Source organism: Macaca fascicularis, chromosome X, assembly GCF_037993035.2.
Source record: "Macaca fascicularis isolate 582-1 chromosome X, T2T-MFA8v1.1".
Classification (NCBI taxonomy): Eukaryota; Metazoa; Chordata; class Mammalia; order Primates; family Cercopithecidae; genus Macaca; species Macaca fascicularis.
Genome location: NC_088395.1, coordinates 73227468 through 73371646, shown reverse-complemented (window position 1 = coordinate 73371646; position 144179 = coordinate 73227468). Strand labels below are relative to the sequence as shown.

General features: G+C 39.1%; 2 protein-coding genes and 1 non-coding gene across 9 annotated transcripts; 2 read left to right on the top strand and 1 right to left on the bottom strand.

The window, feature by feature from the left end:
* The first annotated feature begins 35794 nt into the window (after nt 1-35794).
* On the top strand, nt 35795-35901 carry LOC123571462 (U6 spliceosomal RNA). Its single transcript, XR_006695623.1, has one exon. It is a non-coding gene; the product is annotated as a U6 spliceosomal RNA (small nuclear RNA).
* Nucleotides 35902-39334: 3433 nt separating this feature from the next.
* On the bottom strand, nt 39335-52328 carry LOC135969102 (uncharacterized). Its single transcript, XM_074029427.1, has 3 exons — nt 52203-52328; nt 44552-45053; nt 39335-41525 (listed from the first exon to the last, which is right to left on the bottom strand). Exons 1-3 carry the CDS (start codon nt 52326-52328, stop codon nt 41167-41169), a joined length of 987 nt encoding a protein of 328 aa, XP_073885528.1. The 3' UTR covers nt 39335-41166.
* Nucleotides 52329-84762: 32434 nt separating this feature from the next.
* On the top strand, nt 84763-128901 carry EDA2R (ectodysplasin A2 receptor). 7 transcript variants are annotated; one of them, XM_045383416.3, is made up of 6 exons: nt 84763-84873; nt 108375-108471; nt 123154-123332; nt 123878-123963; nt 125574-125738; nt 128475-128901. In XM_045383416.3, the coding sequence occupies exons 2-6, from the start codon at nt 108385-108387 to the stop codon at nt 128855-128857; spliced, it is 900 nt and encodes a 299-aa protein (XP_045239351.1). In that variant the 5' UTR covers nt 84763-84873; nt 108375-108384; the 3' UTR covers nt 128858-128901. The 7 variants fall into 7 exon arrangements, with proteins under 7 accessions (XP_045239351.1, XP_073885329.1, XP_045239350.1 ...); XM_074029228.1 differs by lacking the exon at nt 84763-84873 and adding an exon at nt 84962-85066 and having other exon boundaries at nt 128481-128901; XM_045383415.3 differs by lacking the exon at nt 84763-84873 and adding an exon at nt 84962-85066.
* The last annotated feature ends 15278 nt before the right edge of the window (nt 128902-144179 follow it).

The following is a 144179-nucleotide window of genomic DNA, read 5'->3' as shown; positions in this document are numbered from 1 at the left end:
AAGGAAGGGACTATGTAGGCCACAGGAATAATTTGAACTTTTTTCTAAGACTAAGGTGAAGCTACTGAAGGGTTTTCATGAGGGGCATGACTTGATCAAATTTGAACTTTGGAAAGATCACTCAGTTTGCTGCATATCAAATCAGAGAATTGGGGAAACCTCAAGTAAGAAGACTCTTGAGATAAATCAAGAAACGAAAGTTATAACTTTAATTTGGTTCATAACAATGAAGATCAGAGAAATGGATGCATACAGGGATTATTTAGCAAGTACAAGCAATAGGACATAGAGATTGATTATGAAAGTTAGGAAGTGGTGAGGTAGAGCACAGAGGACATGAGAAGTTTCTGATTTCTAGTTTGAGCAAATAAACGAATGGTGGTGACAATCTTTAAGTTTGAAATACTATAAGAAAGAGCAAGTTTTGGGTACAGTTAGATGATTAGTGGAGTATGAAATACTATAGTTCAATTGGAAGAATTTATTTTTTGCCTTCTTAGAAGTACATAAAATAATGGTGCTTTTTGAAATAGATAGTATATCAATTTTAGTTAAGCTTGCTTGTTGCAACCAGGAACATAAATGAGATTACAAAGGAAGGATAATATAGTTTCAGAAGAGAAGGGAGCCAAGGCCTGAGCCTTGAGGATTTCTAGCATTTAAACATGCGGTAGAAGTAGGAGGATATGAACTGGCAGCAGAGACTGAGAAAGATCAGACAGAAACATGGGAGGAAACTTAGGCATGCCCAGTGTCCCAAAAGCCAAGTAAAAAGAGTACTCTAGAAAGAATTGAAGTAAAATGAGGACTGAAAAACATGTCCATTGGCTTTATTAACATGGAAATCATTGGTTACCTTGCAAAAACTGAAGTTGGATGGTGCTAGGAGGTAGAAGCCTTGTTAGAGTAGGTTTGGAATCATATGAAAGTTGGAGAAGCCCTGCCAGCTGTCTGTGAAAGGCATAGAGAAAAATGAGGAGATTTTAAAGGAGAGTGTGGAATTCTGTTTTTATTTTCCAGTTAGCTCTTAAATTTTTCCTTTTTTTCTGAGTCTCTATTGTGACAGCCTAGGTTCAGGACCTCATTACTGTTGCCTGAATTATTACAATGACATTTTCAGTGGATTCCGTGGACCTACTCCTTCAGATCTATTCTCCACACTGCTGTCAGAATGGTCTGTCCAAAACCTGGATCTAACAATGTAACCCTCCCTTACTTGAAATCTTTGAATGGTTCTGTAGGTACAAGATAATATCCCCGTCCTGACCATCTCTTGGCATCATACCTGCCCTTGACCCTTGCAATTCCGTGAAGATATCTGCTATTTTATGTTTCTGTTCCTTTGACCCTACTGTTTCCCCTTTCTATAATGCCTTGTCCTTAACTGATTTGCCTAGTAAATTCCTGTTTGTCCTTATTCAGGCCATAACTTCCTCTTTGAAATATTTTCTCACCCCCTCAAACAGTTTATTACTTTCCTCTACTATTTCTGTTTTGTACATACTTCTATGTTTACATGAATACACTATATTGTAATTATTTGTTGACATGTCTCTCACCCTAGTAGATTGTGAGTATGTGAAGGTACTGGCCATGCCTCTTGCCTCTTTATCCATCCCCACTTCCACACACTGTCCCTATCCTATAGTAAGTGCGCTGACAAGAAAAAAAAAATCATTTTTCAAGGCAAAGTCACAAAAAGTTATAGAGAAAATGATTGAGAAATTTGAATATATCAATACTAAAATGAAATGAGGTAAACTGTATACCATATCCTTCTCAGACAGGACTTCTGAAGTGTCTTCACCTTTTCAAATCCTTCCTCTCATTAGCGTCATGATTTCCCTCACTGCCCCAGTAGAGAAAGGTGCTACCTCCAATGCTTTATAATTCTCACACCTACAACTTCCCTCAGGGCCTGTGAAAACAATGTCATCCTGCAGTTTTTCCTAATTCGTTTTGAGCCAATTAATATTCACCACCTGTTCAGCTTACTAGGAGAACAAGGACTTGGATTTACATCCTACAGTGTCAAGTACCACTTCCTCTTGTTTGCCCTAAATCTACGTCGATTCACTCATTTCTAGCTTCCAAACAACTTGGATCACAAAGAGGAAGAGGCCTTAGAAGGCCACATTTCGGTGTGTATTTATTTTTATTGTCAGTTCTACTGCACTCTGAATGTAATTATGTTAATAGGGAGTATGAGTGTCCAAATTAAATAACCCATGCTGTATTCTCAATTTACATTCCACAGGACACTGTACCTAAAATGGCCTCAGAGGATAATATTATGCTGTGTGTGTGAAAGAGCGAGGGTGGGGGGAGAGAATATTAAATTCTTTAAAGTGTGTTGACATTAAAGTACTAGAACTGGAAAATGAATTATATTCCTGAATCTGTTATTATTAATTTACCCATTCATTTATTTAATCCACACATATATTAAGATCTTCTAATATGCCGGGCACAGTACTAGGTTTTACAGGGTATACAATGTCCAATAATTTCCCTTCATCAGCATACCATGATTTTTCAGCCTCGAAAAGTATCTCAAAGGCTTAGAAAACATTATTCATTTATTCATTCTTTCATTTATTCTGTGGATGATCATTGAAAACCTATTGCATGCCAAGAAATATACTGGAAATAAATGATCATCAAAGGCATCATATAATCCCTCTTCCCAGGCCAGAAAGCTCACAGTTTTACATCTGGATGAGAATAGAAGCAATCAACTCATTTAGTAGATGGAGAAGAGGCCCAGAAAAATTATATAATAAAGTTTCCATTGCATTCTCCATGACCTTGAATTTTTCCTTTTCTCCTAACATAGTTTTCCACCATATAACCTACAGTATTGGGAGATTTCTGGGCTTATAGACTTCACTAGCTCATACCTTAGCTCTTATAGGGAATGGATAATGCCAATCATGATTCTTTGCTAAATAATCTTTGTACCTGAGTCTCCTGTACCATCTCCTGCTTATTCATGAGCTAAGCATAGTGCTGGATAGGAACTGACTCTCTGAGTTGAATATATGACACAGCACTGACATTTTGCTAATGTTGCTAATGTTATAGCCTTTTTTGAAATCTGTTGTCTGTGGGATGGGGTTCTGTTGGCCCCAGAGATTGGAGCGCATCTTTTCACCATACATAATAAGGAATTTTTAAAATTGAAGGAGCAGGAAGTAGAAAGAGGGAATTATTATATTTGGTAGAAATTAATAAAATATAAAACATAAATAAGCCATGCAGTTGATCAATAAGACCAAAAGCTGTTTACATGGTTTTAATGTTTGTCCCCAACCAAACCCATGTTGGAATTTACTTGCCATTGTAATAGTATTAAGAGGCAGGACCTTTAAGGGGTTATTAGGCCCTGAGGGCTCTGCCCTTGTGAATGGATTAATTTCACTATTTGCAAGAATGATTTCTTTTAAAAGGACAAGCCCAGCCCCATTTTGGTTCTCTCTCTCTGATTCTCTCGATTTACCACATTTCACCAAGGGAAGACACAGCAAGAAGTCCCTCTTTAGATGTTGGCTCTCAATCTTGAACTTCCCTAGCCTCCAGAACTGTGAGCCAATACATTCCTGTTCATTATAAACTCCCCAGTCTGTGGTATTATGGCAACACAAAACAGACTTAGCTTTTTTATAAACACACCAATAAAATAGACAAGCCTTTGACAAGAATGTTTGAATAATAAAAATAGAAGACACAGCTAAACAACTTTAAGAATAAAATGGTAGACATGACCAAAGATACAAAGGGGATTAAAAATATATATTATGAGGGGCGGAGCAAGATGGTTGAATAGGAACACCTCCAGTCTCCAACTCTGAGCGCGAGCGACACAGAAGACAGGTGATTTCTGCATTTTCAACTGAGGTACTGGGTTCATCTCACTAGACAATCGGTGCTGGTCAGCTGCTGCAGGCCTACCAGCAAGAGCTGAAGCAGGGCGAGGCATTGCCTCACCTGGGAAGCGCAAGGGGTAAAGGAATACCTCTTCCTAGCCAGGGGAACTGAGACACACAACACCTGGAATATCGGGTAGCTCCCACCCCAATACTGCGCTTTACCAAGGATCTTAGCAAACGGGCACACTAGGAGTTTATATACCACACCTGGCCGGGAGGGTCCCACGCCCACGGACCCTCTCTCATTGCTAGCACAGCAGTCTGCAATCTCGCGACAAAACAGCAGCGAGGCTGGGGGAGGGGGGCCCACCATTGCTGAGGCTTCAGTAGGTAAAAAAAGCCACTGCGAAGGTCGAACTGGATGGAGCTCACAGCAGCTCAAAGAGTCCTGCCTGTCTTTGTAGACTCCACCTCTGTGGACAGGGCACAGCTAAACAACAACAACAACAACAACAACAAAAGCAGCTGAAACCTCTGCAAATACAAACGACTCTGTCTGACAGCTTTGAAGAGAGCAGTGGCTCTCCAAACATGGAGGTTGAGATCTGAGAAGGGACAGACTGCCTGCTCAAGTGAGTCCCTGACCCCTGAGTAGCCTAACTGGGAGGCATCCCCCACTAGGGGCAGACTGACACCCCACACCTCACACGGTGGAGTACAACCCTGAGAGGAAGCTTCCAAAGCAAGAATCAGACAGGATCACTTGCTGTTCAGCAATATTCTATCTTCTGCAGCACCTGCTGCTGATACCCAGGCAAACAGGGTCTGGAGTGGACCTCAAGCAAACTCCAACAGACCTACAGCTGAGGGTCCTGACTGTTAGAAGGAAAACTAACAAACAGGAAGGACACCCACACCAAAACCCCATAAGTACGTCACCATTATCAATGACTAGAGGCAGATAAAACCACAAAGATGGGGAAACAGCAAGGCAGAAAAGCTGGAAATTCAAAAAGTAAGAGCACATTTCCCCCTGCAAAGGAATGCAGCTCATCATCAGCAACGGATCAAAGCTGGACGGAGAATGACTTTGATGAGATGAGAGAAGAAGCCTCCAGTCCATCAAACTTCTCAGAGCTAAAGGAGGAATTACGTACCCAGTGCAAAGAAACTAAAAATTTTGAAAAAAGAGTGGAAGAATTGATAGCTAGAGTAATTAATGCAGAGAAGTCCATAAAAGAACGGACAGAGATGAAAACCATGACACGAGAAATGCGTGACAAATGCACAAGCTTCAGTAACTGACTCGATCAACTGGAAGAAAGAGTATCAGCGATTGAGAAACAAATGAATGAAATGAGGCGAGAAGAGAAACCAAAAGAAAAAAGAAGAAAACGAAATGAACAAAGCCTGGAAGAAGTACGGGATTATGTAAAAAGACCAAATCTACATCTGATTGGGGTGCCTGAAAGTGAGGGGGAAAATGGAACCAAGTTGGAAAACACTCTTCAGGATATCATCCAGGAGAACTTCCCCAATCTAGTACGGCAGGCCAATATTCAACTCCAGGAAATACAGAGAACGCCACAAAGATACTCCTCGAGAAGAGAAACTCCAAGACACATAATTGCCAGATTCACCAAAGTTGAAATGAAGGAAAAAATCTTAGGGGCAGCCAGAGAGAAAGGTCGGGTTACCCACAAAGGGAAGTCCATCAGACTAACAGCAGATCTCTCAGCAGAAATTCTCCAAGCCAGAAGAGAGTGGGGGCCAATATACAACATACTTAAAGAAAAGAATTTTCAACCCAGAATTTCATATCCAGCCAAACTAAGTTTCATAAGTGAAGGAGAAATAAAATCCTTCACAGAGAAGTAAATGCTTAGAGATTTTGTCACCACCAGGCCTGCCTTACAAGAGACTCTGAAGGAAGCACTAAACATGGAAAGGAACAACCGGTACCAGCCATTGCAAAAACATGCCAAAATGTAAAGACCATCGAGGCTAGGAAGAAACTGCATCAACTAACGAGCAAAATAACCAGTTAATATCATAATGGCAGGATCAAGTTCACACATAACAATATTAACCTTAAATGGAAATGGACTAAATGCTCCAATTAAAAGACAAAGACTGGCAAACTGCATACAGAGTCAAGACCCATCAGTCTGCTCTATTCAGGAGACCCATCTCTCATGCAGAGACATACATAGGCTCAAAATAAAGGGATGGAGGAAGATTTACCAAGCAAATGGAGGACAAAAAAAGTAGGGGTTGCAATGCTAGTCTCTGATAAAACAGACTTTAAACCATCAAAGATCAAAAGAGACAAAGAAGGCCATTACATAATGGTAAAGGGATCAATTCAACAGGAAGAGCTAACTATCCTAAATATATATGCACCCAATACAGGAGCACCCAGATTCATAAAGCAAGTCCTTAGAGACTTACAAAGAGACTTAGACTCCCATACAATAATAATAGGAGACTTCAACACTCCACTGTCAACATTAGACAGATCAACGAGACAGAAAGTTAACAAGGATATCCAGGAATTGAACTCATCTCTGCAGCAAGCGGACCCAATAGACATCTATAGAACTCTCCACCCCAAATCAACAGAATGTACAATCTACTCAGCACCACATCACACTTATTCCAAAATTGACCACATAATTGGAACTAAAGCACTCCTCAGCAGTGTACAAGAACTGAAATTATAACAAAATGTCTCTCAGACCACAGTGCAATCAAACTAGAACTCAGGACTAAGAAACTCAATCAAAACCTCTCAACTACATGGAAACTGAATAACCTGCTCCTGAATGACTACTGGGTACATAACGAAATGAAGGCAGAAATAAAGATGTTCTTTGAAACCAATAAGAACAAAGAATACAACATAGCGGAATCTCTGGGAAACGTTTAAAGCAGTGTGTAGAGGGAAATTTATAGCACGAAATGTCCAGAAGAGAAAGCTGGAAAGGTCTAAAATTGGCACTCTAACATCGCAATTAAAAGAACTAGTGAAGCAAGAGCAAAGACATCTAAAAGCTAGAAGAGGACAAGAAATAACTAAGATCAGAGCAAAACTGAAGGAGGATATTAGCCCTTTGTCAGATGAGTTGATTGCGAAAATTTTCTCCCATTCTGTAGGTTGCCTGTTCACACTGATGGTAGTTTCTTTTGCTGTGCAAAAGCTCTTTAGTTTAATTAGATCCCATTTGTCAATTTTGGCTTTTGCTGCCGTTGCTTTTGGTGTTTTAGACATGAAGTCTTTGCCCATGTCTATGTCCTCAAAGGTAATACCTAGGTTTTCTTCTAGGATTTTTACGGTATTAGGTCTAACATTTAGGTCTCTAATCCATCTTCAATTAATTTTCGTATAAGGAGTAAGGAAAGGATCCAGTTTCAGCTTTCTACTTATGGCTAGCCAATTTTCCCAGCACCATTTATTAAATAGGGAATCCTTTCCCCATTTCTTGTTTCTCTCAGGTTTGTCAAAGATCAGATGGCTGCAGATGTGTGGTATTATTTCTGAGGACTCTGTTCTGTTCCATTGGTGTCTATCTCTGTTTTGGTACCAGTACCATGCTGTTTTGGTTACTGTAGCCTTGTAGTATAGTTTGAAGTCAGGTAGCATGATGCCTCCAGCTTTGTTCTTTTGACTTAGGATTGTCTTGGAGATGCGGGCTCTTTTTTGGTTCCATATGAACTTTAAAGCAGTTTTTTCCAATTCTGTGAAGAAACACATTGGTAGCTTGATGGGGATGGCATTGAATCTATAAATAACCTTGGGCAGTATGGCCATTTTCACGATATTGATTCTTCCTATCCATGAGCATGGTATGTTCTTCCATTTGTTTGTGTCCTCTTTTATTTCACTGAGCAGTGGTTTGTAGTTCTCCTTGAAGAGGTCCTTTACATCCCTTGTAAGTTGGATTCCTAGGTATTTTATTCTCTTTGAAGCGATTGTGAATGGAAGTTCATTCCTGATTTGGCTCTCTGTTTGTCTGTTACTGGTGTATAAGAATGCTTGTGATTTTTGCACATTAATTTTGTATCCTGAAACTTTGCTGAAGTTGCTTATCAGCTGAAGGAGATTTTGGGATGAGACAAGGGGGTTTTCTAAATATACAATCCTGTCATCTGCAAACAGGGACAATTTGACTTCTTCTTTTCCTAACTGAATACTCTTGATTTCTTTCTCTTGCCTGATTGCCCTAGCCAGAACTTCCAACACTATGTTGAATAGGAGTGGGGAGAGAGGGCATCCCTGTCTTGTGCCAGTTTTCAAAGGGAATGTTTCCAGTTTTTGCCCATTCGGTATGATATTGGCTGTGGGTTTGTCATAAATAGCTCTTATTATTTTGAGATACGTTCCATCAATACTGAATTGATTGAGCGTTTTTAGCATGAAGCGATGTTGAATTTTGTCAAAAGCCTTTTCTGCATCTATTGAGATAATCATGTGGTTCTTTTCTTTGGTTCTGTTTATATGCTGGATTATGTCTATTGATTTGCGAACGTTGAACCAGCCTTACATCCCAGGGATGAAGCCCACTTGAAAATGGTGGATAAGCTTTTTGATGTGCTGCTGAATCTGGTTTGCCAGTATTTTATTGAGGATTTTTGCATCCTTGTTCATCAGGGATTTTGGTCTAAAATTCTCTTTTTTTGTTGTGTCTCTGCCAGGCTTTGGAATCAGGATGATGTTGGCCTCATAAAATGAGTTAGGGAGGATTCCCTCGTTTTCTATTGATTGGAATAGTTTCAGAAGGAATGGTACCAGCTCCTCCTTGTACCTCTGGTAGAATTCAACTGTGAATCCATCTGGTCCTGGACTTTTTTTGGTTGGTAGGCTATTAATTATTGCCTCAATTTCAGAGCCTGCTATTGGTCTATTCAGGGATTCAACTTCTTCCTGGTTTAGTCTTGGAAGAGTGTAAGTGTCCAGGAAATTATCCATTTCTTCTAGATTTTCTAGTTTATTTGCGTAGAGGTGTTTATAGTATTCTCTGATGGTAGTTTGTATTTCTATGGGGTCGGTGGTGATATCCCCTTTATCATTTTTTATTTTATCGATTTGATTCTTCTCTCTTTTCTTCTTTATTAGTCTTGCTAGGGGTCTGTCAATTTTGTTGATGTTTTCCAAAAACCGACCCCTGGATTCATTGATTTTTTTGGAGGGTTTTTATGTCTCTATCTCCTTCAATTCTGCTCTGATCTTAGTGATTTCTTTCCTCCTGCTGGTTTTCGAATGTGTTTGCTCTTGCTTCTCTAGTTCTTTTAATTGTGATGTTAGAGTGTCAATTTTAGATCTTTCCTGCTTTCTCTTGTGGACATTTAGCGCTATAAATTTCCCTCTACACACTGCTTTAAATGTGTCCCAGAAATTCTGGTATGTTGTATCTTTGTTCTCATTGGTTTCAAAGAACATCTTTATTTCTGCCTTCATTTCGTTATGTACCCAGTAGTCATTGGGGAGCAGGTTGTTCAGTTTCCATGTAGTTGAGCGGTTTTGAATGAGTTTCTTAGTCCTGAGTTCTAGTTTGATTGCACTGTGGTCTGAGAGACAGTTTGTTATAATTACTGTTCTTGTACATTGCTGAGGAGTGCTTTACTTCCAATTATGTGGTCAATTTTGGAATAAGTGCGATGTGGTGCTGAGAAGAATGTATATTCTCTTGATTTGGGGTGACAGTGCTATAGATGTCTATTGTTTCTGCTTGCTGCAGAGACAAATTCAATTCCTGGATATCCTTGTTAACTTTCTGTCTCGTTGGTCTCTCTAATGTTGACAGTGGAGTGTTGAAGTCTCCCATTATTATTGCATGGGAGTCTAAGTCTCTTTGTAAGTCTCTAAGGACTTGCTTTATGAATCTGGGTGCTCCTGTATTGGGTGCATATATATTTAGGATAGTTAGCTCTTCCTGTTGAATTGATCCCTTTACCATTATGTAATGGCCGTCTTTGTCTCTTTTGATCTTTGATGGTTTAAAGTCTGTTTTATCAGTGACTTGTATTGCAACCCCTGCTTTTTTTTGTTCTCCATTTGCTTGGTAAATCTTCTTCCATCCCTTTATTTTGAGCCTATGTATGTCTCTGCATGAGAGATGGGTCTCCTGAATACAGCAGACTGATGGGTCTTGACCCTTTATACAGTTTGCCAGTCTGTATCTTTTAATTGTAGCATTTAGTCCATTTACATTTAAGGTTAAGATTGTTATGTGTGAACTTGATCCTGCCATTATGATATTAACTGGTTATTTTGCTTGTTAGTTGATGCAGTTTTTTCCTATCTTTGATGGTCTTTACATTTTGGCATGTTTTTGCAATGGCTCATACCGGTTGTTCCTTTCCATATTTAGTGCTTCCTTCAGGGTCTCCTCTAAGGCAGGCCTAGTGGTGACAAAATCTCTAAGCATTTGCTTATCTGTAAAGGATTTTATTTCTCCTTCACTTATGAAACTTAGTTTGGCTGGATATGAAATTCTGGGTTAAAATTCTTTTCTTTAAGAATGTGGAATATTGACCCCCACTCTCTTCTGGCTTGGAGAGTTTCTGCCGAGAGATCTGCTGTTAGTCTGATGGGCTTCCCTTTGTGGGTAACCCGACCTTTCTCTCTGGCTGCCCTTAAGATTTTTTCCTTCATTTCAACTTTGGTGAATCTGGCAATTATGTGTCTTGGAGTTGCTCTTCTCAAGGAGTATCTTTGTGGCGTTCTCTGTATTTCCTGGATTTGAATGTTGGCCTGCCCTACTAGGTTGGGGTAGTTCTCCTGGATGTTATCCTGAAGAGTGTTTTCCAACTTGGTTCCATTTTCCCCCTCACTTTCAGGCACCCCTCTCAGACGTAGCTTTGGTCTTTTTACATAATCCCATACCTCTTGCAGGCTTTGTTTATTTCGTTTTCTTCTTTTTTCTTTTGGCTTGCTTCATTCATTTGATCCTCAATCGCTGATACTCTTTCTTCCAGTTGATTGAGTTGGTTACTGAAGCTTGTGCATTTGACACGTATTTCTCGTGTCATGGTTTTCATCTCTTTCATTTCGTTTATGATCTTCTCTGCATTAATTACTCTAGCTGTTAATTCTTCCACTTTTTTTTCAAGATTTTTAGTTTCTTTGTGCTGGGTACGTAATTCTTCCTTTAGCTCTGAGAATTTTGATGGACTGAAGCCTTCTTCTCTCATCTTGTCAATGTCATTCTCCGTCAAACTTTGATCCATTGCTGGTGATGAGCTGCGCTCCTTTGCCGGGGGAGATGTGCTCTTATTTTTTGAATTTCCAGCTTTTCTGCCCTGCTTTTTCCCCATCTTTGTGGTTTTATCTGCCTCTGGTCTTTGATGATGGTGATGTACTGATGTGATTTTGGTGTAGGTGTCCTTCCTGTTTGATAGTTTTCCTTCTAACAGTCAGGACCCTCAGCTGTGGGTCTGTTGGAGATTGCTTGAGGTCCACTCCAGACCATGTTTGGCTGGGTGTCAGCAGCAGAGGCTGCAGAAGATAGAATATTGCTGAACAGTGAGTGTACCTGTCTGATTCTTGCTTTGGAAGCTTTCTCTCAGGGGGGTACTCCACCCTGTGAGGTGTGGGGTGTCAGACTGCCCCTATTGGGGGATGTCTCCCAGTTAGGCTTCTCAGGGGTCGGGGGCCCACTTTAACAGGTAGTCTGTCCCTTCTCAGATCTCAACCTCCGTCTTGGGAGATCCACTGCTCTCTTCAGTGCTGTCACACAGAGTCGTTTGCATCTGCAGAGGTTTCTGCTGCTTTTGCTGTTGTTTAGTTGTGCCCTGTCCCCAGAGGTGGAGTCTACAGAGAAAGGCAGGTTTCCTTGAGCTGCTGTGAGCTCCACCCAGTTCGAGCTTCCCAGTGGCTTTGTTTACCTACTTAAGCCTCAGCAATGGCGGGCGCCCCTCCCCTAGCCTGGCTGCTGCCTTGCGGTTAGATCGCGGACTGCTGTGCTAGCAATGAGGGAGGCTCCGTGGGCGTGGGACCCTCCCGGCCAGGTGTGGGATACAATCTCCTGGTGTGCCTGTTTGCTTAAAGCGCAGTATTGGGGTGGGAGTTACCCGATTTTCCAGTTGTTGTGTGTCTCAGTTCCCCTGGCTAAGAAAATGGATTCTCTTCCCCCTTGCACTTCCCAGGTGAGGTGATGCCTCGCCCTGCTTCAGCTCTGGGTGGTCGGGCTGCAGCAGCTGACAAGCACCGATTGTCTGGCTCTCCCTAGTGTGATGAACCCTGTACCTCAGTTGAAAATGCAGAAATCACCGGTCTTCTGTGTCGCTCGTGCTGGGAGTTGGAGACTGGAGCTGTTCCTATTCGGCCATCTTGCTCCACCTGTCTTAAAGTATAATTTAAAAAAAAAAAGACTAGATTGTGTAGGGATATTACAGGATAAGTACAATCAGATAGCATTTTAACTCCTAGAATGCCACAGTTTTAATTTTGTTAAGTAGGTTGGTTATTGATGTAGTCACGGTGAAAAATAGGGGCAGAATCATAGGTTAACCATATGAATTATTAGACTTCTTTCATCTTCTTGGAATTCTCTTAATCTAGGACTTCTGATACCTTGTATGTAACATGTCGATGTTGGTAAAATACTGAATGGATAAAATGTAGTAGATCTGAAACCCAAAATTCTGAAATCCAACATGTTCCAATGAGCATTTAGTGTTATCTTGGTGCCCAGAAAGTTTCAGATTTGGGACCATGTTAGATGCTCCATGTTCTTCCCTTACTCTGCATTCAGGTAGAATTCTGATTTGGAAGCAGTTTGGAGTTGCAATGAATAGTATCTGGATTCTCTTCACCAAAGTTTAGCAAAAAAAAACAAAAACAACCAAAAATCCTAATCTGATGTACCTGAGTCAATCATATTGTGTACCTAGAGATGGGGATTGCCCACCCACCCTTCTAATCGGCCTCAACACATCCATTGAGTGTCTTGTTTGCCAACTCCTCTTGATTAGTGGTAGAAGATTGGAGTCTCTATATAGAAGGATTCTTAGGTTGTGTCATTTGAGCTGGACAGACCAACACAGTCTGTTATTGACATCTGTCATGGGCACAGGAAGTAGAGTAGAGACATGCATGCCTTATATTTACCATATTTTCCTAAGAGAATGTAGAACAGAAGAAAACAGAAGTTCCCTGTCATTTCTCTAATGCTTGCCCTCTAACTATTTATTTATAGCCTGAAAACCCACCTTTTTATTTGTTTTGAACTGTTAGTGTATATTTTTTTTTAGCTACTTTTCACATCCTCTACTCTTTTTATGCACCTCTTATTTTTTCCTTCCCCTGAAGCTTTACATGGTTCCAGCACTTTCTCTAACAGAAACACATAGCAGCTAATAAATTTGGTCCCAGTAATGTTAACATTCGAGAGCCACTTTCCCAGGGGTATCTATCATGAAGAAATATTGCAAAAACCTAGAAAAGAGGCCAATATAAAAACTACATGCCTTAAGTATGGTTTAATAGGCTTGCTGGTAAGAATATACAATTGTGATGTGTTAATTACTACTAAATAAGGGCGCATACTCTAATGTTACATGTTAACTTGTGTGTTTGTATCCAGTAAGAAAAAACAAACCCCAAAGTTGAGTGTTTATTGCCTGGCAGGCATTCATGCCAATGAATTACCTGGAGATCCTATTAAAATTCAGATTCTGATTTAGTAGGTCAGAGAAGGACTTAAGACTCTACATTTTTTCCCCTTTTATTTACAGTTCACATGTAATAATTACATATATATTTGTGGGATAGAGAGTGATATTTTGATACATGTATAGAATGTGTAATGATCAAATCAGGATAGTTAGCATAGCCATCACCTTAAATATTTATATCTTTCTGTTGTGAACATTCAAAATCCTCTCCTCTAGCTTTTTAAAAATACACAATAAGTGTTGTTAACCATATTTACCCTACATTGTTACACAACACTAGAACTTATTCTTCCTATCTAGCTGTAATTTTGAATCTGTTGATCAAACTCTTCTTATCCTCTCCTCCACTCTACACTTCCAACCTCTAATAACCTCTATTCTACTTTCTACTTCTATGAACTTAATTTTCTTTCTTCCCACATATGAGTGAGAACATGCAGTATTTATCTTTCTGTGCCTGAAATTTCACTTAACATAATGTCCTGTAGGATCAATCATGTTGCTGAAAATGACGTATTTCATTTTTTCTATTACTGAATGGTACTCAACTGTATATATATGCCACATTTCCCTTATCTAATTATCTATTGGTGGACACTTAGGTTGATTCTTTATGTTTACTATTGTGAATAGAGCTACAATAAACATGAGGATGCAGATGTCTCTTTTATATACTGATTTATTTTTCCTTTGGATAGATCCTCAGTGCTAGAATTGCTGGATTATGTAATAGTACTAGTTTTAGATTTTTGAGAATCCTCCATACTATTTTCCATAATGGCTTACTAATTTACATTCCCACCAATGGTATTTAAGAGTTCCCTTTTCTCTGAATCTGTGCCAGTATTTATTATTATTATTCGTATTATTATTATTATATTATTATGTGTTGTGCACATGTACCCTAGAACTTAAAATATAATAAAAAGATATAAATAAATATAAATAAATAAAGCCAGGCACAGTGGCTCGCGCCGGTAATCCCAGCTCTTTGGGAGGCCAAAGCAGGCAGATCACCTGAGGTTAGGAGTTCGAGACCAGACTGGCCAAGATGGCAAAACCCCGTTTCTACTAAAAATATAAAAATTAGCCAGTTGTGGCGGTGGGTGCCTGTAATCCCTGGTACTCCAGAGGCTGAGGCAGGAGAATCCCTTGACCCTGGGAGACGGAGGTTGCAGTGAGAAGAGATTGCACCGCTGCACTCCTGCTTGGGCAACAGTGAGACTCAGTGAAAAAAAAAATGTAAATAAATAAATTAAATTCACCAAAAAAAAGTAGGTTTCCTTTTGCAGACTGTTTCTGGTACTTACAACTTCCTCTCTAAATTCTAGTCTTGTGAGAAAAACAGACTTTGACTTCGCATCAACAAAATGCTTCTACTGAGGTCATTACAAACTTACAGCAAAACCTAGACCCTCAGGAATGGGAATAAATATTTGTTCTATTCAAAGACACTGCAGCTGCTTTGCAGGAACTCAGAAATAAATCCAAAAACTTACAGCCAACTGATCTTTGACTCAGTATACAAAAACATAAAGTGAGAAAGGACATCGTACTTAACAAATGCTGCTGGGATAATTGGCAAGCCACGTGTAGGTGAATGATACTGGATCCTCATCTCTCACCTTATACAAAAATCAACCCAAGATGGATCAATAACTTAAATCTAAGACCTGAAACTATAAAAATTCTAGAAGATAACATTGGAAAAACCCTTCTAGACATTGGCTTAGGCAAGACTTTTATGATCAAGAAACCAAAAGCAAATATAATAAAAATGAAGGGAAGTAGCCAAAACTTAATTAAACTAAATAGCTTTTGCACAGCAAAAGGAACAGTCAGCGGAGGAAACAGGCAACCCGCAGAGTGGGAGAAAGTCTTCACAATTTATATAGCTGAAAAAGGACTAATATCCAGAATCAACAACAAACTCAAACAAATTAGCAAGGAAAAACCAAACAATTCCATCAAAAAGTGGGCTATGGACATGAATAGACAATTCTCAAAAGAAGATTTACAAATGACCAATAAACATATGAAAAAATGATCAACACCACTAATGATCAGGGAAATGCAAATAAAAACCACAATGCATTGTGGGAAGTCAGGGACCCCAAACAGAGGGACCGACTGAAGCCATGGCAGAAGAACATAAATTGTGAAGATTTCATGGACATTTATTAGTTCCCTAAATTAATACTTTTATAATTTCTTATGCCTGTCTTTACTGCAATCTCTGAACATAAATTGTGAAGATTTCATGGACACTTATCACTTCCCCAATCAATACTCTTGTGATTTCCTATGCCTGTCTTTAATCTCTTAATCCTGTCATCTTCATAAACTGGGGATGATTGTCACCTCAGGAACCTGTGATGATTGCATTAACTGCACAAACTGTTTAAACAATATGAAATCTGGACACCTTGAAAAAACAACAGTGTAACCGTGATGTTCAGGTAACAAGGGAGATAACCATTAGGTCTGACTGCCTGAGAGCCAGGTGGAACAAAGCCATATTTCTCTTTTTTCAAAGCAAATGGGAGAAATATCACTGAATTCTTTTTCTCAGCAAGGAACAGCCCTGAGAAAGAGAATGAGTGCCTAGGGGTAGAACTCTAAAATGGCTGCTCTGGGGACGTCTGTCTTTTACAGTTGTAGATAAGGGATGAAATAAGCCCTGGTCTCCCGTAGCACTCCCAGGCTTATTAGGATGAGGATATTCCCGTCTAATAAATTTTGGTCAGACCGGTTGTCTACTCTCATACCCTGTCTCCTGATAAGATGTTATCAATGACAATGCATGCCCAAAACTTCATTAGCAATTTTAATTTCACCCCGGTCCTGTGATCTCACCCTGCCTCCATTTGCTTTGTGATATTTTATTACCTTGTGAAGCGTGTGATTTCTGTGACCCACACCCTATTTGTACACTCCCTCCCCTTTTGAAAAGCACTAATAAAATCTTGCTGGTTTTGCAGCTTGGGGGGCATCACAGAACATGCCGATATGTGATGTCTCCCCCGGACACCCAGCTTTAAACTTTCTCTCTTTTGTACACTTTCCCTTTATTTCTTAGACAAGCCAACACTTAAGAAAAATAGAAAAGGACTCAAGTTGAATTACGGGGGGTTGCTTCCCCTGATAACAATATAATACCACCTTACTCCTGCAAGAATCATCATAATCCAAAAATCAAAACATAATAGATGTTGGCATGGATGCGATGAACAGGGAACACTGATACATTGCTGGTGGGCATGTAAACTAGTACAACCACTATGAAAAACTACGGAGATTCTTTAAATAACTAAAGGTAGAACTAGCAGTTAATCCAGCAATCCCACTACATGGTATCTTTCCAGAGGAAAATAAGTCATTATACGAAAAAGATATTTGCACATGCTTGTTTACAGTGGCACAATTCAGAATTGCAAAATAGTGGAATCAACTCAAATGCCCATCAATCAATGAGTGGATAAAGAATCTGTGAGATATATATATAGAGAGAGATATATATAGATATATAGATATATCTATATATACACGAATACTACTCAACCATAAGAAGGAATTTATATATATTTATATTTATTTATATATATTTATATAATATATATTTATATCTATATATGTTATATAATATAATATATTTTATATTATATATACACACATATATAGATATAAATAAATTTTACTTTAAGTTCCAGGATACATGTGCAGAAAGTGCAGATTCGTTACATAGGTATACATGTGCCATGGTTTGCTGCACCTATCAACCCGTCATCTAGGTTTTAAGCCCCACATGCATTAGATATTTGTCCTAATGCTCTCCCTCCCTTTGCCCCCCACCTCCTGACAGGTCCCAGTGTGTGATGTTCCCCTCCCCATGTCTATGTGTTCTCATTGTTCAACTCCCACTTATGAGTGAGAACGTGTGGTGTTTCGTTTTCTGTTCAAAAAGGAACAAATTAATGGCATTTGCAGTGACCTAGGTGAGATTGGAGACTACTGTACTAGGTAAAGTAACTCAAGAATGGAAAAGCAAACATTGTATGTTCTCGCTTATACGTGGGACCTAAGCTATAAGGATGCAAAGGCATAAGGATGACATAATGGACTTTGGGACCTCAGGGGGAAAGAATGGAAATGGTGTGAGGGATAAAAGTCTACAAATAGGATGCAGCGCATACTACTCGGGTGATGGGTGCACCAAAGTCTCCCAAATCATCATTAAAGAAATTACTCATTTAACCAAACACCACCTGTTCCTCAATAATCTATGGAAATAAAAAATAAAAATAAAGAATGTTTTTTTAAAAAAAAAAAGCTCTCAAAGAGGCCTGTCTGATAACAAGACACAAAAAGAGGTTCAGCATCTGCAGTTATCTGGTCCAGGGGCTATGGAGCCAGATGTCAGAAAAAGTCAAAGTTTTATTGGTGTATTGTAGGCTGAAACAAGTGAGAAATATTTAAAAGGCATACACTTTTATTGAACTGGTCTTGTCACTGTACAGGTAAACCTTGATTGCCTCCACACCTCTACTTACTCTAGGGGAAACCAATAACCTTCATAGGCAGGACCATGATGGCTGATCAGTCAAAATAAAACAACATTTTTAAAAAGTATTAAGGCATAGGTTTAAAAATTGCCCAAGATTAAAATAATTTACACAAAAACAATTTTGTCACTTTCTGTGTTTGGACTCACATGAGAACTGGGCCATTGTCTTTCTGGTGAAATGGGGCAGCTTTTTGTAGTTCAAGGGACTTTCTTTAACACTGCATTTTATAACATTTGAAATGACTATTTAAAAAAAGTACAAAGCCCTTGGTCACGTTGTAGAATTATGGGAAAGTTTGCTTCAACCAACTGCTGTCATCTTCACTGTTTCAATTTTTAAATCCTGAGTCAAACCAAAATAAAAAACCCAAACAGAAAAACAAATAAAGCTATGCCAATCTCATCTTGGTTTTTTTTCCCAAGTGAGTAATCTTGATGAGTGTATCTTTCAAGACTGAAAAAGAATGTGCAGTACCTAAGTGAAGGTAGGACTGTAAGAAAGTCAACAAGACCCCCTAAGGGGATGGCCAATGCTTTGATGGTAGTAGAGATGAAAATTTCACTTACTGGACACTGTTTCTGCAGGCAATGTACTAAGCTACTTTATATATGTTGACGTCATCCAATGTTTAGAAAAATTTTGTGAGGCAGGAGTTGTTATCCCCACTATTACATATTGAAAAAAAACTGATACTCTCAGAAGTAAATTGAATTTCACAATTCTATAAAGGGGCTGAGCCAAAATTTTAACCAAGATCTATATGACTACTTGACTAAATAACCTATTTTTTTCCCCTCTAGTCTAGCTTTTTAGATTCCAAGGTCAAGGTGGCTCAGTTCTTGCGTTTTTCAGATTACTTCAGTGGTTCTGGTATCTACAGATATAAATTATTTGGATGAAAAGCCTTAGACTGTCGCCGGTGACAGGTGAGGTCCCAGGCCTTTGATGGAAAAATACTGAAAGTTATAAGATCAGTGAAAACTGCCAGTGGGTGCTGATTTTCCCTTTAGACATTAACACTAGATTTCTAAACATGTACTGATCGTGGTAGTATCTTTTTCTCAGTCTATAATCATATTCTGCCAGGTGTTCTCTCTCAGAAATGATAAAAGGGCATGCACCCATCCAAGCTTTCTTTCTTTCTTTCTTTCTTTCTTTCTTTCTTTCTTTCTTTCTTTCTTTCTTTTTTTTTTTTTTTTTTGTAGCTTAGTGCATTATTTTGTCCAATAGTAGTTGCGTCACTCTGAGCAATACTAATAGTTATTATTCTTGAGTGCTATTAATAGCTATTACTCTTGAGTGCTTACTATATTATAGTATCATTATACTGCATTATTATGCTTTTCCTACATTACTACCACTCAATTTTCACTCCAAACATATGAAGCAGATTCTATCACTACCCTCATTTTATAGATGATCAACTGAGGATTATAAGGGTAATGGGCTTGTTCAAGGTTACATGACCACGAAGTGGAAAATGAGGAGTCGAATACAGATTTGTCACTCTGTAACGTGTGCTCCTAACCATTCTTCTCTACTGCTATTTGGGGCAGTTTACTCAAGTTCCTATTCTGTAAAACTGGGACATTTGTTGTTTCTGCCTACCCAGCTTCTATTCCTCCTTCTGGTAGCAGAACCTGTCTTTTTCCTCCAGGAACGACCCTTTCTCCACTTTCAGCCTACATGGTTGGGTGAGAGGAAACTTATTTCACTCCTGATTGTGGGAATGGGCTTGTCCCCCAGGCATGACTATTCAAAAATTTATCTTCTTAGCTACAGTGATTGTTCCTTACATGAACACTGGATCTCTCTCTAAACAATCGGTGTGTACCATAGGAGTTGGTTCAGAGATAGACACATGACCCAATTTGTTCCAGTAAACTTTAAGACTTTTCTTTGAACAATGCAGGAAGAGACTTCTTGTTTATGGACCAGAATATGGGTTGATATAAACATCTTGCTACTAGGGACCACCCCATAGATGAAGTCTTAATAACAGTGGTATTCACACAGAGGAAAACATGACTGCAAGATATTGGCTCTTGATGATATAGTTTGAACCCCTAGTTACAGTCATGCCTGAAGCCATATACCTTTTGATTATTTCAGTTTACTCACTCAACAAGTTTTTGTTTAGTGTCTGTACTAGTCCAGGCACTATTTTAGGCATGGAGATACTTCAGGAAACAAGGCAAACATGATCTTCTATAACTTGATTATGAAGGTCAGTGAATTCATTTCTCTGCTTAAATGCTTAAATCAATTTGATTTTTTTTTTCACATCAACTGAAATAGTCCTGACCAATACAAGCATGATAATAGTAACTTCTCAGGGTGTTCATGATAATTAAAATGAGATAATATTTGTATATGAAGTACTTAGCACAGTGCCTGACACATAAGTGTTCAAGAAATAGTTATGTAATTCCATATCCATCCCACATCCAATATCCTCAGCATCCCTTCTACAGAGATTATCCTGTTTCTCTTAGAAATACGTTTGGGTACCTTTAAAATTTAATAAGACAAAATAAACTCCCTGATAATCTATATATAAAAAGAGACTTATGAGACATATCATTTGCAACATACGGACCTTAGTAGGATCCTTATTTGAATAAACACATGGAAGTTAGAAGATGAGCAACATTTGGACACTTGTCATATGTTTGAAATATTAATATTTTAGGTGTGATACAATTGTAGATAGGCTTTTAAAAGGAAATCTTATTTTGAGATACATACTGAAATATTTTGTAGATGAAGTAATTTGATTTTGGGGATTTTCTTCAGATTACAATGAAAAAGGGAGAAAATGCGTGGTAAGCTTGGATGAAACAGAAGTAGCCATGAATTACTAACTGTTGAAACTGGGTAATGACTATATGGTAGTTCAATATGCTATTCTTTTGATTTTTATTTGAAATTTTTCTTACTGTGTGTATGTGTGTGTGTGTGTGTATATATATATATATATATATATATATATATATATATATATATATTTTTTTTTTTTTTTTTTTTTTTTTTTTTTGAGACGGAGTCTCGCTCTGTCACCCAGGCTGGAGTGCAGTGGCCGGATCTCAGCTCACTGCAAGTTCCGCCTCCCGGGTTCACGCCATTCTCCTGCCTCAGCCTCCCGAGTAGCTGGGACTACAGGCGCCCGCCACCTCGCCCGGCTAGGTTTTTTTTTTGTATTTTTTAGTAGAGACGGGGTTTCATCGTGTTAGCCAGGATGGTCTCGATCTCCTGACCTCGTGATCTGGCCTTCTCGGCCTCCCAAAGTGCTGGGATTACAGGCTTGGGCCACTGCGCCTGGCCTTACAATATATTTTTAAAAATTATGATGTTACCTGTCAAAAAAGAAACACTTTCCTTGAGTGTACATTTTCTTCTTCAAATTCTCTTTTTTCTTTCCTTCACAGCCAAGCTTACAGAAAAAAAATGGTCTATACATTGTGTCTACTTTTTCCCTTTCCAATGATTCCATATTTGCTTTAGTTTAGCTTCTGCTTTTACAAGTTTTGTGAAATGTTTTTATTTTTGTTATGATCAATGAATCAAAAATCACCATGATTACCTCATTGTAAAATCTCTTTTCTCTGCTTCTTTGTTCTCTTTCCTGGTTCTTCTTCTCCTTTCCTGGTTCTCTGACCACTTCATCTCAGGTTACTTCACTGACTCCTTTCTTTCACTCCTTCCCCTGCACAGAGTTGGGGTTTTCTAGGATTCTGGGTAGATCCCTCCTTTTCTCACTCGAAAAACTCCTTCAATAATATCAACCATTTCTATGACTACTTATCAATAAATACAACATTTCTATTCCCCAATACCTCCTAGGTTCCACACCTATATTGCCAACTGCCTACTGAACATTTCCCCCTCATGTTTCTCAGGCACTTCAAACTCAATATGTTAAAGACCAAACTTATCATATTCAGAAACTCACCCTCCACTTCTTCAAAAAGTCTGATACCCGATGTTTCCCTTTTAAGTGATTGGCAACATTATCATTTTAATCACTCTCTGATCCAAGCTAGAAATTCTAGACTTATCCCAGATCTACTCTAGATGCCCACCTGTCCTTTCATTTATTCATTCTGCCTGTGGATTCTTTTAAGATAATAAACTGTACAATTTTACAGTTATATGTGTAGCTAGATTAAAAATAAAATATATTTAATTAGTTTATTTCTATCTCTAAATATTGGTACTTATTTATGTTTGTGAAAAAATATTTGGAGGGGATCTTCTTAGGAGAATGAGGAATTGCTTAAATTCAGGGGTCATCTTATATTCAGGTATGTATAGTATTTGTGATGTTCATCTACACTGCTTTAGGGGTTAGCTCCCTTTCTATTTTGTTGGACAATTTAAATAATCTCCTACTTGGCTTCTGGTCTCTTTCACTTCCACAGTAGCTATCAGAGTCATCTTCCAAATGTTCATTTTGTCATTTCGCTCACCTGCTTAAAATATTTCTGCTCCCCCTGTCTTCTACAATGTGATTTGCCTACACATCTGCAATGATACCTCTGATGGCAAAGTATTGTGAACTTTTATCCCTAGAGACCTAGAAATGTGGCCTGAAGTGGACATCTTGAAGGCATGAGATTTCTTTGTAATTTTGTGTTTTATCCTAAATATTAAAGATCATATTCTAATCTATAATATATCCTTGTATGTTCTAAAATATTAAAGTAGTTTCTATTGTTATTAAATAATAGTGTCATTTCAAAATTTATATGGCAAATAAATTAGAATACACCCTAATAGTTACTATGTATGCTCGGTAACCTTATGCCCTAATTTGATAAGAATGACCTATAGTAAAAAGTCAAAATTTTTCAGTTTGACATACAGGGCCCTCTGTGATATGTGACTCTGTCTTATCTAATTCCTTGACACTCCATTCCCCTTTTTGCTGCCTGACCCCTATACTCCAATCTCCACAGTCAAGGTTACCTCTCTGGTTTTCATTATGAAGAGGACAAGGGCATTTGTGGACAAAGAGGGACAGATGAAAGGATATCACTTTCATCCCATGAATAACTCTTGTAAGGCTCATGACTTGGGTTCCAATATGAGTAGACAGTAGTCAGCTGCTGCGATTGACCCTGTAATATGTCCCAAGCAGCAGCAGAATGACCTGGTCCCATCAACAGCACGGAAGCACTTTCTCTGGGTCTCATTTATCATAGGGCTTGAAGGTAAGTCAGAGTGGACTCGGGATGGCGAATGTCTAGTGACTGTTAGGCAATGTACATCTAGAATGGAAGGCATGTATACTTTGGCTCTTGCAGTAAGTGGACTGGACTATCATGGGCTCATGTTTCATTAGTTCTGTATTTTGGGTCCTCAGAGGGTAGAGAGCTTCATATGTGACTGTTTTTTTTTTGTTGGTTTTTTTTTTTTTTTTTTTTTTTTTTTTTTTTTGAGATGGAGTCTCGCTCTGTCGCCCAGGCTGGAGTGCAGTGGCCGGATCTCAGCTCACTGCAAGCTCCGCCTCCCGGGTTCACGCCATTCTCCTGCCTCAGCCTCCCCAATAGCTGGGACTACAGGCGCCCGCCACCTCGCCCGGCTAGTTTATTTGTATTTTTAGTAGAGACGGGGTTTCACCGTGTTAGCCAGGATGGTCTTGATCACCTGACCTCGTGATCCGGCCGTCTCGGCCTCCCAAAGTGCTGGGATTACAGGTCGTATGTGACTTTATCCGAGTATTTTTTTCAGTGATAACAGTATCTCCATTAATTGAATGTGTACTATTTGTCAGGTACTTTAGTAGATACATTTCGCATACATGATTTAATCTTTTATTTTCTTTTCATAACACTATTCTGAAAAATACCAAACTTTCAGAAAAATTGAAAGAATAGTCCAATGAACACCATATACCTTTTACCTAAATTCACTAATGGTTAGCATTTTTCCTCATATATGCTCATGAGCAGTCTCCGACTTTCCTCCCACCTTAGTGTGTATGCGTGTGTGTATATGTGTGTGTATTTTATAGTGGTTGTTATACTTTTTCCTGAGACAGTTGAGAGTTAATTTTAGACATCATGATGCTTGACCTGTATTCATGAAGTACTTGAGCATGTATATCCTAAGAATATGGGCATTCCCTTACATATCCTTAATATGATCATCATAATTGGGAAATTTAACATTGATATAATACTATTACCTATATTCAAATCTCCTCATTTGTCCTAATAATTTTTATTACACCTGTCTTTTTTTTCTTATCTAAAATCTAGTCAGGGGTCATGTGTTGCAATTAGTTGTCATGTCTCTTTAGTCTTCTTTAATCAAAGCAGTATCCCGTCCTTTTTTGTCTTTTGTGACTCTGATATTTTTTAAAAATTCAGGCCAGTTGTTTGACAGAATACATCACAACTGGGATATGTCTGGTAGTTTTCTAATGATTGGTTCCTGGTTAAACATTTTTGACAGAAATGCTGCATTAGTAATGTACTTTCCGCAGTGTATAACATAAGGAGGCATATTATTGGTAATATTAAGTTTGATCATTTGATTATTGTTGCATTAGTTATCCTTTTCTGCAAAACAAATTACCATAAACCTAGCAACTTAAAGCAATATTCGTTTATTATCTTACAATTTCAATGTGTCAGGAGTCAGCTTAATTGGATCTTCTGCTCTGCTCAGGTCTCACTAGATTACAATAAAGGTTCTGGCCAATCCTGTGCTTCTCATTTAGGTCTCAAGATCTTCTTCCAGTCTTATTCAGGTTGTTGGCAGAATTCAATTCCTTGCAGTTGTATGGCTGTGGTCTTTGTTTTCTTACTAGTGTCTGCTAGAGATTTCTGTCAGTTCTTTCAGTCAACTATTTTCCTTAAGCAGTTCAAAACATAGATGTTTGTTTTCTTCCTTCAAGACAAGAGGAGAATGCTTACTGCTTTTACAGGATTTGCCTGTTTAGGTTAGACCCAGTAAGAATGAGCTCCCTTTTGATTAACTCAAAATCAACTATTTTGGGACCTTGATTATATCTGCAAAATCCTTATGGTCATAAAAAGTAATACAGTCATGAGATTGAGAGTAACATGATTCTTTATTTTAATATCTATTTTAAAATTTATTTCAAAATTGACAAATAAAAATGTATATATTTACAGTGTATAACACGATGTTTTGAAACAGAAACACATTGTGGAATGTCTAAGTCAGGCTAATTAACATGTGCATTGCCTCATACACTTTTCAGTTATTCATGGTGAGAACACTTAAAACCTACTGTCTTAAATAATTTTCAAGTATACAATATATTTTTGTTAGCTATAATCACCATGTTTTACAATAAATCTCTTGAACTTATTACTTCTGTCTATTAGAAATTTTGTACCTTTTGACTAACATGTCCCCAATCTCCCCGCCTCCTCCAGACCCTGTTAACAATCCATATACACTCTGCTTCTAGGAAAAATGCACAAAATAAAGAAGAAAATACAAATCTCTTACAATACTGTTAAACAATGATAATCATTGTTAATGTTTAGGTATATTTCCTTCTAATATATTTTCCATACATATATGCATACATTAATGCACAATACATAATGTGTTTACATAATTAAGTTTATATTATATGTACAATTGTATAATTTTTATGTAACTTTACATTAGAAACATAGTCTAATTTCATTTTTTAAAACACCATGTAAACATCATTTTACTGGCTGCATAGTATTTCATCACAACATGATTCATTTAGTCTTTTCCTGTTATTGGACATTAAGATTGTTTGAAATGTGTTACTATGAAAATCCTCACCACTGTAATTAACAATCTTATGCATAAAGGTATATGTATATCATTTTTGAACCACATTATTCAGGTATGATTGACATACAAAAAGCTGTACATATTTATTGTATACGACTTTATGAGTTTGGAGATAAGTATATACCCATGAAATCATCACCACAGTCAATGCCATAAACACATCCATCACCTTCAAAAGTTTTCTCCTACTATATTTTTTATGGCCAAAAATACTGTATTTTTAACCAGCAAGATCACTGGAGCATTATTATACAACATTAGGTGTTTTTTTGCAAAACTAGTTCCCATCCCCAAACAATAGACAATACATGCATTTGAATGGCATTTTGGGAACAGTAAATATTCTTTTAAATACTGCAGGTTAAAAATGTTTTCTGACAAAACTCCCTAACTACATAGGCTTTTTTATGTTTCCTTAGGCTGGAGTCTCAGAGTGGGGATTGCTAGATCAAAACCTATGAATATTTCTAAGATTTTTTATTTTCTCCCAGAACATGCCTTCCAGAAAATGTGTGTCAATATGATTGCCTTGTAACAAAGTGAGATAGATACCTGAAAGACAGTATATTTTTGCACCTTGGCAAGTGACTATTATGAAAGGGCCTTAGATCTTTTCTGGCGGGAATAATGCAAGGGCAAGGTGACAGCATTTTATATTGTCTCAAGTGTCAGCTAATAGAGTTACACCAGAAATAGTTGCTTTTTGAAATTGCCAGACAGCTTAGGTTATATGTAACTCCCTAAATCTGCTGGTTAATTTACAATGTGCCTTGATCTTCAGCCAAAATTTTTACTGGAATTTAAAATAGATTGTTTATACTCCTATCTTCCCTCTCTTCTAGAGACCTAGGTAATTCCATCATTTCCTGAAACTCCAATCCTGCATCTCTTCACAAGATAACATATACCAGACCCTTTGCCATCATATTGATATGAGTTCCATATCAACGTGAACATTGTTTTAAACAGTTTCAACTATCTTAGCAAGCCACAGCTACACACATCAACCCCATACATAAACAAATAGCCTAAATGGAGTACAGAAAAATAAATAATTTTACAGAAAATCTTTTCCTTATTCAGACCCAAAATGCTATACAGTTTCCTCAGTGTTGTATAATGGACTGGGAATCTGTTTGCCAGAGCCCAGAGTCCAATGGTTATTGTTTTTACAGAGTTGTCAAACCTCAAACAGCAAGTCTTCCAGAATGATGTGGCCAATACATTCTTCTTGATTATTCTGGTTCCTGGTATAATATGTTCCCAAGCAGCAGTGATCTAGCTGGTTAATTTCTTTTTCCAGGGGTTTTAAGCCAAGATCAGATTAACTCTGACTCAGAGGACAAGAAGCAGGTTTGGACAGATGTTAGGCACAAACTGAATCCCCTAATTCAAAATACTTTCAAACTATTTTTTTATGTCCCACTTAGCTCCAGAAAGTGTTAAAATGACTTGTCTCTTGCATCATTCCTTCTGGCTCTGCTCTACTGACCTTGTTGATAGCTGACTCTACTAATTTTTTTAAACTAATTTATCTGCCCTGTAGTGCAGACTAATTCTTGCCTGAGACAAGAAGTGCCAAATAAATATCTTCCTTTTTCCCTTTCTACCCTAAGTACAAAACAGTTAAAAATTTATGTATAGTGGGTGGGGGTGGAGTGCAGAGGCTTAGTATTGAGTCAACCTCATTATTAAATGGATTCAGGAACAGCGAGCATCTGGGGATAATGAGCTGGTCCTGTAATGATGGTGGGACCCCTGTATGGACAGATGCCTGCATTTTACTCTCTTTCTTCATTGTCTTATTAAGGGACCAGGATTGAGGATAGATTCTTCAAGTCCAAGGAATCCTCATTTTCCCCTTAAACAGTACAGTTGCACAGGAGACCAGAGGTGCATACAAAACCAAAATGGCATGCCACGGGTCCAAATGCAGGAAGAGAAAGTGTGGAATAATACTGAATTCTGATGGGGTCAGAGTCAGTGGACTACAGTCAGAATATAAAGCCATGAATTTAAGAAACAAATGAGGATGAAAACAGAAGGAATGTGAAGCAATCATTATGAATGCCATTTAGCAATTGAGACTTGCACCTGTGGAGCAAATATGGCATGGACAACAGAGTTCTCTATTCTCTAGCCCAAGAAGCCTCTTCATGCATCCTAGTTCTTAACAATTTTCAACTGCCCATATTTTCTACCCTTCTTACATGCCCAGCTCTGTGCTAGGTGCTTTCATTAATCTTATCAACTTTAGGAAGTAGTTACCTTTTCTATTTTATGGATGTGAAGACAAAGCCTCCTGACTCTCAGATTAGTGATCTTCTCCTTGTTAGCCATCTTGATTTAATGGTTTCCAGCCCTGTTGTCAATGTTCCCCCCATATTAAATATCAGTCATTCTGTGTGACACCACTCTAGTCTGTTTGTGCCAATGAAGTATCTTGCTTCCTATTTATGGCTACTTCATTTCTGCTCATGCTCTTGTCTCTGCCTGCTCCATGAAGAAGCTCCTGCTCTGACTCATACATCTAATTCAAACTCTGCCACTTGCGTGGTAAAACTAGGCATGTTCGGTCTGATAACAATAACAATGATGGCATATATTAGTTTTTGAGCACTTGCCATGTGCCAGAATTGTATCAGGATTTTTACATGCATTATCTCATTTATTCCTTACTCCAGCTCTATAAGTATCCACAGTTTACAGAAGAGGAAAAACTAGTTTTTGTTCACATCACAAGTCTCATCTGGCATGACTCTTCCCCTCCTTCACCCTGCTCTAGCCACATTGGCCTTCTTGCTGTTCCTCAGACAAGTCAAATGTGTTCCCACTTCATGGTCTTTACACTTGTATTTAGTCTGCTAAGAACTCCATTCTGCTAGATTTATTCTCATGGCTGATTCCTTCACATCATTCGACTCTCTGTTCAAATGTCACTTTGAGGCTTTCTCTGAACACCTCATCAAAAACAGCATTTATATTTCGATAAAATCCAACATCCCTACATATTAAAACCCTCAACCAACTAGGCATTGAAGGAACATACTTCAAAATAATAAGAGTCATCTATGATAAACCCACAGCCAACATCATACTGAATGGGCAAAAGCTGGAAGCATTCCCCTTGAAAACTGGCACAAGACAAGGATGCGCTCTCTCACCACTCCTATTCAACATAGTATGAGAAGTTCTAGCCAGAGAAATCATGCAAGAAAAAGAAATAAAAGGCATCCAAATATGAAGAGAGGAAATCAAAGTATCCCTGTTTGCAGATGACATGATTCTGTATCCAGAAAACCCCATAGTCTCTGCCCCAAAGCTCCTGGGTCTGAAAAGCAGCTTCAACAAAGTTTCAGGATACAAAATCAGCATAAAAAACCAGTAGCATTTCTGTACACCAAAAACATCCAAGCTAAGAGCCAAATTAGTAATGCAATCCCATTCACAATTTCCACAAAAGAATAAAATACCTAGGAATAAAGCTAACTAGGGAAATGAAATGTCTCAACAATGAGGATTACAAAACACTGCTCAAAGAAACCAGTTATGACACAAACAGAAAAAACATTCCATGCTTGTGAATAGAAATAATCAATATCATTAAAATGTCTATACTGCCCAAAGCAATTTAAAGATTCAATGCTACAAATAACACTACAAATAATCAAACTACAAATAATATTCCTCTCAGAACTAGAAAAAAATATTTTAAAATTCATATGGAACCAACAAAGAGCCCAAATAGCCAAGGCAGTTCTAATCAAAAACAACAAAGCAGGAGGCATCACATTACTTACTCAACTTCAAACTATACTACAGGGCTACAGCAACCAAATCCCATGTTACTGTTAAAAAAAAACAGACAAATAAACCAATAGAACAGAATAGAGAGCGCAGAAATAATGCTGCACACCTACGGCCATCTCTCCTTCAACAAAGCTGACAAAAACAAGCAATAGGGAAAGGACTACCCAATAAATGGTGCTAGGATAACTGTCTAGCCATAGGCAGAAGATTGAAAGTGGACCCCTTCCTTATGCCATATACAAAAATTAATTCAAGATGGATAAAAGACTTAAACATAAAACCTAAATCTATACAAACCCTGGAAGAAGACATAGGACATACCATTTTGGACATCTGAACTGGCAAAGATTTTATGACAAAGATGCCAAAAGCAATTGCAACAAAAGCAAAAATTGATAAATGGTATAGAGTTAAACTAAAGAGCTTCTGTACAGCAAAATAAACTATCAGAGTAAACAGACAACCCACAAAATGGGAGAAAATTTTTGCAAAGTGTACTTCTGAAAAAGTTCTAATATTCAGAATCTGAAAGGACATAAATTTGAGTGCAAAAAGCAAACAACCCTATTAAAAAGTGAGCAAAGGACACGAACAGACATTTTTCAAAAGAAGATATGCATGCAGCCAACAAGCATATGAAAAAGTGGTCAACATCACTAATCATTAGAAAAATGTAAATCAACACCACAATAACCAGTCAGAATGGCTATTACTGAAAGTCAAAAAATAACCAATGCTTACGAGGTTGCAGAGAAAAGGACATGCTTATACTCTGCTGGTGGGAGTGTAAATTGGTTCAGCCATCATGGAAAGCAGTGTGGCAATTCCTCAAAGAACTAAAAACAGAATTACCAATAGACTCAGCAATCCATTGTTGGGCATATATCCAAAGGAATGTAAATTATTTTAACATAAAGACACAAGCACACATATGTTCATCTCAGCACTATTCACAATAGCAAAAACATAGAATCAACCTAAATGCCCATCAACTGTAGATTGGATAAAGAAAATATACACATATATACCATGGAATGCTATGGAGTCATAAAGAGGAATGAGATCATGTCTTTTGCAGGGGCATGGATGAAGCCAGAAGCCATCATCCTCAGCAAACTAACACAGGAACATAAAGCCAAATACTGCATGTTCTCACTTGTAAGTGGGAGCTAAACTCCACACCCACTCTAGCCTTAGTGGATAATCACTGCCTTATAGTGAGTCATAGTTACAGCATTGTGGTTATAAGCATGGAATCATACTTAGACCACTCCTGTATAAATCCTGTCTCCTCAGTTTGCTAGCCCAAAATCTCCTTAAGCTGATAAGCAACTTCAGCAAAGTCTCAGGATACAAAATCAATGTGGAAAAAATCATAATCATTCTTATACACCAATAACAGACAAACAGAGAGCCAAATCATGAGTGAACTCTCATTTACAATTGTTTCAAAGGCAATAAAATACCTAGGAATCCAACTTACAAAGAATGTGAAGGACTTCTTCAAGGAGAACTACAAACCACTTCTCAGTGAAAGAAAAGAGGACACAAACAAATGGAAGAGCATTCCATGCTCATGGACAGGAAGAATCAATATCATGAAAATGGCCATACTGCCCAAGGTAATTTAAAGATTCAATGCCATACCCATCAAGCTACCAATGACTCTCTTCACAGAATTGGAAAAAACTACTTAAAAGTTCATATGGAACCAAAAAAGAGCCCACATTGCCAAGTCAATCCTAAGTGAAAAGAACAAAGCTGGAGGCCTCACGCTACCTGACTTCAAACTATACTACAAGGCTACAGTAACCAAAACAGCGTGGTATTGGTACCAAAACAGAGAAATAGACCAATGGAACAGAACAGAGCCCTCAGAAATAATGTGTTCTAGTTCCTTTACTTGTAAAATGGGAATGAAAACAGGCTCTTAAAATGTATGGTTGTTGCAAGGATTAGATGAGTTAACATATGTAAAACATTTAAAACAGTGCCTTGGAGATGGTAAGTGCACAGAAATTGTTAGTTATTCATGTCATACCCTTCAGGACCATTGGGCTGGAACAAGTTTGAGAACAAATTTGGTGTGGTGTCCTTCCCACAATAAAGCTGTTAAGTGAGGCTACAGCTATCATACAACAAGACGCATCAGGGCACCTACAAATCCATGTGCTCCATCCTCAGCGAGGCCTTTAGTGCTGCACTTGGCAGTGCTTTTAATGTGTCAGATCCCTGATTTTTCCCCCATATTTGATATTCTTTATCTTTGCCCACTCCTCAAACCATGTATCCCACTCCACCCAACCACTTCCCAGTTGGAAAAAAATATTCCTCTACTCTGCGTCTTTGTCAGACTGCCACCCTGTCTTTCCCTTCCTCATTACTGATAAGCACCTCAAAATGGTATCATGTCATTCTCTCAATTCCCTCACTTTACAATCTGCTGCACTCCAGATTATACTCTCACCACTCCTCTGAGAGTGCTCTAGTAGGTATCAACAACCTCCTTATTGCTGGATCCTGAGGTCTCTTTGCAGCAACCTTGCTTATTTGACCCCTGCTCCATGGCCTTTGACTGTGGTCTACTTTCAGCTTCTGCCATACCTCTCATGCCAGCTTCTCCTCTTACCTCTTTGATAGTTCCTTCTCAGTTCCCTCTGTATTCTTTTCTTCTTCATACACCTAAAAGTTTGTTGTGCCTAGAGGTTTCACCTATTGACCCTCTTATTTTTGCAGTCTATATGTGTACCTTCAACAATCACATCCACTGCCAGTACTTTATTTACAGCAGTGATTGAGCATGCAGGTGTTAAAGTAGGACTGACCTGGGTTTAAATATGGCTCTGCCACTTACTAACTGTGTGAATTACTTAACCTCTTCTAAGCCTTGTTTTCCTCGTTAGTAAAAAGGGGGCAAATATATTTCCTAAATCATAAACTCTTTGTGAGGGTTAAATGAGATAGTGCCCAACCTTTACTCCTGACTTCAGTTCCATATAACTGTCTGCCTACTTAAAATATCTACCTGTATACTCTCAGAAATCTAAAACTCACTATGTCCAAACCTATCCTCATAGTTGTTTCCCCCCATTTTGTTTTTCATCCTGTGTTCTCAATCTCAGTAAATGACACCACCATTTATCCAGTCACCTAAGCTGTAATAAACTTGCACATTCATACTCTTAGATTTCTCCCTTTAATTCACCCTCCACATGTTCAGCTAGCAACTAAGCCCTTCTTTTTCTCTCTTGTTAATATATGTCCTGTCTGTGTTTTCCTCCCAATCTTCCATGCTGCTGCCTTAGTCAAGACCTTCATGTACATAGTATTCTAATTAGTTCTCCCTTCATATGTCTGGTCTTTTAATTGGTCTCCCTGTCCCCTGCAGCTTTGTTCCCTTTTAGCCCATTCTCTAACTGCTGCTAAAATAATTTTCTACTGTCTTCCTAATGATTATAGAATAAAATCCAAAATTTTTAGTGTGATATATAAGGACTTCAATGATTTCACACTTCCATGTCAAATAGCTTATGCTACTTTCTTTACTGGAAATGCTTCCTCACCTTGGCCTTCTAATAAGCATGGACTCAATGGCCAACATTTAGCTCCAGATTCACCTCGTCCAGGAAAATTGCCATGGCTGCTTTACCTTTTGCTCCAATTTTGTGTTTCCCCACTCTTCCTACACATATTTACTTAAATACTTAAATATTTTCTTAAACATGTTGTCCCATGTACTAATATACATATCAACCTTCCCTTACTAAGTTGTAATCTCCTTGAGGGCAGGGACTTTGTTATGATCCCTTTCTGTTTTCACTCTGTTTTGTTTCACTGCTTGTTATAACATATAATACCACAATATTGTTGGTCAAAGAAATGCATGAATTAACCAACCACTCATGAGCTGCACTAATAAAAATGTACACCATTAGGTGCAAGAAAGATGATCATCCTGTTTCTATTACTTTTTTTTTTATTTTGCCATAGTCAGACAATTATTTAAAGAGAGCCTTGGCTAAAAAATCTTTCAGAGTCCTTCTGTTTCTGAAAGTTCTTCATTTTACCTTATCCTCAATACTATGGGGGATACCAAAGTATGAGATACAACATGCATTCACAGTAAGCTTACAATATATCTGACCAAATGAGCTTAACATCTATAAAAATCTCAAGTAGAAATATGTTGGGAATCATAAGGCAATAGGATTAGGCATCAAATTAGTAACAAAGCATCATTAAAAACTCAGGAGGGGGTATTTAGCTAATGGCTGGAGTGGTTAGACAAGTCTTTCTGAAGGGATGGGACTTGAGTTGAACTTTAGCAAATGAGAAGGCATGAGTGATGTAGTAATAACAGCAAAGAGACAGAATAGCAAACTGGTTAAGAATATAGACAGTCCAATTTTCTGGCTTTAAACTCAGCTCTCCCACTTACTAGACCATATGACTTTGGGCAAGTGACTTCACCTCTCTCAGCCTCACCTAATTCTTCCATACATTTAAGATGACAATCATATTTGCCTCATGTTGTGAACATTAAGCAAATTATTTTGAATAAAGAGTTTAGAAGAGTACCAAGTTCATAGTAAGAACTTAATGAGTCAATAAGTATTGGTTGTTTTTATTATGCCTTAGGTATACTGAAGGCTTTCAGTTTGCACAACTTGTACTAACAATTTCCTCAGCGACCCTATGAGAACTGGGAAGTGTCTTATTCCCATTTGACAAATGGTAAAAGTGAGGTCCAGAAAAAGGAAGCGACTTATCAAAAGTGAGCTAATGGAAGAGTCCAGCCTTCCTTTGGCCTTTGGTTAGCCTTTTATACTCAGTGATATCACAGCTTTTCAGTAGCTGTTTTATTCACATCTGGGAGATAAAGTGGAGTTGGGTACAGCAAGGGGTAAGGGTGATAACAGGAGAAGAAAAGTGTAGAGAAAAAGCTAGAACTATCTTCAGGATTTGATGTTTGTTAAGGATCACCCAGCTCAGTGGATAAGGTTCAGGTCCTGCCTTTTAGGACACAAAAGAAGCACAATAGATATAAAATAGTTCCATACCTCACCCTCCTTGTCAGCCATCAAAACCAACAGAAAGTTCTGAAAGGGTTGAGTCAACTTCCCGAGGAGGAAAGGGGAGCTTTTCTGCAATTAATAACATCTGGCAAAATTGTTTCTAATTAGTCAGCATGTATTCCAAGGGTAACTCTTCCTATTCAGTGGTGTGTAGTTCATGCCTGGTTGTCACACTGAGACAAATGTAGCAATAAGTACATTTTTCTCACTCAAATCACTCATCAGAACCCCAACCCAGGGAAAAACTACATCTTGGATTAGCATCTTTAAAAATTGCTTTTATAGGCTCTATTTCACAAGGGTTCTTCCTCCATGCTCCTAGGCAAGGTCTCTGACTGTAAAGCCACACGCAGAAAAACAGTCTCACTATTTCTCCTTGAATCACTTCTCTCTTTCACCCCCCTTCTCTCTCTCTCTCTCTCTCTCTCTCTCTCTCTGTGTGTGTGTGTGTGTGTGTGTGTGTGTGCGTGTCTGTCTGTCTCTGTTTCACACACACACAGACACATATATACTCACATACACACAGAGTTCCAGTTCTATTTCTCCATGTTAAACTGGGAAATTGATACTCTGTCATCATCAGTGTGATTTCTAAACACTACAGTTTCGAATACTTTTTAAAAATGAAGTACAGATCAAGAAACTATACCAAGTGCCTACCATGTGCCAGATATTCTGCATTTTTAGCAGGACTCCTATGACAAAACTTGGTTGTGGAATATTACTCATTTCTATCTTGCCGACAAGCAAACTAATACTTGAGAAAGGAAAGAAACAATGGAACTAGAAATCAATGTCAAGTATCTGTGGCTCCAAAACCGCATACTCTGTACATTAAAGCCTCTCATTGTGGAAATAATAAAAAAAAAAAACAACCAAATACTATGAATGCTAAACCTATATCTGTCTTATTTAATTCTCACAACAAACTGATGAGTTAGCTAGTTCTGTTATCTCCACTTTACAGACGAAGAAACCAATGCTCATGCTCACTTCCACCGCACATAAACTAAAATTGAAGAAATGAATAGATGATTAGCATCGCCCTTATGTAAGGAGGACACATAAATTCATAAAATATGCTATATTTCTCTATATTTGTACAATAAAATGATTAGCAACATGAATGAATGCATATATATTCAATGAATCTCATACACATAATATTGAGTGAAAGAAATGAGACAAGAAAAGAAAACATAGCATGTGATTCCATTCACATAAACTTTAAAAAACAGGCAAAAGTAAACTATAGGGTTTATATATAGAGAAAAGCAAGCAAGCTATTATCTATTATTGCATATACTCATTCATATTCCTTCCCTCTATTTCTGCTTCTATTATTTATGCATAATACACCTTAAAATAAAATTTTATTTTTCTAGGCCCAAGGGAAGGGACTGGGACCTTTCCCAAGAGAAACTTTACAGGCTTCACCTTGCGATGCACCACCATAAGTACAGACATGAGAATTGCGAGAGGACCAAGTCAGGCGAGAGGGGTGGGCTTGGGCCAGTTACTTTGCATGGCGTGTTGTGGGCAAAAACATTAGCTTAAAGGGGATAAATAGATCTTTAAAAAAGGTATGTTACATGCCAAAAAATGCCTTATGATTCATTGTGCTCCAAATCCCTATAATGGAGAACTCCAGAAACCCCTATAGGCCAAAATGCTAATGTTGAAACTTCATAAATATAAACCCTCTTTCTTGCCTTAGTCCAGGAGTTGTAAGGACCAGAGAACAATTGCTTGTAGTATGGTATATTATTGGGAAAAGAGCAGAGTTTTTGTGTCTAGCTTGAGATCATTATCTTGGATCTGCTAAGCTGTGTACCTTGAGAAAGTCACTTCCTTTCTCTGAGTCTCAACTTCTTCATAAATGGAGGTGTGAAAGGCTTAGCATACACTAAGAATCATTAAAATTAAAATGGGTTAATCATACTACCTAACTTACAAACTTATTTTAGGAAAGCACCTGACACATAGTAGATACACAGTAAATAAGTTTTCTTCATTTTCTTCACTTAGGCCCTTGCCAGACCTCAAAAGATAAAGCAGAAAACTCAATGTCAGATGACTTCTGAAGATATGTGCTGGTTTATTTTTGGAAGGATATATTTCAAAGGCTACAAATTTATCATTGTCAAAAAAAGACACTCCTGAAAACATAACGTGAATCTGCTATCTACTTCAAGTTCTCTCTTATTTGGGGGAGCAGAAAAACAGAAAGAAGGGGTCTACCTGACTATATTCCTTCATCAAAACAATATTCTGCTGTTTCAAAATCTACTTTGGGTTAAATATCCCTATCCACAAATCAACATAGCACACAACCATAGGAGCTCGAAGGAATAAAATTCTATTAACACTGAAGCGACTATCCTTTGTTATCTATTAAAACACCTTGCCTATGGCCTTTGGCTAGCATTACTTGGGGAAAAGATATTCCATGCTGGTTATTAAGAGTCAGTCTAATATAAGAAACTGTAAAAATACCAGGTGAGTTCATTGAAACAGATGTGATGCCCAAAGATAATTATGACTACCACCCTTTTGCGACCCTAGGGAGGTATCAACTATTGCTGTTGATGTTGCTGCTAGACTGAACCACCTCCCCAACCCACCAACCACAGAACCTGCAGTTGACATGCTAAAATTACTGTAAAGTATTTTGGTTTGGTAACCAGAGAAACTTGTGTCTGAAGCTGGCTGTGGCACTTACTGGCTAGGCGGACTTTAACAAGTCACTTTTCTCTCAGTCTCAGTTTCCTCATCTCTCAGACAAGAATAATAATAGTACCTGATTCACAAAATTACTGTGAAGACTCAATGAGATTATGTTATATAAAGCGCCTAGCTTGACACTTCACACCAATAAGGCACTCCAATGTTAGTTTCCTCTTGCCTTGCTCACTAAAGTATCTACCTTATTTCAGTTAATGAATTTAGCTAAGGGTTTGAACATTCCCAGTGTGTAGTTGACTAGATCCTAAGATACTGTAGCATGCTGTGTTTCAAAATGGCTCAGTCTTGGGTCCCTATTTAACTTCACTAAACCAGAGCTCAGAAAACTGGCCAGCCAAACCATAGTCAGCCTGAAGCCTCTTTTGGTATGGCCTATCAGCTAAAACTGGTGTTCACCTATGTAAAGAATTGCAAGGAAAAGAAAAATAGAATGAAGAAGAAGTAGAAGATATAGTATGTGGCCTACAAAGCCTAAAAACATTTACAATCTGACCCTTGAGAAAATATGCTTGTCATACTCTGCACTAGTCCCTAGTGAGTAGGAAAAGCACATGTAATTAATAGTCTGTGGGAATTACTTTTTTCTAATCTGTCCTTTCTTTCTTCTCCTTTTCTTGTAACAGATTCTCGCAAATCTGGGTAGGCCTGTGATTTAGGTTTTGCCAAGGAAAATATCCCACTTTCTCTGGCAGCAGTGATTGATCAAGCCCAATTCATGTCAATCTCAGTCTTTTACTGAGATATGTAGATTCTAGGAAAAAAGGAAGATTTTTACCCACTGAAGTTGCTGAAATGAAGCTCTTGTCAGCCATGTTTCCTGCCAAGTAGACAAAACCCTGTCTGAAGTAAAAGAGCATGAAATAAATTTGCATAGAAAATCAAAGATAAGAGATATACAGAGAAAAGGAGAGTACTAGCAGCTTTGAGTCCCTAGTTCTGCTCACCGAAATCTTGGTTCTTACAGTTCTTCAATTCCATGAGTTACCCTACTACTTCTTCCTAGATTATTCCAGCAATTTCTTCCTAAAATAAAGCCAATAAATGCCTTTTTGTTTACCTGGTCTGTGTCTAAGTTAAACTGATTTTCTGTTGCCTATAACCAAACACAGCCTATTCTAATAGAGCTCAGTTTTGAAATTCAGTACAAGTGGAATGAAATTAATATCCCATTTCTTAATTAGATGACCTTGAGCAATTTACATCATGCCATCAGGGCTTCAGTTTTTCTCCTTTGTAAAACTAGGACAATAATATATACATAGTAGAGTTTTTGTGATATGTAGGTAAGATAGACATAAAATAAGAGTCACGGTGCAGGGTGCGATAGGTGTTCAGAAGATGTGAGTTTCCTTCCCCAATGGCAAGATCTAACAGATCAGCTGACCTACAGGTGTTATGCCCAGACCGTTTATTCCCCGAAGAAGACCACCAGAGTCCAGAGTCAAAGCTAAGCAGCAAGGATCTTTATTACAGGTTCGAACCTGGAGCTCTCACTTGCTTGTGAAACGAGACGGGCAGGAGAGCTCCCCCACTGAGCTCCGAACAATGTTATATAGTCTAAGGAAAGTAGGCATAGAATCATTATACAAATTAGAGGTATGATTGGCTGGAGTTTGAACAAAGCGGTTTGGCAAACTATGATTGGTTCCCGCCATTTCTGATATTTCAGTACAACCCTTGAGGCGGAAGAGCAGTTTTACACAAAGGCAGTTAATTATATTGCATCAGGTTGCATAACCAGTTTATGGCTATCTTGCTTAAACACACCTTGTGACCTGGCTATCTTACTTAAACATTCCTTGTGACCTGGCCTCAGAAAGAAAAACATGTACTTACAGAACTTATGAAACCTCTGGTACGTGCAGAGATTAGAAAGCAGAACAAAGAGTTTAGCAACATCGGGGGGGAGAAGGGAGGGTACACATTTTTGTATCTTTGTGTCTTTTCATTTCCCCCTCCCATAAGTAACTGGATGTCCAATCTTGGATTTCCAGAGTCTTATAATGTAGCCTCACTTTCTGGGTGCAGGAGAGGCTGGTGATGGCTACGGAGGACCATTAGTTGGATGGCATCAAACCTTTCTCTGACAAATTGTAAAATTTTATTTACCATACAGGGGCCTATAGTGAATAGAAGTAGTAAAGACATTAGGGGCCTAAAAGGGGTGCCAGAAGGGAAAACATTGAAGAGCTCCACCAATTGTTAGCGGCTGTAGTGAATTGTTGCTTTTTCATTTCTAAGCTTAGTTTGTGTAGGTGTTGGACCCTTTCCTCAACTAACCCTGACTCATTTATATAGAAACAGCATTCTTCTTTGAGGAACATACAGGTACCTCCTTTCTCAGCCGTGAGTAAGTCTAAGGCTCTGCGGTTTTGAAGGGTGACCTGTGCTAGGGAGGTGAGCTGCCGCTGAAGGGAGGCTAGGGAATAGGCGGAGTCTTCCATAGCAACAGAGAATTGTTGTAACAGCTTGTCGTTTTCTATCATGGAGCGTTGTAGGGCCCCTCCTGCTAACCCCGCTGCGACGACAGAGGTGGTTAAGGATATTCCGGCAATTAGTGGTAGAAAAACTGCTCGTCTATGTCGCACAGTTTTAGTTGGGGCGGTCCCTGCCCAGCCTATGAACTCTGCCGGGGTTAGCAGTGTCAGTCGGGGAACTAGGGTAACAGGGATACACAACTGTCCGTCAGAGATACTTTTGGACAGAGTTTTTAACAGAGTCATATTACACCAGAAGAACACACCAGGGGGAGCATATATGGGACTATTAGGGTATGTAGCCGATTAGTTACAGAGGCTGTTGCTAAATGCCGAATAACAATAGGGGTATTTCTCTTGGTATGGGTCACGGTACAGGGCCACATCGGGTATCGTGACTATCGATGAGTTAAAACCTGTATAGTTTGTGGGAGGGGAGGATAGAGGAACAGCCGTTAATGGTGGTCTTCCTAGGGTTGCACACATAAAGCAAGAGGACAGGTCGCCTAAACCAGTGAGGTTGGCGAATGCTAGCCCTTCCCGTAATAGAGTTAGCCAGGAGAAGGGCTGCAAGTCTTGTGATAGCTTGGTTTCTTGCCTGTGGATTTGTGTATGGATTAAGGGTTGAATCTGGACTAGACTTCTCCACAGATATAAATGGCTACTGGGCCAGGTACTAGTTGATGAGTAATATACTCCCCCATGTTGTGGGGTTGTCCACCGAGAGTCCCATGGGTCTCTAATTATCCAAGTGTAAGTGACAGGAGACTCAGTTTTGTAAAAATACCACCCTTGTCGTTCTCTCCAGTATCGGACAGAGTGCGTCTTACAGTAGCTATATGGGCAACCTGCACTCTGGTGCCACCAATAATTTTTACAATTATATTCAGTTTGATCATGTTCAAAACAGATCATGGGTATTGCTGGTTGGGCAATCTGGAACCTAGTGAAATGGAAGTAAATTATAGTATTACACCCTGAGGGGGTGCAGTCTGCGCTAGCTAGCAGTTTACCCGCTTGGGGGGTTTCCCCGGGGTGAGTTTTGTTCTCATAGAGCCAGAACCTCCAGACATAGGGATTAGACGGCGCAGCAGTGAGGAGAGTCAGATGCATAAGGCATAAAAGCATAGGTAAGCTAGACATGGTTACGGCTATGGGGATGACGGCGCAGGGTTAGCTTTAAGGGATTGTTCTTAGCTTTGTCTACAGTCCATGTAACCGGTGCTCCAGACTGCCCGAGAAGGTCGGATGCTGGGTCCACTGGTTTGACGTGTGTGTAGTGGATCCACGAAGCAATGCCTTCTACCTTGAGAGCGGTGGGAGTAGTCAGGAGTACTTGCAGTGGTCCTTTCCACCTGGGTTGAAGAGTTTCTTGCCGGTGGCGCTTGACTAGGACCCAGTCTCCCGGCTGGAACGGATGAGGCGTCGGCGGAGGTCCTGCCTCGTACAGTTCTCGTAGTCTGGGCCAAATTTCCTGGTGAATTTTCTGTAAGGCTTGTAAGGAGAACAAGAGCTCAGAGACATTTTCAGTTTCAGGTTTGAGTAAGTCATCTTTTAGACTGGGGACCAGGGGTGGGGGTCTGCCATACATGATTTCATATGGTGTGAGGCCCAGTCTGTAAGGGGTATTTCGGGCCCGGAACAGAGCGTAGGGGAGAAGTACTACCCAATTAACGCCAGTCTCCATGGTCAATTTAGTTAAGGTCTCCTTTAGAGTCTGATTCATCCTTTCTACCTGTCCTGAGCTTTGGGGCCTATAAGCACAATGTAATTTCCAATTTGCCCCAAGAAAGGAAGCCAAATCCTGACTTACGTTAGCAACGAAGGCTGGTCCATTGTCTGACCCTATTTGGACGGGAAAGCCATACCTGGGGAGGATTTCTTCCAAAATTTTCTTTGCTACAACCTGAGCAGTTTCTCTCTTAGTTGGGAACGCTTCTGTCCATCCTGAAAAAGTATCTCAGTCTCTGACATTACAGCTGCTCCTGCATACCGCTGGCCTTGGTGGACGTAGCTGCTGCCATCAGTGAACCAGATGAGTTCTGTGTCGGGGAGCGGACGATCTTACAGGTCCTCCTGCATCCCATGCACCTGAGCCAGTATCTCAGTGCACTCATGGGACAGGGCGTCCAAGTCTGGATTTGGCAGCAGTGAAGCAGGGTTTAAAGAGGTTGGGGGCAGAAAAGTTATTTTGAGGGGGTTTAATAGCAGTCCTTGAATAGTGGGTGAGCCGGGCGTTACTCATCCATCGGTCCGGCGGCTGCCGGAGGACGCCTTCAATGGCATGCGGGGTTATAACGCGCAACTCTTGCCCCATGATAAGTTTATCAGCGTCTCGGACCATTAGGGCGGTCGCCACGATTATCCGGAAGCAGGGTGGCCAGCCAGCAGCTACTGAATCTAATTTTTTGACAAATAGGCAACTGGCCTCTGCCAGGGGCCTAGGTACTGTGTTAACACGGCTTTTGCAACACCCTTACTTTCATCCACGTATAAGTGGAAGGGCTTGGAGACATCAGGGAGCCCCAGCGCGGGGGCTGATAACAAGGCAGTTTTGATTTGCTGAAAGGCCAGCTCAGCCTCTTCCGTCCAATTGAAGGGCTGCCGTTCCTTTGTTGCCTGGTATAGGGGCTTGGCTAACTCAGCAAATCCGGGTATCCATAACCTACAGAACCCTGCCGACCCCAGGAATTCTCTCACTTGCCATGTTGACTGGGGTCTAGGGATGCGTAGGACTGTTTCCTTTCGGGCTTTGGTTAGCCAGCGTTGCCCCCCTTTTAATAGGTACCCTAGATAAGTTACCTCCGACTTGCAGATCTGAGCCTTTGTTGCTGAGGCTCAGTAGCCTAGCTCCCCCAGAGTCTTCAGGAGGTCCTCAGTCCCTTGCACACAAGTTTCCAGGGACCTGGCCGCTATTAAGAGATCATCAACATACTGCAAAAGAGTTATTTCAGGGTGTTGCCGCCGGTACTCACCCAGATCTTCATGAAGGGCTTCATCGAACAGGGTTGGCGAGTTCTTGAACCCTTGTGGCAGTCTGGTCCATGTTAGCTGACCGTTGATGCCCCTCTCAGGATCCGTCCATTGAAATGCAAAGAGTTCTTGACTTTTGGGAGCCAGAGGAAGGCTGAAGAAAGCGTCTTTTAGATCAAGAACGGTATACCACTGTTTTTCGGGATGTAAGGCACTCAGAAGGGTGTATGGATTTGGCACAGTGGGATGTATGTCCATGACCCTTTTATTAACTTCTCTTAAATCCTGTACTGGCCTGTAGTCCGTACTGTTGGGTTTACGAACAGGTAACAGTGGAGTATTCCAGGATGAGTGGCAAGCCTGTAGGACTCCCTGGTCTAGGAGTCGGCGGATATGGGGCGTAATTCCTTCTCTTGCCTCCAGGGGCATAGGATATTGCCGAACCTGAACTGGGTCCGTCCCTGGCTTAACTTCCACAAATATGGCAGGTCGATGTTTAGCTAGCCCTAAGCCCCCAGTTTCTGCCCACGCTTCAGGGAAACGCTGGAGCCAAGAGTCAATTTCCTGATCGGGGGGCTTTTGCTCTTGATGGAGTCGGTACTCATCTTCTAAGGTGACAGTCAGGATAGATATTGGCCTGTTTTGGGAATCAGTTATCTTGGCCCCTTCTGGCTCAAAGTGGATTTGGGCCCCCATCTTTGTCAGCAAGTCCCTCCCTAGTAGAGGGCAGGGGCTCTCTGGGATGACTAGGAAGGAATGGGAGACTTTTCCCGTTCCTAAGTCTACAGTCCTCTGGGTTGTCCAGGGGTATTTTTTAATGCCTGTGGCCCCGTGCACCTAGGATGTTTTCTTAGACATTTTTCCAATTGGTTTGGTTAGGACTGAGCGTTCCACCCCAGTATCGACCAAGAAGCGAACTGGGGACCCCTCCACTTGCAAAGTTACCCTGGGTTCGGGGAGGGGGTCCGAACCCCGTCCTCCCTAGTCAGAGTCCTGGGTAACGAGTACGGAGGTAGGGTTAGCTGGTCTCCGTTTCTTTGGGCAGTCTTTAATCCAGTGGCCACGTTCCTTGCAATAAGCACACTGATCTTTTTCTAATCCTTGCCTAGGGCCTTGCTTTTTCTGCTTTCTGTTTTGGCCATTTCCTGCCTGGGGGAAAGCTGCTACTAAGACTTTGGTCATTTCTTTGGTTGCCTTGAACTGTTTTTCTTCTGGAGTATCCCTATTATTATAAACTCGCTGGGCCATCTGAAGGAGGTCCTGAATCTGCTTTCCCTCTAAACCTTCTAATTTCTGGAGTTTTCTTTTAATATCTGGTGTTGCCTGGTTTACAAAGGACATTACTACCGCTGCCTGATTTTCCGGTGCTTCCGGGTCCATAGGGGTAAACTGTCTGAAGGCTTCCATTAATCTTTCTAAATACACAGCGGGGCTTTCTGTCTTACCTTGTAACACAGAATATACTTTAACCAAATTGGTGGGCTTGCGAGCTGCAGCCCGGAGACCCGCCATTAGAGTCTGGCGATAAATGAGCAGTCGTCCCCTACCTTCTGCCGTGTTGTAGTCCCATCTGGGCCGGGTCAAAGGAAAAGCCGCGTTAATGAGGTCAGGATTTGCAGTTGGCTGGCCGTCATCTCCTGGAACCAGCTTTCTGGCCTCAACTTGGATTCTTTCCCGCTCCTCCGTTGTGAACAGGATTCGGAGGAGCTGTTGACAGTCATCCCAGGTCGGCTGGTGAGTAAACATGACACTGTCTAACAACGAGGTTAGATCTTTGGGATTATCTGAGAACCGAGCATTTTGGGACTTCCAATTGTATAAATCACTGGTGGAAAAAGGCCAATACATGAGACGGGAGAGCCCGGTATCATCAAGCGATCCTATTTCTCTGAGAGGCAGGGCTACAGTGGAGTCAGGGAGTCGGGAAGCTTGGTCCCGCTGTACGCGGCCTCGTGTTCGGCTGGCCGGCCCCCCCAGGTTACTTTCGCTCTCGGCTGCTTCCGCTTCTCGGTTTCCCTCTACTGAAGCACCACCCTGGGGGTCTGGGTCCTGCCGGATAAGGTGCAGATATGGTGGGGGAAATGTGGGTTCTAACGTTAGGGGGTCCTGGCTGTCCGGCAGCACAGGGGCCGAGGGAGCAGAGGGAGTCCTTTGTCTTGTAGGTCGCGTTACTAGGACGTTGCAAGGCTCAAGGATGAATGGAGTTATCCAGGGCGGTGGGTCTTCCACAAGATTTTGCCACACTAGAATATAAGGAACTTGATCGGGATGTCCTGACTGCCCTGGCAGGAAAATCTTAGTTTTTACCTTAGTAATAATAGAGAGACAGAAAGTTCCTTCAGAGGGCCACCCTACGCCGAAAGAGGGCCATTCCGAACGGCAGAAAGTAACTAGCTTTCCTTTCTTTAGCTCTACGCTTAAGTTATGCCCCCGAGCCTTCACATCCTTAAAATTGGTAACAAGGAGTGAGAGCGGCGTGCTCTGGTTGTTGCCCATCTTTGGACTGCTCCTACAAAGAGAAGGGGGGATGAAAATGAGTGTGAAGCAGAGGGGAGTATCCGACAGGTCCGGTCCTGGAAGGGGAAGAAAAGGTTTTATGTTTCGTTTTGGGCTTACACTTAACACTTAACAATAATGGACAGACAGTAATAACGATGAGCATTCGCGAGCGCGTGTCGGACTTCCGACCTGAGTCAGACGGGGCAACCAAGGATGGAGGCCCCCAGATGGGCACTGGGGAACGTCTCCCACCAGTCCCGAGTGGCTGTCTTCTAGCGCAACCGCCAAGACAGTGCCACTTACAGAACAGACCAATACAGATTACAGATTACGGATTTCGCGAAATTTCAGGGAGACAGACAGAGACAAAGACAGAGACAGTGACAAAGCCGGCTTACCTACAGATTAAGATCCGTTGACTTGGGGGTCTGGTGGGCTTGGGGGAAATCCCGGATGAGCCCCCATTTGTTATGCCCAGACCGTTTATTCCCCGAAGACCACCAGAGTCCAGAGTCAAAGCTAAGCAGCAAGGATCTTTATTACAGGTTCGAACCTGGAGCTCTCACTTGCTTGTGAAACGAGACGGGCAGGAGAGCTCCCCCACTGAGCTCCGAACAATGTTATATAGTCTAAGGAAAGTAGGCATAGAATCATTATACAAATTAGAGGTATGATTGGCTGGAGTTTGAACAAAGCGGTTTGGCAAACTATGATTGGTTCCCGCCATTTCTGATACTTCAGTACAACCCTTGAGGTGGAAGAGCAGTTTTACACAAAGGCAGTTAATTATATTGCATCAGGTTGCATAACCAGTTTATGGCTATCTTGCTTAAACACACCTTGTGACCTGGCTATCTTACTTAAACATTCCTTGTGACCTGGCCTCAGAAAGAAAAACATGTACTTACAGAACTTATGAAACCTCTGGTACGTGCAGAGATTAGAAAGCAGAACAAAGAGTTTAGCAACATCGGGGGGGGGGAGAAGGGAGGGTACACATTTTTGTATCTTTGTGTCTTTTCACAGGCAGGGAAACCTTCTATAATTCCTATCTCTTTAAACATTCTGAGGTTACTCATGAGCATAAGAAACCTGCCAGGCCTCCACCATATAAATCAGACCTGGGAATCACCAGCCAAAATGGCAAGTGTAGTCTAGCAGCTTGAGCTTAATAACAAGCCACTGAAACTTCTTCAGCCCTTCTTGAATCAAGTCAGCCTCCTCTTGCCATACCTACGTAGCCTCTTAAACTATACTCTAACCCTCCTAGATGTTTCAATCAATTAAATAAGCTTGTTTGTTCAGAAGTGATCTTCGACTTTGAAGTGAAAAGGTGTTCTGATATCACTGTACGGGGAAAAATCAAGATTAGCAAACCTCTTCAAATGAGGAGCTTCATTAATCTTGAAAGATAACTCTATTAGCTTTAAGGAAAAAGTTAGGTGGTGAAAGAGTAAAGAGGAAGTCTCGGTTTTTTCACTTAGACCAAGATAGGTCATATGCATCAGAAAGGAGCCAGGCCTGTCTACTCTGCCCTCAGGCCAGGCTTCCCTGTGGTGAAATAGGGTCAGCAAAACTCTTTACTTTGGACTACTTGACTGAAACCTGAGGGTTAGACTCAGGTGCAACTCTTCAGGGGAGGATATGTAGGAAGTTTGCAAGGGATAAGCTAACCCAACCTCAATATTGCCCCCAAAAAGAAGATGGGCTCCTCTACACAGAAGACAGGAATAAGAACAATAGCCTTTTCACCCTCTCCCTACCTACAGGAGGGAGAAAATCAACCCAAGAGATTTCAAAAGAGCCTAGCATTCCCATTAGCCATATAAAAGGTAGGGAGAGGGAGTGACCAACACAAAGGCAAAGCCCTTTACTGATCAAGTTGCTGAGCCTGAGGCAGAAAGTGTGGGAGTCCAAAGATGCTTATAGAGTAAGGCCTGACATTCCAAGGATGAGGCAGCCTTCCTTAGGATATGCTTCATTGACTTAGTTATTGTGCCATTGGATCAACATGGAAAACAAAGCAGTAAGGACATTACAAGAAAACACATCTACAAAGTGCTCTCTCATGAACATAGATGCTGAGACACTAAAAGTATTATCAAATCAAATCTAGCTTTATATAAAGGAATATGCATCACAAGCAAGTGGGGCTTGTTCTAGGAATGCAAGTGTGGTTTAGCATTCAAAATCATTAACATAAAAAGTAGGAAATTATATGACCATTTAAGGAGATGCAGGAAAGCTTTTGAAAAAAATTAAACACCCATACAAGATAAAAACTATTAGTAGAGTAGGTATAAAAGGGAACTTTCTTAATCTGATAAAGATTATCTACAGAAACCTACAGCAAACATCACACTTAGTCATGAAGTATCAAAAGCCTTCCTCTTGAAATCAAGAATAAATGACAAATGCCTACTGTCAGCATTTCTACTAAACATTATACTGTAGTTATAGCCAGTGCATTATGATAAGAAAAATAAAAGGCATAAGAATTAGAAAAATATATAAAACTGTTATTCTCAGGTGACATATTTGCATATGTACAACATTCAAAAGAATCTATAAATTATTACAATTAAGAAGTAAAATTTGTAAGGTCACTGGATGCAAGGTCAGTATACTAAGTCACTTTTATTTCTACATAGCAGCAACATATAGGAATTTAAATTTATTTAAAAAGATGACATTTACATTAGCTATCAAATACCTAGGAGCACATCTAATGAAAGAATTGCAAGACTAACAAAACATGATTGAGAGAAATTAAAGAAGGCATAAATAAATGAGGACATTCATGGATTGAAAGACTCAGTATTATAAAGATGTCAGTTCTCCCCAAATTAACAAATACATTTAACAGAATCTTAAGCAAAAAGTGGTTTTGGCCAAAATTTTCAAGCTTACTCTAAAAGTCATATAGAAATTTAAAGGGCCAGAAACAACCGAGGCAATCTTTAAGACGAACAAAGCTGGAAATCTTATACTACCAGATTTCATTTTCTGTACAAAGCTATGATAAATATGACTGTTTGATACTGGTGCAAGGATAAACAAACGGATCAATTGAGCATGTAAAATTCGGAAACAGATCCACATATTTATAGTCGACTGATTTACGCTGAAGGTAACACTGCAGTGCAACAGAGAAATAATGGTCTTTTAAATAAATGGTGTTACATCAATTGGGTTGCCATATGGGGAAAACTGTATCTCTTTTTTTTTTTTTTTTTTTTTAAGAGACAGGGCCTTCCTGTGTTGCCCAGGCTGGAGTGTAGTGGTACTATCACAGCTCACTGCAGCCTTGAAATCTGTGCTCTAGTCATCATCCTGCCTCAGCCTCCTGAATAGCTAGGACCACAGGAGTGTGCTACCATGCCCATATATATATATATTTTTTTCAAATCTATTTGTAGAGACTGGATCTCACTGTGTTACCCAGGCTCATTTCAAACTCATGACCTCAAGTGATCCTCTTGCCTCAGGCTCCCAAAGTGGTGGGATTACAGGTGTGAGCCACCATGCCCAACTGAAAACTGTATCTTAATTTGTATCACACCATAACTGAAAACCGACTCCAGATATATACAGATCTAAAGTAAAGGGCGAAACAATAAATCTTTTTAAAAAATATGTGAAACATTTTTATGACCTTGGAGTAGGCCAAAATTTCTAAAACAGGACACAAAAGCCCCATTTTTAAAGGTAAAATTGATCACGCCAACTAAATTAAAATCAGAAACTTCTGCTCTTTAAAAGATGTTATGCCAAGAGAGAAAAGGCAGCTCACCAACTTGGAGAGGATATTTGCAATACATCCAGCAAAGGACTCATATGCAGAATATATGATTAACATATACAAGTTAATACAAAAAGACAATTTATTAGGGAAATAGACAAGAGACTTGAAGATATTTGACTGAAATGTATTCAAATGCCCAATAAGCATACGAAGTGCTCAGTTTCATTAGCCATCAAAGAAATACAAATTGAAGCCATGGTAATGTAACACCGACACTCATCAGAATTACCAAAATTAAAAAGTTGGAAAATGTCAAGTTTTGGTGAGGGTGTGGAACAGCTGAAACTCTCATACAGTATTGGTAGGAATGCAAATTGGTATGACCACATAGGAAAACTGTTTTACAATACCTGCTAAAACTGAACATAAGCATACCCTATGACCTACTGATTCTGCTCCTAGGTATCTAACAGAAATATGCTCATCAACAGACACGTTCAAGAATGTTCATAACAGCACTATTTGTAGTGCCCAAACCTAGAAATTCCTCATATGCACAGCAACAGTAGAATGGATAAAATGGATAAAAACATTCTGTATGGGAACAGAAAACCAAACACAGGATGTTCTCACTCTTAAGTGGAGTTGAACGTGGAGAACACATGGACACAGAGAGGGGAACAACACACACAAGGGCCTGTTGGGGGGTGGGGGTGAGGGGAGGGAACTTAGAGGATGGGTCAATAGATAGAGCAAACCACCATGGCACACATAGACTTATGTAACAAACCTGCACGTTCCGCACATATATCCTGTTTTGTTTTGTTTTTTTTAGATGAAATAAAGAAGAAAAAAAAAAGAAAAAGAAAACATTCTGTGTGAGGAATTCTCTACAGCAATAAAAAAAAAAAACCTCTGCAGATATGTGCAACAATATGGAATAATTTCACAATCAAGCAAAGGAAGCCAGAAATGAATGTAAACTGTATGTTTCTATTCATATAAGTCACAAAAAGAGTTAAAACTAATCTATGCTATTAGACGTTCTAATAGCGGTTACCCTTAGGGTGGGTAGACTAGAATGGAGCACAAGGAGGAATTCTAGGGTGTTGAAGCTTTTGTACATTGATCTGGGTGCTGATTACTTGAGCATGTTCAGTTTGTGAAAATTTATTGAGCTGTACACTTATGTATATGTTTATGCATGTATGTTATGTTTTAATAAGGGAGACAAAGAAAGTGAGTCAGTATTTGCTAGGGTAACATAACAAACTACCACAACATGGTGGCTTAAAACAACAGAAATTCATATTTTTCACAGTTCTGGAGGTTAGCTAGATGTCAGAAATCAAGTTGTTAGGAGGGATGCATTCTCTCTGAAAGCTCTAGGGGAGAATACCTTCCTTGTCTCTTCTGGCTTCTGGTGACTCCAGGTGTTTCTTGGCTTGTGCCTGCATAAATCCAATCTCTACCTCAGCCTTCACTTGGCGTTTTCCTTTTTGCTGTGTGTCTCTTATAAAAACATTTGCCACTGGAGATAGGGCCACCTGGATAATCTTCATCTCATCTGAAGATCCTTAACTTAATACTTTTCCTCTTTTGGGAGATCATCATACAACACACTATAGTCAGAAAGATACTCAAAGAGAAAACTTTTAGCAGAGGAGATCTTCTATTGCCTGAGATCTGCCAGAGTCTCTTGCTCGGTGTAATAGTATTTACTATTGCTTTTCTGGCCTCCAGAATTGAAAATATTGCCAGAGGATTCCAGCTCTATGTACCTGATGACCTAATTGATGGGATCGGCTTATCTGAAGCTGACACCCTGGAAGATATTTGGAACCAGGACTACTTATAAAGGAGTCATAAGGGAAGCCATTGTAGAGCTGATTGACTCTCACATACCCAACAAATTTATTTGGCAATCATTGTCCACCTGGCCCCACTATGTAGATTGTCTCATCTCTAGCTGTCCCCGGTGACCATCTTTATGCCTTTGTCTTTCTACAGCTGAGCAAAGTTCTATGCTGTGGATGGAAGGGCAGTTAAAAATAAGGGTGGTTTATATTCAGTAATGCCATTCTCAAGGTGTCCTTACACTGAGGTTTGTAATAACCTTTTCCTCGATGTATTGATATTTACTATTTCACAGAAGATTTTTTGTTAGGTATTATGGTGAGCCAGAATGGTTGCATTTGTGAAGAAAACATGGCATAGGTCATCGTAAAGACTGAAGTTCTGGCTCACAGGTTGAACTAGGTACCACATGGGTATCTCATTACAGATTAGCCAGATACTTATAAAGATTCTGCTGTAGCCACCTCAGTGACACAAAAATCTAGTTTTGTTCCATTCTTCTTATTCAGATATCTCTCATTGGTGATTAATAGACATCTTAAACCTAACATGGCCAAAACACAGCTCTCACCCAAACCAATTCTTCTCTTATTGTTATCCATGTTAGTAATTAGCACCACTTTCCAGCCAGTTGTTCAAGCCAAAAACTTAGTAGTCATCTTTATTTGTGTTTTACTATATGCATTCTATTGACATGTCAGGCCAACTGTACATCCAAAATACAATGTCTTTTGAATATAACTACTACTAATCCTTATCAACTCTGCTACCAACCTGGTCCAAGCTTCTATTACATCTCATCTGGATTACTGCACCAGCTCCCTAATAATATCCCTACTTCCACTTTTTCCCTTACAATTCATTCACTACACAGAAGTCAGAGTAATCTTTTTTTAAAAATAAAAATATATTACAGTGTGGTGAGTTTGAATTTTCCTGTTGCCCTGACTTTGATAATGATTGCCTAGATAAGGAACTTTAAAAAAGAAAAGAAAGAAGAAGAACATGAAGAAAATGAGAAAGGATGAGGTGAAGAATAAGGAGGGATGGGAAGTGCTTCACGCTAAAGAATATTGCTGACAACTGGGACCAAATACTCTCCCAAAGGCTTTCTGGAAAGTAGCAACACCATCGTTGTCACAATCCATCCAAGTACCTCGGTTACCACCTAGCATGTTAGCAGCATATAACGGGTAGGAGGAAGGACTCTGAGACTTGTGCATCATTGGCCTAATGGACAATATAGTGCTTTTTTTCTCACTTTTACAGGTCAGTTGTAAAAGTGTCCTTACCCTTGAGCCAAGAGGAGGTGTTCTTCAAGACAAGAGAATCACTCAAAGCAATTGTGGGAGCCTTCAAAATAGAGAAACAAAACAAAACAAAACAAAAACCTAACATTTTATTACTCAGTTTGCAAGGATAAATATGTTTCCTGTGTATCTAGTGGTCACCCCAGAGGATGGCTAAACTTGAGCTGCTTTGCTGGGTCCTTATACAAGAGGGCTTGCTACAAGGCAAGTGTTCCCCGGCAGCAGAAAACTTTGGGGTTTGCGGTGGGAGTAACATCTGAGAGAGGCTGAAGAGGGTGAACTGCAGCTGGATTTCCCACTTTAGGAAATAAAACAGTAGGGAAGCGCCCAATACTCATAGGAGAACCTTTTTAACTCAAAAGGCATCAATATTCAATTATCCTGAGAAGACAAGAACACCAGCAGAGAGAACCACACATACTAGCAGTTAGGAGATGTTTGCCTTTACTTCCCTGTTCCCTTTTCCCATTCCCCTAAGACCAGAGTAGTTGGGTCCTGAAAAGGAAAGTGGAGAAAAGGGAACTACAGAACTTGACACAGCCCCCCCCACATTCGTCCGCGCGCACACACACACACACACACACACAGGCATACACACATGCACAATTCCAAACTACTGGAGACAGACGAGAAATGATTCCAGATCATCTTTACAATTTAGACACCTCAAGCTACAGATCTGGCATGTGATACAGAAGAGAAAGATTTGCACCTCATATGAAATTATGATTTTAGATTGGGTCAACTTTTAATAAGAAATGTGACCAGGTAGTTGTGGAATCTGCCCAAGATATTAAGAAGAGATTTGTTACTTAGCAAATAAAGGATTTGACATAACAAGAAGGTAGTGAAGAAAAGCAAAACTGTTTTATACTTGTATTCTGCCAAGTAGCACTGTTCACCAAATCTGCTGTATATGAATCAGATCATGTTATTTCTCAAAACTCTCCAAGTGTCTTTCATCTAACTCAGGATAAAATAAAAATCCTTTATCTTGGTACATAAGGCCCAACATGATCTCTCGACTTATCTACTATGCTAAAATCACATTGGCTTTCTTTTGTTCATTTAACCCAACTGACTTGTTCCCACCTTTGCAAATTGCTATTTCATCTGTATGCAGCCTTCTCCCCTCAATTTCACAGGACTGCCTCCTTATTATTAAAATACTAGCTAAGATATCACCTCCTGGAGAGATCTTTGTGGACTACCCCATTTAAAGTGGCTTTTTTCCGCCCCTTCCCCCAACTTATATCTGAAATTATCTTGATAATATTTGTTTACTTGTCAGCCTCCCCTCTCTAGAACAAATTATGTGAGAATTGAGAAATTTTTTGTTCTTATTCACTGCTATGTCCCCAGCACTCAGCACAATGGTTGGCATACAGAACCCACTAAGTAAATACTTGATTAAAAGGATTAAATGTGTATAAAATGATGGTAGCATAAAACCTATAGATTAGAAATAAATTCTGAGATCTTTCTGTTCAACTCACCATTTAATGCTTAACTTATGTCTATAGCATTACTAGCCAAATCGACTGTTCCCAACTCTGTTTGAATATCTCTAATAAAAGGGAATTTGTTTTATCTCTCAGTTGCCCATTTGATCAATGGACAGTTTTGTGAAAGGGTTAGATAAGTAGGCATACTTTTCTCTATTTCTCCCAGTGAGTACAGCTAAATACTCTGGACATTATATATAAAACAAGGATAAGAAGACTCTGAAAGGCGGAGAAAGAAGGGAAGAATGACTAGTGTCTTTGAAATCTAAAGAGTGACAGCACAGTAAGTTCTTTGTGTTTTCTTTTTGCCTCACATATCCCAGACTGGATAATGGAGAATCTAACAATGTGGTAATGCCAAAGGAGATAGAAAAAGCCCCTCCAAAAGCCATCCAAAGTAGCAGCCCATCAACACACAACATTTTTAAATGACAGCTCTACTACAACCAAACACCAGAGGAAAAACAACTACTGTGGCAATGGCCAGATGCGGAGCATAGACTTTCATCCTTTCCAGGCTCTAACAAGGTGCCCCCCAACTCCCCTCCTCCACCGTGAGTATACCTTATTTAGTTCTAGAATGCTAGGTGGGGGCCCTGAACTTTTAACACCACCCACTGCGTTACCAGTGACCTCTACTGTGTTACCAGTGGAGACCACGTGGGTAGTCTTATCTCTATACATGCTAAACAATTGTCCTCATTCCTTTACCTAAGGCAACACTGAACAAGTCTTATCTTCCCCATTCTTCATGACAGGTCCTCTGACACCTGAAGGTGGCAACCGATTTGTTTCCTATACCATCTACCTCTTAAGTCTTCTCTTCTGTGATCTATGATCAGATATCTTTAATATTATTCTGGTAATTGTTTTGGAGCACCACAAACCATGCCCATATGACAGTGAACAAAATTGATAATGTGTGTTCTGACCACTCTACTGACTGGCCACTTCCCTGTTGCTTTCCCTCTCCTTGCCCCTCTCTATCCCCCAAAACAAAACAAAATAGAAATTTGGCCAATTAGTAACCCTAAAATGGCCAAAAGTGTTCCAGTGAAAGGTAGAGTCACATGTCTCTCACCTTAAATCAAAAGCTAGATATGATTAAGCTTACTGAGGAAGGCATGTCAAAAGCTGACATAGGTCAAAAGTTAAGCCTCTTGTGCCAAACAGTAAAGTTGTGAATGCAAAGAAAAAATTTATGAATGAAATTAAAATTGCTACTCCAGTGAACACATGAATGATAACAAAGTCAAACAGCCTTATTGCTAATAGGCAGAAAGTTTTATTGGTCTGTATAGAGGATCAAAACAGCCACAACATTCTCTTTAGCCAGAGCTTAATCTAGAGCAAAGCGTTAACTCCCTTTAATTCTGTGAAAGTTGACAGAGGTGAAGAAGTAGCAGAGGAAAAGTAGGAAGGTAGCAGAGGTTGGTTCATGAGGTTTAAGGAAAGGAGCAATCTCCATAACATGAAAGTACAAGATGAATCAGCAAGTGCTGATGTAAAAGCTGCAGGAAGTTACCCAGATAAACCCAGATAATTGATGAAGGGTCTACAGTAAACAAAAGATTTTCAATATAGATGAAAAAGTATTATATTGAAAAAGTTGCTATCTAGGACTTTCAAAGCTGGAGATAACTCAATGTCTGTCTTCAAAGCTTCAAAAGTCAGGCTGATTCTCTTGTTAGGGACTAATGCAGCTGGTGACTTTAAGTTGAAGCCAATACTCATTTACCATTCTTAAAATCTTAGGAACCTTATGATTTATGCTAAATCTACTCGGCCTGTGCTCTATGAATTGAACAATAAAGCTGAATGACAGCACAACTGTTTACAAAATGATTTACTGAATATTTTAAGCCCACTCTGGATACTTACTGCTCAGAAAGATTTAGTTCATAATATTGCTCATTGACAATGCACCTAGTCAACCAAGAACTCTGATGAAGATGTATAGGAAATTAATGTTGTTTTCATGCCTGTTAGCACAATATCCATTCTGCAGCCCATAGATTAAAGGGTAATTTTGAATTTCAAGTCTTATTATTTAAAAAATAGATTTCATAGGCTATAGCTTCCATAGATAGTGATTCCTTTGATGGATCTGGGTGAAGTAAATTGAAAACCTTCTGGAGATGATTTACCACTCTAAATGTCATTAAAAATATGTGTGGTTTATTAGAAGAGGTCATGTCAACATTAATGGGGTTCTGGGAAAAGTTGATGACAACTCTCATGGATGACTTTGAGATTTAGAAGACTTCTGTAGAGGAAGTAACTGCAGATGTGGTGAAAAAGCAAGAGAATTAAAATCATAAGTGGAGCCTAAATATGTGATTTAATTGCTGCAATCTCATGATAAAGCTTGAATGAATGAGGAATTGCTTCTTATGGATGAGCACAAAAAAAGTGGTTTCCTAAGATGGAATCTACTATTGGCGATGATGCTGTGAACATTGAGGAAATGACAACAAAGAATGTAGAATATTACATAAACTTTGTTGATAAATCTGCAGCAGGGTTTGAGAAGATGACTCCAATTTTGAAGGAAGTTCTACTGTGGGTAAAATGTTGTCAAAGAGCATCACATATTACAGGTAAATCTTTTGTGAAAGGAAAGGTCAATTGATGTGGCAAACATCACTGTCGTCTTATTTTAAGAAGTTGCCACAGCCGCCCCAACCTTCAGCAACCACTACTATGATTAGTCAGCAGCCATGAATATCAAGGCAAGATCCTCCTCTGTAAAAAGATTATAATGATTTGCTAAAGGCTCAGATAATCATAATCAATTTTTTAGAAATAAAGTATTTTTAAATTAACCTATGTACTTTTTAAAGACATAATGCTATTGCACTCTTAATAGAATATGTTATAGCATAAATATAACATTTACATGCACTAGGAAACCAAAAAATGTGTGTTACATACTTTATTGCTCCTTTTGCTTGGTTTCAGTGGTCTGAAACTGAACCCACAATATCTCTCAGGTTTGCTAGTAATGAATGAGTTTCCTTTAGATGTATACTAACTAGTGGGATTATTGAGTCATGGTAGTTTTATTTTTAATTATTTGAGAAATTTCCATATTTTTATAATGTCTATACTCTAATTTACATTTCAGCTGCAGAGTACAAGGATTCCTCTTTCTCAACATTCATGCCAACACTAGTTTTTCATCATTTTTTAATTTTTAAAAAACTTTGCATGGGTACATAGTGGGTGTGTATATTTATGAGTTACATGAGATATTTTGATACAGGCATGCAATGTGTAATAATTACATCAAACATTTTTCCTCTGTGTTTCAAACAACCCAATTATACTCTTTAAGTTATTTTATTTTTTCTGTGTATTATTTTTAAAAAATGTTGTGGGTACATAGTAGGTGTACATGTGTATGTGGGGTACATGAGATGTTTGATACAAGCATGCAAGGTGAAATAAACACATTAATGTAGAAGGGTCCGTCTGTCCCCTTAAGCATTTCATCTTTTGAGTTACAAACAATTCAATTATACTTTTTATTTTAAAATGTACTGCTATGTTATTATCGGCTATAGTCACCTTATTGTACTACCAAATAGCAGGTCTTATCTATTATTTTTAACTATATTTTTGTACCCATTAACCATCTCCACCTCCTCACCAGCCCCTCAACACCCTTCCCAGCCTCTGGTAACTATCGTTCTAGTCTCTGTGTCCATGAGTTTAATTGTTTTGATTTTTAGATCCCACAAATAAGTGAGAACATGCAATGTTTGTCTTACTGTGCCTGGCTTATTTAACTTAACATGATGATCCAGCCATGTTGCTGAAAATGTCTGGATTTCATTCTTTTTTATGGCTGAATAGTACTCCATTGTGTGTAAGTACCCCATTGTCTTTATCCATTCATCTGTTGAGGGAAACTTAGGTTAGCCAAATCAGCTATTGTAAACAGTGCTGCAACAAATACAGAAGTGCAGGTGTCTCTTTGACATGCCAATTTCCTTTTTTTGTGGTATATATACAGTAGTGGGATTGAAGGATCACATGTGTATTCTGTTTTCACACTGCTATAAAGAACTACCTGAGACTGGGTAATTTATGATGAGAAGAGGTTAATTGACTCAGAGTTCTGCATGGATGGGGAGGCCTCAGGAAACTTACAATTATGGTAGAAGGTGAAAGGGAAGCAAGGCATATCTCACATGGTGGACTGAGAGAGAGCAAGGCAGGGAGTGACACACTTTTGTACTATTAGATCTCATGAGAGCTCACTAGCATGAGAACAGCATGGGGTAAATGTGCCCCCATGGTCCAATCACCTCCCACCAGGTCCCCACCCCATGACATGTGGGGATTACCAATTCTACATGAGATATGGTTGGAACAGAGCCAAAACATATCAATATGGTAGTGCAATTTCACATTTGTGAGGAACCTCCAAAGAGTTCTCCATAGTGGTTGTACTAATATAGTTTCTCAACACTGTACAAGGGTTCCTTTTTCTCCACATCTCTGCCAGCATTTGTTTTTGCCTTTTGGATGGAAATCATTTTAACTGGAGTGCTATGATATCTCATTGTAGTTTTGATTTGCATTCCTCTGATGATCAATAATGTTGAGTACCGTTTCATATGCCTGTTTGCCTTTTGTGTGTCTTTTTTTGAGAAATATCTATTCAGCTGTTTTTGCCCAAGTTTTGATCAAATTATTAGATTTTTTCCTATACAGTTGTTGGAGTTTCCTAAATATCCTAATTATTAATCCCTTGTGAGATGAACTGTTTGCAAATATTTCTCCCATTCTGTGGGTTGTCTCTTCACTTTGTTGATTGTATTCTTTGCTGTGCAGAAGTTTTTTAACTTGATGTGATCCTATTTGTCCATTTTTGCTTTGGTTGCCTGTGCTTTCGGGGTATTGCTCAAAAAATTTCTGCCCAGACTAGTGTCCTGGAGAGTTTCCCAAAAGTTTTATTCCAGTAGTTTCATAGTTTGAAGTCTTAGATTTAAATCTTTAATTAATTTTGATTTGATTTTTGTATATGGTGTGAGATACAGGTCTAGTTTCATTCTTCTTCATATGGATATACAGTTTTCCCAGGACCATTTATTGAAGAGACTGTCTTTTTTGAAAATGAGTTTGCTGTAGGTGTGTGGATTTTCCTCTGAGTTTTCTACTCTGTTCCATTGGACTACATGTATGTCGTTATGGCAACATGCTGTTTTGGTTACTATAGCTCTGTAGTATAATTTGAAGTCAAGTAATGTGATTCCTCCAGTTTTGTTCTTTGTGCTTAGGATAGCTTTGACTATTTTTGTGTGTGTGTGTGGGGGGGGGGGGATTTATATACATTTTGGGATTTTTAAAATTTCTATGAAGAATATTATTGGTATTTTGATAGGGATTGCATTGAATCTGAAGATTACCTTCTGTATTACAGAAATTTTAACAATATTGATGTTCCAATCCATGAACATAAAAAATTTTTCCATGACTTTGTGTCCTCTGTTTACATTTTGGATTTCTTCCTGGTTCAGTCATGGCAGGTTGCATGAATCTAGAAATTTGTCCATTTTTTATATATTTTTTAATTGATTGGCATATAATTTCTCATAGTAGCCACTAATGATCCTTTCAGTTTTTTTCAGTATCAGTCGTAATGTCTCCTTTTTTATTTCTGATTTTATGTATTTATTTATTATTATTATTATTATTATTATACTTTAAGTTCTAGGGTACATGTGCATAATGTGCAGGTTTGTTACATATGTATACTTGTGCCATGATGCTGTGCTGCACCCATCAACTCGTCAGCACCGATCAACTCGTCATTTACATCAGGTATAACTCCCAATGCAATCCCTCCCCACTCCCCCCTCCCCATGATAGGCCCCAGTGTGTGATGTTCCCCTTCCCGAGTCCAAATGATCTCATTGTTCAGTTCCCACCTATGAGTGAGAACATGCGGTGTTTGGTTTTCTGTTCTTGTGATAGTTTGCTGAGAATGATGGTTTCCAGCTGCATCCATGTCCCTACAAAGGACACAAACTCATCCTTTTTTATGGCTGCATAGTATTCCACGGTGTATATGTGCCACGTTCTCTTAATCCAGTCTGTCACTGATGGACATTTGGGTTGATTCCAAGTCTTTGCTATTGTGAATAGTGCCGCAATGAACAAACATGTGCATGGGTCTTTATAGCAGCATGATTTATAATCCTTTGGGTATATACCCAGTAATGGGATGGCTGGGTCATATGGTACATCTAGTTCTAGATCCTTGAGGAATCGCCATACTGTTTTCCATAATGGTTGAACTAGTTTGCAATCCCACCAACAGTGTAAAAGTGTTCCTATTTCTCCACATCCTCTCCAGCACCTGTTGTTTCCTGACTTTTTAATGATCGCCATTCTAACTGGTGTGAGATACTATCTCATTGTGGTTTTGATTTGCATTTCTCTGATGGCCAGTGATGATGAGCATTTTTTCAGCCATCTGATCTTTGACAAACCTGAGAGAAACAAGAAATGGGGAAAGGATTCCCTATTTAATAAATGGTGCTGGGGAAATTGGCTAGCCATAAGTAGAAAGCTGAAACTGGATCCTTTCCTTACTCCTTATATGAAAATTAATTCAAGATGGATTAGAGACTTAAATGTTAGACCTAATACCATAAAAACCCTAGAGGAAAACCTAGGTAGTACCATTCAGGACATAGGCATGGGCAAAGACTTCATGTCTAAAACACCAAAAGCAACGGCAGCAAAAGCCAAAATTGACAAATGGGATCTCATTAAACTAAAAAGCTTCTGCACAGCAAAAGAAACTACCATCAGAGTGAACAGGCAACCTACAGAATGGGAGAAAATTTTTGCAATCTACTCATCTGACAAAGGGCTGATATCCAGAACCAACAAAGAACTCAAACAAATTTACAAGAAAAAGCAAACAACCCCATCAAAAAGTGGGCATAGGATGTGAACAGACATTTCTCAAAAGAAGACATTCATACAGCCAACAGACACATGATTTTATTTATTTGTAATCTTTTTCTTTTCTTAGTTTTCCTGGCTAAAGGATTGTCAATTTTCTTTAACTTTTTAAAAGCACAACTTTTGGTTTCATTGGTATTTTGTATTATCTTTTTCATTTCAATTTCATTTATTTCTGCCATGATCTGTATTATTTCTTTTCTTTTACTGATTGTGGTTTGATTTTCTCTTGCTTTTCCAGTACTTTAAGATACATTGTTAGATTGTTCATTTAAAGTCTTCCCATTTTTGCTGTAGGTATTTTACCGATAAATTTCCCTCATAATACCGCTTTTGCTGTATCCCATAGGTTTTGGTATATTGTCTTTCCATTATCCAATTTTTCAAGAAAATTTTAAATTACCTTATAAATTTCTACATTGACATCCTAGCCATTCAGGAGCATATTGTTTAATTTCATGTTTGCATAGTTTCCAAAATTCCTCTTGTTACTTTCTAGTTTAAGCCCATTGTGGTCAGAGATGATTCTTAATATTATTTCAATTTTGTGATGCTTTAAGACTTGTTTTGTGACCTAACATATGATCTATCCTTGAGTATGATCTATGTACTACAGAAAAGAATATGTGTTCTGCAGCTCTTGGGTGAAATGTTCTGTAAATATCTATAAATTCACTTGATCTACAGTAGAGATGAAGTCTAATATTTCTTTTTAAACATTTTTTTATTAGTATACTTTAAGTTCTAGGGTACATGTGCACAACGTGCAGGTTTGTTACATATATATACATGTGCCATATTAGTGTGCTGCACCCATTAACTCATCATTTACATTAGGTATATCTCCTAATGCTATCCCTCCCCTCCCCCACCCCACGACAGGCCCCGGTGTGTGATGTTCCCGTTCCTGTGTTCAAGTGTTCTCATTGTTCAATTCCCACCTATGAGTGAGAACATGTGGTGTTTGGTTTTCTTTCCTTGCAATATTTTGCTGAAAATGATGATTTCCACCTTCATACATGTCCCTACACAGGACATGAACTCATCCTTTTTTATGGCTGCATAGTATTCCAAGGTGTACATGTGCCACGTTTTCTTAATCCAGTCTATCATTGATGGGCATTTGCGTTGGTTCCAAGTCTTTGCTAGTGTGAATAGTGCCACAATAAACTTACATGTGCTTGTGTCTTTATGTCTTTATAGCAGCATGATTTATAATCCTTTGGATATATACTCAATAATGGGATGGCTGGGTCAAATGGTATTCCTAGTTCTAGATCCTTGAGGAATTGCCACACTGTCTTCCACAATGGTTGAACTAGTTTACAGTCCCACCAACAGTGTAAAAGTGTTCCTATTTCTCCACATCCTCTCCAACACCTGTTGCTTCCTAACGTTTTAATGATCACCATTCTAACTGGTGTGAGATGGTATCTCATTGTGGTTTTGATTTGCATTTCTCTGATGACCAGTGATGATGAGCATTTTTTCATGTGTCTGTTGGCTGCATAGATGTCCTCTTTTGAGAAGTGTCTGCTCATATCCTTTGCCCACTTTTTGATGGGGTTGCTTGATTTTTTCTTGTAAATTTGTTTAAGTTCTTTGTAAATTCTAGATATTAGCCCTTTGTCAGATAGGTAGATTGCAAAAATTTTCTCTCATTCTGTAGGTTGCCTGTTCACTCTGATGGTATTTTCTTTTGATGTGCAGAAGTTCTTTAGCTTAATTAGATCCCATGTGTCAAGTTTGGCTTATGTTGCCATTGCTTTTGGTGTTTTAAATATGAAGTCCTTGCCCATGCCTGTCTAATTTTTCTTTATTTTCTCTCTTGAAGATCTGTCCAATAGTGAAAGTGGGATGTTAAAGTCTCCAGGTATTATTGTAATGGGACCTATCTTTTTTTTAGCTCTAATAATATTTACTTTATATATCTAGGTGCTCCAGTGTTGGGTGCATATATATTTACCATTTTTCAAATCTCTTGCTGATTTTACCCTTTTATAATTTTATGGTGAACTTCTTTGTCTCTTATAGGTTTTGTCTTGAAATCTATTTTGTCTGCAAAAAAGAGAGACTCCTGCTCTTTTTTGGTTTCCATTGGCATGGAATATCCTTTTTCATCCTTTTCTTTTCAGTCTATGTGTATCTTTATAGGTGGAGTGTGTTTCCTGTATGCAAGAGATCAATGGTTCTTGTTTTTTAATCCATTCAGTCAGCCTCTGTCTTTTGATTCCAGAGCTCAGTTCTTTTACACTCAACATTATTACTGATAAGTAAGGACTTACTGCTGCCATTTTATTTGATTTTGGTTGGTTTTTGGTCTTCTCTTTCTTCTTTCTTTCCTTCCTGTCTTCCTCTTTTGAAGGTGTTTTTTCTGCTGGTACGTTTTTTAGCTTCTTGCTTTGTGTATGTGTATCCACTGCATGATTTTTCTTTGAAGTTACAATGAGGATTGCAAATACTGTCTTGTATCTCATTATTTCAACTTGATAACAACGTACACTATTTGCATAAGCAAACAAATAGGTAAAAAGAAAACTTATAACAATTTGACCACTTAACATTATTTCCCTGCTTTTTTAACTATTTGTTGCTCCTTCCATGAGGGGGCATCATTTGAGTTTTGTCTGGTTTTTCTTTCTTGTTTAACAGGACAGCACTGACTTCCATGCCTCACAATTTCTGTGTTCTCCCACTTCCAGCACCCAGTGATGCTCTCCACACCATTCTGCTGCTTCCTGGGTTGGTGCTGGCATGGTATCTGTAATTCAGAACTATTTTTTCTGTTTCTTCAGTACCTCTTTCAGTGACATGAAGTTAAAACCAGGTGGTATGCTCACCTGATTTTTGGTTCTTATGAAGGTGTGTTTTTTTGTTTTTTTTTGTTTTTGTTTTTGTTTTTGTTTTGTTTTGTTTTGTTTTTTTCATGTGTAGATAGTTGTCAACATGGTGTCCTTGTTGTGGGCATGGTCTGTGGAGCTTTCAAGTTCACCATCTTGCTCCACTTCTCTCTAAGTTATTTTAAAATGAAGCCATCATTCTCAGCAAACTATTGCAGGAACAGAAAACCAAACACCGCATGTTCTCACTCATAGGTGGGAACTGAACATTGAGAACACTTGGACACAGGAAGGGGAACATCACACACCGGTGCCTGTTGTGGGGTGGGGAGAGGAGAGAGGGATAGCATTAGGGGATATACCTGATGTAAATGACGAGTTAATGGGTGCAGCACACCAACATGGTACATGTATACATATGTAACAAACCTGCATGTTGTGCACAAGTGCCCTAGAACATAAGATATTATTTAAAAATGTACAATTAAATCATGTTCATACTATAGCCACCCTGTTATTCTAGCAAATACTGGGTCTTATTTATTCTTTTTAACTTTTTTTGGTACCCATTAATCATCTCCTCTTCCCCAACCCTAAATACTCCAGCCAGCTTCTGGTAAACCATTCTTCTACTCTAAATCCATGAATTCAATTGTTTTGTTTTGTAACACCTACAGATAACTGAGAAAATGTGATGTTTGTCTTTCTGTGCCTGCCTGCCTTGTTTCGCTTAACATAATGCGCTACAGTTCCATCCATATTGTTGCAAATGACAGTACCTCATTATTTGTTGTGACCGAATAGTACTCCATTTTGTGCATGTACCTCATTGACTTTATCAATTTATCTTTGCGAATAGTGCTGCAATAAACATGGGACTGAAGATAAGTCTTCAATATGCTGATTTCCTTTCTTTAGGGTGTTTACCTAGGTATTGGATAGATGGATCATATGGTAACTTTATTTTAATTTTTTATGGGACCTTCAAACTGTTCTCCATACCAGTTTTACTAATGTATATGCCCACAGTGTATGAGGGCTTCCTTTTCTTCACATTCTTGACAGCATATGTTATTGTTTGTCTTTTAGATAAAAGCATTTTTTGGGGGGATGGAGTTTTGGTCTTGTCACCCAGGCTGAGTGCAATGGCATGAACTCAGCTCACTGCAACCTCTGCCTCCTGGGTTCAAGCAATTCTCCTGCCTCGGCCTCCAAGTAGCTGGGATTATAGGCGCCCACCATCATGCCCAGCTAAGATCTGTATTTTTAGTAGAGATGGAGTTCCACCATATTGTCCAGGCTGATCTTGAACTCCTGACTTCAGGTGATCCACCTGCCTCAAGTTCCCAAAGTGCTGGGATTACTGGTGTAAGCCACCACATCCGGCATTTGGGTGAAATGATATCTCACTGTACTTTTGATTTGCATTTCCCTGATGATCAGTGATGTTGAGCACCTTTTCATATACCTCTTTGCCATTTGTATGTCTTTTTTGAGTAATGTCTATTCAGATCTTTTGCCCATTTTAAAATAATATTATTAGACTTTTTTTCTTATACAGCTGTTTGAGCTCCTTGTATATTATGGTGTTGATCCCTTGTTAAATGAGTAGTTTGCAAATATTTTTCTCTCATTCTGTGGGTTGTCTCTTCACTTTGTTGATTCTTTCTTTTGCTGTGCAGAAGCTTCTTAAGTTGATATGATCTCATTTGTCTATTTTTTCTTTTGTTGCCTGTGCCTGTGGGATATTGCTCAAGAGGTCTCTGTCCACTCCAATATCCTGGAGAGTTTACCAAAAGTTTTTTGTAATAGGTTCATAGTTTGGGGTCTTAGCTTTAAGTCTTTCATTCATTTTGATTTGGATATGGCTAGAGATGGGGGTCTAGTTTCATTCTTCTGCATATGGATATCCAGTTTTCCCAGCACCATTTGTTGAAGAGATTGTCCTTATTCTAAAGTATGCTCTTAAAGGTGTATAGATTTATTTCTGAGTTTTTCTATTCTGTTTCATTGGTCTATGTGTCTATTTTTATTCCAGTACCATGCTTTTTTGGTTACTATTGCTCTGTAGTATAACTTGGTCAGGTAATTTGATTTCTCCAGTTTTGTTCTTTATGCTTGTGATATATTTGGATATAGTGCATCCTTTATGGTTCCATATAAATTTTAGGGTTGTTTTTTCTATTTCTGTGAAGAATGTTGATATTTTGATAAGGGTTGGGTTAAATCTGTAGATTGCCTTGGGTAGTATGGACATTTTAACATATTGATTATTCTAATTTATGAACATGGATATCTTTCCATTTGTTGGTCCTCTTCAATTTCTTTTATCAGTGTTTTATAATTTTCATTGCTAATATATTTTACTATATTGGTTAAGTTGTTTTCCAGGTAATTTTTATTCATAACTATTGTAAATGAGATGACTTTTTAATTGCTTTTCTACATTGTTCACTGTTGGCATATAAACATGCTCTTGATTTCTATAGGTTGATTTTGTATCATGTAACTTTGCTGAATTTGTTTATCAGTTCTAATAGCTTTCTTTTGGCATCTGTATGTTTTTCCAAATATAATATCACATCATCTCCAAAAAAGGATAATATGACTTATTACTTTTCAATTTGGATGCCATTCATATCTTACTCTTGTTTGATTGCTCTAGCTTGGACTTCCAGTACTATGTTAAATAGCAGTGGTTACAGTGGACATCCATTTTGTGTTCTGGGTCTTAGAGAAAAGGCTTTCATTTTTTTCCAATTCTGTATGATACTAGCTGTTGGTCTTTCCCATTTGTGTTTTATTATGTATAGGTGTATTACTTTTATCTCCAGTTTTTTTTTTTTTGAGGGTTTTTATCAGGAAGTCATGTTGAATTTTATCAAATGTTTTTTCACCATCAATTGGAATGATAATGTTTTTTGTCTTTCATTCTGTTGATAAAATATATTACATTGATTTGCATATGTTGAGCTATTATTGCATTCCAGGGATAAATCCCATTTGGTCATGATGAATGAACTTTGTAATGTGCTGCTGAATTCAGTTTGCAAATATTTTGTTGAGGGTTTTGCTTTAATATGCATCAGTGATAGTGGCCTGTGGCTTTCCTTTTTTGATATGTATTTGTCTGTTTTTGGTACCAGGCTAATACTGGCCTCATAGAATAAGTGTGGAAGCATTCTTACCCCTTCTAGTTTTCAGAATAAGTTCACTAGGTTTGGTATTATTTCCTTGAGAGAAGACTTTTTATTACAGCTTCAATCTTGTTACTTATTATTCATCTGTCCAGATTTTGGATTTCTCCATGGTTCAATCCTGATAGGTGGCATGTGTCTAAAAATTTGTCCAGATTTTCTAATTTATTGGCATATAGTTGCTCAGAAAACCACTAGTAATCCTTTGAATTTCTGTGGTGTCAGTTGTGATGTCTCCTTTTTCACCTCTAATTTTATTTACTTGGAACTGCTCTCTGTCTTTCTTTTTATTTAGTCTGGCTAAAGTTTGTCAATTTTGTTTAATTTTTTTTTAAAAAAACAACTTCTTATTTCATTGATTTTTTAAAAATTGTCTTCTTCAGTCCAATTTCATTTATTTATTCTCTGATTTTTAGTACTTATTTTCTTCTACTAATTTTTGGCTTGATGTGCTTTTGCTATTTCATTTTTTTAAAAGATGCATCTTTAAGTTTATTTATTTGAAGTTTTCTTTCTTTTTTAGTGTAGGCATTTATAGTCATAAACTTCCATCTTATTACTGAGTTTGTTGTATTCCACAGGAATGTCATATTTCCATTATCATTTTTTTAAGAAATTACTCAATTTTCTTCTTAATTTCTTCATTGACACATTGGTGATTCAGGAACTTAATTCTCACTTATTCATATCATTTCCAAAATCTATCTTGTTACAAATTATAGGTTTTTTTCCCATTGTGGTCAGAGAAGATGCTTAATATTTTTTCAATGTTTTTGTATATTTTAAGACTTGTTTTGTGACCTAACAGATGGTCTATATTTGAGAATGATACATGTGCTAAGGGGAAAAAAGCATGTTCTGCAGGTGTTTGATGAAATGATCTGTAAATATCTCTTAGATCCATTTGGTCGATAGTGAAGATTAAGTCCCATGTTTGTTTTTTGATATTCTGTCTGGAAGAACTGTCCAGTGCTGAAAGTGGAGTGTTGAAGTCTCAGCTTTTATTGCATTATCGTTCTCTCTCTCTTTAGCTATAATAATATTTGGTTTATATATATGAGTGTTTGTCTGGCTTTGGAATGAGGTTGATGCTAACCTTGTAAAATGAGTTTGCTTGTCTCCCGTCCTATTTTATTTTTTAGAATAATTTGAGAAGGATTGGCCTTAATTCTTTAAATGTTTGATGGAGTTAACCAGTGAAGCTATCCAGTTCTGAGCTTTTCATTCTTGGGAGGTTTTGGATTACCAATTCAATATTTTTATCCATTTTGATTTGTTCAGATTTTGTATTTCTCAATGGTTTAGTCTTGATAGACTGTATATTTGTAGGAATTTAACCATTTTTTCAAGTTTATCCAGTTTGTTGGCATATAGTTGTTCATAGTAATCTTTTATGGCCATTTTTATTTCCATGGTGTTAGTTTTAATGTCGTGTCTTTAATTTATAATTTTACTTGTTTGTTCTCTCTTATCTCAATCTAGCTAAAGGTTTGTCAATTTAGTTTATCTTTTCCAAAAAAGCAACTGTTAGTTACATTAATATTTTCTATTGCTTTTCCTTGTATCTATTTTATTTGTTTCTGTTGTGTTCTGTGTTATTTTCTTTTTTTCTGCTGAAGTTAAGCTTCATTTTTTCTTCTTTCTCTAGTTCCTTGAAGTCTCTAGTTCCTTGAAGTAGGTTAGGTTGATTATTTGAGATCTTTCTTATTTCCTATTGTTGGCTTACATTGCTATACATGCCCCTCTTAAAATTACTTTTCTGCTGCATAAATGTTTTGCTATGTTTTGTTTCCATTTTCATTTTTCTTAAGACTTTTCTTTAATTTTTTTTTTTGGCCCCACTCCTTGTTCAGAAGTCAGTTGTTTAATTTTGACTTATTAGTGAATTTTCTCGTTTTCCTCTTGTTGATATTTAGTCTTCTTCCATTGTGATCAGAAAAAAAATACTTGATGTGATTTCATCTTCTTAAATGTTTCATTAAGAACTGTTTGTGGCCAGACATATGGTCTATTCTGGAGAGTGTTCTGTGTGTGCTGAATAGAATGTATATTCTGCTGCTGTTGGATGAAATGTTCTGTACATGTGTATTGAGCCAGTTGTTCAAATCCACTGTTTTCTTATAGGTTTTCTGTCCAGATGATCTATCCATTGTTGAACATATGGTTTTGAAGTTCCCTGCTATTTTTGCATTTCTGTCTGTGTCTTCCTTCAGCTCTGTTAATATTTGCTTTATATATTCAGTTGCTGTCATGCTGGTTGCATATGTATTTACAATTGCTATGCCTTCTTGATGAACTGATCCCTTTGTCATTATATAATGCTTTTTTGTCTTTTGTCACAGTTTTGACTTAAAATCTATATTTTGTTTGATATTAGTAGACATATCCCTGATCTTTTTTTGATTACCCATTGTTTGAGGTATCTTCTTCCATACCTTCACTTTCAGCCTATCTGCATCCTTCAAGCTAAAGTGAGACTCTTATAGAAAACATAAGTTGGATCTTGTTTTTCTATTTAGTCACTTTATTCCTTTTTATTAGAAAATTGGATCTATTTTCATTTTACATAATTTTTGATACTAAGAACTTACTACTGCCATTATGTTTTCTGTCTCTTTTGTAATTCTTCTTTTCATTTCTTCCTCTCTTGCTGTCTTTCTTTGTGATTTGATGACTTTTACCAGCATGTTTTGATTCTTTTCTCTTTATCATCTGTGTATCTAATATTGTTTTTTTAATGTAGTTACCATAGACTTACAATATACATCTTATATAAAATGGTGTACTATTTGCGTATAACCTTCACATAACTATTCATGTACTTTAAATCATCTCTAGATGTAAGCATAATATATATTATGTAAATTCTATGTAAATAGTTGTCATACTGTATTTTAAAATTTGTATTTTTTTTGTGGTGAGAACACTTAAACTTTATTCGCTTGGCAATTTTCAAGTATACAAACCATTGTTATTACTATAGTCATGCTTTACAATGGATATCTTGAACTTACTGCTCCTGTCAACATGAAATGTATCCTTTGACCAAAACCTCCCCAGGACCACCCCCCAGCCAGTCCCTGGTAATCACCAGTCTATTCTACTTCCATGAGTTTTTCTGAAAATCTTATGATTTTAACTTTAATTATAATTGAGTTTGAGTCAAAGTTATTTAGGGTCACACACAATAAACAAACTTCTGGAGATTGTGATATTTTTGAAAATGTGATGAAAGACCTTCTCTCTAGAAATATGTTTACACATGCATGCACAAACATGTTACTTATATGTTTATGTGTACATGCATACATACAATTTCTTTATTATTATTATTATTATTATACTTCGAGTTCTAGGGTACATGTGCATAACGTGCAGGTTTGTTACATATGTATACTTGTTCCATGTTGGTGTGTTGCACCCATCAACTCATCAGCACCCATCAACTCGTCATTTACATCAGGTATAACTCCCAATGCAATCCATCCCCCCTCCCCCCTCCCCATGATAGGCCCCAGTGTGTGATGTTCCCCTTCCCAAGTCCAAGTGATCTCATTGTTCAGTTCCCACATATGAGTGAGAACATGCAGTGTTTGGTTTTCTGTTCTTGTGATAGTTTGCTAAGAATGATGGATTCCAGCTGCATCCATGTCCCTACAAAGGACACAAACTCATCCTTTTTTATGGCTTCATAGTATTCCATGGTGTATATGTGCCACATTTTCTTAATCCAGTCTGTCACTGATGGACATTTGGGTTGATTCCAAGTCTTTGCTATTGTGAATAGTGCCGCAATAAACATACGTGTGCATGTGTCTTTATAGCAGCATGGTTTATAATCCTTTGGGTATGTACCCAGTAATGGGATGGCTGGGTCATATGGTACATCTAGTTCTAGATCATTGAGGAATTGCCATACTGTTTTCCATAATGGTTGAACTAGTTTACAATCCCACCAACAGTGTAAAAGTGTTCCTATTTCTCCACATCCTCTCCAGCACCTGTTGTTTCCTGACTTTTTAATGATCGCCATTCTAACTGGTGTGAGATGGTTTCTCATTGTGGTTTTGATTTGCATTTCTCTGATGGCCAGTGATAATGAGCATTTTTTCATGTGTCTGTTGGCTATATGAATGTCTTCTTTTGAGAAATGTCTGTTCATATCCTTTGCCCATTTTTTGATGGGGTTGTTTGTTTTTTTCTTGTAAATTTGTTTGAGTTCTTTGTAGGTTCTGGATATTAGCCCTTTGTCAGATGAGTAGATTGCACAAATTTTCTCCCATTCTGTAGGTTGCCTGTTCACTCTGATGGTAGTTTCTTTTGCTGTGCAGAAGCTCTTCAGTTTAATGAGATCCCATTTGTCAATTTTGGCTTTTGCTGCCGTTGCTTTTGGTGTTTTAGACATGAAGTCTTTGCGCATGCCTATGTCCTGAATGGTACTACCTTGGTTTTCCTCTAGGATTTTTATGGTATTAGGTCTAACATTTAAGTCTCTAATCCACCTTCAATTAATTTTCGTATAAGGAGTAAGGAAAGGATCCAGTTTCAGCTTTCTACTTATGGCTAACCAATTTTCCCAGCACCATTTATTAAATAGGGAATCCTTTCCCCATTTCTTGTTTCTCTCAGGTTTGTCAAAGATCAGATGGCTGTAGATGTGTGGTATTATTTCTGAGGACTCTGTTCTGTTCCATTGGTCTATATCTCTGTTTTAGTACCAGTACCATGCTGTTTTGGTTACTGTAGCCTTGTAGTATAGTTTGAAGTCAGGTAGTGTGATGCCTCCAGCTTTGTTCTTTTGACTTAGGATTGTCTTGGAGATGCGGGCTCTTTTTTGGTTCCATATGAACTTTAAAGCAGTTTTTTCCAATTCTGTGAAGAAACTCATTGGTAGCTTGATGGGGATGGCATTGAATCTATAAATAACCTTGGGCAGCATGGCCATTTTCAGGATATTGATTCTTCCTATCCATGAGCATGGTATGTTCTTCCATTTGTTTGTGTCCTCTTTTATTTCACTGAGCAGTGGTTTGTAGTTCTCCTTGAACAGGTCCTTTACATCCCTTGTAAGTTGGATTCCTAGGTATTTTATTCTCTTTGAAGCAATTGTGAATGGAAGCTCATTCATGATTTGGCTCTCTGTGTGTCTGTTACTGGTGTATAAGAATGCTTGTGATTTTTGCACATTCATTTTGTATTCTGAGACTTTGCTGAAGTTGCTTATCAGCTTAAGGAGAATTTGGGCTGAGACAAGGGGGTTTTCTAAATATGCAATCATGTCATGTGCAAACAGGGTCAATTGACTTCTTCTTTTCCTAACTGAATACCCTTGATTTCTTTCTCTTGCCTGATTGCCCTAGCCAGAACTTCCAACACTATGTTGAATAGGAGTGGTGAGAGAGGGCATCCCTGTCTTGTGCCAGTTTTCAAAGGGAATTTTTCCAGTTTTTGCCCATTCAGTATGATATTGGCTGTGGGTTTGTCATAAAGAGCTCTTATTATTTTGAGGTATGTTCCATCCATACCGAATTTATTGAGCGTTTTTAGCATGAAGGGCAGTTGAATTTTGTCAAAAGCTTTTTCTGCATCTATTGAGATAATCATGTGGTTCTTGTCTTTGGTTCTGTTTATATGCTGGATTATGTTTATTGATTTGCGAATGTTGAGCCAGCCTTGCATCCCAGGGATGAAGCCCACTTAATCATGGTGGATAAGCTTTTTGATGTGTTGCTCAATCCGGTTTGCCAGTATTTTATTGAGGATTTTTGCATCGATGTTCATCAGGGATATTGGTCTAAAATTCTCTTTTTTTGTTGTGTCTCTGCCAGGCTTTGGTATCAGAATGATGTTGGCCTCATAAAATGAGTTACGGAGGATTCCCTCTTTTTCTAATGATTGGAATAGTTTCAGAAGGAATGGTACCAGCTCCTCCTTGTACCTCTGGTAGAATTCAAATGTGAATCCATCTGGTCCTGGACTTTTTTTGGTTGGTAGGCTATTAATTATTGCCTCAATTTCAGAGCCTGCTATTGGTCTATTCAGGGATTCAACTTCTTCCTGGCTTAGTCTTGGAAGAGTGTAAGTGTCCAGAAAATTATCTATTTCTTCTAGATTTTCCAGTTTATTTGCATAGAGGTGTTTATAGTATTCTCTGATGGTAGTTTGCATTTCTGTGTGGTCAGTGGTGATATCCCCTTTATCATTTTTTATTGCGTCTATTTGATTCTTCTCTCTTTTCTTCTTTATTAGTCTTGCTAGTGGTCTGTCAATTTTGTTGATCTTTTCAAAAAACCAACTCCTGGATTCATTGATTTTTTGGAGGGGTTTTTTGTGTCTCTATCTCCTTCAGTTCTGCTCTGATCTTAGTTATTTCTTGCCTTCTGCTAGCTTTTGAATGCCTTTGCTCTTGCTTATCTAGTTCTTTTAATTGTGATGTTAGAGTGTCAATTTTAGATCTTTCCTGCTTTCTCTTGTGGGCATTTAGTGCTATAAATTTCCCTCTACACACTGCTTTAAATGTGTCCCAAAGATTCTGGTATGTTGTATGTTTGTTCTCATTGGTTTCAAAGAACATCTTTATTTCTGCCTTCATTTCGTTATGTACCCAGTAGTCATTCAGGAGCAGGTTATTCAGTTTCCATGTAGTTGAGCGGTTTTGATTGAGTTTCTTAGTCCTGAGTTCTAGTTTGATTGCACTGTGGTCTGAGAGACAGTTTCTTATAATTTCTGTTCTTGTACATTTGCTGAGGAGTGTTTTACTTCCAATTATGTGGTCAATTTTGGAATAAGTGCGATGTGGTGCTGAGAAGAATGTATATTCTGTTGATTTGGGGTGGAGGGTTCTATAGATGTCTATTAGGTCTGCTTGCTGCAGAGATGAGTTCAATTCCTGGATATCCTTGTTAACTTTCTGTCTCGTTGATCTGTCTAATGTTGACAGTGGAGTGTTGAAGTCTCCCATTATTATTGTATGGGAGTCTAAGTCTCTTTGTAAGTCTCTAAGGACTTGCTTTATGAATCTGGGTGCTCCTGTATTGGGTGCATATATATTTAGGATAGTTAGCTCTTCCTGTTGAATTGATCCCTTTACCATTATGTAATGGCCTTCTTTGTCTCTTTTGATCTTTGATGGTTTAAAGTCTGTTTTATCAGAGACTAGTATTGCAACCCCTGCTTTTTTTTGTTCTCCATTTGCTTGGTAAATCTTCCTCCATCCCTTTATTATGAGCCTATGTATGTCTCTGCATGTGAGATGGGTCTCCTGAATACAGCAGACTGATGGGTCTTGACTCTTTATCCAGTTTGCCAGTCTGTGTCTTTTAATTGGAGCATTTAGTCCATTTACATTTAAGGTTAATATTGTTACGTGTGAACTCGATCCTGCCATTATGATATTAACTGGTTATTTTGCTCGTTAGTTGATGCAGTTTCTTCCTAGCCTTGATGGTCTTTACATTTTGGCATGTTTTTGCAATGGCTGGTACCGGTTGTTCCTTTCCATGTTTAGTGCTTCCTTCAGGGTCTCTTGTAAGGCAGGCCTAGTGTTGACAAAATCTCTAAGCATTTGCTTATCTGTAAAGGATTTTCTTTCTCCTTCACTTCTGAAACTTAGTTTGGCTGGATATGAAATTCTGGGTTGAAAATTCTTTTCTTTAAGAATGTTGAATGTTGGCCCCCACTCTCTTCTGGCTTGGAGAGTTTCTGCCGAGAGATCTGCTGTTAGTCTGATTGGCTTCCCTTTGTGGGTAACCTGACCTTTCTCTCTGGCTGCCCTTAAGTTTTTTTCCTTCATTTCAACTTTGGTGAATCTGGCAATTATGTGTCTTGGACTTGCTCTTCTCAAAGAGTATCTTTGTGGCGTTCTCTGTATTTCCTGGATTTGAATGTTGGCCTGCCCTACTAGGATGGAGAAGTTCTCCTGGATGATATCCTGAAAAGTGTTTTCCAACTTGTTTCCATTTTCCCCCTCACTTTCAGGCACCCCAATCAGACGTAGATTTGGTCTTTTTACATAATCCCATACTTCTTGCAGGCTTTGTTCATTTCTTTTTCTTCTTTTTTCTTTTGGTTTCTCTTCTCGCTTCATTTCATTCATTTGATCTTCAGTCACTGATACTCTTTCTTCCAGTTGATCGAGTCGGTTACTGAAGCTTGTGCATTTGTCATGTATTTCTCGTGTCATGGTTTTCATCTCTTTCATTTTGTTTATGACCTTCTATGCATTAATTACTTTAGCCATCAATTCTTCCACTTTTTTTTCAAGATTTTTAGTTTCTTTGCACTGGGTATGTAATTCCTCCTTTTGCTCTGAGAAGTTTGATGGACTGAAGCCTTCTTCTCTCATCTCGTCAAAGTCATTCTCCGTCCAGCTTTGATCCGTTGCTGGCGATGAGCTGCGTTCCATTGCAGGGGGCGAAGTGCTCTTATTTTCTGAATTTCCAGCTTTTCTGCCCTGCTTTTCCCCCATCTTTGTGGTTTTATCTGCCTCTGGTCTTTGATGATGGTGACGTACTGATGTGGTTTTGGTGTAGGTGTCCTTCCTGTTTGATAGTTTTCCTTCTAACAGTCAGGACCCTCAGCTGTCGGTCTGTTGGAGATTTCTTGAGGTCCACTCCAGACCCTGTTTGCCTGGGTGTCAGCAGCAGAGGCTGCAGAAGATAGAATATTGCTGAACAGTGAGTGTACCTGTCTGATTCTTGCTTTGGAAGCTTCCTCTCGGGGGGTACTCCACCCTGTGAGGTGTGGGGTGTCAGACTGCCCCTAGTGGTAGATGTCTCCCAGTTAGGCTTCTGAGGGGTCAGGGACCCACTTGAGCAGGCAGTCTGTCCCTTCTCAGATCTCAACCTCCATGTTGGGAGATCCACTGCTCTTTTCAAAGCTGTCAGAGAGAGTTCTTTGCGTCTGCAGAGGTTTCTGCTGCATTTGTTATTGTTTACTGTGCCCTGTCTCCAGAGGTGGAGTCTACAGAGACAGGCAGGTTTCCTTGAGCTGCTGTGAGCTCCACCCAGTTCGACCTTCCCAGCGGCTTTGTTTACTTACTTAAGCCTCAGGAATGGTGGGCGCCCCTCCCCCAGCCTCGTTGCTGCCTTGCCGGTAGATCGCAGACTGCTGTGCTAGCAATGAGGGAGGCTCCGTGGGCGTGGGACCCTCCCAGCCAGGTGTGGGATATAATCTCCTGGTGTGCCCGTTTCCTTAAAGCGCAGTATTGGGGTGGGAGTTACCCGATTTTCCAGGTGTTGTGTGCCTCAGTTCCCCTGGTAGGAAAAGGGATTCCCTTCCCCCTTGCACTTCCCATGTGAGGCGATGCCTCGCCCTGCTTCAGTTCTGGCTGGTCGGGCTGCAGCAGCTGACCAGCACCGATTGTTCGGCACCCCCTAGTGAGATGAACCCGGTACCTTAGTTGAAAATGCAGAAATCTTGTGATTTTTGCACATTAATTTTGTATCCTGAGACTTTGCTGAAGTTGCTTATCAGCTGAAGGAGATTTTGGGCTGAGATAATGGGGTTTTCTAAATATACAATCATGTCATCTGTAAAGAGGGACAATTTGACTTCTTCTTTTCCTAACTGAATACCCTTGATTTCTTTCTCTTGCCTGATTGCCCTAGCCAGAACTTCCAACACTATGTTGAATATGAGTGGTGAGAGAGGGCATCCCTGTCTTGTGCCAGTTTTCAAAGGGAATTTTTCCAGTTTTTGCCCATTCAGTATGATATTGGCTGTGGGTTTGCCATAAATAGCTCTTATTATTTTGAGGTACGTTCCATCAATACTGAATGGAGGGGGGAGGGGGGAGGGATTGCACTGGGAGTTATACCTGATGTAAATGACGAGTTGATGGGTGCTGATGAGTTGATGGGTGCCGCACACCAACATGGCACAAGTATACATATGTAACAAACTTGCACGTTATGCACATGTACCCTAGAACTTAAAGTATAATAATAATAAATAAATTAAAAAAAAAAAAGATAATGCAAAAATCACCGGTCTTCTGTGTCGCTCGTGCTGGGAGTTGGAGACTGGAGCTGTTCCTATTCGGCCATCTTGGTCCGCCGCATAATTTGTATTGTTTTATTGTTATTCGGTTTTAAAAATACTTTTGATCTGTGGTTAGTTGATTATCTGGATGCTGAACTTACACATATGGAGGGCTAACTGTATACTGGTTTCCTTGATGGTATCCCATAAGTCCCACATGCTTTCATCACCTTTTTCTTTTCTTTTTGTTACTGTTGCTTTTGAGTGGGCAATTTCCAATAATCTGTCTTGTGGTTATTGCTTTATTTTTCTGCGTTATTGAGCCTGCTATTTCCAGCTTTCTCTAGAAATTTTTAGTTCAGTCATTGTGCTCCAGAATTTCTATTTGGTTCCTTTTTATGCTTTCTATCTCTTTGTCAAATGTCTCATTTTGTTCAAGTATTGCTTTCCTGATATCACTCATCCACCACAAAAGGCCTGGATCCTGGGTTCATTGTAGCAGGCCTAGTGTCCTGGGTCTGCAGGTGGCATACTAGATTCTAAGTCTGCAGGTGGTGGCCTGGAGGCTAGGTCTATAGGGGCTGGCCTGGATGCTGGATCTGTGGGAGCAGGCCTAGTTTGGGTCTGGGTCTAAAGGATGAATCTGTGGGCTAAGCCTGTATCCTCAGGCTGTGGGGGGTGGTTCTGCAGCCTAAGGCCATAGGCTGACCTGGTGCTGGGGCCTACTGAAGCAGGTCTGGTCTTGGCGTCCACTGGAGTGTGGGGCCATGAGGACTAGCATAGCACCTTGGTGTGTGCATGCTGGCCTCATTCCTGGTGCCATGTAAGCCAAACTGGAGCTGGGATCTGTGAGTTCTGTTCTGACACTCTAGCAGGCCTGGAAGCTGGGTCTGTGGATGCCAGCATGGAGTCTAATGCTGTGGGAACTAGCTTAGTGCTGGGGCTTCTCCAGAGTCTGGGATGGGCCTGGAACCTGAATATATAGGGACTGGCTTATAGCTGTGATGGGCCTGGTAAGTAGGCCAGATATATGATCATAGATAAGTTACCTATCATTTATGTGCCTCAATTTTCTGATCTATAAAATAGCAGTGATGTCATGGTTTTTGCTGAGACTTGGGGGAGGTGTAATATGAATAATGTAAAACTTTCTTACCTTCCCTCTTTGATGTGTCTTTTCTTATTTCTGTGCTATGTCCAGGTGCCATAATCACTCACCTGGATTCTGTCACTCTTGTGAACATATTTTTGTTTATGGATAGTTTTATTTTTTATTATTGTCATTGTTGTTGTTGCTTGTTTGTTTTGGTTTTTAAGACAGAGTCTTGCTCTGATCACCCAGGTTGGAATGCAGTGGCATCATCTATAGCTCACTGCAGCTTCAAACTTCTGGGCTCAGGCAATCCTCCCACCTCAGCCTTTCAAGTAGCTGAGACTACAGGCTCGTATCACCACAACAGGCTAATTACTTTTTTTTTTTTTTTTTGGTAGAGATTTGGGTCTTGCTTTGTTGCCCAGGCTATGGATTGTTTTTCAAATTGATGTTTCTGCAAGAGGATGAATGCTGAAAAGTTCTATCCATCGATGCTGCTGCTGTCACTCCCAATTAATGTTTTATATGTTTACTTGTTTCACATTTAAAAATGGAGCTAATTATGGAACTGCTCTGGAAGGGTTAGTGAAATAACTTCCATGAATTACCCAATATAGTGCCTGTATACAATGCACATCCAACAGATAGCAATTCTGCCCTTTCCAATTAGTAAATTGCTATAATAATAGTAATTCCACTTTCCTGTGATTATAAATATTGAATGAGGTATGTGTGTACAGGACTTTAAAGGGTTTTGTCCCACATTACTTTAAAGTAATATTATTAATAAATGCATGCGTAGAATAGTCAGTATTGCAGAGCCTTCTGGTCAGTGTGTGCTGAGCTTTTGAGCATAGGCCTGCTAAGGTATAGAGTAGGCACGGAGGTCTGGCTACTTGTCTGAGTCAGAATTACATTTGAAGTGGTTTGAGTAAGGTGAGAACAGACAATAACAAGAAGTAATGATAAGGAAATTACTCACGTAACCAAATACCACCTGTACCCCAATAATTTATGGAAAATATTAATTTAAAAAATATAAATAAAAAAGAAAAAGAAAAAGAAAACAGAAGGAAACCAGGGGACAGGTTTTTTTTTTCAACATTAGAAAGAGTGTTTTCCAAAGAAAGGAGTGACTAATACTGGAAAAAGCTGTGGATAAATCAAGTAAGAAGATGAGTGAAAATGTTTCCTAAAATTTGGCAATAAAGTGGTCCCCTGTAGCTTCAGGGAGAACAAATGGGGCTAGAAGCCAGATTATAGTAGGTTGAGGAGCTAATGGAAAGTGAAGACATGGAAACAGTTATCAGAGACAACTCTAGCCAGAAATTTGGCTAAGAAAGAAAATGAGATGAGGCTGTTATTTGAGAAAGAGGAAATATGGTAGAAGGGTTGATTTTATTTTGTAGTAGGAGGAATTCAAATATGTTTACAGATAAAAGGGGTGGGCACAAGAAGGCAGGTAAATAATGATGCCATAGAGAGTAGGGGTAATTGATGGAGAAAGATTCATAGAGATCAAGGGAGGTATTCTCTCTTCTTCTTTAAGAGGAAAGGCCAAGATGAGTGAAGACAGCGAGAACCTTATATAAATTAGGGAAGAAGTTATAGGCACTAAATGCTTAACGGAATCTGTTATATTGATGAAGAAGAAAAGAGTCAATGTTTCTGGGCTAAGAATTCAGTGCTAGAGTAGGAATTTAACCTTTACCTCTAAAGGTAGAGGTTTAGAATAGCTCTCCAGAGAGGATGGGAGGAGCCTCTGATTAGTAGGGAAAGAAAGGGTTGTACATTTGAGTGTGTCAGTGAATAATTTAGGCATCACCTATACTTGAGAATCCTGGGTCAATTGCCATATTGGTTGTGGCACTGATAGATGGCATAGATAAGTTACCTATCATTTCTGTGACTCAATTTTGTCATATATAAAATAAGAGTGATGTCGTGGGTTTTGCCTCATAGGATTATTGTGATGATTAAATGAGCTATTGCATATAGAACATTTGGCATAGGGCCTGACATACAGAGTTCATCAAGCAATGATGAAGTGTTGGCTATTATTATTATTCTGGGTGTGGGCTTCAATTCTTTTTTAGCCATCTTAGTTTTATTGTGGCACACCTGAGGCCTGGGAGCTCATTATAGGAGGATACATTCAATTGTGAACATTTTCCTCCTTGGACTCACCCATTTATTTATTCAACAGATGTATTCATATATAAAATATGTAAAAATGTATTGAGCACTTAAAATACTCTAGGTACTGTTTTGCATGTGGAAATTTTTGAAATGGTATATAAGGTCCCTGCCACATAGGTTCACACTCCAGCAAGAGAATTTGAATCAGGCCAGAGGGCCAATGGAGGATGAGAGGAACTCTGTAAAATCCCGACACTTGAGGGGCAAGTGGAGAATGAGAATCCAGAAAATGCTGTAGAGAAATAAGTGAAACTAGAAGACATTAGTTCCATGAAAGTCAAGGAAAGAGAGTCAGAAAGAAAACAATTCAGACAATGTTGGATGTTTTCGACAATTCAAATAAAAAAAAAAAAGAATCCTTGGGTTTGATAGCATGGAATTCATGGGTGACCTTGAGAAGAGCAAAATGCAGTGAGTTTGGAAATGAAGAGGTGGAGGTGAGGATACGAAAGGAATAAATCTTAGTTCAGAATGCAAAGACAATTTAGGAAAAAGAGCCAGAGGAAGAAAGACGATTAAGATACAAATAAAGCAAAATGGAATAGACAGGAGTAAACACAGATGGAGACAGGAGGGACAGGAGGAAACTCTGAGGTACGAAACAGGATGAACTTGAATGTGGAGAGGTCAGAAGTTGCTTAGACTTCAAGTTTGGTGCCCTTTTACATTCTCAGTGAAACTGGAGCTGAAGTCATCTGCTAGGAGTTTGGGAGCTGTTCTGAGCACTTGACTTAAGAAGAGTGAGTTTTAAAAGCCATATTGAGCAAGTGGAATAGAAGATTATTTAAAATGAGAGATAACACTATTGGACTGTGGTAGAATCTAACTGAAGTTTGGAAATTCCCATGGCTAGAAGTAACTCTTATACCCCAGCTTTCTAATTCAGAAGACCTAAGCCTCTATACACCACTGCATCAGACATTTATGGCCAAGTTTATCTACACACATCTCACAGGCTGACTAAAGAGAACAAGAAGCTGGTATTGTGTTCAGGGACATCCTTAGCAATGTTTGAGTTTATAGGGGTTGCCCCACAGGCCTCAGCATCCCCTTAGTCTTTCAGCCTCTTTTTATGTCCCCTGGTCCCAGTCTTGAGAGGAGCTATAAGGGCCCCACTCTGCCTGGATAACCATGAAGCTCCTTCATGAAAGGTTGGCCTGCCTTTGTTGGACACTAGAATTAGAGGCTATTCAGGATTCTCTGAGACACAGCCAAGGCCAGTATTCCCCTGAGTGATCCTAAATAACCTCTGAGAGAGAGTTGAGGGGTGGCATCAGAGAGTCCTGAATCTCACTGAGCCATGGAATCTGTCTGGCTCCAGAGATGAGCAGAGTGGAGGCTGGTCCTGCTTATCCTGCTATCTGGTTAGGCTGGTTCCAGCAGTAGAGTGTAGGCAGAGAAACTCAGTACTGGTAGTACTCAGTTTGGGTTCATGAAGTGATTCCTGTTTATCATAAAAAGAGGGGCTGTGGAAAGTCCCCATGAAATGATCTGATCCAAGTTAGTTCTGCTGCACAAGCACATGGAGCTAGAGTGACTCCCCCATAGAGAGCAGAGTTGAGAGCCTTAACCCTACTCACCACCACACTGCATCTCAGGTCCTGGGGCTATGCTGAGAAAAAGCTCACCTACACAGTGGATTTCAAAAGGCCTAGGCAGTTCCATTGGCTTGTACTAGATAGGGTATTTAAGAAAGTCCTCTGATAAGGTGACATTTAAGCAGGGATATGGAGGAAGTGAGAAAAGGAGCCATGCTGATAACTGGGGGAAGAATTGGCTAGGCTGAAGGAGCAGCAAGTGCAAAGACCAGAGTCTTGAGCACGCTTTGAGTGTTGGAAGAAATATCAAGGCGGCCAGTTTGGCTTGGGTATGGTGGTCAAGAGGAGTGGTAAGAGATGAGATCAGAGATAGAGGGGCAGGTTAGTGAGGGTGGGATGGCATGGGATAGGTTGTAGACTATTATAGACCATAGTTAAGAATTTTGGGTTTTCCTCTGAATAAGAAGCCAACCAGTAGAATTGCTTGGACAGACTTAGACTGATGTACTTTTAAAAGGATCACTCTGACTGCTCTGCTGAGAATTGACTGGAGTGGGATAAGGACAAAAGCAAGGAGAGCTATTGGAGGATATGGCAATAATTCAGGTGAAAAGTAATCGTGGCTTGCACCAGAGTGGTTGCAGTGAAGGTGCTAAGAAGTTGGTGAAATTCAGAGTTTATCTCTGAGGCAGGAGGCAGAGCTGATAGGATGTGCTGATGGGTTGAACATGTGAACGTGAGGTGTGAGCAAAAGGAGAGGGGAGGATGATTCTAATGATTGTGGCTTCATAGATTGTGAAGATAAAATGAATTAATTCATGAAAAAAATTTGAACCGTGCCTGGCAAGTGCTTAGTGAGGGCCAGCTGTTATAGTATTATTGGATAAGTTATGGTGGAGGACAGTAGTTTCATATTTGCTGCTTACAATCACTTTCCACAATAGCTTGTGAACTCTGACATATCCCTGGTACCTCTATCTCAAGTTTCCTCCTGTATTTCCAGGCAGAATCACAGAGTACAAGGAGCCTCAATCTACAAAATGAGGATAGTAACCTCAACCTCATAGGATGGTTGTAAGGTATAAAGGGACACACATGGATGATTTATAGATGCTCAGTAAATGTTATTCTTGTTCATCATCTAGACCTTTGCTACTGAAACTATGGTCTGTGGCCCAGCACCATCAATACAATATCACCTGGAAGCAGTTAGAAAATCAGAGTCTTAGCTCCATACCAGAGCTGCTAACTCAGAATCTGTGTTTTAACAAGATCCTGAGGTGGTTTGTGTGCACATTAATGTGAGAGAAGCACTGCTCTAGAGTTTCAAGGTCATCCAGTCCAACAGTCTCTTCAGGGTACAGATGCAGAAAGGGAGACTAAGAGAGAGGAAGAGATTTACATGATGTTACACTTAGTTTTGTCAAGACATCTACATTCCAAGCTAGGGTTCTTTACACTAAAGTTTCAGAACTGTCTATAACTCAGCCTCTCTGGGTAGGAAAGGATGGAGAAAAAGAAGAGGTCCTATTTTCTAGGAAAGGACAGAACAGAATTAGGAGGTACCCAGGGTATCTATTTTCATTTTAATCTCACAGATGATTTCAGAGGGCCTTAAAGTACATTCATGTATTTATTTTATTTATTTATTTATTTATATTTAATAAACACTTCTATACCACTATGTCCCAGAAATTGTTCTAAGCTCCTTACACATATGAGCACTATTTTGTATATTAACTCATATAATTCCTAAAACAATTCTATGAGTTAGGGATTGTTACTTTCCCTATTTTACAGAAGAGAATCCTGAGCCACAGAGTGGTTAAGTAACTTGCCTTAGGTCACAAAGCCAGTAAGGGGCAGACCTAGGATTCCAATTCTGGCAGTTTTCCCTCCTACTAGGTCTGAGCCCACAGTAGCCTATTCTGGTCTCAACTCTAGCGAGGGGACAGATATGAAGTTCATTTAGGACTTTTTCTACTTCAGCTTAGGGCCTATTCAGCCCTTTCTCACCAAAGACTTTTCAGCTGCTTTACTGAGACCCCACCCTGAGCTGGCATATAGCCTCTGCCCAGTACAGGAGGGGCCCCTCAGAGACTGATAATGGCACGTTTCTTGGTCCTCTCCCCCATACCTTGGCTCAAGCTTTCCTTTTCCTCTAAGCATTAAACTATTTCCTCTTTGACCTATTTTAAAACCTCCTAATCTATTGAAAAACATTTGCTTTCCCTGTCAAACTCTTTTTTTTACTCTCTCTTCCTACCCGCCCCCAAACCCTTCCAGTCTGCACCTCATAGTTTGGCCCTCAATTCTATACTGTGTGCTATTCTCTGTCTCTGTCCAGTCTATTTTATCTTCCCAACTCTGCAAGCTCTTCAAGGTCAGAGACGAGTAACGTTTCAGGATTTATCCACTGCTGGCTCTGAGACCATAGATTAATAAACTCCCAAACTGTCATTGTTTGAAGTGCCCTTAGAGACTATGTAGCTCAACCCCCTCCTTGTACAGACACTCAGGGGCCCAGAGAAGGTGGATGATCAAAGCTGAGTGCCGAATCCAGTTTTCCTTTATTTGTAGTGGTTTTTTTCTCTGCTTCATGTCTGCTTTCTTCCTCCGGTCACAATCCTACCTACCCTTCTGAATGGAGGAGTATTTTTTTGAGGCAGACCCAAACCTGGAAAGTGGCTTCTCCATGTGTCTGAAAATCTTGGCTTTCCCAACAATAATTTTCCCTGTCAAACTCCAAGCCTGCTAAGTCACGAACAAACTTTGATGAGCTGAGCTGCATTCAGCTGTGAAAGAGACAACTTGATGCTTTCTCTGGACCCAACTCCCTGGCCCTCTACTCTCTGGCCCCCGTTTCAGTCCCGGGAGCTTTGCAGCTCCTGCCATACCAGTGACTCAGTCACTGTTCTTCAGCCTCACATATGCCTCTCAAAGGCAGTTTCTTTTTCGTAGCCACGCCTAGGCACTCAAACAGTCCAATAGCTGCTTTAGGAACTTCACGGGGGGGCGGAAAAGGTAAGCTTACCATGAAAGGAAGGTTTGGGATGTTGTTGCTACACATAGATGTGAAATGAGTCAAGCAGAACTTTGATTACAAGGAATTTCATATACTGTGAGTGTGTATGCCGGCTGGGGGCTGAGGGGCGGAAACTGAGGGGCGGGGCTGAGGGGCGGGGGCTGAGAGGCGCGGGGTGACCGGCAGGGGGTGACGGGCGGGGGCTGGAAGAGATGTTTGCTCTGCGCTGAGGTGGGTTTGTACGGGAATTCCATTTGGGAGCAAGAGCTATCTACTCCTCCGTTACCGGGTGAGTGTGGGAACACCCCCTGGTGTAGCAAGGCGGCTGGGACCTGCGGCATCTAGATGCAGAAGTACAGAATCAGGTCAGGATGATTGTTCTAGGGTATCGCAAAATCAGAACAATTGGGAAGGCGCCCCGTGGCTGGCTGTCAGTCCATCCATTTGTGTCCGGAGAGCGCTTTCTGAGGTGCCAGGGATCTGGGCTGACATCTCTAGCATCTTGGCGAGCCAGTTCCTGCAGGCTCTTACTGGACCTGCATTGCCACTGGGAACATGCCTGGACGTGTCCAACAACCTTGAGCATCTAGGGTTGGGAGATGAAGAAGAGAAGGAGGCTGGGTGTTAGTGAAGGCGGGGACAGTGAATCAGACTTGTGGAGCATCCTGAGGAAAGCAGAACTGCTAGCCCGCGTGGCTTGAGGGCAAGTCAGGGCTTGTGTAAAGAGCATGCTGGCTCTGTTTGGGGGCTTTCAATCCACCCCCTCACCCGCCGAGCTTGGTTTCACTTGATATCTCATTCCTGGAAGCTGAGCCCCTGGCAGTGTTATTTTGATCCTGCCTCACCCCAAACACTGGCCAAGACCCAGCAAGCTGCAAGAACTGGGGGACAAGAAGGGACCCGGCAGAGACCAGGCTAGGAAAAGACTTCAGGGTCTGACTTAGACAGGTGTTGGCAGTGTTGGCCAGTATCATGCTGGGTGGCTGTGGCAGGAAAGTTTGGAACATCTTCCCTAGATAACTCCTCTGTTCTTTCCTTCACCCCAACTTACCTTCAACTCAGCAGACTAACTGAGCACCTAGTCTGTGCCACCATGTGTGAGACACTGAGATGTCTGTCTGAGACCTAGGCTGTGCCCACTGGGGCCTGACAGTCTCATCCTGGATATAAAAACACAGATAAATATTAATATAACACAAGAAAGGTTTTAAAAGTTAAATCAAAATGCTTAGATGCTGCCAAGTAAGGATCATATCAAGTTGAACCATACGAAATCAGAAAAAGGTTTTTTATTATTATTTTTTTTTATTTGTTTTTTTGAAATTGTAACGCCTTTCAGGCCTCCAGAGCTAGACTATTTGAGGTCAGATCCCATATTCACCATTTATTAATTTGTGTTACCATGGACAAATAAACTTACTTCTCCCTTTCTGAGTTTCTGTTAACTTCAGGCTAAAGAGGATAATAATAGCACCCACCTCATTGGGCTGTTGTGAGGATTAGATGAGATAATCCATATAAAATACTTGCACACACTTAGCACAGTGGCTGGCCCAAAATAAACACTCAATAAATATTAACTATTATTATTTAAGGTAGACTGTGGCACACAGATAAAATTTCAACAGGTGGAGATAGAGAAGACAGTTTAAGCAGAGAAAATAACAGGAACAACTGCTTTAAGGCAGGGAAGCTCAGGGCATATGAAAAGAACACCAGCTGAGGTGGATTTTAGAGTACAATTAGTGGGAAAATGGAAGTTAAACTTGCCAAGGCAGATTGGTGGTAAACTGCAAAAGACAGTGGATGCTAGAGTTTTGATTTGATTTGGCAGACAATAGGAAGCCATTGAAAGTTTCTGAGCTGATCGAGACTATCCTGGCTAACACGGTGAAACCCTGTCTCTACTAAAAATACAAAAAAAAAAAAAAAAAAAAAAAAAAAGATCCTCTGCTTTAGGAAGAGTAATCTGGTAAAAGGTTAGTCAGCTGGATTGGAACAGGAGAACACAAGAGGTGGATAAACTAGGGGCAGAGAGGGAACAAGGTCCTGAAACTGAGGTGGTAGCTGTGGGAATACAAAGGAGGTGATGAATTTAACAAGCCATCACAAAACTTGAATCTACAGAACTTTGTAATTCATAAATTATATGGGATTGAAAAAGGACAAATGAGAAAATCAGAATCTTTTTGGGTTGGCTTAGACCTTACAATGTTGTGCATTCCCATCTCACTTCTGTGGATAATGCAATAGAAAGGGTGTGGACCTTCTGAGCTAGACATATCTATTTTCAAGTCCTGGGTCAGCTATTTATCTGTTGTTTGTGATCCGAAGCACATTATGTACCTGACATTCCCAACTAGGATCAGCATTTCCACAAAATATTTAGAAGTATGTGGTGTGTGTGTGCGTGTTGCCAAACAGATGCAACAAATAATTGTTCCTCCCACCCACCATGCCAGTAGTTAGCCCAATGAGAAGTAGTCAAATTCTTTAAGCCTCAGCTTTCTAACCTGAAAAAGAGGGATAATAGTACTCACATCATGGTGTTATTGGGAGGATTAAAAGAGATATTTCCTGTCAAGGGTCTAGCACAGTGCCTGACAAGTAGAATTTCATGAATTGTAATCTTCCTTTACCCTAATGGGCTCCACATTAAAATATCCTTGCCAGTCTCTGCTTGAACACTTCTAGAGGGAGGTTCCTTACTGCTTTCTGAGAGCGCCCATTCTCTTCAGGGAAAGCCTTGGACTGTTAAAAGTTTTTCTTTTTGCTAAGCTGAACTTAGTTTTCCTAAAGCTTGTACCTGGATATCCTAGTCATTCTCCCTGAGGCCACCTAGAGCAGTCTGTTCTTTTTCTTCCATGACAGTTTTTCAGAGATCTGAAGACCAGAAATCAGATCCCCCTGCATCTTCTGCTCCCAGATCAAACAGCTCACATTATTGTATCATTTCTTATCTGTCATGGAATCAAGTCAAATATGACTCTGTGGTTTCGAAGTATATAAATTGGGGTATGAATATGTCTTCATAGTGATGAGAAATACTGCAAAAGGAACAGGATGGGTAAATGTGACAAATTTCCTTGTAATTTATTATTTTTTTAATTATTTTTTCTGGTCAGGCAGGGTGGCTCATTCCTGTAATTCCAGCACTTTAGGAGGCATAAGCGAGAGGAAGGCTTGAGGCCAGGAGTTCAAGACCAGCCTGGGCAACATGCAAGACCCTGTCTATATAAATTTTTTTTAATTAGCTGGGCACTGGACACTGGGCACCTGTAGTCCCAGCTACTTGGGAGGCTGAGGCAGGAGAATCTCCTGAGCCCAGGAGTTTGAAGCTGTAGTGAGCTATGATCATGCCACTACACTCCAGCCTGGGCAACAAAGTGAGACTCTATCTCAAAAAAAAAAAAAGAAAAAACTTAACATAAATCATTTTTTTCCACTATGTGCTAAATACTTTCAAATCCATCATCCCACGGCTTCCTTATCCTCAACTGAGGGAATTGCAGATTTGTTTATATATATATATTATACAGGTGGCCAAACAGGTCTCAAGAAAATGAAACTTGCTAGAGATCATTTAGTTAGTAAGCATCTGTGCCAGAACTGCAAGACATATTTTTCTTACTCCAAGTTCAGTAGGGCTTTTCATTTTCCACAGCTGTTAGGGTTTAAGGTGATAGATAGCTGGGCAATTATGCAAACTCTGGCACTAAAGAATCAGTCAAAAGAAAGATGGATCCTCCAATTAACTTATACCAGTTATTCCCTTTTTGAGAGAATTCTTTTCTTTAGATGTCTTCTTAACCTGCTCCCCTCAAATGCCTCCTGCAGAGAGTGAGTCATCTTTTGGAGCCATTCCTCAGTGCTGAAGCTTCATATTGAAGCAGAAGTTGCTTTTCACCTCTTTCTTTCTAGAAACTAGCTCCACCCATGTATTCTTTTCTTGGGAGCTTAACAGGAAAGATATGGGTCAGTTTCACCATCAGTACATAAAATACGACTATTATTATTTTGTGCACATAGATAGGAGGATGGCTATACTCTGTCTTGGATTAGAGTTTACTGTCTGTATTTTCTGTGTTCCCCACCAGACTGCAATCTCCTAAATTTGGAGAATATAGTTGATTCATCTCTGTTTTTCTCTCTTGCCACTAAGTTCTAATAGAATGCCTAGCATAGAAGGTACTCATCAAGTGGTTGCTGAGTGACCATAAATTAATTATCCCTATTTTGGAATGACAACAGTTATTATATCCTCCAAACACCACCAAAAGACATCATGCTATTCTCAAAAAGAAAGGAATTTCCATGTAATATATGGTGGAATCAAACAGTGAGATGTCCTACTTCCAGGAGATTGCTAGTCACCATTGTGTATAAGCCAAAAAGAGTGGGCAGCACTTCTTCCCTTCTACGATTCACCTCTCCATGACCCAGCCTACCCTTTGGAATTGTTTCTGTTGAGGATAAAATGAGCCATTATTGGGCTGTGGGAGGTAGGAAAAAGAAGCTGGAGTCTTGGTAGTATAGTCACTGAGTAACTGGTCCTAAAGCTGGGCCAACTCCTTTCTTCGTATATGGGAAGTAGAGAAGCCACTGGGCCCTGAATATGCAGACTTGAATTTTGCTTTTAGCTCTACCATTGAACACTGTGTGACTTTGGGAAAATTCTATCCCTTTTCTGAGCATTAGTTTCCTCATCTTGGATCATCAGGGAATGGGGTTAAGTTGTCCTGAATAATACTTTTAGGATCCCATGACTATATGTTTTCAATTATCTGATAGTTTGAAGTTTTAACTGGTTGCCAAAGAGAAGGAAAACAACAACAACAACAACAACAAAAAAAAAAACGATGGAATGTGCTGTCTTATTTGTACTAAGGTGCCTGTTACTAAAGGACTTCAAGTAGAGCTGGATGGTATTTCTTTACTGGGCAAAAGGCCACTGGGACGAAGATTAATTTTAAACCTCCCTTTGACTCTAAGATTGTCAGAGTCTAAAAATGGTCTCAAAGAATGTGCATTTACATATGAGGTCATAGGCTTCTTGTTATCAGTCTCATCTTCCCTCCACAACCTCACAAAGTCCTATACCTTTCTCCCTTTTCTTGGGCATTTAAGGAAAAAGTAAAGAAATATTTTGGCAGCAGCATTTCATTTTCTACAGACAAGCCTCATTCTATAGTTCTCATTCTATTCTTCCAGTCCTTTGGTAAAGATGTGGACCTGGGTTGTGCTTGCAAATGCCCACTGGTTTGTATCTCTGCTCTTTTAGGATATTTTATTCCCTGGCCTATGAGGATGGGATGGAGTACTTGATTGCCATGGGAAAAAAAATAAACTCTTCTTATTGACATCTTCAGATACAGCTATTCCAGATTGCTTGGTAATTGGGACAGGGTGGAGGGAGTGTGGGGCAAGACCATCAAACTTAACAGAAATCAGAAATTGGAGTACTTGACTGAGTTTTATCCAGTCCCAGCCCTGCAAATAAATCATACCATGAATTCAATTCCCAACTGGGACAACTCAGCCAAAAGCCTTCTTGGGAAGTCAACTTATCTCCCCTTCCAGTACTGCTGGTTGAGTAACTAATTTTTTTTTATGATACCATAATTTTATGGAATCTTGTGGTGATTGGTACATGACCAGTGACTCACTTTGGCTAGGGTAACAGCAGAGCAAAGCAAGAGGTTTCGGGTGTTAGCTGAGTGCTGGTCTGGCTTGTGGCTTGTCTCCAATACCCTTTGTTCCCCAGCTCTGGGTGGGATAGTAACAACAATCATAGCAACTCCTCACATGCGTAGCACAATCTGGAGTTTCCACAGCACTCTCACATACATTATCTCATTTTTCCCTTCAACATAATCCAGGGTAGTTTCTGTGCTTTTGCTCCCACTTGGAAAGAGTATTTTAGCAGTCAGTAGAAGAACGTTTTCCCTCAAAATCAGCCCAGAGTTTGCTGTTCTTAATTTCATCCTATTTCTTTTATAATGGTATCTTTGTATTCTTGGCTACACAATTTCTTTTCCCCATTCCTTTAACAATTATTTTTCAGCAGTTGCCAAACACTAACCAAATATTTATATTTTTAATTTACAGTCTTCTAAGTTGTATTTGTCTTTTGAGGTTTGTGCTTTGTTTGTTGTGTGTGTGCATATACACAAATGTTTTGAAGACAAAATAATTGACTCATATGGTTAGCATTTACTTTTGGCCAAGTAGAAGCAGCCTAGCTCAGTTGGTCATTAATTCTGTCTGTACAGTGACAACAGCTTTTAGTAAGGATTTTTTTTTCTTTCTCTTCCCCAGCTGGGGCATTACCTCTTGCTCTGTGTGCTAGAATAAAAGACAAACAATAGATGAGACTTCTTTAATTTTGCAAAGGTTCATTCTCCTCTGTTGATATACCATTCCTGACATTGCTGGGCCAGATGTTGCTATCACTAACAGTTAAAATTCTTCAGCCACTTTGGAAATGTTGAAAGTAGATCATTAAAAACTGTAGTACCCACCTGTGGTCTCTAAATTATGTCTATTCCAGGCACAGATTTTAGTATACTTAAACATAAAAAGATAATTTACTTTTATCACATGCCCATGAAATAAAATCAAAATGACACATCCTCAGTCCTGGCCTCCTCCACCTCCCAGTATCAATAGCTGACACATTGCTCATCCCTTACTTCCTAAAGCTTTGTCCTATATTACCCTATCAGGGTTCTTTTTTTTTTTCTTCTCTGGCTTCCCCTTCTTGGTTGCTCTCATGTATTTCTGCACTTCCAGCTTCAAGTATGAGTGACCTCAATGTTTGGTTCTTGTCCTCCTCCTCCTCCTCCTCCTCCTCCTGCTCCTCCTCCTCCTCCTTCTTCTTCTTCTTCTTTTTTTTTTTTTTTTTTTTTTTTTGAGACTGAGTCTGGCTCTGTCACCCAGGCTGGAGTACAGTGGCACGATCTTGGCTCACTGAAACCTCTGCCTCCTGGGTTCAAGCGATTCTCCTGCCTCAGCCTCGCAAGTTACTGGGACTACAGGCGTGCACCACCACGCCTGGCTCATTTTTGTATTTTTAGTAGATACGGTGTTTCGCGTTGTTGGCCAGACTGGTCTTGAACTCCTTGACCTCAAGTGATCCACCTGCCTCGACCTCCCAAAGTGCTGGGATTGCTGGCAGGAGCCACTGTGCCCAGCCATTCTTCTTTACCCATGATTTAACTTCTGCCAGGATTTACTTAGGCCAGTGGTTATCAAACCCCAGAGGTTTTTATTTAATTAATCTGCAGCATAGGATTTTTTTCAGTGCTCCATATGATTCTGATGTGCTGCTATAAGCAAGAACTGTTATTCTGGTGTTTTTATGCATTTGACACGTCTCCAACTTCACCTTATGTTTCACATATTGTATATGCTTGTTGGGCATGACCATTGAACCTTATGTTTCACATATTGTATATGCTTGTTGGGCATGACCTCTGTCCGCTTCAACTTCTCTATACAGAAAATAGTTGAAAAACAGTGCATTTTCTTTTCTTTTACCAAGCAGCTCTCCTTTCAGGCTTCTCATGGCACTTGGATTCTTCTGGTTTCCCAGGCAGGAACTCTCAGAATCTTCTCTGACTCTGGTCATTCTGTTTGTCCTCACTTTTGTAAGGTTTGTATCTCCCACCATCATTCCTCTCTGTTCCTATTGTAACCACCTTTGACCTGGCCCTTATCTCCTCAGGCTTGGGCAGTAACACTCTCAAATCATTATTTAAAATGCACTCAGGTTAACATTCACAAAATGCTTTTCTGCCCATCCTAAAATATCACTGAGAAAAAAATTTCAGTGAAGACTGGGGGGACCTCCATTCTCTATTTTAGAGTTCAATACTGCCTTGAAAAGTGTGCCAGACTCATAGCTTCTAAATTACCTTTGAGTTCTGTCTTGCTTCTTACTAGCCAAATAAAGATAGGTGTATACATTCCCTCTGAGCCTCAGTATTTTTTAATCTATTAATTAAAAAAAATTCCATAAGTTATTGGGGTACAGGTGGTATTTGGTTACATGGATACTTTCTTTAGTGGTGATTTGTGAGATTTTGGTGCATCCATCACCCGAGCAGTATACACTGCACCCTATTTGTAGTATTTTATCCCTCGTCCCCCCTCACTTCCTTCCCTCCAAGTCCCCAAAGTCCACCGTGTCATTCTTACGCCTTTGCATCCTCATAGCTTAGCTCCCACATATCAGTGGAAACATAGTGTTTGGTTTTCCATTCATGGGTTACTTCACTAAGAATAATAGTCTCAAATCTCATCCATATATATACACATATATGCATATGTAGACACATATGTACATATATACATATATACATGCACATATATGTACATATGTGTGCATACACATACACATATATGCATATATGTGTACATATATGTGCAGACACATCTGTGTATGTGTTCAAGCACATATATGTACACATATATGCACATATGTGTCTGTACATATACATATGTGTGTATATATACATACACATATATGTCTGTATATATACATATATATGTGTGTGTGTATATATATACACATATGATCCTTTTTAGTTCTTTAAGGAATATTCACACTGTTTTCCAAAGTGACTGTACTAGTTTACATTTCTACCAGCAGTGTAGAAGTGTTGCCTGTTCACCACATCCACACCAGCATCTACTGTTTTTTTATTTTTGGATTATGACCATTTTTGCAAGAGTGAGGCGGTATTACATTGTGGTTTTGATTTGCATTTCCCCAAGCATTAGTGATGTTGAGTACTTTTTCATGTTTGTCGACCATTTGTGTATCTTTTTTTGAGAATTGTCTATTTATGTCCTTAGCCCACGTTTTGATGGGATTGTTTGTTTTTTCTTCCTGATTTTTTTGAGTTCATTATAGATTCTGGATATTAGTCCTGTGTCAGATGTATATATTATGCAGATTTTCTCCCACCCTGTGGGTTGTCTGTTTACTCTGCTGACTGTTTATTTTGCCATGCAAAAGCTCTTTACTTTAATTAAGTCCCAGCTATTTATCTTTGTTTTTATTGCATTTACTTTTGGGTTCTTTTTTTTTTTTTTTTTTTGAGACGGAGTCTCACGCTGTTGCCCAGGCTGGAGTGCAGTGGCGCGATCTCGGCTCACTGCAAGCTCCGCCTCCCGGGTTCCCGCCATTCTCCTGCCTCAGCCTCCTGAGTAGCTGGGACTACAGGCGCCCGCCACCGCGCCCGGCGGTGTATTTTTAGTAGAGACGGGGTTTCACTGTGGTCTCGATCTCCTGACCTTGTGATCCGCCCGCCTCGGCCTCCCAAAGTGCTGGGATTACAGGCTTGAGCCACCGCGCCCGGCCTACTTTTGGGTTCTTAATCATGAAATCATTGCCTAAGCCAATGTCTCAAATGGTTTTTTCAATGTTATCTTCTAGAATTTTTATAGATTCGGGTTTTAGGTTTAAGTCCTTAATCTGTCTCGAGTTGATTTTTGTATAATGTGAGAGATGACATTCCAGTTTAATTCTCCTACATGTGGCTTGCTAATTACCCCAGCACCATTTGTTGAAAGGGTGTCCTTTTCCCACTTTATGTTTTTGCTTGCTTTGTCAAAGATCAGTTGACTGCAAGTATTTGAGGTTATTTCTGGGTTTTCTATTTCATTCCATTGGTATATTTGCCTATTTATATACCAGTACCATGCTGTTTTGGTGACTATTGCCTTATAGCAGAGTATGAAATCAGGTAGTGTGATGATGCCTCCAGATTTGTTCTTTTTGCTCAGTCTTGTTTTGGTTATGTGGGCTCTTTTTTGGTTCCATGTGAATTTTAGAATCATTTTTTTTTTTTCTAATTCTGTGAAGAATGATGGCGGTATTTTGATGGGAATTGAGTTGAATTTACAGACTGCTTTTGGCAGTGTGGTCATTTTCACAATATTGGTTCTACCCATCCACGAGCATAGGATGTTTCCATTTGTCTATATCATTTTTGATTTCTTTCAACAGTGTTGTGCATTTTTCCCTGTAGAGGTTTTTCACCTCCTTGGTTAGATATATTCCTAAGTATTTATTTATTTATTTTTTGCAGCTTTTGTAAAAGGGGTTGAGTTCTTGATTTGATTCTCCACTTGGTCTCTGTTGGTGTATAGGAGAGCTACTGAATTCTGTACTTTAATCTTGTATCTGGAAACTTTGTTGAATTATTTTATCAGCTCTAGGAGCTTTCTGAAGGAGTCTTTAGGGTTTCCAACGTAAATGATCATATCATCAGCAAATAGTGACAGTTTGACTTCCTCTTTAACAGTTTGGATGCACTTCATTTCTTTCTCTTGTCTGGTTGCTCTGGAGAGGACATCCAGTACTATGTTGAAGAGGAGTGGTGAGAGTGGGCATGCTTGTCTTTTTCCAGTCCTCTGCTTTCAACTTTTCCCCATTCGATATTATGTTGGCTGTGGGTTTGTCATAGATGGCTTTTATTACATTGAGGTATGTCCCTTGTATGCCGATTTTGTTGAGAGTTTTAATCATAAAGGGATGCTGGACTTTGTTGAATGCTTTTTCTTCATGTAATGAGATGATCATGTGATTTCTTTTGTTTCAAATTCTGTTTATGGGGTATATCACATTTATTGCCTTGTGTATGTTATACCATCCCTGCATCCCTGGTATGAAACCCACTTGATCATGATGGATTATCTTTTTGATATGTTGTTGAATTCAGTTAGCTAGTATTGTGTTAGGATTTTAGCATCTATGTTCATCAAGGGATATCAGTCTGTAGTTTTCTGTTTTGGTTATGTCCTTTCCTGGTTTAGGTAATAGGGTGATTCATACGATGAATTAGGGTGGCTTCCCTCTTTCTCTATCTTGTGGAATAGTGTCAAAAGGATTGGTACCAATTGTTCTTTGAATGTCTTCTAGAAATCTGTTGTGAATCCATCTGATCCCGTACTTTTTGTTGTTGTTGTTGGTAATGTTTTAATTACCATTTCAATATCTTTGCCTGTTATTTGTCTGTTCAGGATATATAATTATTCCTGATTTAAGCTAGGGGGGTTGTATTTTTCTGGGAATTTATCCATCTCTTCTAGGTTTTCTACTTTATGTGTGTAATGATGTTCACAGTAGCCTGGAATGATCTTTTGTATTTCAGTGGTGTCAGTCCTAATATCTCCCCTTTTGTTTCTTAATGAGGTTGTTTGGATTTTCTCCCTTCTTTTCTTGGTTAATCTTGCTAATGGTCTATCAATTTTGTTTGTCTTTCAAAAAACCAGCTTTTTGTTGTATTTATCTTTCATGTGTTTTTGTTGTTGTTGTTTCAATTTCATTTAGTTCTGCTCTGATCTTGGTTATTTCCTTTCTTTTGCTGGGTTTGGGTTTGGTTTGTTCTTGTTTCTCTAGTTCCTTGAGGCATGACCTTAGAATATCAGTTAGTGCTCTTTCATTCATTTCCATTTAGGTGTTTAGGGCTATGAACTTTCCTCTTAGCACCACCTTCGCTGTATCCTTTTGATAAGTTGTGTTGTTATTGTCATTCAGTTCTAAGAATATTTTTAATTTCCATCTTGATTTTGTATTTGACTCAATGATCATTCAGGAGCAGGTTATATAATTTCCATGTATTTGCATGGTTTTGAAGGTTCCTTTTGGAGTTGATTTCCAGTTTTATTCCACTTTGGTCTGACAGACTGCTTGATATAATTTCAGTTTTCTTAAATTTATGGAGGCTCGTTTTAAGGCCTATCATATGGCCTATCTTGGAGAAAGTTCCACGTGCTGTTGAATAGAATGTGTATTCTGTGGTTGTTGAATGAAATATTCTATATATATCTGTTAATTCCATTTATTCCAAGGTATAGTTTAAATCTATTGTTTCTTTGTTGACTTTCTCTGTTGATGACCTGTCTAGTGCTGTCAGTAGAGTATTGAAGTCCGCCACTATCATTGTGTTGCTGTGTATCTCACTTCTTAGGTCTGTTAGTAATTGTTTCATAAATTTGGAAGCTCTGGTATTGTTTGCGTATATGTTTAGGATTGTGATATTTTTCTGTTGGACAAGGACTTGTATGATTATATAATGTCCCTCTTTGTCTCTTTTAAGTGCTGCTGCTTTAAGGTTTGTTTTGTCTGATATAAGAATAGCTACCTCTGCTCACTTTTGGTGTCCATTTGCATGAAATGCCTTTTTCCATGCCTTTTCTTTAAGGTTATGTGAGTCCTTATGTGTTAGGTGAGTCTCCTGAAGGCAGCAGATAATTGGTTGGTGAGTTTTTATCCTTTCTGCAGTCCTGTATTTCTTAAGTGGAGCATTTAGGCCATTTACATTGAATGTTAGTATTGAGATGTGAGGTACCATTGCATCCATTGTGCTATTTGTTGCCTGTGTATCTTGCTTTTTTGTTATTTTTGAATTTTATTTTTGTTTTATAGGACCTGTGTGATTTATGCTTTAAAGAGTTTCTGTTTTTATATGTTTCCAGGATTTGTTTCAAGATTTAGAGCTCCTTTTAGCAGTTCTGGTAGTGGTGGTTTGGTAGTGGTGAATTCTCTCAGCATTTGTTTGTCTGAAGAAGACTGTATCTTTCCTTCATATATGATGCTTACTTTCAGTGGATACAACATTCCTGGCTGATAGTTGGATAGTTGTATATTTTTAGGAGGCTGAATATAGGACCCAAATTCCTTCCAGCTTATAGGGTTTGTGCTGAGAAATTTGCTGTTAATCTGATAGGTTTTACTTTGTGGGTTACCTGGTGCTTTTACCCTTTCCCTCCTCTCCCCTCTCCTTTTCTCTCCTCTCCCCTGTCCTCCCCTCCCCTTCCCTTCCCTTCCCTCCTCTTTCTTTCCTTTCCCATCTCACAGGTCTTAAGATTCTTTCCTTTGTCTTAACTTTAGATAACCTGATGACAATGTGCCTAGGCAATGATCTTTTTGAGATGAATTTCCCAGGTGTTCTTTGTGCTTCTTGTATTTGGATGTCTAGATCTCTACCAAGACTGGGGAAGTTTTTCTCTGTTATTGCCACAAATATGTTTTCCAAACTTTTAGATTTCTCTTCTTCCTCAGGAACACTGATTATTCTTAAGTTTGGTCATTTAACATAATCCCAGACTTTTGGAGTCTTTGTTCGTATTTTCTTATTCTGCTTTTCCTTTGTCTTTGTTGGACTGGGTTAATTCGAAGACCTTGTCTTTGAGCCGTGAATTTCTTTCTACTACTTGTTCAATTCTATTGCTGAGACTTTCCAGAGCATTTTGCATTTCTAAAAGTTTGTCAATTGTTTCCTGAAGTTTTTATTGTTTTTTCTTTATGCTATCTATTTCCTTGAATATTTCTCCTTTCACTTCTTGTATCATTTTTTAGATTTCCTTGCATTGGGCTTCACCTTTCTCTGTTGCCTCCCTGATTTGCTTAATAACTAACCTCCTGAATTCTTTTTCAGGTAAGTCAGAGATTTCATCTTGGCTTGGATCCATTGCTGGTGAGCTAGTGTGATTTTTTGGGGGGTGTTAAAGAGCCTTGTTTTTTCATATTACCAGAGTTGGTTTTTTGGTTCCTTCTCATTTGCATAGGCTCTGTCAGTGGGAAGGTCTAGGGCTGAAGGCTGTTGCTCAGATTCTTTTGTCCCATGGGGTGTTCCCTTGATGTAATACTCTCCCCCTTTACCTTTGTCCATGGCTTCCTGTGAGCCAAACAGCAGTGACTGCTATATCTCTTCTGAGTCTAGTCACCCAGCAAGTCTATCTGGCTGTGGGCTGGTACTGGGGGTTGTCTGCACAGAGCCCTGTGATGTGAACAATCTATGGGTCTATCAGCTGTAGATACCAGCACCTGTTCTGGCGGAGGTGTTAGGAGATGAAATGGTCTCTGTGACAGTTCTTAGCTTTGGTGGTTTAATATTCCATTTTTGTGGTGGTTGGCCTCCTGCCAGGAGGTGGTGCTTTTCAGAGAGCATCAGCTTTGGTAGTATGGAGAGGAATCAGTGGTACAGAGTTTATGCCCTTTGTCTTCAGCTACCATGGTGGGTAGGGAAGGCCCATGAGGTGGGGGTAGGGCTAAGGATGTCTGAGCTCAGACTCTCCTTGGACAGGTCTTGTTGTGGGGGTGAAGTTCCTAGATCCATGGAGTTGTGTACCTAGGAGGATTATGGCTGCTTCTGACGAGTCATGCAGGTGGTTAGGAAAGTGGATCAAAGCCAGCAGTCACAGGACTCACCCAGCTCCCATGCAATCCAAAGGGCCAGTCTCACTCCCACTGTGCCCCCTTAACAGTCCCAAGTTTGTTTCCAGGCAATGGGTGAGTAGGGCTTGAGAACCTGCCCCAGGTTACCCACCTCTCAGCTGTGAAAGAAAAAGGCTTTGGTTCTTCCCCCTCCTGTAGAGTCTTCACACCAGATTCATGCCCTACCCAAAGTTCTGGCCAGGATGCTTCTCTCCTGGTTCAAATTGTTACAAAGTTCAGCTGGAGACTTCCTTTTCCCTGGGGCATTTTCCCCTGTGGCATTTTCCCCTGTGCCTCTGGCCACCCTTGCGAAGGTTCCCTGTGGTTACAGTCCTGCTTGGGGACCCAGCAAACTCCTGGGGCTTTTCTCGCTGCTTCCTCTACCCCTGTATTTTGCTTGGCTCTCTAAATTGACTCAGCTCCAGGTAAAGTCAGAAACTTCTACAAATTAGACCTTCAGTTTCCTCAGTGTAGGTGTGTGTTAAGGAATGGAGGATCTCCCTTTCCCACTTCTGCTGTTGGAGTACTCACAGTTTTGGAGTGTCTCCTGAGTCCTGCAGGAGCAGTCCACTTCCTTAAGAGTGTCTGTGGGTCCTCTCGAGATCCCTGGTTTGTTCTTGCAGTCGTCCTGGAGCTAAAATGCACGATGAAAATCTCCTGACACGGCTCTGTCCATCCGAGTTGGAACTTCAATCTAGTCCTGCCTCCCATCTGCCATGATGATGCCCCAGCTCTACTTCTTTACCGAGATCTTGAGAAAGATCTCAGATCTGTCTGTTCCTTCCTCAACATGTGATCTTCTTCTTTAATATATTTATTCATTTATTTATTTGAGACGGAGTCTCGCTTTGTTACCCAGGCTGGAGTGCAGTGGCACAATCTTGGTTTACGGCAACCTCAACCTCCCGGGTTCAAGCAATTCTTGTGCTTCAGCCTCCCAAGCTGGAATTACAGGTGTGTGCAACCAGACCTGGCTCATTTTTGTATTTTTAGTAGAGTCGTGGTTTCACCATATTGGCCAGGCTGGTCTTGAACTCCTGACTTCATGTGATCCACCCAGTATTCTGTAGATTCTCAACATTTTCTCATTCAACTAATATTTGTTTAATGCCTACTGTGTGCCAGGCACTATTGTAAGCACTGATGATGAAGTAGCCAACAAAATAGGTACCATGGTCTCACAGCATTTGCATTCTAACTGGGGAAGAAACAAGCAATAAAGTACATAAGATGTATGATATGTCAGAAAGTCATATGTGCTATGGAAAAGAATAAAATGGGAAATGGGGATAGGAATTCTGGAAAGAAGGTGAAAATTTGAAAGAGTGCTCAGAGAAGCCTGACTGAGAAGACTGTATATGAACAAAGAACTGAAGAAGATGAGGGAGGTAGCCATGCAGATATCTGGGGAAAAACATTCCCGCTTGAGTGAACAGCAGATGTGAAGGCCTTAAGGTGAAGGCATTTCTGGTTAGTTTGAAGATCAACAAGGAGGCCAGCATGGCTCGAGTGAAGATAATAAGGAAAAGAGTAGTAGAACATAAGGTCAAGAAATAATGGGGGAAGTTGAGGTAGGCATATCATCTAAGGTCTCCATTGGCCATTATAAGAACTTAATTTTATATGCCATACATCACTGTGTATATTTTATGTTTTTACATACCCATTCATTTTTGAAGTTACATCCAAAACTGTGTAGGACTTGTGTGTTATTATGAATGAAAGCGGAGCCATCAATGGCTTTTGAGGCTGGAAATGACATGATCTAACATGTTTTATCCCCTTTATCTTTATTTTCTATTCTCCCTAGAAAAAAATGGGTAGGCCCCAGGTTTCTCCCTGCACAGATTCTCTCTCAATATGGGAGAGAGACACAGAAAAACCTTTTTTTCTGACTGCACTTTATTTTCAGGCGAAACAGACAAGGTCAGAGCTAAAAGAGCCCTTAAAACTGTGATTTTCAACATTGACTGCCCATGAGAATCACTTGGTGAACTGTAAAATGTCACGTGCTCATGCCACATTTTTGACCAACTACAACAGAATCTTAGGGGAGGGACCCAGGTGTCACTGTTTTTTGGTACTCCTAAGGTGCAACCAAGACTGAGAAGAGATTAGCCAAACCAACTCCCTCGTGGTATGAATGGGGAACTTGACTCCAGCATTTGGAAGGAATATTCTCCTGGTGGCAGAGCTGGGACTAGGACCATCCACTATGCCGAGATAATACAGGAAACGCAAACTTTACAAATAGTGGGGCAGAAGGAAGATATGATGTTTGATAGTTTGGAAGGAGGTTATAGACAATATAAACTTTGGATAGAAGTGACCTTGGGTCAGATCAGAAAAGGGAAAGGCTGAGTGCCAACACCAAAAGGTAAAGCAACATTTGAATTACAAGCCAGACATCTGGAAATGATGACACTGTACATTTTAGAAGCTTGATTTTCCAGCAAGCAGTGCTCTCAAGGCTAGGTTGAGCAACTGCATTGATTTTGTCTTGTGCATATGGGTGGATGGATGGGCTCACAGGAGAGGAATGGGCAAGGCAAGGAGACCATCTGCTGTCTTCTTCACCCTTTTTAATCTCACACCTCCTGCACTGTCCAGGCAAAGCAACTATCCTGAAGTGCTGAGTCCTTAATTTAGACTTGTCCTTCTGTACTGCCTACCCATACTATATAGAAAGAGCATGTTTCACCCTACAGGCATGTGTGCAAGTTGAGAAGAGCAACAGCCACAAGCTGCAGCAAGAAGCAGCTGCACCCCCAGCAGCCTGGGTACCTCACATCCAGCAGAAACTTGGCCGACATCAATTATTCAGTGCATGATGAACTAATTTGGGGATTAGTATTGATGTCAGCTGTATTGTTTCTCCTCTTCCCTGTCTGCTTGCATTCTTAATCTTCTACATTATTTTTTGAGGAATCAGGACGGGGGATGGGTGTGAAGAGCAGCCACATGACAGACAGGCAAAATAAGGAGATAACTCTAGTCACATTGCCACTTGTTGCCCCTTGTAAACACAATCAGTGTATATACAATACATACTTGGATAAGTTTGAGTGAGAAATTGGGTGAATCAAATTATATTTGGGGGCCTATATAACAATATTCATAGCAGCTTTAACATTTTTTGTGGGGGCTAACTTAAACAGTATCCTATTGGAATAATAAATTCAAAGTATTAAATGAAGCTAAAGAACCATCTTTTAAAATGAGATATAATTCACATACTATAAGATTTACCCTTTTAAAGTGTATAATTCACTGGTTTTAGCATACTCACAAAGTCACATGACCATCACCACTATCTAATTCCAGGGCGTTTTCACCACCCTGGAAAGAAACTTATACCTATTAAGTAGTCACTTCCCATTTCCCTTTCTCCCCTGGCCCTGATAACCACTAAAGCTAGTTTATGATTGATTGCCTATTCTGGACATTTCATAGGTTCATTCATATTACTGCATATGTTAAGCACATCATTCTTTTCTCTGACTGAATAATTTTCATTGTAGGATAGATCACATTTTGTTTACCATTTGTCAGCTGATCAACATGTGGATTTTCCCCACTTTTGGCTATTATAAATAATGTGCTAGGAACATTTGTTTACAGGTTTTTGTATGGACATATATTTTCAATTCTTTTGGGTATCTACACCTAGGAGTGAAATTGCTGGATCATGTTGTAACATGATGTTTAACATTTTGAGGAACTACAAAATTATTTTCCAAAGGGGCTGCATCATTTTGTATTCTTGCCAGCAATACACAAGGGTTTCAGCTTCTCCACATCGTTGTCCCCCAGGCTGGAGTGCAATGGCACGATCTCGGCTCGTTGCAACCTCTGCCTCGCGGGTTCAAGTGATTCTCTTGCCTCAGCCTCCCAAGGAGCTGGGATTACAGGTGCCTGCCACCATGCCTGGCTAATTTTTGTATTTTTAGTAGAGACGGGGTTTCACCATGTTGGCCAGGCTGGTCTTGAACTCCTGACCTCAGGTGATCCACCTGCGTCGGCCTCCCAAAGTGCTGGGATTACAGGAGTGAGCCACCATGCCTGGCAGGCTATTTTGTTTTTGTTTTTGGTAGTGGATATAAAGTGCTATTTTATTGTGGTTTTCATTTGCATTCCCTATTTTGCTAATAACACTGACCATCGTTTCATGTATTTATGGGCCATTTGTAAGTCTTAGAGTGATATCTATTCAAATTCTCTACTCATTTTTAAATTATCTGTCTTTTTTATATTTCATTTGCAGGAGCTTTTTGTATATTCTAGATACAAGTCTCTTATCAGATATGTGATATGAAAATTTTTTTCTCCCATTATGTGGATTGTCTTTTCACTTTCTTGATGGTGTCCTTTGAAGCACAAACATTTTTAACTTTTAAATTTTGTTGACATGTCATTGTTCTGTTTTTCTCTTTTGTTGTTTGTGCTTTCGTTGCTATATCTAAGAAACCACTGCCAGTGTCACAAAAATTTATACCTATATTTTCTTATAAGAAAAATATTAATTATAGAATTATTATATTTTCTTATAAGAAAACTTTTATAAGAGTTTTATAGTTTTAACTCTTACATTTGGGGATTTAGTCTATTGTGACTTAGTTTTGTATATGATGTGAGGTTGGGGTCCAGTTTGATTCTTTTGCATGTGGATATCCAGTTTCCCCAACACCCTTTTGTGAAAAGACTTTTTTTCTCAATGAATTTTCTTGGCATTCTTTAAAAAATCCATCAGCCATAGTATAGCAACTCAATTTATAATGATCAAATTAAAAGCAGCCCAATATTTGCAAAAAATATATATAAATTGTGGTATATCCATACAATAGGATACTACACAACAATAGTAATTAACAAATGTTCTACACAAAACATAATGGATAACTATCACAGACATTATATTTAGCAAGAGAAACCAGAAACAGAAGAGCACATCTTGTATGATTCAAATTTATGTGAATTTCAAGGACAGGTATAACTAATTGTAATGATAGAAGCCAGTGCTGTAATTACCTGGGGAGGAGGCGATATTGACTAGGAAGGGGCATGAGGGAGCCTGCTGGGGTAATAGAAAGGTTCTGTGTATTTATCTGGGTGGTGTTTACATGGGCATGTACATATGTAAAAATTTATTAGTTTACTTAATCTTTGTGCTTCTTACTATGTATATGTTGTACTGCAATCAGAAATAGACAGACAAAAAATCTCGGCATGTTACCCACATGAATTTTTAGAGCACTTCCACATTACCTCATCTGTGTAACTTCTGAGTTACACAGATCAGATATTCTCTGGGAAAGTTGGGAAGTTGGAGAAAGTATTTCAGGGTGTAGCTGACAAACAGTACAACTTAGTGGGTGATGGACTTTAGCAGAATCAGAACTCCATCATGTGTTATACTCCATGGGATTGAGACAAGAGGCATCTGCCACTTCCCTTCCTCTCTCCAACCCTCAGTAATGTAAAGAGAATACAATCCCATGTCAGAGTTGGGGTGAAAAAAATTTTCTTGAGCAGCCACAACCTTAGGTTGTGGAGGTGAGAGGGACTGTTCTGTGGAACATGATGTGCTATTTCATAAAGTCCATAATAACATCCTCACTTATTTGCAAATCTGATTTTATTTCTTTTGCACTTCCATTTCAAAGGCAATTGTCTCAGAAAAGTTTCCAAATGTTTGTCGACCAAGTTAATCCTATACAGAAATGCGTTGATGAAAAAAATCCAGCAAACACTTAGAACAATGTTTATTTTAGCCAAGATGGCTTAGGTACTGAGGGTATCATAAAGAATCTTTTCCTTAAGCATCAGGTAACTGGTGGTTGCGATTAATAAGGAGGAAACTGCTATAGTGGCACCCATCTTAAACATGGCCTTCATGCTCCAGCTGGAAAGGTCAATGAAGAAGCTTGGGTGCCTTTCCCTTTTCTTCCCCACACATCCCAAGAATGACAAATGTGCACTCCTTTTACTATAAACCTCACTCTTCTGAAGAGGAAAGAAGAAAGGGAACCTGCTAATTACCAAATGTCTCATATGTATCAAGCCCTATACTTGGTCCTTTAACATGTGTTATTGCATTTAATTTTATAAATTACTGTGTAGTATATTATTTAAACTTCCATTTTGCAGATGAAGAAACTGATGCTGACAAAGGTAAAACCGTTTGTTTGAGGATGCAGAATTAAGATTCAAACCCAAGTTGACATGTTCCTAACTAAGAGCTTTGCTCTTTTCTTGATATGAGATTACTACTATTGTTTGGAAAGTCATTATCTGAAAGAGAAATGATCTATGTTGCTAGATTCATATGCATAGTTAACCATAGTCCAGGGAATGTGGCATGTTGACAAGCTAACAATTAGTAAGCACTGTTGAGGTACACACTCTGTGCCAGGTGCAGGGCTAGGCACTGGACATGCAGCGGTCCCTACTTTTGGGAATTGTATAGGTCTGTGTATATTGCCAACTTAGCCAGAAGTTTAGAGGATTCAGCCTCATCCTTTGTGATACTTTGGAAGAGTGTCTAGCTGCAGTATGGAATACCTCAGAGTAACTCTAATTTTCTGAAAACATAATTACTCTCTCTTACTTTTTCGTTTTAAAAGCAGTTACATATACTACAGGAAACTGCTGATTACAGGGAAAAATTCATGTAAGGTCTGACTTTGTCCCTAGGTAATGACATTTAACCCTTATTAGGTAGTTTTACACATACTCCTCGACCTCTTCAAAAGAGTCCAGAATCTATGATTTTGTTGTCTTTAACAAAGTCAATTTGTTAAGTTTCTAATGAAAGATAATTTAATTTGTACGCTTTGAATAAACAGTATGAGAAAAACAGAGGGAAAGCTAGGCACAGTGGCTCACTCCTTTAATTCCAGCACTTTGGGAGGCCAAGGTGGGCGGATCACCTGAGGTCAGGAGTTCAAGACCAGCCTGACCAACATGATGAAACCCTGTCTCTAAAAATACAAAAATTTGCTGGGCATGGTGGCATGCACCTGTAATCCCAGCTACTGGGGAGGCTAAGGCAGGAAAATCACTTGAACCCAGGAGGCAGAGGTTGCAGTGAGCAAAGACTGTACCATTGCACTGTGACAAGAGCGAAACTCCATCAAAAAAAAGAAAGAAAGAAAGAAGAAAGGAAAGAAGGAAAAGAAAGAATGAAAGAATAAAGAAAGAAAGAAGGAAGGAAGGAGAAAGAAAGAGAGAAAGAAGGAAGGAAGGAAGGAAGGAAGGAAGGAAGGAAGGAAGGAAGGAAGGAAGGAAGGAAAGAAAAAGAAAGAAAGAAAGAAAGAAAAAGAAAGAAAGAAAGAAAGAAAGAAAGAAAGAAAAAGAAAGAAAGAAAGAAAGAAAGAAAGAAAGAAAGAAAGAAAGAAAGAAAGAAAGAAAGAAAGAAAGAAAGAGAGAAAGACAGGAGGGAAAGGCCATCTGTTCATTTTCTAAGTCTTGATATGGGGTTTTGGCACCGAGCCTGCCTTGCCTACACAGAGGTTTCAAAGCCATGGTTAGAGAGACATGTCAGAGTTTAGGACACATGATGTTTATTAGGTGGGTGGAGCTCTAGAAACCAAATGAAATAGGATGTCTCAGACCCTCAAATGCCAGCAGCAGCTGGATATTTTAAATGCCTATGCTGGGAACCTAGCTCAAGAGGAGGGCTACTTCTTGGTTCTTACCAATGTTTTTTTGTTTTGTGGGCAAAAAGGGACATGAGAAAGTTGTCCAGAGCAGTATCCTGGCCCTGTTACTGTGGTGCTTAACTTCCTGGTCATGAAGGCTATGAGAATACAGATGTTTTTTGTTCTCAATGAGAAGAGTGCATAGCAAGGGGAGGGAAGCATGCCTACTGAGGACACCACCATGGGCCAGCGATCAAGTCAGCACAGAAGACAGTATGTTTATCTTATGCAAATATGGATTTTGTAGCCCACTTTCTTTGGAATGAAGGAATGGGAAAGAGTGGCCAAGTTGATGATGGAAAAAAGGTGCACTTATGGAATGCCAGCTAGAATTACTTAACCTATCGCTTTTGGGGGACCTTTGAGTGGAGGAGTGGTGGTCTCTCAAGGTACACATGTACACTCTCCTCTCTTCTGACTAAGAGTATACATTTAGGACTTTGGCACCTTTGGAAACCACTTGAAATTCACCTTAGTATGAAGTCATGAGTAAGTAAAAGAACTTCATGCTACATTTCTCTTTGAGTAGGATACGTCCCTTGTATGAATTACTTGAGCCCCTTCATTAAAATTCCTCTTTGTAAAAGATAACCTTTCTGCATACTTAACTCTGTCTTATTTTGTATAGCTCTTTAGAATGGCTTGATGGACCTTAGCTCCTTTAACCCTCCCAAGAGCTATATATGGTAGGTGAAGAACATACTATCCTTTTTGCTTAGATTAAGTAACTGAGGCCAGAAAAGATAAAGTGATCCATCCCAGATTGTAGATTGAAAGGGTAAGAGCCAGGTGTGGTGAACAGCCATCCCACTTTGCCCAGAACTATTCCAGTTTTAGTACTGAAAGTTCCATGTACTAGGAAACCCCTTCCTCCTGAGCAACAGGATTATTTGCTGTCCTATAGCCAGGATTAGAATCTATATATCCTAATTCTCAGTCCAAGGCCAGCTCTACTGCTATATACATCTGTATTCCAAGAACTATTATCTGAGTAATGTTTCCCTTTCTGTGCACCTTTGTGCACCAAAATATGTCTACATGCTGGGCCATTCTCCCCTCCCATTCTGCCTAAGACAGAAGCTACGGCAGCTATTGGTCCTCAGAGGGACTGAGGCCACTGTTGGCAAAGAGAAACCATGTTTCAGCTTTCTCAATTATAAAATAAAGATGATAATCCCTATACTGCTTACCTCACATGGATGTTGTGTAGATCAAATAATAATGGATGTGAAAGTACTTCCTAAATTGTTATGATCTGTTTGCACATGATGGATTGTGATTATTCTTTACCCCCTGGGCAGAAGCCAACTCCTTGTCTTATTATTCTCTTTACAAATTCAGCTTCTGGTATAGCCACTGACTGTGAATTTGAGCAAATTGCTTGGTCTCTTTGCCTCAGTTTCTTCATCTGTAAAATGTAGCTAACAATAATTCTTAATATGATTGTCTTGAGAATTGAATGAGTTACTACATGCAAAGCATTTACTAGAGCTCATGTCACATGGTCAGAGCTATATAAGCATTAACTCCTTTGTGTTGGCTTCCTCGGCCCTACTATCTCAGATCTAGATACTAGATTAAGTGGACCCAGAAGCCAAGTGACATGGAAATCACTAATTATAGTCCCTTCCCACTAGCTTTCTAGTTCTTGTGTTCTGTACCCACAGCCTTCCCACCATGGATTGCCAAGAAAATGAGTACTGGGACCAATGGGGACGGTGTGTCACCTGCCAACGGTGTGGTCCTGGACAGGAGCTATCCAAGGTAAGTTCTCCTATTCAGTACACTTATTTTTGTTGCATCTTAGGAACCAGCCCGGCAACTGAAAGAGACCAAGATTAGGGGAGTCAGCCTTACTTATAACTAATCCAGTTTAGCAGGTAAAACCTGGGATCCACAGATTATGCAATAGCAGTCATGATTCCAGCACGAAGTCAGCCTAGCAGGATCAGGGTCAAGGGAAGTTTCCATGAGATAACAGAGTATTTCAAGAAGAGATGTGTAATGCAGAGACCCATGAGGACTGTTCAGTATTAAGGAAATCTGTCAACTAAAGCAAGGCACAACCACATGGTGTTCAAGAGCCAGATATCAGGTCTTAGAAATGAGAAAGAGAGAAGAATCAAGAAGGCCTCTGTTCTAGAGGGTCTGCACTACTGAGGAAGCTGTGCAATGGAGAATTTAGGGATAGGGAACCAGGGAGGGTCTAAAATCCCAAGTAAAGGTAAAGATCAGAACAAAATGACCAGCAAGGCAGAGACTTTATGTAACTTACTTGTTTTCAAGTCTGGATCTGCTTAACTGTTCTTTCCTCAGGTCCCTTGTTGGTCCCTGAACCTGGGGGTGGTATTAAATTTTGGCTGCAGCTGGGGCTACAGAGGCCAGAAGCAAGCAGCTATCAGATGGTTTCTGCATACTCACACCCTATTTTATGCAATTTTTGTTCATTCAGCAGTTGCTTACTGAACACTTACAAAGTGGCAGGCATGGTTGTAGACACCATGGATATAGCAAAACAGACAAAATTAATTGCCATCATGGACCTTACCTTCTATTATTAGTGAAAAAATAATAATTGAGACACATACAAAGATAAATGAAGAATCTAGATGTGAAGATGTGAGAATAATAAAATTAGGGTGACTGGGTGGCTACTTCAGATTATGAAACAAGGAAAGGTCTCCTTAAGGAGATACCTTCTGGGGAGAGGATACTAGTGCAGAGTCCCAAGGTGAAAATGAACTAGGCATTTTGAAGGAAAAGGAGAAAGGTTAGTGCAATGAGTGTATGGTGAATGAGAGGGAGGGTGGTATACAAAGAGATCAGAGAGAAAAGTATGGACCAGACCAGATAGCGGCTTGAGGTCTTTGAGAAATTTTCCTTTTTCTCTAAGTGCACTAGGAGCTCTTTGGAGGGTTTTGGGTTGGGCAGTTACAGGAACCTGTGGCTGGAAAACAACATAGTAATTATCTAGCCCACTTTATTCCTACCTTCGTATTTTTAAAAATGAAGAGAATAAGGCACAGACATATCAAGGGATACAAGCACTAATTTTAAGTTTTTATACGTGGTATATGTCCCATAGTGGGGTACCCACATGATTGATAAAGGATCACAGTACCAAGGAAAGATCGCCAGAGGTTAGGTCATGCTGGACATTAAAATAGATATTAAAGCTTATATATATGTAATATAGATACACATGGGCATGAGTCCCATCTTTGCTGTGGGCCAATTATTTCACCTCAGAATCAATTAAGATGTAGTAACTTGAAAGTAACGTAAAATTTAACCATGACACGAACCATAAGTATATTTATTTACATAATGAAGTCTGGAGACAGGCAGTCTTTTTGCTTGTTGGACAGATCAGCAATGTTATCAAGGACTCAGCCCCTTTTCATCCTTAATTTTGGACCTCTTGCTGTTTTGTTCTCATTATTGTGGCCTCATGATTGCAAAACTCAAAGCATCATATCTTCATACAATAGTCAAAGTCAGGAATCAGGGGCAAGGTCAAAATAGCTTGCCTTTTTTTGGGAAGAAGTCTTTTCCCAGAAGCTGTCCAACAGATTTTTCCTTATATCTTATGGTCCAGAACTGGGTGATGTAGCTATCTCTAACTGGAATAGAGTTTGGGAAATAAGTATCTAGCCAATGAGAATGGGATTGTATGATTAAGACCAATCAAGAATCCGTTCTGGAGGCTGGTCATCATGCTACCTAGAATGAAATCAGTGTTTTCATAGTAAGGAGAAAGAGGGGCAATTGTTCGAATAAGCAGCTAGAAGCATCTGACAGCCCTTTTCAAAGTTACTTTTATTTACTTTTAAATTTTATTTATGAATTATAAACATCACCGTAAGTAAATCATTGCAGAAAATTAACACCATTTCCTCAGGACATTTTTCTTGACATATAATTGCCGAGCTAAATAATGCATACGATTTTAAGACTCTTGAAATAGATCAGCAGATAATACTTCCGAATTTTGTTTATGACAGTTTCCACTACCATTACATTTATTTTCAACAGTTCATAGAATTCCTGTTGCGACCCTCTGTTCGGGGTCCCTGGCTTCCCGCAACAAATCTCTATGTCCCAGAAGCCTAACCGCAAATGAATAATACATATTTTCATCATCAATTAATTTTATGCCTTCCTTTTAATATTAATTACTAATTTATGAGGACTTTATGAGAATTTTGGTTTTACTTTTTTTTCTATTTGATAGGGGAAATGTACCAACTTTACTGTGTTTATTTGCCCATTTGCCTTTCCAATTTTGTGATCTGCTTCTGATTGTTTCTCTTTCTATTCTTTCTACTTATGATTTATTGTTCTTTGTCTACTCACATAAGAAACCTAAGTAGACAAACATATAGTAGATAACAGAGTATTTAAAAAATCATTGATATAAGAGACTTAGACTCCCATACAATAATAATGGGAGACTTCAACACCCCACTGTCAACATACATCAATGAGACAGAAAGTTAAAAAGGATATCCAGGAATTGAACTCATCTCTGCACCAAGCAGACCTAATAGACATCTACAAAACTCTCCACCCCAAATCAACAGAATATACATTCTTCTCAGCACCACGTCGCACTTATTCCAAAATTGACCACATAATTGGAAATAAAGCACTCCTCAGCAAATGTACAAGAACAGAAATTATAACAAACTGTCTCTCAGACTACAGTGCAATCAAACTAGAACTCAGGACTAAGAAACTCAATTAAACCACTCAACTACATGGAAACTGAACAACCTGTTCCTGAATGACTACTGGGTACATAACGAAATGAAGGCAGAAATGAAGATGTTCTTTGAAACCAATGAGAACAAAGATACAACATACCAGAATCTCTGGGACACATTTAAAGCAGTGTGTAGAGGGAAATTTATAGCACTAAATGCCCACAAGAGAAAGCAGGAAAGGTCTAAAATTGACACCCTAACATCTCAATTAAAAGACCTAGAGAAGCCTTCTTTTGAGAAATGTCTGTTCATATCCTTTGCCCACTTTGTGATGGGGTTCTTTGTTTTTTTCTTGTAAATTTGTTTCAGTTCTTTGTAGGTTCTGGATGTTAGCCCTTTGTCAGATGAGTAGATTGTAAAAATTTTCTCCCATTCTGTAGGTTGCCTGTTCACTCTGATGGTAGTTTCTTTTGCTGTGCAGAAGCTCTTTAGTTGAATGAGATCCCATTTGTCAATTTTGGCTTTTGCTGCCGTTGCTTTTGGTGTTTTAGACATGAAGTCTTTGCCCATGCCTATGTCCTGAGTGGTACTACCTAGGTTTTCCTCTAGGGTTTTTATGGTATTAGGTCTAACATTTAAGTCTCTAATCCATTTTGAATTAATTTTCGTGTAAGGAGTAAGGAAAGGATCCAGTTTCAGCTTTCTACTTATGGCTAGCCAATTTTCCCAGCACCATTTATTAAATAGGGAATCCTTTCCCCATATCTTGTTTCTCTCAGGTTTGTCAAAGATCAGATGGCTGTAGATGTGTGGTATTATTTCTGAGCACTCTGTTCTTTTCCATTGTTCTATATCTCTGTTTTGGTACCAGTACCATGCTATTTTGGTTACTGTAGCCTTGTAGTATAGTTTGAAGTCAGGTAGCGTGATGCCTCCAGCTTTGTTCTTTTGACTTAGGATTGTATTGGAGATGCGGGCTCTTTTTTGGTTCCATATGAACTTTAAAGCAGTTTTTTCCAATTTTGTGAAGAAACTCATTGGTAGCTTGATGGGGATGGCATTGAATCTATAAATTACCTTGGGCAGTATGGCCATTTTCACGATATTGATTCTTCCTATCCATGAGCATGGTATGTTCTTCCATTTGTTTGTGTCCTCTTTTATTTCACTGAGCAGTGGTTTGTAGTTCTCCTTGAAGAGGTCCTTTACATCCCTTGTCAGTTGGATTCCTAGGTATTTTATTCTCTCATTCATACAGCCAACAGACACATGAAAAAATGCTCATCATCACTGGCCATCAGAGAAATGCAAATCAAAACCACAATGAGATACCATCTCACACCAGTTAGAATGGCGATCATTAAAAAGTCAGGAAACAACAGGTGCTGGAGAGGATGTGGAGAAATAGGAACACTTTTACACTGTTGGTGGGATTGTAAACTAGTTCAACCATTATGGAAAACAGTATGGCGATTCCTCAAGGATCTAGAACTAGATGTACCATATGACCCAGCCATCCCATTACTGGGGATATACCCAAAGGATTATAAATCATGCTGCTCTAAAGACACATGCACACGTATGTTTATTGCGGCACTATTCACAATAGCAAAGACTTGGAATCAACCCAAATGTCCATCAGTGACAGACTGGATTAAGAAAATGTGGCACATATACACCATGGAATACTATGCAGCCTTCAAAAAGGATGAGTTTGTGTCCTTTGTAGGTACATGAATGCAGCTGGAAACCATCATTCTTAGCAAACTATCACAAGAACAGAAAACCAAACACTGCATGTTCTCACTCATAGGTGGGAACTGAACAATGAGATTACTTGGACTCGGGAAGGGGAACATCACATAGCAGGGCCTATCATGGGGAGGGGGAAGGGGGGAGGGGGGAGGGATTGCATTGGGAGTTATATCTGATGTAAATGACAAGTTGATGGGTGCAGCACAGCAACATGGCACAAGTATACATATGTAACACAACTGCACGTTATGAACATGTGCCCTAGAACTTAAAGTATAATAATAATAATAATAATAAAAAAATAAAACTACACTAAAAAAAAATTCTCTAAAAAATCAATGAATCCAGGAGCTGGTTTTTTGAAAAGATCAACAAAATTGATAGACCACTAGCAAGACTAATAAAGAAGAAAAGGAGAAGAATCAAATAGATGCAATAAAAAATGATAAAGGGGATATCACCACCGACCCCACAGAAATACAAACTACCATCAGAGAATGCTATAAACAGCTCTACGCAAATAAAGTAGAAAATCTAGAAGAAATGGTTTATTTCTTGGACACTTACACTCTCCTAAGACTAAGCCAGGAAGAAGTTGAATCCGTGAATAGGTCAATAGCAGGCTCTGAAATTGAGGCAATAATTAATAGCCTACCAACCAAAAAAAGTCCAGGGCCAGATGGATTCACAGCTGAATTCTACCAGAGGTACAAGGAGGAGCTAGTACCATTCCTTCTGAAACTATTCCAATCAATAGAAAAAGAGAGAATCCTCCCTAACTCATTTTATGAGGCCAATATCATCCTAATACCAAAGCCTGGCAGAGACACAACAAAAAAAGAGAATTTTAGACCAATATCCCTGATGAACATCGATGCAAAAATTCTCAATAAAATACTAGCAAACCAAATCCAGCAGCACAGCAAAAAGCTTATCCACCATGATCAAGTGAGCTTCATCCCTGGGATGCAAGGCTAGTTCAACATTCGCAAATCAATAAACATAATCCAGCATATAAACAGAAACAAAGACAAAAACCACATGATTATCTCAATAGATGCAGAAAAGGCCTTTAAGAAAATTCAACAGCCCTTCATGCTAAAACCTCTCAATAAATTTGGTATTGATGGAACTTATCTCAAAATAGTAAGAGATATTTATGACAAACCCACAGCCAATATCATACTGAATGGGCAAAAAAAGGAAGCATTCCCTTTGAAAACTAGCACAAGACAGGGATGCCCTCTCTCACCACTCCTATTCAACATAGTGTTGGAAGTTCTGGTTAGGGCAATCAGGGAAGAGAAAGAAATCAAGGGTATTCAGTTAGGAAAAGAAGAAGTCAAATTGTCCCTGTTTGCAGATGACATGATTGCATATTTAGAAAACCCCCTTGTCTCAGCCCAAAATCTCCTTATGCTGATAAGCAACTTCAGCAAAGTCTCAGGATACAAAATCAGTGTGCAAAAATCACAAGCATTCTTATATACCAATAAAAGAAAAACAGAGCCAAATCATGAATGAACTCCTATTCACAATTGCTTCAAAGAGAATAAAAGACTTAGGAATCCAACTTACAAGGGATGTAAAGGACCTCTTCAAGGAGAACTACAAACCACTGCTCAGTGAAATAAAAGAGGACACAAACAAATGGAAGAACATATCATGCTCATGGATAGGAAGAATCAATATCGTGAAAATGGCCATACTGCCCAAGGTTATTTATAGATTCAATGCCATCCCCATCAAGCTACCAACGAGTTTCTTCACAGAATTGGAAAAAACCTGCTTTAAAGTTCATATGGAACCAAAAAAGAGCCCGCATCTCCAAGACAATCCTAAGTCAAAAGAACAAAGCTGGAGGCATCACGCTACCTGACTTCAAACTATACTACAAGGCTACAGTAACCAAAATAGCATGGTACTGGTACCAAAACAGAGGTATAGAACAATGGAACAGAACAGAGTGCTCAGAAATAATACCACACATCTACAGCCATCTGATCTTTGACAAACCTGAGAGAAACAAGAAATGGGGAAAGGATTCCCTATTTAATAAATGGTGCTGGGGAAATTGGCTAGCCATAAGTAGAAAGCTGAAACTGGATCCTTTCCTTACTCCTTATACGAAAATTAATTCAAGATGAATTAGAGGCTTAAATGTTAGACCTAATACAATAAAAGCCCTAGAAGAAAACCTAGGCAATACCATTCAGGACATAGGCATGGGCAAAGACTTCATGTCTAAAACACCAAAAGCAATGGCAACAAAAGCCAAAATTGACAAATGGAATCTCATTAAACTGAAGAGCTTCTTCACAGCAAAAGAAACTACCATCACAGTGAACAGGCAACCTACAGAATGGGAGAAAATTTTTGCAATCTACTCATCCGACAAAGGGCTGATATCCAGAACCTACAAAGAACTCAAACAAATTTACAAGAGAAAAACAAACAACCCCATCAAAAAGTGGGCAAAGGATATGAACAGACATTTCGCAAAAGAAGACATGCATACAGCCAACAGACACATGAAAAAAATGCTTTCTCTGTTTCTGTGTTTGTTTTCTCTGTTTTTTGTCCCTCTATTTTTCTTTTCTTGCCTTCCTTGTGTGTTACATGAACATTTTGCTTGAGATTTCATCATGATTTATTTGTAGTTTTTTTGAGTGTATCTCTTTATATCATTTTATTAGAGGTGGTTTTGAATATTACATGAAAAACTAACACGTTACTTTTTCATTGTCAGCTGGTATTAACATTTTGCCATTTCAAGTGAAGTATTGAAATATCTGTTCCATTTAGATTCCTTTACTTTCCCCACTTTTAAATATCATTGTCACAAATATCAGATATAATTTTTGTTAAATTTGCTTTAATCATCAACTGTGATTTATAAAATGTATGAAGAGAAAGACAGTGCATTTTATACACCCATATTTTTTCTCTCCCAGTGTTCCTTCCTTCCTGATGCACCAAGATTTCTTCTTTTATCGCTTCCACTGTTTTTTAAATCATTTCATTTCTGTTTATGAACTCCCTTTAGCATTATTTAAGGGTAGGCCTACTAGCAACTCATTATGTTAGTTTTCCTTTGCCTGAGAATGTTTTTATGTACCTTCATTTCTGAGGATACTTTCACTGGATATAAATTTGCAGTTGGCGGTATTTTTTATTTCAGTACTTTAAAAATGTAGTTCTTCCTTCTGGCCTCCATGGTTTCTGATAGAAACACACTGTCGTATCATTTGAATGGATGTTTTTCTATAGATGATGTCATTTCTTCTTGGCTATTTTCAATATTTTTTAGTTTCTTTAGTTTCAAAAGTTTTATTATGATGTGTGTTGGTGTGCATTTCTTTGGATTTATTCTATTTGGGGTCTGTTAATCCTCTTTAACTTGTAGGTCTTTTACCAAATTTGTGAAGTTTTCTACCAATTTGTTTGAAAATATTTTTAGATAAACATTTTTAAAATTTTTATTTTCATAAGATTCTGAGAATATTATTGTTTTATATTTTGTTCTTGAGGCTTTGTTCATTTTGTTTTATTTTGCCGTTTTCTCCCTGTTGTTCATATTGCATAAATGCTATCGTTCTATCCTCAAGTTCACTGTTTCTGTCATCTGTCTCTTCTCTACTACTGGGCCCATCCAGTGAGTTTTTAAAATTTCTGTCATTTTATTTTCAATAATTACCATCTGCTTATTTTAAAAAAAATACTTCTATTTCTTTGATGAGGTTTTCTATTTTTAAGAGAATTTTAAATTGTTTTTTTAAAACATTGTTATTATACGTGCTTTAGAATCCTTGTTCAATCATTCCAACATCTGCTTTATCTAAGAGTTGCTGTCAGTTAATTGACTTTTCTCATTCGTGTTGTGATTTTCCTTATTCTTATTTTCATGGGTGTTTTTTCATTGAGTTCTTGACATTTTGTCATTTATGTCAGGAGACTCAGGGTCCTATTTAAATCTTTTACTTTATCAGGCAGCCATCTGTTTAGGTTTAGCATACAGGTTTTAGCCTATGTTTGTGAGCTGCAGTTCTAAAGACTATTTAATTTCCAGGACCTTTGTAGTGTGATTTGTAATCTGTGGGGCTTATCTTTGCTGCCTCAGGTATAGAAGATTTCCTGGGCCAGGTCACTGGTCCATCTAGGTCAGCATAAAGAAGTGTCTGAGTTGTGGAGTCAAAGAACATTTCCCATACTGTACTACTTATTATTAGTAGGATACCACTTGCCAATATACCCCAGCCACCTGTTCCTATGTGGGGGAAAAGAATCTCAGACCCACAGGACAAAGAAATATTTGAGCTGGGTACTTATGGTAGAATCTCTGGTGCCCCCTGTAGCCTATTGTCTCTAGTTGTGGGTGGGGAATCTCAGGCCCATGGGGAAGAGGCTTCTCAGGCAAACAATTTGTGCCTCAATTTTGCTTATTTGTGAAACATGGATTATAATGCACCCTTATAAGGTTTTATAAATAAACAAGTATATACATTCATGAGTGTGTGGAGTTTTGTATGATTGATTCAATTATTTAGTCACAATATTCAGAATAGCATCCTCACACATTGTAGTTGCTTCAAAAATGTTTTCTGAGTTAACCAATAAAATAAAAGGGAGTGCTAACCAATTAATCAATCAATCAGTCACTTAACTTATTGGTTAACTTTCAATAAATGCTTGCTTGCTTTTGTCATTTCCTTCTCTAGCAAGTGAGTAAGTCAGGAGTCAGGCACAGGTCTTCTGATTCCATTGCTATAGACAGAATAAAAACTTGCTTTCCAGAAGAACAATACCTAAAGTTCATCTGTTCGTTGAAGGATTATTATGTTCTAGGCATGGTGACAAGCACTACACACAACCCACACACAGAGCTATATATGTATCTCTGTGTTTGTGTGTGTGTGTGTGTGTGTGTGTATCTGGTTAAGAGACATCCTTTATCTAAATAAGAGCTGTTTGTGTTTCTTTTTCTGTGAATGTACGTTTAGTTTCTTATAAGGTTGTTGTTGTTAATTTATACTAGCTCTGTATTTTAGGAATATAAATCTTTAGTCTGTGATATGGTGTACATCTGTTTACTAGTTCGTTATTTATCTTCTAATTTTGCTTATGAATCTTTTGCCCTGAAACTTTGTAAAATTTTTATGTAATTAGATCTATCTATCTTTCCTTTATTGATTCTGGACTTTGAATTGCAGTTAGAGAAAATTTCTCCACTCCCAGATTAAAGAGAAATTTACTTATATTTTGTTTTGGTACTTTTTGGTTTTAATTTTTATCTATAAATTTCTGATCTATTTTGAATTTACTCTGGTGTATAGTGTGAGGAATGTATCTAATTTTATCATTTTTCATACTGTCATTCAGTTATACAACATAACCTATTTAAAAAACCAGCTATTCTCCATTGCTTTGAGATATTCCCTTTGTTCATTTGGTCAGCTCATGTAATCTTAACAAACCTATAAGTTAGATAGCATTGTTTACAATTGGATTGATGAGAAAATTCAGGCCCAATGACTTGTCCAAGGTCACATTGCTGGTCAGTGATAGAAGTGGGAGTTACAGATAGGTCTTCATTACCGTGGATCAGGGATTTTCGTCACTACATTATATTTCCTAATAGTTTGACCCTCAGCTCACTGTTTTAAGCAGATATGGAAGCTATCAGCATTCCAATGGTGCACATAAGTTAGCAGAGATTACAAGAAACCCTTTGCCTTTTCAAGAAACTTAGAGTAAAATGGCTAGCGCTCATATCAGATCCCATTGGCAGATGGGATCATTGTGAGTGAGGCTGCAAGGCATTGAGTAAAACCTGAGTGGGCAAACACAGGGACAGAATGGCAGGAGTATTTAGAGCCTGCCTGATGCTCACTTTTTCCATTTCCTGGGAAAGTATAACTTAAATATTAGTTCAGGTAATACTAACTGCTGTAACAAATACTAAAGTTTGGTGACATAACAGGTTAAGGGTTTATTCCTGAATGTAATTCCAATCCATGTTGGGGAGTAGGAGGATTCTTCTCAGCCATTGAGGAAGCCAGGCTTATGGGAGCTCTGTATTTTTTAAACAGCCTTATTAAACTACAGTTCACCTACCAGGCAATTCACCCATGTAAGTTTACAATTCATGTTTTTTTGTATACTGCATTATGATTTTTAAGGTTATGGTAAAATATATAATCTCAAATTTGCTGTATTAGCCACTGTAAGTGTATAATTCAGTAGCATTAATCATATTCACAATGTTATACAACCATCACCCCTTTATTTCTAAGACTTTTTATTACCCCAATACAATCTCTATATGCGTTAAGCAATAACCCAATTTCTCCCTCTCCAAAGTACCTGATAGCCTCTATTCTCTATCTCTACAAATTTTCCTATTCTAGATATTTCATATAAGTGGAATCATATTTTTTCATGCAATTACCTTTACCAGAGATATTTACTCTTTGTATGGCTTTGGGTTACTGTCCATTGTCTGTTCATTTCAGCCTGAAGGATTCCCTTCTTATAGTCAGGTCTAGTGATATCAATCAGCTGTTGTTTATCTAGGGATATTTTAATTATTCCTTTATTTTCAAAGAAGTTTTTTGCTATATGTAGAGTTCTTGGTTAACAGTTTATTTGTTTAGGCACTTATATATGTCATCTCACGGACTTTAAGTCTCTGCACTTTGTGATGAGAAATATGCTTTGAATCTTACTGAGAATACCTTTACTTGACAAATAATTTCACTCTTCATTTTCAATATTTTCTTTTTGTTTTCAACTATAAACATTTTGTTGATAGGGTATCTCAGCACGGGTCTCTTTATGTTTACTCTGCTTGGAGTTTCTTGAGCATCTTGGATGGGTAAATTTATGTCTTTCATCAAATTTGAGAAGTTTTAAGCCATTATTTCTTCAAATAGTCATTCTCGTTCCTCATCTCCCTATTTTTTTTCTGGGAATCCCGTAATGCATATATTGGTCACCTGCATGATGTTCCACAAGTTCCTTATGTTCTGTTTACTTTCTTCTCCTCAGACTTGATAATTTAAATTGTCCTACATTCAGGTTTGCTCATTTTTTCTTTTACCTACTCAGATTCTCTAGTGAAGTTTTCATTTCATTTATCTTACTTTTTAGTAAGCATTTATGTTTGGTTCCTTTTTAAAATTTTTCTTTACCAATATTCTCACTTTGTTTATACATTTGTTTCCTGATTTCTTTTAATTCTTTGTCCATGTTTGTCTTTGAGCAAATTTAAGACGGTTCTTTTAGTCTTTGTCTACTAAGTGCAATGTCTGGGCTTCCTCAAGAATAGTCTCAGTTCTTTCTTTTTCTTGTTCCTTTGAATGGGCCACAGTTGCCTGTTTCTTTTTACACTGTGTGATTTACTTTTTGTTGTTAAAAACTGGGCAGTTTTGTATTGTAATGAAGTAACTCTGGAAGTTAGATTCCCCCTTTTCCTCACATTTACCTGTTTCATTTTTGTTTATTTTTGTTTTTTTTTCTAGATTTGTGTTGTTGAAGGCTATAGTAGTCCTTCTGTTATTATTATTATTATTATTATTATTATTATTATTTTGTTTGAGACTGGGTGTTACTCTGTCACTCCGACTGGAGTGTGGTGTCATGGTTATTGCTGACTGCAGCCTCCACTTCCTGGGCTCTAGCGATCCTCCCAACTTAGCCACCTGAGTAGCTGGGACCACAGGTGCATGCCACCATGCCCAACTAATTTTTGTATTTTTGGTAGAGACAGGGCTTTGCCATGTTGCCTAGGCTAGCACTCCATTTGTTTAGGTGTTTTTCCAAACTATTTTTGTAGGGACTATTTTTTGTCGTGCATCGTCATTGAAACCTATGCTAATTTAGCTCATGTTCAGCTAATGTTTGGACAGCAATTTCACTGAATGTTAAAAGTTAAAAAATGACAACAACCACCAAAAGAAAAAATAGTCACACACTTCTATCACATTTTTAGATTGGCTCTGTGCTGAGGCACTCCTTAAACAGTTAGCCAGATGTGCACTTAACTTAGGGATCAGCCTGACATGTAAGCTTTAGGTCTCCACTAGTATTTTGTGAGCATGTGTCTTGTATGCACATACCTTTCTAAATTCCTCCACGTGGATACTTTTGAATGTCCTTATTTCTAAAGGAACCCCCGTCCAGCTTTTGCTTCCAGATTCAGACAGTCTGTTTTATTTCTTAATCCATAATCATTGCCTTAGGCATTGTGGTTTGTTAGTTTGTCTTGCAGCATCTTGAAAGAGTGCCCATCACTTTTCCAATCTGCATTCTGAATCGAGTGGAACATACATAAATACCTTACATCAGGCCGTCAAATAGCCCTCAAAGAGGTTAGGACAGACATACACAGTAATTTGTCAATAAGTTTTGCTTAGCTCACTCTGGAATCAGGTACTGAGGTCTCACACTAGGAATACAGGCTGAGACTACTTTAAGACTTACACTACTTTAGGATTGCCACTGCTCTGCGGTGAGGGATGTAACAAGTACAAGTAAAAATAGCAGAAAACTACTTTCCTATTATTTTCAAGTGGCTTTTTCTTGATTTAACATTTACATGATTCATGTAAGCCTTTGAATGCTTTCCAGAGTTCTGACAACATTGATTATGCCAGTTCCTGCTTGTTTTTCTGTGTTTCTTTGGGGGCATAAGAGCTTGAAGCTGCCCACTCCTCCATTTTATCTGGTTTCCTCTATCATTCTTAATATATTTATTCCAAGGTTTCCAGCGGTGTCAGCAGGCACTGGAAAATGAATGTATGAAGAAAATTTAAGTATCACACAGGACATGTTTTTGAGTCAGGCCTGGGAATGCAAACAATATTAGTATCCGTATTTCATTGGCTAAAAATGATGCACATGCCCCCACTTCATTGCAGTGGAGTTAAAGAATTTAGGCTAGTGGTGTTCCCAGGAGAAATAAAAAATAGGTTAAGTGAACAACCAGCCAGCTTCTGCTACAACTAGCATACAATTAATATCCTTCTACAACTAGAGTTGTTTCTTTGAGAAAGAGCTGTGACTGGTATCAGGCAGGAACCTTGTTCCTGTTGGGGTTAGGCTGTCAGCTTTAATAATCTTTAGACAAGATTTATTCCAATTTACTCAGTGTTGGGACTTCTGATGCCCAGAAATTGGGGGTTGGGGGGAAGGAGTATGGCCAAACTTAGTACCAGAGCTGAGATAACAGCCAACTAGAGTGTTTGCCTCTCATCTATACCATTGGCATTCAAACATTTTTTTACCATGACCTAGAGTAAGAAATAACTTTTTGTCACAACTCAATGTATAATTTCATGCATTTTATCTAGAAAACTTTTATAAAACAGTACTGATGTGGGTAGTGCTTATGACTATTTGTCAAATATTTCAGCTCCCCACATTCTGTCACATTGTAGAATTGCATTTTCTTGTACCCTTTGTAGTTATTAATGATGATGTGATATGTACGGCCAAGGCCATGTGAGTAAAGCAATATGGGTCATTTTGGGGGAAAACGTTAAGAGCTTGTACACAGTTCAAAATGTTTCAATCATAAAAGCACAAAAATAAAGCTTCTGTAACCCTGGGTACCCCATTGAGGATGATGTACAGCAGAGTCCTCAGGAACCCCCTGGTAGGCAAATATGATGAGTGAGAAATACACTTTTATTCTTTTAAGACACTGAGATTTAGGGTTTGATTTTTGCCATACTACAGCATAGCCTATGCTGACTGATACAAATACTTAGCTTTACTTCATTCTGTATACTCTTATAGTTGATATTATTCTATTTTGTTTTATTTTATCTTTCAATGCTGGCTGGAAGCTAGTGAATGGGTTTTATGACTTAGTAATGGGGTTGCAAGTTGAAAAATACTACTCTGTGCATGTTCACTTGTCCTACAGGTGATCCCATCTCCAAGCTCCTATAAAGCAATATTAACACCTCCCATCTCTCTACAGGATTGTGGTTATGGAGAGGGTGGAGATGCCTACTGCACAGCCTGCCCTCCTCGCAGGTACAAAAGCAGTTGGGGCCACCACAGATGTCAGAGTTGCATCACCTGTGCTGTCATCAATCGTGTTCAGAAGGTCAACTGCACAGCTACCTCTAATGCTGTCTGTGGGGACTGTCTGCCCAGGTGAGCCTGCTTTATGAGACCAAGCTTGTCTGGGCTTTTCTAGCTGTTGGAGGTCTCTCCCATCCTGAACTCTCAGAACCTAGTTGAAGTATTCTACCTATCAACATAATATTCAGTTTAAGCTCCAAGAAGAGAGAAGTGGTGTCTTCCCAAGATCCCTCTATAAAGTGCTTAGCACATTGTCAGTCACAGATGAGTACTTGACAGCTTTTTCATCATCATTCTCAGCCGAAGACCAAAGTTCAAGGTAAATCTCACTGTAGACTTAAAAGAAGCTATGATGTACTTGGTAGCAAAGCAGTGCACCCCTCTCTTGTGGAATTAGGTCTCCTTTTGGCTACAAGGTGTGATGAATGGGGGAAGAAGTAGAGTGTCTGTCTGGGTCTCTGAGTCAGAATAAGACACAGAGGCAGATAACTCAGAATGAGGGGTGGGCACTTACTTTCAGGTTGGCAAGATTCTTAGGAGCTGCTTTCCCAGGACGAACTGGTCCACGTGCATTGCTTGTTTGATCACCCTGCCATTCCTAATTGCTCTGAACACAGGTTCTACCGAAAGACACGCATTGGAGGCCTGCAGGAGCAAGAGTGCATCCCGTGCACGAAGCAGACTCCCACCTCTGAAGTTCAATGTGTGTACCCAGTTCTCTTCTTCCCTTTTCTCCACATTCCATGGGGTGGCATCAAGATAGGGTAGTAAATACTTCCCCTATCCCCTCATACCTTTTCATGTAGAGTAGAGTAGCAAGGCAATCAGATTAGAATTCTCGTTTTACAACATACGATTTTTGCAACTCTGTGCAAATCATTCAATCTCATTGAACCTCATTTCCCACCTCTGAAAAAAGGGTGAGTCATGATAATCATTTTTCTTCATACTTTCTGTGGTGGGTGTCTAGGTCTAATGATAAAATGGATATTAGGAAGCACTTTACAAATTATAATATTTGTACACTTATGAGGTATTACTATTATACAAAGTATATAGGAGCCCTTAGAGCTGAGGAATTGTAAGAGGCTGAATGAAGAACCAGGGTCCAATCTATGCCTATATCACTATCCATTTATCAGGTCGTCTGTCTTTTTTGTCTACCATCTATTTGCTTACTTACTATTTTAAAATTAGTGATATATTTTTTAAATCATGAAAAATTTCAAACATGTAGAAATATTTTTTAAGTGCAGAAAAATATAAATTAAAATGCAATTACCCAGAATCTATCCAAAGTTAATAAATCATAGCATTTTGCATATTTGCTTCAGATTTTTTAAAAGAATGAAGATTCCACAGAGGTAATGGAATTCTCTTTTAGATTCTCGCAGAGTCCTGTTACCTCCCTACCTCCTCAGATACAACCACTATCCTGAAATTGTATGTATTCTGTTGGTAGGCTATGCTACAGTAACAAACAAACTGCAAAATTTCAGTGAATTTATACAATAAAAGTTTATTCTTTTTACTGTGCAAAGGCCTTCCTACATCATTTGACCATGCACTCTAGACCATATGTCTTCCAGGTCGATGATACAGGGGAAGAGATGGAGGAGACATATTGGTTCTTAACTGCCTCAGTCTGGAAGTGACACATGTCATTTCAACTCACAGTTCATTGGCCAGAAGTACTCTTATGGCCTTACTGCAAGGGCATAAGGGGAACACATGGGAGTATGTGGATAATTGGTGAGCACCATGCCTCTGCCATACTCTCCACTAATGTTTTAATACTTGGGTTCTTTTGTGATATATGTGCATATTCATAACCGATATATGCTATTATTATGTATTTTATAATGTTTTATAGAAGCGATATCAAGCTCTATGTTCTGTTTCTCAACTTTCTTTTTCCCCTCTATATTATTCATACTGATCCATAAAGGTCTCTAAGTGTTGTAAGATTTTAGGATTATATCATGATTTGTTTATCTTGTGCTCTACTGATGAATGTTTTAGCTTCTTTCCATTGATCTGGATTGTATAATTAGATGTGGCATAGAAATATCATAGGATATGTGCATCTTCGATTAATTGTACTAATTTGTACATACCAGCAGTATATACAAATTCTTTTGCCTTGTTCTTCATGATTTTGTCTGCTCTAGAAAGAAGCAAAATGAGCATAGCCACCCTAATTGGGGAAGTCCCTAGGGAGAAGGGTGACAGCCTGAGGAAGTCCAGGCCCAGGGTCAGTGTGATTGTTTACTGCCCACACTAACTGACTTCCCCCATTTTTCTGTCTCACAGGTGCCTTCCAGTTGAGCTTAGTGGAGGCAGATGCACCCACAGTGCCCCCTCAGGAGGCCGCACTTGTTGCACTGGTGAGCAGCCTGCTAGTGGTGTTTACCCTGGCCTTCCTGGGGCTCTTCTTCCTCTACTGCAAGCAGTTCTTCAACAGACATTGCCAGCGTGGTAAGGGTGGCTGTTTCATGTTTCACATGAATCAGGAACAAGGCTCTTATTGGCAGAATAGAGGAATGTTCTGGGGTTGAGAGATAATGGGCCTTTTCTACTATGCTTGAAAACCCCATGAATAGTCTTCTGTTGGCCTGGGGAACTATCTGGGGCTGCAATAGAAAGCATGGGACTTCAGAGATTACTGAAGCCAACCCTGAGAGTTTAGAAGACCTGGTTCATTATGTTTCAGGGGTTTTTAAAGGAACATGGTATGGTGGGAAACCCCTCAGGAAAGGAATCTGGAGACCTAGGTTCTACATCTACCTCTAAATCACCATGAAACCTTAGACAAGTCATCTAGCCTCTTCAGACCTCTTTCTTCTTAATCTTTAAGATAAGAGACAGGATTGGATTTGTTGATTTCTGAGATTTTTTCCAATTCTTTATATCTATACTAGTAGGTATAAATTATAAAGCATGTCATGAATGAGGAAGGCTCGGCTATATCTGAGATACGACTGTAATAAAAGTGATTGAGGCCTAAGGCAACTGCTATTAGTATAATAACTTCACAAATGGGGATAACTGAAAGCCCTATGTCCAGAGGAGTCGGCAAACCTAGACTTTTTCCCTCAGATAATACTGATGTCCAAGAGGTCTAGTCCAGTCCATATCAGATGGCCATGCAAAATTCCAGATGGAAAATCATATTTAAAGTCACAATAACATTGTTATTTCTATTAAGCACAACTTTAGCTACTAGACAAGAATGGGGGACAGAAAATCCAGCTCACTGAGGGAAAAGATGGAGGAGGTGGGAAGGTGGCTGGTCAGGACCAGGCAAAGAGTTAGAACTCCAGCCAAGAGTACCAAGGTTCAGTGCAGCTTCAGTGCCATTAAGGGAACTGAGAGTTAGGCAGGGACACTGAAACAGGAACTCAGATCAGAGAATGAAGTTGATTTATAAGAGGGAGGATAAAGTTCACTACATAAAAGAGTGCTAAGGACTCCTTTTCATCTTTGTGTCCAAAGCAGCAGTATTTGTGTGGGAAGATCCTGCTAACGTAAATTTGCCTTAGTCAGTTTGGCTCTGGGGCCTAGCAGTTGATCTTGAAAAGCCCAAGAGGTATATTTGGTTGTGCCCTGGCTTAATTGGAGATGAATATAGCATTTCATGGGCTGCAGGATACACGGGGAACACTGTTGTCCCTTTATGATTTTTCTCAAAGTCTACTTCTTGCTAGCTCCTGGGATACTGTGACTCAGGGTAGACATTCCTGTTTCTGACTTTGGAGGGCAGTGTCCCAGATAAGAGTTGTTGCTTAGGCCCTGGATGTGTGGACATGAAACATGAACAATGAAGCATTTGGACTCCAGGGTCAAGAAGATGAAAAGGAGAGAATATCAGAGAGCTGCTTCAGGAGAGGAGAGATGGGTAACCCTTTTCTGCTCTCCTTCTATCCTGAAGATAATAATGTGGTAACCTGCTTGGAATATGAAGGCAGGCAGTTTCCTCACTGTTTTTATAAGGGGTAGGAAGGCTAAACATTTCCTCACTTTGGAAAACTGTTTTTCAGGAGTCACTGACTTACACACATACAGGGATGAGATGTATGTGTGAATTAGATCCAATGTAAGATTGCAAGAGAGAAAAGTAGCAACTGTGGCAAACTAGAGAGCACATCTCTTATCAAAAAGGGAATCCCACTACTTGGCTCCAGCTCTTTGTAACCACGTGGAAAAATTTAATGTTGCAAGATCTTCTACATTTTCAAGAGAATTTAGAAATCTGGATTTTTTTTTTACTGAAATTGTGTAAAACATAGTCAATGAATTTGAATAAAGAACAAAATCACAACCAAAGCAAAGAGGCCAAACACATCCCATAGGTTCTCAGTTTGTGACCTGATGTTGAATTGGACCCATGCATAAAGGGGGTATTACTTTTCTATCATGGCCATAACAAATTACCACACATTTAGTAGCTTATTATCTCACAGTTTCCATAGCTCAGAAGTTCAGTAGGCTCAATTTGGTCTCTGCTTAGAGTCTCAAACAATGCCAAAATTAAGATATTAGCAGGGCTGTGTTTCTTTCTGGAGTCTCTGGGAGAGAATCTGTTTGCTTGATCATGCACAAAGGTGGCAGAATTCAGGTCTATGCAGTTAAAGGACTTAGGTCCCATTTCCTTGCCAGCTGTAAGCCTCTAGGGCCACTTACATTCTTTGACTCATGGCCCCTTTCTATTTTCAAAACTAGCAATGGTGAGTTCTTCTCATGCCACATCTCTCTGATACTCTCTATCTCCTCTGCCTTCCTCTTCTGCTTTTAGGGACACAGGATTACATTGGATCCATAAGGTAATCCAGGATTCTCTCCCTATTTTGAGATCCATAACCTTAATTCCATCTGCAGAGTCTAGTTTGCCATATAACTTAATGTACATAGACATAAGACCAGACTAAATGGCAAGGGAGACGGTATCAAATTCCTGTTTCCCACAAAGGTGTCCTTTTCTCTAGAGAAATTGATTATTTTCCCTGATCCAGTACCAGGTAGCCTCAATCTGATACCCGAATGTAAGTATGTTTCTGAACTGTGTCACCTCAGCCTGGTGCTACGTGCTCTAGTGCCCAGGGAGAGGAAGGGAAGAATCAGCTCCCAGACTTTTCCCTATCTTGTGCTCAGTACCGAGTGCCCAGTTGAGAAGAGCCCCTGCTTTTGGGTAACCCAGTGGCTTTCTGCTTCGAGGTGCAGGAGGTTCGCTGAAGTTTCAGGCTGATAAAACAGCAGAGGAGGAATCTCTCTTCCCCATGGCACCCAGCAAGGAGACCAGTCCTGAGCCCCAAATGAGTGAGAGCATCTTTCAGACCCAGCCACTTAACCCTATCCTCGAGGACGACTGCAGCTCGACTAGTGGCTTCCCCACACAGGATTCCTTTACCACGGCCTCCTGCGCCTCAGAGAGCCACTCCCACTGGGTCCACAACCCCATCGAATGCACAGAGCTGGACCTGCAAAAGTTTTCCAGCTCTGCCTCCTATACTGGAGCTGAGACCTTGAGGGGAAACACAACCGAAAGCACTGGAGACAGACTGGAGCTCAATGTGACCTTTGAAGTTCCCAGCCCTTAACTCTAATGAGGTGAGCTGGAAAGGTGGATCAGAAAAAATAAAAACAACAACAGAAAACAAAACAGAAATTAAGGACTAGCCTCAAGGAATTCCCCTCTGGAATATTATTGTTTACTAGGAGTGGAGGAACAGCAGCAAGCTAGGAACACTTGTGGGTGGAGGGGCAACAGTGGTGATGCTATACTTTTAAGTCAGATAGATATCACACTTCTGGGTCTGCAGCTGTCAGGGAACTGGCAAGGTTGTCATGACACCAGTCTCTCCATTCTGGCCTTTTTCAAGCTGTCTCAGGGCGCCACTATCTAATGGTCATATTCAGGTATCTCCCTTTATGTGTACAAGCAATATGGCACAGTAGAAAAAAAAATATACAAGCCTTGTCATCTGGAAACCCTACATTTCAAATCAACCTCCATTCCCTAATAACTATACAAACCTTGTGCGTATATCCCTTCATTTTACATTTTACAGAGGCAGGAACTGAGACACAGAGAGGGAAAGTTAGTTTCTCAAAGTCACAGAGCAAATTAGTGGGCTAGAACTGGGCAAGAACTACATTTTAGAGTTGGTCCAACTCCACCATTGCAACCATTTGATAGCCAATGTTGGTTTCTCAAAGGCTTACGTAGCATGAGGTAGAAGAGTAGGTAGATTCCCAGTTTTCAACTAACCAAATATCTTGCACTGTTCAATTCTGTATTTCTTCAGTTAATATATTTTCAGCTCTCCCAATGTCTTCCCTGCTCCCTGCATCCAACCTAAGAAAATGTGAACAAATGTACATTTGAAAGTCACAAGTGATATCAAATTTGAAAGTTATAACTGATATCAAATCAGTCAACTTAGGTACCTTCAAGGTTATCTAGTCCAGTTCTTTTTCCAAGGCTTGGGTTCATTTTATAATATCCCCACTAAGAGTTTGTGTAGTCCTTGCTCACATACTTGAGGTGGCAGAGGGCTGACTACTACTCAATGTATATTACAACATATACAATTGTGACTGGTGGATTTGAGCTCAATGTAAGAAAGAGCTTTCCCTATAGTACCCGCCTATCCATCCTGGCTCTGTTCCTTGTGCCAGACAGACCTCATCAGTTTCCTCTGCTTTAAGATAGCCCTGCAGAGGCTTGAAGACAACATTGCCTCTCTGGAGAATACCACTTTAGGTTCTTCTAAAGTATGTGGAGCTTAGAACTAAACCCATCTTCAGGATAAATGGTTTCACCAATGTAGAATAGGGTAGAATTGTCATATCCCTATCTAAGTAATGTGTTTCTGCTATTACATCCTCAACCATTGGCTTAACCTGTGATATTTGGAGGGGTAGAGAGAGAAGGGTACTCGTGACATTTACCCACATGTTTCTAACTTGATCTGCTCCCTCCCTAAGTCTCTTTGGCTCCTGGCAGCCAGTTGTTCTCTCTGGACTCTGCTTCCTTGTTGCTATACCACAACAGCAGCAGGGGCCTGAAATGGGGTGTCCGCAAGAGCTAATACTCTACAGATGTGGCATATCCTGTCCCATACCACCAGAATACTCTACAGATGTGGCATATCCTGTCCCATTCACCAGGACTGATCTGGAGCATTTCTTGCTTCCCTGTTGTAGTCTGGGGAGCCAGATTCCACATTCATGGGACTACCAGACATGTTCCTAGCTCAACTTGATTATAGAGAAGAGGAGAGAGGACAGTGAATGAGGTAGAGTTTCCATGCCCGCATTTTTGGTCAGGTAAGCCTCTCAAAATTGTGTCAGCACATCTACCTAGCACTTTAGGGACAAAATCAAGCCCTTCTCCCCTTTTAGCTCCTCCACACAGCCTCCCTCCTCAACATACACACACACACACACACACACACACACACACACACTCACACACACATATACATACACACACACACGTATTAATATCTATCTTGGGGGAGGCTGGTGCCATAATTCCCAAGCTCATGTCTCAGACTGCTGCGTTGCAGCATGAGGCAGGGCAAACATTTTCCCTTTAGATCCCCGGGGCCTCACCCTGTATTTGAGGTGCTCACCACCCTCAGCAGGGAGAAGGGTTGAAGTTTGCCATTTTGGAACCTTACAGAACATTTCTGAGTCAAAATAATCTTCCTTCTGGGGCCTGGGTTCCCCAAACTACACCCAAGCAGTTCCTCAAAGACAGCCCCCAATCCATTTAAGGACATCTGAGTATGCATCTTTCTATTGAAATGTCAATTCAATCCCAGCTCTCTCACCACTGTTCCCCTTTGATTCTTTCTCAATCGTCTTTTTGCCTTTAGCTCCCACCTATACATCTCATGCTCAGAGAAAAACAAGCTCCTTGGAGGTTGTATTCTTTATTACCTGAGAATCTGTCTGAAACTTGTACAGCTAGTTCCTGTCCCACAAGTATTAGGTGGTTTATTAAGTACATTAGACAGAATGTGCACTTCATCACCAGGTTCTCGCTCTGGCAAAAGAGTGTTCTCTACAGCAAGAGTTTTGCTTTTAGAATTTTATTAAATACATCTTTTGGGTTAGTCCATCTGCAAACACTGATTAAGGGCCCCTGGGGCAACCAGTTGATCAGATTACTAAAAGCACTTGAGAAAAAGCAAAAAGGTCCCATTGTACTGGACTGAGGATTAGATGCAATTGAAATACAAGCCGGTACCAAGCAAGCAGTCTGGCCCCACACAGGTATTAGCAAATATGTGGTAACCAAGGTTTTAGGCCTTGGCCTTTAGGTTTGCTGTTTTGGGTTTTTTTTTTTTTTTTTTTTTTTTTTTTTTTTTTTTTTTTTTCTGCAACAGCAACAGGTTATTCTTATCTCACTGGCTTACACTGATCGTGTTTATACCTTCTGGTAGAAGTAGTATCCAGACAGAGGATTATTGGATTTGAGCAGACTGCAGGTATTCAAAGGTTGCCATGTGGCTGGCAGTGGTTCAAGCTCACATTTAACACTGCCACTCTAGAGGAAAGATAATGATTGTAACACAGTAATAATAATAATAATAATAACAACAAAAATGTGATAAAGTGACAGAGTAAACCTTCTTCAGTGTGCTTGCTCATGGCATGAATGTTATGTGAACAGCCCAAGTCATACCCAGCATCACCTTAATGCCAACTTTTTGAGGTTCAGCAATTGGAGGCGGCAATTGGCTTTGCATTTTAGGGTATTTTGGGTAAAGGTGAATTGAAGGATGTTTTTCTTTATAATTTCTGTTTGGCCAGGGCAAATGTCATAGTTGAGTATTTGCTTCAGGAGAGTTTTTTTTACAGATTTCCTTTTCAATGCTGAGACTTATTTCTTTGAGCACTGTGCTTTTATGTATCTTTCTACAAAGGGGTTATTAGTGGAAGCACAAAGTACATTTGATAAAAACATATTCAACATACCTTGAGCCTAAACAGTAGTTAAGTTGTCTCTAAATGAACTAGTCAAAAAAAAAAAAAAATGTAGTTTTTGTTTGTAAGGAAGGGGAGGTATTTGCTGATAATGAATTGTTTTTTTGTTTGTTTGTTTGTTTTTTGTTTTGTTTTGTTTTGTTTTTTTTGGATTACTGTTTTTCTCTCCATATACTTTGACTTGAATTTTGACAGGAGTGAGTCTGGGAAAACAATTTTTTCCTCCAAGATTCTCAGATCCAGGCTAGGAAAGGATTCAGCACTACAGCATACCCCTCCACAACATACAGCCCTGTCACATTGAGATCATAATCCCTTCTGTCTCCCTCCTCCCTACCAACCTCACCTTACTAGCTAGGTCTTCGGTGTTTTACATTGAATATTGGTACATTTTAATTATTTTTTTCTCATAAATGGTTTATAGAGATTTTGTTAAATCTTGAGCTATATGCATGTGTAGATAGTGACAGGGCTGTGTTTGTTTATGATACTCTGCAAACATTTCATATTGGCCAATAAACATAAATATATCCAAACACCTTGTTTATTCCTCTACTTTCAGAGAACCTGGTGAATCATTTTGCTCGTGTGTCTTTTCTCAGTGAGCACAGCAAAAAATGTGTTTCTGATCATTGGACGTGACATCAGTAGTGATGGAATTCACTGACTTGTCACACAGGAGATCTGGGTTATAGTACAAGCTCTCTTTCTTTTTCTGAAATTGTTTATGCCATTTATATTCTTCTCTGAGATAAGAATCTCCTAGAAACTGTTGTGTTCTAAACTAATACTTATCAAACAGGGTTCCATGGTCCTAAGGGAACTGTGTACGTCTTCTGAGGTCTGCAAAATCTTTAGGAATTTGATTGTATGTGTGTGTGTGTGTGTATGTTCATTTTGTTCATAATTTCTTAAAATACAAGCATATTCTAGCTAGACTTGTTAAGAGTACTGCCTTACCCTTTCAGGGCCTGTATTTGTGTTGATAATCTTACCAAGTGAAAGAGACCACCTAAAGAGACACTATTTAATTTTGAATGCTATACTTTACTATAATTTAAGAGGTAGGAAAATCAAGTTTCCTTCCATCTTTAATATTCTATAATCTTGACAAAAACACATGCTGGCAAGCATATGGAGAAATGTGAAACTTCATATATTGCTGGTAGAATTATAAAATGACATAGCCACTTTTGAAAACAGTCTGGCAGTTTCTCTAAAAGCTAAAGCTAGAGTATGGTCCAGTAATATCACTCCTAGATATATACTCAATATAATCAAAAACATATGTACACACAATACTTGTATACAAATATAAAAACATTATTTATAATATCCAAAAAGTGGAAACAACCCAAGTGTCCATCAACTGATGAATAGATAAAAAGTTGTGGTATATACATATAATAGAATACTATTCAGCAGTAAAAAATATTGAACTTTTGACACATGATACATTGTAGATGAACCTCAAATCATGTCAAGTAAAATAAGTCAGATACAAGAGACCATATATTGTATGATTCCATCTATATCAAATGTCCATAAAAAGCATGCTAATCAAGACAGAATGTAGATTAATGGTTGCCTTGGAATGGCCATGAGAGAAAAAATTAAATGTTAGTAGGCATGATGGATCTTACTTAAAGGATAAAAATGTTCTAAAATTTAGTTATGGTGATATCTGCCCCACACAATAAAGTGTATAAAAATCATTGACTTGTATGCATGAAATTATGAATGAATTTTATAATATGTAGAATATTCCTCAATAAAGCTGTTTTAAAAAATATTCTATGATTACTCATCTCTGAGTAGACTACTGTTGCTTTACTAATTTACTTTCTAAAAAACATTCATAACCAGGGTTGATTCCATAATCAATCTCTTTCTCTCTCTTTCTCTCTCTCTCTCTCTCTCTCTCTCTCTCTCATACACACACACACACACACACACACACACACACACACCACTTAATTGCTCAATTCAGTGCAAAAGAAAGAGACACAACTTGAGTCCTATTCAGTTCTCTTCTTTTTAGTCTCTCTACACCCTACATAGCCTAGAGAAAAGAGGGAGAGAAAGCATCTAGGCAGAACTTAGAGGAGGAAGACTTAGAAGGTATCACTCAAACCAAAGGAGAAAGGACAGAGGAAACCACTAAGGCTTAGGGGTGTGTATAGGAAAAGATATATTGGGAAATACTATCACAGGCTGTAGAAAGGTTTGTTGAGGGAACCACTACAGAATGGGGGAGAAGTGACTGGAATTACCAGGCGGTAAGAGGCCAGGGCTTGTGTATTTATCATGCCTCTGAGAAAAGGCATTTTTAAAATCCTAACTGGGCCTTGCATTCTCATTTGATAAAATTATGAATAGTGGTACAGTAGGAGAAATTGAATCTTCTGATTTATAAATGACAATAAAGGCATAGAAAGGGTTAGCATTTAGGCAACCCTTGTCTGTTTTGGAGTTCATTTCAGTGTGTGTCTGTGCCTGTCAAAAGGCAGTGAGTCCCCACTCTATACCCCAGAAGGACATGGGGAATCAGATCTCTGTGAATAGATAGATCAAAGCAGCAGACAAGTTATCAAACTGTCAAACAAGATTCTTAGGTGATTGTTAATAACCTTTTCACTGGGGACTAAAAACACTTGCATATTTCTGGGCTGGTATGATACTGCTGCATTTTATGTTCTCAGTGTGATTGGCAAGTTTCTGTATACCCAGCAGTTAGTCTTTTAAGTCCTCAGAAATTGTGTACACATGAGTGTTAGGAGTTCACATGCTGCCTGTATGGACAAAATGGATCCCCACTGAGGGCAGCTGTGCGGTCATCTGGCTATCTTCTACAAAGCCTTTCTTCCTTGTGGTTTCCAGTGGGAGCGAATTACCTTCCTTAAGAGCGCCTTTCTAAGGAGTAGTGCAGTGAAAGAGAAGGTGGATGAAAAACCAATATTTAGTGATTATTGCTCATGTGCTTTTGTACTTCCATACTTTGTCTTATTTAATACTCATGATATTCCTAGGTGGTAGGCATCCTTTACAATCTTTATTTAACAAAAGAAGAAACTGAAGTTCACAAAGGTTTAATAATTTTTCTGTGAATATACAGCCGCAAGTGATATGCTGAATTTCAGTCCAAGACTGTCTGACTCTGAGGCCCAGCACTGTCCACTATACCATAGCTGCCTCCTTAAGACAGGCCTCAAAAAAGAGGATGTTTATTCCATTGAGTCTCTCATAGAGTTCAGCTTGGAAAACTACATCAGACACCCTAAGAGTTTCCAAGAACCACATACTAGTGTCAAAATACCATCAGTTATTATAAAATCAGTTATATAAAATCAGTTATTGAACTTATAAAAATGCAAAATGCTCTGGAAAGTCTGAGCAATAGAATCAAACAGGTAGAAGAAAGAAATTCATAGCTCCAAGACAAGGTCTTTGAATTAACCCAATCCAACAAAGACAAAAAATATATATAAGAAAATATGTGCAAAGCCTCTAAGAAGTCTGGGATTATGTGAAATGACTAAACCTAAGAACAATTGGCATTTCTGAGGAAGAAAAGAAATCTAAAAGTTTGAAAAGCTTATTTGGGGGAGTAATTGAGGAAAACTTCCTCAGCCTTGCTAGAGACCTAGACATCCAAATACAAGAAGCACAAAGAACACCTGGAAAATTCATCACCAATAGATCATCAACTAGGCATATTGTCATCAGGTTATCTAAAGTTAAGAAGAAGGTAAGAATCTTAAGAAGTGTGAGACAAAAGCACCAGGTAACCTACAAAGGAAAAGCTACCAGATTAACAGTATATTTCTCAGCAGAAACCCTACTGACTAGAAAGGATTATGGCCCTCTTAAAGCAAACCAATTATCAGCCAATAATTTTGTATCCTGTGAAAATAACATTCATAAATGAAGGACAGATACAGACTGTTTCAAACAAATAAATGCTGAGAGAATTTGCCACTACCAAGCCAGCACTACAAGAACTGCTAAAAACAGCTGTAAATATTGAAGCAAATCCTGGAAACACATCAAAACATAACTTTTTTAAAGCATAAATTTAACAGGACATATAAAACAAAAATACAATTTAAAAAACCAAAGCAAACAAACAAAAAACCAACATATAGAGGCAACAAATAGCCTGATGAATAGAATGATACCTCGTATCTCAATACTAACATTGAATGTAAATAGCCTAAATGCTCCTCTTAAAAGATACAGAATTGCAGAATGGGTAAGAATTCACTAACCAACTATCTACTGCAAAAGCAAGCAAGAGTAACTATTCTTATATCATACGAAAAAAACTTTAAAGCAAAAGCAGTTTAAAACGACAAAGAGGAACATTATAAAATGATAAAAGTCCTCATCAAACAGGAAAATACCACAATTCTAAACATATATGCAAATAACACTAGAGATCCCAAATTTATAAAACAATTACTAATAGACATAAGAAATGAGACAGACAACAACACAATAATAGTGGGAGACTTTAATACGCCACTGACAGCACTAGACAGGTCATCAAGACAGTAAGTCAACAAAGAAACAATGAATTTAAACTACATCATGCAACAAATGGAATTAACCAATATATACAGAACATTTCATCCAACAACCACAGAACACATATTCTATTAAACAATGCAAGGAACTTTCTCCAAAATAGACCATGTGATAGGCCATAAAATGAGCCTCAATAAATTAAAGAAAATTGAAATTATATCAAGCACTTTCTAAGACCACAGTAAAATAAACCTGGAAATCAACTCCGAAAGGAACCTTCAAAAACATGCAAATACATGAAAATTAAATAACCTGTTCCTGAGTGAGCACTGGGTCAAGAATAAAATTAAGATGGAAACTAGAAAATTCTTCTAAATTAACTAGTGACACAACCTATCAAAACCTCTGGGGTATGGCAAAGGTGGTGCTAAGAGGAAAGTTTATAGCCCTACAGGCTTACATCAAAAAGTCTGAGACAGCACAAACAGAAAATCTAAGGTCAGACCTCAAGAAAGTACAGAAACAAGAACAAACCAAATCCAAACCCAGCAGAAGAAAAAACGTATCCAAGATAAGATCAGAACTAAATAAAATTAAAACGAATAAACAAACAAAAAATACACAAGAAAAATGAAACAAAAAGCTGGTATTTGGAAAAGATAAAATTGATAGATCATTAGCAAGATTATCCAAGAAATGAAAGAAAATCCAAATAAGCTCAATAAGAAATAAAATGGGAGATAATACAACTGACATCTCAGAAATACAAAATATCAATCAAGGCTACTATGAACACCTTTATGCACATGTAAATAGAAAACCTAGAAGGGATAGATAAATTCCTGGAAAGATAAAACTCTCCTAGCTTAAATCAGGAAGACTTGGATACCCTTAACAGACCACTAACTAGATGCAAGATTGAAATGGCAATTTAAAAATTATCAACAATAAAAGTCCAGGACCAGACAGATTCACAGTAGAATTCTACCAGACATTTAAAGAATAATTGGTACCAATCTTACTGACAGTATTCCACAATATAGAGAAAGAGGGAACCCTCCTGAAATCATTATATGAAACTAGCATCTCCCTAATACCAAACCAAGGAAAGGACACAATCAAAAAAGAAAACTATAGACCAATATCCCTGAAAAACATAGATGCTAAAATCCTTAACAAAATACTAGCTAACTAAATCCAACAACAAATCAAAAAGATAATCAACCTTGATCAAGTGGGTTTCATACCAAGGATGCAGGGATGGTTTAACATACACAAGTCAATAAATGTGATACACCACATAAACAGAATTAAAAACAAAAATCACATGAACATCTCAACAGATGCAGAAAAAGGATTTGACAAAGTCCAGGTTCCTTTATGATTAAAACTCTCATCAACATTGGCTTACAAGGAAAATACCTCAAGGTAATAAAAGCCATCTATGTCAAACCCACAGTCAACATAATACTGAATGGGGAAAAGTTGAAAGCCTTCCCTCTGAGAACCGGAACAAAACAAGGATGCCTACTCTCACCACTCCTCTTCAACACAGTACTGGAACTCCTGGCCAGACAAATCAGAAAACCAAAAGAAATAAAGGGCATCCAAACCAGTAACAAGAAAGTAACACTGTTAATGTTTGCTGATAATATGATTCTTTACTTTTAAAATTCTAAAGATTCTTCCAGAATGCTCCTAGAACAGATAAAATAATACATCAAAGTTTCCCAATATGAAACGAAGGTACACAAATCAGTAGCTCTTCTATACACCAACAGCGAACAGGCTGAGAATCAAATCGAGAACTCAACCCTTTTTACAATAGCTGCAAAATTTTTTTAAATACTTAGGAGTATACATAACCATGAAGACAAAATACCTCTACAAGGAAAACTACACAACACTGCTGAAATAAATTAGAGATGACACAAACAAATAGAAACATCCCATTCTCGTGGATGGGTAGACACGATATTGTGAAAATGACCATACTGCCAAAAGCAACCTTCAAATTCAATGCAATTCTCATCAAAATACAACCATCATTCTTCACAGAATTCGAAAAAATTTCTAAAACTCATATGGAACCAAAAAAGAGACGGCATAGCCAAAGCAAGACTAAGCAAAAAGAACAAATCTGGAGGCATTACATTCCCTGATTTTAAACTATAAAATAAGGCTATAGTCAACAAAACACCATGGTACTGGTATAAAAATAGGCACACAGACCAATGGAATAGAATAGAGAAATCAGAAATAAACCCAAGTACTTACAGCCAACTGAACTTTGACAAAGCAAACAAAAACTCAATCTGGGGAAAGGACACCCTTTTCAACAAATGTGCTGGGATAACAGGCAAGCCCCATGTAAGAGAGTGAAACTGGATCACCACCTCTCACGTTATATAAATATCAACTCAAGATGAATTAAGGACTTAAATTTAATACTTGAAACTAAAACATTTAGAAGATAACACTGGAAAAACCCCTTTAAACATTGGCTTAGGCAAGGATTTTATGACCAAAAACCCAAAAGCAAAACAAAAAACAAAACAAAAAATAAAAAACAAAGATAGCGGGGCGGAGCAAGATGGCCGAATAGGAACAGCTCCAGTCTCCAACTCCCAGCGCGAGCGACACAGAAGACCGGTGATTTCTGCATTTTCAACTGAGGTACTGGGTTCATCTCACTGGGGAGTGCCGGACGATCGGTGCTGGTCAGCTGCTGCAGCCCGACCAGCAAGAGCTGAAGCAGGGCGAGGCATTGCCTCACCTGGGAAGCTCAAGGGGGAAGGGAATCCCTTTTCCTAGCCAGGGGAACTGAGACACACAACACCTGGAAAATCGGGTAACTCCCACCCCAATACTGCGGTTTAAGCCAACAGGCACACCAGGAGATCATATCCCACACCTGGCCGGGAGGGTCCCACACCCACGGAGCCTCCCTCATTGCTAGCACAGCAGTCTGTGATCTACCGGCAAGGCAGCAGCGAGGCTGGGGGAGGGGCGCCCGCCATTGCTGAGGCTTAAGTAGGTAAACAAAGCTGCTGGGAAGCTCGAAGTGGGTGGAGCTCACAGCAGCTCAAGGAAACCTGCCTGTCTCTGTAGACTCCACCTCTGGGGACAGGGCAATAACAAACATAGCCGAAACCTCTGCAGATGCAAACGACTCTGTCTGACAGCTTTGAAGAGAGCAGTGGATCTCCCAACACGGAGGTTGAGATCTGAGAAGGGACAGACTCCCTGCTCAAGTGGGTCCCTGACCCCTGAGTAGCCTAACTGGGAGACATCCCCCACTAGGGGCAGTCTGACACCCCACACCTCACAAGGTGGAGTACACCCCTGAGAGGAAGCTTCCAAAGCAAGAATCAGACAGGTACACTTGCTGTTCAGAAATATTCTATCTTCTGCAGCCTCTGCTGCTGATACCCAGGCAAACAGGGTCTGGAGTGGACCTCAAGTAATCTCCAACAGACCTACAGCTGAGGGTCCTGACTGTTAGAAGGAAAACTATCAAACAGGAAGGACACCTACACCAAAACCACATCAGTACATCACCATCATCAAAGACCAGAGGCAGATAAAACCACAAAGATGGGGAAAAAGCAGGGCAGAAAAGCTGGAAATTCAAAAAATAAGAGCGCATCTCCCCCGGCAAAGGAGCGCAGCTCATCGCCAGCAACGGATCAAAGCTGGACGGAGAATGACTTTGACGAGATGAGAGAAGAAGGCTTCAGTCCATCAAATTTCTCAGAGCTAAAGGAGGAATTACGTACCCAGCGCAAAGAAACTAAAAATCTTGAAAAAAAAGTGGAAGAATTGATGGCTAGAGTAATTAATGCAGAGAAGGTCATAAACGAAATGAAAGAGATGAAAACCATGACACGAGAAATACGTGACAAATGCACAAGCTTCAGTAACCGACTCGATCAACTGGAAGAAGAGTATCTGCGATTGAGGATCAAATGAATGAAATGAAGCGAGAAGAGAAACCAAAAGAACAAAGAAGAAAAAGAAATGAACAAAGCCTGCAAGAAGTATGGGATTATGTAAAAAGACCAAATCTACGTCTGATTGGGGTGCCTGAAAGTGAGGGGGAAAATGGAAACAAGTTGGAAAACACTCTTCAGGATATCATCCAGGAGAACTTCCCCAACGTAGTAGGGCAGGCCAACATTCAAATCCAGGAAATACAGAGAACGCCACAAAGATACTCCTCGAGAAGAGCAACTCCAAGACACATAATTGCCAGATTCACCAAAGTTGAAATGAAGGAAAAAATCTTAAGGGCAGCCAGAGAGAAAGGTCGGGTTACCCACAAAGGGAAGCCCATCAGACTAACAGCAGATCTCTCGGCAGAAACTCTCCAAGCCAGAAGAGAGTGGGGGCCAATATTCAACATTCTTAAAGAAAAGAATTTTAAACCCAGAATTTCATATCCAGCCAAACTAAGTTTCAGAAGTGAAGGAGAAATAAAATCCTTTACAGATAAGCAAATGCTTAGAGATTTTGTCACCACTAGGCCTGCCTTACAAGAGACCCTGAAGGAAGCACTAAACATGGAAAGGAACAACCGGTACCAGCCATTGCAAAAACATGCCAAAATGTAAAGACCATCGAGCCTAGGAAGAAACTGCATCAACTAACGAGCAAAATAACCAGTTAATATCATAATGGCAGGATCAAGTTCACACATAACAATCTTAACCTTAAATGTAAATGGACTAACTTCTCCAATTAAAAGACACAGACTGGCAAACTGGATAAAGAGTCAAGACCCATCAGTCTGCTGTATTCAGGAGACCCATCTCACATGCAGAGACATACATAGGCTCAAAATAAAGGGATGGAGGAAGATTTACCAAGCAAATGGAGAACAAAAAAAAGCTGGGGTTGCAATACTAGTCTCTGATAAAACAGACTTTAAACCATCAAAGATCAAAAGAGACAAAGAAGGCCATTACATAATGGTAAAGGGATCAATTCAACAGGAAGAGCTAACTATCCTAAATATATATTCACCCAATACAGGAGCACCTAGATTCATAAAGCAAGTCCTTAGAGACACAAAGAGACTTAGACTCCCATACAATAATAATGGGAGACTTCAACACTCCACTGTCATCATTAGACAGATCAACGAGACAGAAAGTTAACAAGGATATCCAGGAATTGAACTCATCTCTGCAGCAAGCAGACCTAATAGACATCTATAGAACTCTCCACCCCAAATCAACAGAATATACATTCTTCTCAGCACCACATCGTACTTACTCCAAAATCAACCACGTAATTGGAAGTAAAGCACTCCTCAGCAAATGTACAAGAACAGAAATTATAACAAACTGTCTCTCAGACCACAGTGCAATCAAACTAGAACTCAGGACTAAGAAACTCAATCAAAACCGCTCAACTACATGGAAACTGAAAAACCTGCTCCTGAATGACTACTGGGTACATAACGAAATGAAGGCAGAAATAAAGATGTTCTATGAAACCAATGAGAGCAAAGATACAACATACCAGAATCTCTGGGACACATTTAAAGCAGTGTGTAGAGGGAAATTTATAGCACTAAATGCCCACAAGAGAAAGCAGGAAAGATCTAAAATTGACACTCTAACATCACAATTAAAAGAACTAGAGAAGCAAGAGCAAACACATTCGAAAGCTAGCAGAAGGCTAGAAATAACTAAGATCAGAGCAGAACTGAAGGAGATAGAGACACAAAAAACTCTCCAAAAAATCAATGCATCCAGGAGTTGGTTTTTTGAAAAGATCAACAAAATTGACAGACCACTAGCAAGACTAATAAAGAAGAAAAGAGAGAAGAATCAAATCGACGCAATTAAAAATGATAAAGGGGATATCACCTCCGACCCCACAGAAATACAAACTACCATCAGAGAATACTATAAACACCTCTACGCAAATAAACTGGAAAATCTAGAAGAAATGGATAATTTCCTGGACACTTTCACTCTTCCAAGAATAAACCAGGAAGAAGTTGAATCCCTGAATAGACCAATAGCAGGCTCTGAAATTGAGGCAATAATTAATAGCCTACCAACCAAAAACAGTCCAGGACCAGAAGGATTCACAGCTGAATTCTACCAGAGGTACAAGGAGGAGTTGGTACCATTCCTTCTGAAACTATTCCAATCAATAGAAAAAGAGGGAATCCTCCCTAACTCATTTTATGAGGCCAACATCATCTTGATACCAAAGCCTGGCAGAGACACAACTAAAAAAGAGAATTTTAGACCAATATCCCTGATGAACATCGATGCAAAAATCCTCAATAAAACACTGGCAAACTGGATTCAGCAACACATCAAAAAGCTTATCCACCATGATCAAGTGGGCTTCATCCCTGGGATGCAAGGCTGGCTCAACATTCGCAAATCAATAAACATAATCCAGCATATAAACAGAACCAAAGACAAGAACCACATGATTATCTCAATTGATGCAGAAAAGGCTTTTGACAAAATTCAACAGCCCTTCATGCTAAAAACGCTCAATAAATTCGGTATTGATGAAATGTACCTCAAAATAATAACAGCTATTTATGACAAACCCACAGCCAATATCATACTGAATGGGCAAAAACTGGAAAAATTCCATTTGAAAACTGGCACAAGACAGGGATGCCCTCTCTCACCACTCCTATTCAACATAGTGTTGGAAGTTCTGGCTAGGGCAATTAGGCAAGAGAAAGAAATCAAGGGTATTCAGTTAGGAAAAGAAGAAGTCAAACTGTCCCTGTTTGCAGATGACAGGATTGTATATTTAGAAAACCCCATTGTCTCATCCCAAAATCTCCTTAAGCTGATAAGCAACTTCAGCAAAGTCTCAGGATACAAAATTAATGTGCAAAAATCACAAGCATTCTTATACACCAGTAACAGACAAACAGAGAGCCAAATCAGGAATGAACTTCCATTCACAATTGCTTCAAAGAGAATAAAATACCTAGGAATCCAACTTACAAGGGATGTAAAGGACCTCTTCAAGGAGAACTACAAACCACTGCTCAGTGAAATAAAAGAGGACACAAACAAATGGAAGAACATACCATGCTCATGGATAGGAAGAATCAATATCGTGAAAATGGCCATATTGCCCAAGGTAATTTATAGATTCAATTCCATCCCCATCAAGCTACCAATGAGTTTCTTCACAGAATTGGAAAAAACTGCTTTAAAGTTCATATGGAACCAAAAAAGAGCCCGCATCTCCAAGACAATCCTAAGTCAAAAGAACAAAGCTGGAGGCATCACGCTACCTGACTTCAAACTATACTACAAGGCTACAGTAACCAAAACAGCATGGTACTGGTACCAAAACAGAGATATAGACCAATGGAACAGAACAGAGTCCTCAGAAATA

Coding starts and splice junctions, on each gene's coding strand:
- LOC135969102 (XM_074029427.1), bottom strand. CDS start 52,328: ATGCACAAGTCTCAGAGTCCTTCCTCCTACCCGTTATATGCTGCTAAC. Junction 45,054..52,202: donor TCCAGAAAGCCTTTGGGAGA/GTATTTGGTCCC, acceptor CTTATCCGGCAG/GACCCAGACCCCCAGGGTGG. Junction 41,526..44,551: donor GGACTACAACACGGCAGAAG/GTAGGGGACGAC, acceptor TCTCCTTACAAG/CCTTACAGAAAATTCACCAG.
- EDA2R (XM_065538765.2), top strand. CDS start 85,123: ATGCAGAAGTACAGAATCAG. Junction 108,472..123,153: donor CTGGACAGGAGCTATCCAAG/GTAAGTTCTCCT, acceptor ATCTCTCTACAG/GATTGTGGTTATGGAGAGGG. Junction 125,739..128,474: donor CAACAGACATTGCCAGCGTG/GTAAGGGTGGCT, acceptor TTCTGCTTCGAG/GTGCAGGAGGTTCGCTGAAG.